Source organism: Erigeron canadensis, chromosome 9, assembly GCF_010389155.1.
Source record: "Erigeron canadensis isolate Cc75 chromosome 9, C_canadensis_v1, whole genome shotgun sequence".
Lineage (NCBI taxonomy): Eukaryota > Viridiplantae > Streptophyta > Magnoliopsida > Asterales > Asteraceae > Erigeron > Erigeron canadensis.
This window is the reverse complement of record NC_057769.1, coordinates 31,713,669-31,828,020: the sequence shown is the minus strand read 5'-3', so window position 1 is coordinate 31,828,020 and position 114,352 is coordinate 31,713,669. Positions and strand designations below refer to the sequence as shown.

General features: G+C 32.8%; 12 protein-coding genes, 1 long non-coding RNA gene and 2 pseudogenes across 13 annotated transcripts; 5 read left to right on the top strand and 10 right to left on the bottom strand.

The window, feature by feature from the left end:
- Window positions 1-18,936: 18,936 nt before the first annotated feature.
- Window positions 18,937-20,751, bottom strand: LOC122582250 (54S ribosomal protein L24, mitochondrial-like). The gene is made up of 3 exons (XM_043754617.1): window positions 20,405-20,751; window positions 19,229-19,646; window positions 18,937-19,161 (listed from the first exon to the last, which is right to left on the bottom strand). The coding sequence occupies exons 1-2, from the start codon at window positions 20,602-20,604 to the stop codon at window positions 19,229-19,231; spliced, it is 618 nt and encodes a 205-aa protein (XP_043610552.1). The 5' UTR covers window positions 20,605-20,751; the 3' UTR covers window positions 18,937-19,161.
- Window positions 20,752-26,075: 5,324 nt separating this feature from the next.
- LOC122581946 (fatty acyl-CoA reductase 2, chloroplastic-like) lies at window positions 26,076-30,323 on the top strand. The gene is made up of 9 exons (XM_043754277.1): window positions 26,076-26,624; window positions 27,357-27,460; window positions 27,565-27,764; window positions 27,862-27,962; window positions 28,049-28,250; window positions 28,348-28,509; window positions 28,986-29,067; window positions 29,144-29,547; window positions 29,917-30,323. Exons 1-9 carry the CDS (start codon window positions 26,201-26,203, stop codon window positions 30,086-30,088), a joined length of 1,851 nt encoding a protein of 616 aa, XP_043610212.1. The 5' UTR covers window positions 26,076-26,200; the 3' UTR covers window positions 30,089-30,323.
- Window positions 30,324-31,034: 711 nt separating this feature from the next.
- LOC122582008 (conserved oligomeric Golgi complex subunit 1) lies at window positions 31,035-37,454 on the bottom strand. The gene is made up of 6 exons (XM_043754352.1): window positions 35,151-37,454; window positions 33,939-34,133; window positions 33,563-33,843; window positions 33,230-33,409; window positions 32,961-33,138; window positions 31,035-31,627 (listed from the first exon to the last, which is right to left on the bottom strand). The coding sequence occupies exons 1-6, from the start codon at window positions 37,347-37,349 to the stop codon at window positions 31,487-31,489; spliced, it is 3,174 nt and encodes a 1,057-aa protein (XP_043610287.1). The 5' UTR covers window positions 37,350-37,454; the 3' UTR covers window positions 31,035-31,486.
- An 8,158-nt stretch (window positions 37,455-45,612) lies between these two features.
- On the top strand, window positions 45,613-48,534 carry LOC122582277. Its single transcript, XM_043754649.1, has 7 exons — window positions 45,613-45,755; window positions 46,196-46,290; window positions 46,503-46,553; window positions 46,747-46,798; window positions 46,955-47,013; window positions 47,903-47,948; window positions 48,159-48,534. Exons 2-7 carry the CDS (start codon window positions 46,222-46,224, stop codon window positions 48,284-48,286), a joined length of 405 nt encoding a protein of 134 aa, XP_043610584.1. The 5' UTR covers window positions 45,613-45,755; window positions 46,196-46,221; the 3' UTR covers window positions 48,287-48,534.
- Window positions 48,535-53,321: 4,787 nt separating this feature from the next.
- Window positions 53,322-55,327, bottom strand: LOC122582097 (expansin-A10-like). The gene is made up of 3 exons (XM_043754455.1): window positions 55,033-55,327; window positions 54,443-54,755; window positions 53,322-53,948 (listed from the first exon to the last, which is right to left on the bottom strand). The coding sequence occupies exons 1-3, from the start codon at window positions 55,166-55,168 to the stop codon at window positions 53,642-53,644; spliced, it is 756 nt and encodes a 251-aa protein (XP_043610390.1). The 5' UTR covers window positions 55,169-55,327; the 3' UTR covers window positions 53,322-53,641.
- On the top strand, window positions 53,842-54,960 carry LOC122582099. Its single transcript, XR_006321098.1, has 2 exons — window positions 53,842-53,974; window positions 54,403-54,960. It is a non-coding gene; the product is annotated as an uncharacterized LOC122582099 (long non-coding RNA).
- Window positions 55,328-58,236: 2,909 nt separating the features above from the next.
- On the bottom strand, window positions 58,237-60,264 carry LOC122582098 (annotated as a pseudogene).
- Window positions 60,265-68,177: 7,913 nt separating this feature from the next.
- LOC122583585 (NAC domain-containing protein 92-like) lies at window positions 68,178-70,006 on the top strand. The gene is made up of 3 exons (XM_043755972.1): window positions 68,178-68,376; window positions 68,710-68,999; window positions 69,314-70,006. The coding sequence occupies exons 1-3, from the start codon at window positions 68,178-68,180 to the stop codon at window positions 70,004-70,006; spliced, it is 1,182 nt and encodes a 393-aa protein (XP_043611907.1).
- Window positions 70,007-72,077: 2,071 nt separating this feature from the next.
- On the bottom strand, window positions 72,078-75,663 carry LOC122582871 (apyrase 2-like). The gene is made up of 9 exons (XM_043755303.1): window positions 75,266-75,663; window positions 74,738-74,866; window positions 74,577-74,633; window positions 74,411-74,503; window positions 74,137-74,342; window positions 73,936-74,027; window positions 73,192-73,409; window positions 72,527-72,716; window positions 72,078-72,359 (listed from the first exon to the last, which is right to left on the bottom strand). The coding sequence occupies exons 1-9, from the start codon at window positions 75,599-75,601 to the stop codon at window positions 72,244-72,246; spliced, it is 1,437 nt and encodes a 478-aa protein (XP_043611238.1). The 5' UTR covers window positions 75,602-75,663; the 3' UTR covers window positions 72,078-72,243.
- A 1,055-nt stretch (window positions 75,664-76,718) lies between these two features.
- On the bottom strand, window positions 76,719-79,985 carry LOC122581760 (aquaporin SIP1-2-like). The gene is made up of 3 exons (XM_043754034.1): window positions 79,525-79,985; window positions 77,741-78,013; window positions 76,719-77,015 (listed from the first exon to the last, which is right to left on the bottom strand). The coding sequence occupies exons 1-3, from the start codon at window positions 79,813-79,815 to the stop codon at window positions 76,866-76,868; spliced, it is 714 nt and encodes a 237-aa protein (XP_043609969.1). The 5' UTR covers window positions 79,816-79,985; the 3' UTR covers window positions 76,719-76,865.
- Window positions 79,986-84,679: 4,694 nt separating this feature from the next.
- LOC122582303 (casparian strip membrane protein 1-like) lies at window positions 84,680-92,552 on the bottom strand. The gene is made up of 4 exons (XM_043754674.1): window positions 92,354-92,552; window positions 85,398-85,723; window positions 85,158-85,281; window positions 84,680-84,895 (listed from the first exon to the last, which is right to left on the bottom strand). Exons 1-4 carry the CDS (start codon window positions 92,396-92,398, stop codon window positions 84,680-84,682), a joined length of 711 nt encoding a protein of 236 aa, XP_043610609.1. The 5' UTR covers window positions 92,399-92,552.
- Window positions 91,214-92,948, bottom strand: LOC122582304. Its single transcript, XM_043754675.1, has 2 exons — window positions 92,747-92,948; window positions 91,214-91,814 (listed from the first exon to the last, which is right to left on the bottom strand). The coding sequence occupies exons 1-2, from the start codon at window positions 92,877-92,879 to the stop codon at window positions 91,423-91,425; spliced, it is 525 nt and encodes a 174-aa protein (XP_043610610.1). The 5' UTR covers window positions 92,880-92,948; the 3' UTR covers window positions 91,214-91,422.
- Window positions 92,949-103,696: 10,748 nt separating this feature from the next.
- On the top strand, window positions 103,697-104,452 carry LOC122583584. The gene has a single exon (XM_043755971.1). It carries the CDS (start codon window positions 103,697-103,699, stop codon window positions 104,450-104,452), a length of 756 nt encoding a protein of 251 aa, XP_043611906.1.
- Window positions 104,453-105,496: 1,044 nt separating this feature from the next.
- On the bottom strand, window positions 105,497-106,981 carry LOC122583927 (UDP-glycosyltransferase 73E1-like). The gene has a single exon (XM_043756303.1). It carries the CDS (start codon window positions 106,979-106,981, stop codon window positions 105,497-105,499), a length of 1,485 nt encoding a protein of 494 aa, XP_043612238.1.
- Window positions 106,982-112,857: 5,876 nt separating this feature from the next.
- On the bottom strand, window positions 112,858-114,021 carry LOC122583583 (annotated as a pseudogene).
- Between the last annotated feature and the right edge of the window lie 331 nt (window positions 114,022-114,352).

Below are 114,352 nucleotides of genomic sequence, written 5' to 3'. Positions count from 1 at the left end.
GCAGATTTACTTTAGATTTTCACAATTAAACTTAAAATTTCAATATTGATTTTAAGTAACTTTCCCAAAATATCTTCTATCTATTTTATATTTATCTAAAATAACTATAATATCTTTTCTCTCTCCTCAAATGTAAACCAATTATTTTTTTCTCCTATCATCCATAAATCATTTATTCCTCCAATTCTTCAAAATATTTTTATCTCAGAAACCGTACATCGATAAAATATAAAAATTATATGGGTGTTCTTAAAATTTCATGTTCTTTTATTAGAGATGTCATTCGATATACTTTTGAAGAATTTTTAAATCCAAGGACGTAGCTCGTACGACTAAGACATTCGACTATCATACTCTATGACATATCAACTCTTATGACTAGTCACACACTTTATGACATATCACACTCTATGACTTAGCTATCACCCACACCATCTTACCGTCGTAATATACGGATACTTACTCTCGTCAATATATCATGGACCAATATTAGATAACGAATTCGATATATATTAGACGTCCAAAAGAAACTAATAACTTTGACTTCCTTTATGGCAAACGGGCAACGGCAAACCGGATTAATAACGCTTTATTTGATATGATGCATTCATTTCAAAATTTTTTAAACAACCCGGCCAATGATGATTAGGATGATCAATAAAACTTAGAAGACGACATTTTATTCGATGCTTTCTATAAGTTGACATTCTTTTTATTTTATGCACATAAAATGCCAGCGTTACATTGATATAAACGTAAAGTCATCATCATCTATTAATAATTCGTAGACTTAATTAAAATGGCATACAAATGTCAAAGTATGCTAGTATTTATTTATATTTATTTATTATTCATTAATATACGATACTGGTACTTTTATTTAAGGGGTTTACTAAATACAGCCCTTAGGGCTGTGTTTAAGATGCATAAATTATTTGTACATTTATCATGAAAATCAGGATGTGAGCTTTTAATATGAAAAGTATAAGTTATTTAATGCACATTAAATACGACTTTTAGTTATGTATTTAGCATTTCTCTTTATTTAAAATAATTCTATCCATTATTAATTGTATGTTTACCCAACGGTCGTTTAATCTTAACGACTTTATAACGCCTTATAAGTTATAACCAATGCCATGAATTTAATTATTGACAAGAATAAAAGTTGCAAACATCTTAATTACATTTGTCTCATTTGAACTATATTGTAAAAAAATAGTCATTTTATTTAAATATTGAATGTTACATCATATGCAATATTATCAAAATACTTCCTTCTTTTATTTTAAATCACCTTCTTATTCATTCACTAATTTAATAATTTTCACTAATATACTTAAAATACCCTTAATAAAATAAATTATACCACAATCCCTTAACTTTTAAAATAACTACACTAATCATTATATTTAGTTACATTTACTTCATAGCATGTACTACTCGTCGTCACTACCAATTGTCGCTGCCAACACCATTACATTACCGTCATCACATTGCGGCAAACAACATGCTAGTTTATTATAACTTTTCTAAGTTAACATAATGATTTACGTTTTTACAAAGTATATATGTTATTCAATACAATATTACTATAAGTTCATTATCGTTATTGATATTTATTAAGCTAATTATATATACATCTATATCTATATCTATAATTTTATAAAGCATATGAACCCTTTAAATTTATCAAAAGAAAAAAAACTAAAATTACTCAAACTACTTATTTTCTTCAAGAGTTAATTACTGAAATGGTACCTAACGTTTGGGCCATATTACTAGTTTTATACATTTCCTTTCGAAATTACGCTGATCATACCCAACGTATGCAAGTCTCCACTCGAACCATACTGGAGGCCAACGCCGCCAATGGCCGTTAAAACCTCCCCCACGTGACTTGCACGTGAGGCGTAAAGATGTAATATCGCGTTTTAATGTTTCATAATTACTGAAATGGTACCTAACATTTGCACGATATTGCTGGTTTCATACTTAATGTTTCTTATATATTTAAATGGTACCTATTGTTTAGTTATTATTATTATTTTTTTACTTTTTTGTATTTTTTTAAATTTGTTTTATTTTTCTTTTATAAAAATTATCTAAAACTTATTACAATTTAATGAAAATAGTTAAAATGCATTTATAATCCACTAAAAAAATATACCAAATAGATATTTCATAACAAAATATAAGCTTTAAAGTTCACGAATAACCAAAAATAGCAACAAAGTATCATAAAAATAATTTTAAAAAAAATTAAAATTCTCTTTTTTTTAAAAAAAAATATCGAAAATACTGCAACGGTAATACCATAATTATCTATAAATACCAGAAATATCGGCTGGTATTTACAGGATTTAAAATATTGCTTTAAGCTTCTTGTTGCAGATACCAACTTGTATTTCTGGTGATATATTCCATTGTATTACCATTGCGGTATTTCCGGTATTTAAAAAAAAAAAATTTCCTCGCAAATTTTTTTAAAATTGTTTTTATAATACTTTATTGCTATTTTTGGTTATTCGTGAACTTTAAACTTATATTTTGTTATGAAATACCTATTTGGAACCTTTTTTTTAGTGGATTATAAGTGCATTTTGACTATTTTCATTAAATTGTAATAAGTTTTGGATAATTTTTAAAAAAGAAAAATAAAATAAATTAATAAAATATATAAAAATAATAATAACTAAACATTAAGTACCATTTAGGTAATTAAGAAACATTAGGTATGAAACCAGCAATATCGTGCAAACGTTAGGTACCATTTCAGTCATTATGAAACATTAAAACGCGATATTACATCTTTACCCCTCACGTGCAAGTCACGTGGGGAGGTTTTAACAGCCATCTGACGGCGTTGACCTCCAGTATGATCTGAGTGGAGATTTGCATACGTTGGGTATGATCAACGTAATTTCGAAAGGAAAGGTATGAAACCAATAATATGGCGCAAACGTTAGGTACCATTTTAGTAATTAACTCTTTTCTTCAATCACTGATTTAAATGTTTTCATCTAATATAGTAATACATCAAAAATCCTTAAAGAAATTATTTACAACATAAATTATTCAACCTTTAAAATTATTACATTATTTTTATACACCAATACAATTTTCTAGTGAGGTAGTTATACGATAAATAAAAATACGTAACCATCGAATAAAAATGAAGAGAATATATCCTATTTGTTAGTGAGAATATCACATGTTACCAATACTCCATCAAGCCGTGTTAATAACGGTCTCACCCAAACTTCTAGCAATTCATGGAAATATCTGATTAATCAAATATTTCATATTTAACGTTGTCCCTTTCGCGTATTTTAAATAAAATTTGGATGCATTATTTTACGTGGACAAAGCCATAAAGGTACGTAACGAACAAGTTGAGTGTACAGATTTTCTGAAGTGGGACATATAAGTGCGTATACTAAAGTTCTAGAACGTTTGGAAAAAACTAATTTCGCAATTTGGGGGTAGTGTACAATTATATATTTGTGATTAATAGCTATAAAATGTGTATGATGTGACTTATGTTTATAGTGTTACGGTTATTATATTTTTGGGATAACTGCAGAAAATAGAAAGTACCTTTCGATCAATTCATGAAAATAACAGTGATCTTTAAAAGTTTTACTTTTTAGAAATGAACTTTCATATATTCCCGAAAATAGTAACATTTGACACGCGTACATGATTACATGCACATTTTTTGATTACGTGTCATTTTTTAATGACGTGACATACTTTATAACTACAGAAAATATAAAGGACCTTTCGACCAATTTACGAAAATAGTGGTAACCTTTAAAAGTTTCACTTTCTAGCAATAAACTCTCATTTATTGTTGGATTACTTCAACACCGACGACGGCGGTGTTGGAGGTGGTTTCTTCTAGATTTCTTCAACTAATTTAGAAAACGACGGCGATTTGTTCGAGTTCGAGCTAACCTTTGGACCTCCGTTATCTAGATCTATGTCATTTGTCGACGAACTATTCTTAAACGGTCCAGATCCGGCCTATGAAACTCTCGTCTCACCTTGAACTTCCTCAGAATCTCCCTTCGACTAAAACGACGACGTTTTGACATCGAAGTTTATTTTTTTTTTCTCGAGATATATGAATGAAGAAGAGCTAAATCTATGTCTCCTTTAAGATCTTCATACACAACTTTTCAGCTTTTTAATGTTTGAAATAGGAAGAGACTCAACAAAAATCAATAAAAGTAAGCTGAAATTAGTTCCAGAAGAAAATGACGAGAAAAAAAATACCTTGTTAGAACCGAAACTGAAACGGAGTCATGTCATTTTTGGGAGAAATGACACGGCTATTAAAAATTACATAATAAATAATTAAAAAATAATGTCATGTCATTAAAAAATGCCACGTAATTAAAAAATGTTTACGTTATCATGTACACGTGTCAAATGTTACTATTTCCGTGAATAAATGAAAGTTCATTTCTAAAAAGTAAAACTTTTAAAAGTCACTGCTATTTTCGTGAATTGGCCGAAAGGTGCTTTCTATTTTCTGCAGTTACCTCTATATTTTTCCAATACGGTTATAGTTATATAACATCTAACACGTTTAAAAGAAAAATGTTTATCATCCGGATTTTATCCTAAAAGACATTATGCTGATATGTATAATTTGATATTGAACTTTTTAAACTTCCCATATTAAAATGGTAGCACGTACTTATATAAATTGGCAAAGTTACTAAACAATCTTCGGTAAACTTAAATTTGAACGACTAAAATAAACCCAAAAAAGCTACAGACAAAAACAAGCAACCCAAGATGTGATACCAGAATAAAAGGTAACCCGTGCTTCGTTGTGATTTTGTCATATTTACTATTTGTTAACAACAATATATAATATAATGTGTTACGAACATAAGATATAACAATAATAATAAAAAAAAAAGATACGAGTTAGTGTCGTCTTTGAAAATGTGAAAAAATGTCGGGCCTGACTCGAGAATAAAAAATTAACCCAAGTTTGAAAAAATAACAAAAAATATAATTACGACGATATTAGTTTTTAACATTCAAAACAATTATGAGCTTTCTAAATTCCGTTATTTGAGTAGATGTACAAGGTTTTTCCCCTCAACATATTAAAAAGACCTTAACCGGATACATCTTCTACGATTTAATTTTGGTTTTCCTAAATTTATTTAAGGAACTTGAAAAAAATTGTAATGATTATTTTTATACGCTTAAACCGAGTAGATACTATGTTGTTGTTGTTGTTGTTAATAATCTCAAGAATTCAAACTAAAAGAAAAATAAAACACAATAGAAACGTAAAGAATTTTATAAAGAATTTAATAATATAACTTTTTTAAAAGAGAATGATATTAGCTAGTTACTGAAATAGATATTCAAAAATGGTAAAGTTATATTGTTAAAGGTTTAAGATGTAAATATGTCATAAGTAAAAGGGTTCTTGGCTCAAATATTCATGAAAGTATGAAAACACTCCGTTGTCATCTTCTTTTTTTGGAACTGTAATTTAATACAACGTCCATTAAAGCTTCAACATCACCTATAACTATTTTTCCTTTAACTTCTATGATGGGCCCGGCTCTCTTGCACTTCTTGCACATCCTTAGAGCCGACCCTGATAAGAGTATATGACAACATATGTTATTGAAATACAAATAACATGACTTCGATAATAACATAAATAAAATAAAGTAAAAAGTGTGTGATGAATGTGTCTTAAACACCAAAAGAGAGTTAACACAAGTTTAAAGTACCAAATTAATATAAACGAATCTGTCAATTTGGATTGTGCTTGCTAAAAGTGTAAAATTTAAGGACTATATGCTTCTTTTTTTTTTAAATAACATTATGACTATATGCTCTTAAATTACAAACAACATGGCTTCAATAATAATATAAACTAGAAAATTTTGGACCCCGCGTTGCGGGGTCTCAATTCCTTTGTTGAAACGGTTCGTTATTTTAGTATATATGCCGTGAATTTTCAACAGCTTAATTAGAAATAGTTTTGTCATTAATATGTTTATTTAAAAGTATGCAAGAAACCAAAACGTAACCCGTAGTAGAAACCTGAACGAGATGCGATATGACAAAAATATCAATATATTAATTCAGATATCAAGTGGATGCGATATAGCAAAATGCAAGTAGTGGTACGGGGTGTATCACAATAAGGTTGAATGACAAATAAAAAATGTGAAAAAAACAACAGAAGTAACCCGTAATAAAAAATCCGAAAAAGAAAAACAAAACTAAAAAAGAAAAAGACGTGACAAAATCCGAACAGGATGCAATGTGGCAAAATCCAAACTATAGGAAACGTGCGATGTGTCACTTTATAGCCGATGCGACGTGTCAAGTTTTAATAAGCATAGTGACCATTGATAACCATGCAAAAAAAAAGAAAGAAAAAACTAAAAATGGGATCCGTAATGTCAGAATCTAAATAGTGATGCGGGGTATATGATGAACCAATAAAAGAGATCATATACGCAAAAAAAATGTATCAAAAAACAAAGAAAAACTAAAAGATAAATAACCTTAACGAAAATAGAAATAGTGTAAAAGTTTTCAATATATTAATTCAGAACACAAAAGCCAAAAAACTATGATGAACACCAAGAAAAAACCCCAAACGGGATCCAAAATGATAAAATCTAAATAGTGATGGGGGGTATACGATGAACCAATAGAAAGAAAACACAAAAGCAAAAAAACTATGTAATAAACCAACAAAAACTAAAAGAAAAATAACCTTAACGGGATCCGATATAGCAAAATATGAAAAAACGCGGGGTATAGGTGGACCAATAGAAAGAAAACACAAAAGCAAAAAAAACTATATAGGAAACCAAGAAAAACCGAAAAAAAATAACCTTAACGGAATCCGATATGGAAAAATCTGGAAAAAACGCGGGATATAGGCGAGACCAATAGAACAGTGCCACGTGGCAATGACACTGTTCATAAGCCTCGCCATTAATGATATAGTAATAAAAATAACCAAAAAGTTTTTGATGAATGTGTCTTAAATACCCAAAGAGGATGTGTGCTCTGGATACCAAAATGATACATAGGTACAGGGGGTTCTCATCTATTTACACTTTTTTAAAGTACCAAATTAAAATAAACGGATCTTTCAATTTAGATCATGGTTGCTAAAAGTGTAAATTTTAAAAACCATCGGTGCTAGTGAACTTGAAAAAAAAACGAAGTTGCGAAAATATACAAATGTCAGGGACCGTTATTGCCAGATTATGAAACTACAAGAATTTATATACACAGGGAATAGCCATTTTTTTCATTGTTCTTGTATTTTCATTATTAATAGTATATTATAATAAGAACTAGCATGGTATCCGCGCGATGCGGCGGTGGCGACGGCAATGCGGTGATCACGGGTGGCGGCGATGAATGGTGGTGGTGACGACTAATAGTGTAAGTTATTGATGTAAATCTAATGGATTATAATTAGTGTATATATTTCAAGAGTTAAGATACGTGTATTTATTTCATTAAAAGTATTTTTAGTATATTAGTAAATGTAATTAAATTAGTAACTAAAGAATAAGGTGATTTAGAAAATAAGTAAGGAGTATTTCTGTCATATTGCAGAGTAACTTTCAACATTTCCAAAAATAAAAAAAGGTATTTTTTTATAATATAGTATAGATAGCTCGTTATTTATGGAAAATGTTAAAACTTGTGTAATATTTTCACATATCAACCTTTAAAATATTTTTGTCTACACTATCCACTTAACATTAATAATTAAATTACACTATCAATCATTAATCTTTCAAAATATCTCTACTAACCCCTTACATCAATTACTTTTACATCATTAACTTACATCATTCGACAATGTCTCTGCCACTAACAATCGTCCCCACCAGCACACCGTGTCCGCGACGACTACCGCCGTATTGCGTGGGTACCGTGCTTGTATATTTTATCAACATTTTATTTTATTTCTTTACACAGTGAAATAGTTATCTTTTAACCATTATAGATTTTGCTCATCTAAAAACCAACTGGGTTGAATCAGTGGTTGGAGCTCATGCCTTTGGAAACAAAGGTCATGGGTTCGATCCTCATGCCTAGCAAGGCTGAAGGTCCTTTTTTACCTATGGTAGAACCTGGAAGCAGCCTCTCTACCTTTGATCGGGGTAAAGTTGTCTACATATCAACCTCCCCCATACACCGTCGAAGACGGTATTGGGACCTAAAACCCGTGAGAGACGACATGGGAGTTACTTATTTACTTTTTAGATTTTGCTCATCTAGCTTTTTTAATATACGTTTCAAAAAATATAAGGAAGCACAATTCTTATTTTTTTAATTTTATTTAGATAGATAAATAATTGTTTTGGATTTTTTTTTCCATTTCCATCTAGCTCAATTGTGATAAAAAGTCAACAAAGTTGCGTCGTTTCTATAGTCAATATTGTCGTTTTACACTATTCACTGTAGCATTTTGGGGTGATGTTTGATACAAGCTTTTTAAGAAGCTTTAATTTTTACTTTGAATAAAAAGCTCCTATTATGTTAAAAACTTTATTTGATAGCTATTAGCTTTAACTTTTAAAATGGAGTTAAAAGATTGAAATTGAAACGTTACATCATTAAGCGTTCAAAAGGGAGCTTCAACGTTTTAACATGTAAACTATAAACTTACTTTTATGCCCATTATGTTCTTTGCAATCTTTTTATATTACGTAATTTGCTTTCTTTTTATAAGACATAATAATAATAGTAATAATCAAACATTCATACACTAGAGAGGGGAGGGCATGTAAAAAAAAAAAAAAACAGATAGATTATAATAATACATTAATATTGTTTTTTTTAGAAGTAAAAGTAGATTATTGAGTGATAATAAAGTATTAGTCAAGTATTTTTATTTTTTTTTATAGAAGTTGATACAAAAGTGGGATGTTACTCTGTTAGGGTGAAATGTGTAATTGACATGAAGGCATCAGTTCTAGACATTTGGTATATATCTGCAAGCGGCATTCTAGCACTCACAAATCGATAAGTTGCGACAAGTTTGATAGATTGAAGATATTTTGTCCTTTTTGGTCATTTTATACTTATTATTTTAGATACAACAACTGTGTCAAACAATTTTAAAAAATAAAAGTTTCTGTTAATAGTTGATGAAAAATTACAGCTTACAACTCTAATTAAAAGTTACAGCTATCAGTTACAACTACCTTTACCAAACATACCCTGGTTATAATCATCATTTTTATGGTTGACATTATAGCACATATAAATTGATAATCATATGTTGATATTTTGCTTTGTATGTTATATTAACACTATTTACATATGGTACTTGGTAATTAACGTCATATTTAATTATATTTTTATATCATGTTTTAAATAATTACAACTTTTTACATATTTGTTTTTCAGTGTGGTTATTATGTAGATTTGTGCTAATTAATAAGAAATGTGTGTTTTGGTTTTTATAATCAAACTACTTAGTGATACAAAAGTTTATAATTTGTCAAAAGTTATTGCTGAAAAAGATGTCATTAGATGTTTTGATATAGCAATAACAAATATGTATTGTCGGTTTATTTATATTCAGTTTAAATATTGAATACCAATGCTATATAACTTGTTAACAAAAATTAAATATAGACTCCAATGAAGTGCGGGTTTATATTTCTAGTTTTTTATCTCAATAACTAATAAATTTGTGAGTTTTGTCAAAAATACTTAACCATGTTAGATGTTATCTGTACTACATTATGAAATAAAAAGTCCCTCAATTTTTCTAACTTTAAGTAGTTGAAAGTCCCAAAATACCTCTGTCATTTATTCATAATATTTTTAGAAAAAAAATTTCAACCACTTATTTTTCTCTCTATCCTCAAATCTCTACCACTCATTTTTCTTTTTCTCATGTAAATCATTTTATTCCTCTAATTCATTCAAAATCTTTTATCTCAAAAACCGCATATCAACAAATTATAAAATTATCTGAGTGTTCTTAAAATTTCATTCTCTTTCATTAGAGATGTCATTCAATATACTTTCGACGAATTTTTAAATCTAAGGCGAAGCCCGTACGACTAAGGCATTTGACTATCACACTCTATGACTTATCACCCCACCATCTCACCGCCACAACGCCTAGGTACTTTATTATAATAGAAGCATGATTCATGAGTTATTAAAAACCAAACACATCATTTGCCATAAAATTTGGATCTTATCTATACTACTTATTAAAAATTATCCAATCCTGTTGAAAGTATAGAGAAATTAAGACATGTGACTTTACATTTTTACCTTTACTTTACAAACAAAGTATACTACATATAGCATTTAACAAGGATATTTTGGGAATTTCACCATTTAATGCACCATGGGTTTAAAATGTCTTAAATTTTAAGACTATCCTTTTCAGATTTAAATAAACCGCCCTTTTTCTAATGGATTGTTCTCATATCTCCATATACTTTATAGATCCCCTTGAATTAAAAATTTATTTTAAAATGACTTTTGAATTTCAAATGTCTCTCACAACCCATTTTTAGATCTCCATCTCTCCTCATACCCAACAATGTTATCTTCACAATTTTTGCCAACATAATTTTTATAACAAAGCATACCTCTAATCAACCATCTTTTTGCCGAACAAAGTTACTTTCACATTTTAGCAAACAAACTTACTTATACTGTTTGCGGTAATCACGACATGAGACGATATATCAATGGTACATGCTATTTTCTTAAGTTTAAGCACTCTTACATTCATGCATCTTAAACAAATTTGTTTAAAGTTTCAAACACTTTTAAAAACATCCATGGATGAAATCCTATGTCAAATACTCAAATGAACTATAGAAACCATACATAATCCATATTGATCGTGAATCTTCTTAAATCTGCCAAGGAGAATGCACCCATCAAGGCATGTTCCGTATATGATCCAATCGAGTGCTTGAATGAAACATCCATGTTTTACGAACTCTCAATCATCCAAATCAAAGCCATCTTAAAACTGATCAAAGAAGAACCCAATAATCAAAACCCCAAAAACCACTGGAAAAAATATGCTCACAAGTCTCCTCAACCTCAAAGGACTTGTTGGATATTATTTATCAATGATTTTGGGTATTTAAGTTTTAATTATAATGTTGGAATAAACATGATTTGATTCGAGGGAAAATACTCACCAGATGATGCTGTGGAACATGTAAAGACGTTAAACATAGTTGCCATTGATTTTGGGTTTCCAAAACAAGGTGATTGAGTAATAATGGGATGATTGAATTCAGCTGTAAGTGATGCACGAATTTAGAGAGAAGAGACACACAAACTTTAGGGGAGATTAATGTATATGATTAACCTTAACTTAGGGTTTATGACTCTCTATTTATAATTAGAGTATTTACACATTCAACCCCTTTAGTGTTTAAATGTATGTACCATTAGTCCTCTTAGTTACAATCACCTAATGAGAAACCCTATAGTATGTCTTTAAGAGTAAATGCGTCCATTATATATTTACTAGACATAGAGATTTCAGTTATCATCAATTATCATATCAGGAATGATAAACAATCAATGACGGTCACACTAACATGGTTCCAACATATAAACCTCATTTATTTTGTTTTTTTTTCTTATGACCTTCTCTATATACATAGCACTAATATTTGTTTAATGTATTATTAAATTATATTGTGTTGTAATTTTTTTTTTTAATTTATACCAAGATCTTCATGTTTAAAAAGAATCTAATTTTTTTATTAAAAAAAAATGTAAACTACAATTGTAAATATAACTTTTATACATATTAATGATGGATCATTATTAAAAAGATCATTTATTCAATTCGTTAATCAAAATGACGAGACTAAGATTATATAATGGGAATAACCTATGTAGCATTGAAACGGATACGGCAAAGAGGTACGAGAATGATACGAGAACGGGGAACGGCAAAACTGAAAAATCAAGGATACGGGTACGGCAATAAAAATATATACAAATATAAATTATATCAATTTTTTTTATAGAGAAATACTTGAGACTTGAGTACATGCTTGATCAGTGATTACTGATTACTCATTGAATGGTTAGTGTTTAATAATTGGCTTTGGAATAGAAAAAATTTAATGTTGATCAAATTGTAGATAATATAATCTTTATGGGTTTGGGAAATAGAAAAAGTTCATTAAAACCTTGATGTTAATTAGAAACCGTATGGAAACTTCAAAGAAACGTTTCGATATATGTAGAAAATTCAAGGGAACGTTTCATATGTGTTTCGTACGCGGAAACGTTTCTATGGAATTTCAGAAACGGGTACGGTTACCTGTTTGGAGTTTCGGGTCACTAATATGTTTTCGAAACGACTCAACTAAGGTGCTTTCAAAACAAATTTATATTTTCGATCTTTCAACTTTTTAAAAATACATATATAATGTTAATTTATCTTTGAAAACACCAAAATTAGATACTTTCGAAAGCAGTTATTCCCTAATATAATTTGCAGGAAAATCGCCCACTTTATACGGTTGATCTCACTTTCTTTCATATTTTAATTTTGTGCATTTCTTTATGGATAAAGCTGAAACATGTTGATATGGGCAAAAGCTATGTGGGCCTAGTACCATTATCAATATGCTAAAGCTCTAGAAGATTTTAGGGGTAAAAAAAAAAAAAATCATATCCAGGTTTCTTCCTCACTCATATCCAGGTAAAAAAAGTTACTCGATCCCTCGTGGTTTCGATTAACAGAAGAGGTTTATGAAAAATAAGAAATGAGGCATGTTTTAAAGGTATTACTCCCTCTTGGTTTTGATTAACAGAAGAGGTGAAGAACCTTAGTTTTCTATGGATAAAAAATCGGGCAAAGTGTCAAGATCTAACCTAGGAGCCGCGGAATGAGTTCAAGCTTTAAGCAATTATCTACAAGAAGAAAATGGGTGCCTTGGAAGATCCTGTTACTAGTATGGTGCTGATGACTTTCATCTTTGGTGATTGTAATGGTACTATGGCGTAATAATGTTCTTCTTGCTTTTTGGGTTGGGTATTCATGCTAGTTTGGGTCTGTACGGGGGACTATCAAAAATTGGCTAGGGTGAAAACCAAAAATTGGCTAGGGTGAAAACCGGTGGCACAGTCTCCATATTCGGAGATTTTTTCCTGGGTCCTTTCAGGCTTTTCTCAACCATTTTAGTTTATGATCTGGACATTTATGGTGTTTAACTTGTTCCCATGTTTGAAGTGTTATTTTGTTGTACCTATATATGTACTGTACTTTTGTTATTGCTAACGAGTAGCGACTTGCTAGTGTTATGTTAGTGTTAATATAATCTTTTCAAAAAAAAAAATAAAAAAATATGAGCGTTAATTCCATTTTTTTTTTCTTAAATGATTCCTAAGTTTTGTAATTTAAGTTGAATCAAGGATGATTAAGTTGGCCAGTGTCATTTATTTATTTTAGCTGTAGCCAATACGTCGTTTATTTACTTGTTTAGTGAGAAAGCATACATTTGAGATCACACATCTAGACAAAGATTCTTGACATGTTTTTGTTTTTAATATTATTTATATTTATATTATATTTCAAAATATATCAATATTATTGATCAGCTTAAACCAAAGGTTTATTCATGAAAGAGCATATATATAAATAACGTAACTTACCAAAAGACATTCCACTCTATTAAGTATTCATGACCCATATCTATACTCCTTTATAAAAATTATGCACCCCCTTAAAATAGAAATAGTTACTCATATGTTACATACGAAATTACTAAATTGCCCCTTAATAAAAATCCACTATGAAAAGAGTTTTATAAATTATCAATTTTGCCCTTAATGAACTAATTTACACCATAAACCTTTATTTTAATACTTAACGCCCTTATCTTTTAAAAATTTTCACCTACACCAATTGACACTACCACCAATAGTATCATCACCGACACCACTAGACCGTCTTTTCCACCACCACCGCCGCATTGCGCGGGTACCATGCTTGTTTAATCCAACTAAAATATAATTGTCTTTTATCGACACATACATATTAATAACTTTTGCTAAAAAGCAAAAATCACTAACATGTGCTGATTAGAGTTAAGAGCAAAGCCAAATTTAACTAATATCCGTGATGCAAGACAGACAAAAAAAAGTTAATAATCAAATCGTGTTCAGGTGGTCTCTTATGTTTTGTATTAGTACTTTTGTTCTTTCTATTTAGCATTGCTCTTGTGTAGTGGTCCGTGGTCACACCTTTCCCTTTTTCCTAATTTAAATCTAATAATATATTAAACTTCTAGAAGATTTGGAATTCATAGCATTTTATAAAATGCGAATAAATGAAGTACTCGTATTCGCTGTAGTGTGTTTAATTAATATGTTGTGTGTGTATGTGTGTATAAGCTGGGTTATATGTAAAGACAATCGTTATATAAACTTAATTATAAACTCACTACTCGTATTTGATAAATTTATCATGGTGATTACGAGTATTTAATCAATTAATTTACTATTGGCTGACAGAAATAAAACCACGATGACTTGTTTATTGAATTATTGACAGCGATAGCTTAAATAAAACTTTAACTAATGATCAATTAAAAATTAATCTAGTTAAGACAATATCACAATTGGGGCTATTCACAGCACACATTAAATATTTGTCATTTTATGATTATAAGATTGTTGGAGGGTTGGGGCTACTCACTCTCAATGTGACGCTTTAATTGAACGACAAACTATAGGTAGAAATTCTTATATTTTTGACGTTACATTGTCTTTATCCATTTGTTCTTTAATTAGTTGATAATAATTACATGTGGAAGGATTATACAAGTAACTATTATGCTTAAAGTTTGGGTTGGGTATTCGATTGGGAGTATTCAGCTTTTATGCATCTAACTTGGATGAAAAACTCTCACATACCAATATTTTAATATTTGAATAAATGTTTGGCCGCATGATTTTTATGGTTTAAAAAATGTATGTAAAAAAGATATGTTAGGAGTTTTTCACCCAACTTGGATGTCTAACAGTCTCATATTCTCTTCCCCCAATTTATAATGGTATTAACATAAAATGTAAAGATATATTCGAATTTTCCGGTAAGATCGAGAAATATATGTTCCTTACATGTTCCTCTCTAACCTAATTGTTCATTAGATATTTAGATGTGAATACAAGTTCCCTTTAACCTTTGAATCCAAGCACCTTATGTTCAAGCCCGACTCCTCGAAAAAACTCAGCTCCACCATCGATGCAGCCATGTAATCTCATTCAGCCGTTCTTATGATCTAAACATTTAGTTTTAATCTTTTGTTGGTGAATGTTTGTAACAAGGGTAAAGATTTTAATCTGGATATTTTAATATATCACTTTGTAAAATAATCATTCCCCCATTATATATACTAATACCGGAGTTTGGAATAATATATACTCGTATTACATTATAAAACATTTATTATTTCCATTTCTTTCAATTAAATAATTGATAACCTAAAATGTTCATCTTTTATTCATTATTTTAAACATCTCATTTGAAATATCTATAATATCTTCATAAAATACTTATAATACCCTTAATGAATACAACATTTATCCTTAACTTTTAAAATAACTACACTATCTCTTTTACATTAATAACGTACAATACTTGCCGCCATCCCACCACCTATCCACTACCACCACCCGTTTCTGCCGTTACATTACTCGATTACTCTTCTATTTCAAAGTAATGCAAAGAGCCAACTCCTTTCGGTACAAAGTAAAACTAAAGGAAAGATTTTTAAAGTGTCATGGCTCAATGGCTCATGATGCATGATTTGTAATTTACACATCGACATGACGATACGCATTATTATTTTACATCTCGATGCACTTTTTTTTCTATATTTTCGATATTGATTTATAGATTTTAAATGAATTAGATGGGAAAAAGTTTTAAAATTTTAAGTAAACTCAAATTTCTTTAAACATTATAAACTAAATGGCGCCTAAAAGTTATCAGTAGATCAAATGTGTAAAACACACGTCAAACATTTATTATCATCATAATTATATTTACAATTACTAATCCTAAAAAAAATTCTCCAAATTATTTTACTATCTTATACAAGACGTACAATATAACCTCATAATTTAATACTCGATAAATTACTAATTTCTATAAAATTAATAATTTGTCCAGTCCCAACTTGGGACCATTACAAAATTGGACCCTAATCAATAAAATAATAAGATAATACAATAACACTTTTGAAACCCTAGTATAGATATGTTGGTCCCTGTAAAACTATAAATTAATAATTTCATAACTATTCCAAAATTCAAAGGTTGTCCAGTAGAAAAATGAATCTATAGTCCTTATTTTTATTTTAAATTCAAGTTTATATTTACTTCATTTTAAATTTTTTCCATTACATTAAGAGTTGATAAATCGTCTTCTTGTATTACAACAAAAAGTTGTGATGAGTTGTTACCGCTTACAATGTTTCTTTCTAAGCTCATAAATCATTCTTAACTTCGTCATCAAAAAGTGGTGATCATTCTTATACACGCAAAAAAGTTTTCGTTGTTGATTGGTCATGGATGATCTTTTAACACCTTTTACCTTAGAAGCCATAATTGATGTGAATTTAAAACTTACCATTCGATATTTATAGTGATCAATTTAGAACCATGTGCATTGAGCTATTTTTATATCAAAACAATAAACTTGGCATTTTCAATAAATTGGTGAGTGTATTATGTATATTCGACATGAAAATTTTAAAAGCTATACATGAATCTCTTTAAATTAATAATTTATTAATTTATCGATATAATAATATCTCGTTAAATTAATAAAATACTCCGGATCCAATATTATTAATTTATAGAGGTTATACTGTAAATTTATGTCCAGGAAAAAAGGTGAGAAGTCAAAGATTCAATCCTTATACCAAAAGATTGGAGATTTTTTTCTGCCATTTAGATAAAACTTAGAAGCAATAGGCAGAGATAGACCTATCTACATTCTAACCACTCCAATACACTATCAAAATATTGGTGCCTAAAACTTATGAAAAACGACTAACAGTTTCTTTCGTTTAAATGGACTACATATAGAGAGATGAAGTATGAGAACATGAAGCATGACATTATAAATAGTCTCCAAGTGTCTTTCCTCTATATTACGTATTGTAGATGCTCTCTCTTGCAAGATTTCTCCAGACAATTTCTTACTATTTTGTTTGTTTTAGTAACAAAAAATCCTTCTGGATTACTCATTACTTAATTACTTCCACAAATCTTGACCCAGTATGGTATAAGGCATTCAAACAGTAGTCGCAGACAGACAAATGTTGTTATCTATCACATATATATCGATCGGATATTTTAATGAAATCAACTATGAAAATTGAAAGCTACATGAAAGGTATAGATAAAGATAAATATGGGATGGGGTGGTGTGGTGTGGTGTGGGCTCCTTGAGATGTCTTCGATCAAATAATTGAGGATGTTATGTATCATGTATGTGTATGGCAAATGGGCAACTTGCACATGGCTAAGGCTTAGATATGATGCGGCCTTTGGGTATTGGATATGGATAAGAACACCTACATGGCCCCATGTATGACTTGGAGTCTTGATAGAAAAATGGATATACAAGTCTTTGAAGTTCAAGACAATGCATTTAATTTTGGTTGTTTTAAAGAAACAAGATGTTTGTAGTTTACTTCATTATTTACACATGATGATCATGAGTCTATGATTAGCCAATGGCTCATGATTTATGGTGAGGTATTCATGTTTATTTACGATGTGGAGATTTGATTTTTGACTTAATTTTGGTAGGGTTTTTATTAGAAGTGATTCAATTAGTGCGGAGTTGAGTTTATATTGCATATATAGCATTGTTCAGTTTGATTCTTGCAGGACAAAAAATGTTTACATAACTATATCTACTGGTGGATAATTACGTAAACAACTTAGATGGTCGCAAAACAAATACACTTTTTTCGAAAAAAATTAAGCAATTCAAACAAGCTTAAACATAGCCATATACATGAAAAAGAGTAGTCATAATAACAAGTGGATAAACAAATGAGCAGTGTCGCATCATTGTTCTGCTTTTTGACCTTTTTGGAGTCATTACTTTTAAAGGCACATGGTACCACCACCACCAGAGAAAAGTCAATCCGACCAAGCATTTACGGCGACGTCGCCGCTAATAGTTTGACACTGACATGGGCCCCGCTTTTTTCTCTGCCAGATTTACCATTACAGACATGGGGGCCCGCAGTATTAGCGGCGACGTCGCCGCTAATACTTCTTGGTCGGGTTTGACTTTTTTTAGCCTGGTGGGCTTACGCTCTCGCTTTTAAATACATATTTTGATAAATAGTTGTATTCTGTTTTTGAATCATGTAGTTGTCTACATACAATTGAATCAATTATGTAGTCTTGGAACTAGTCTATTTTATCATAGGCACATTTTTATGACAAAATGTGCCATAATATGATAGAATCAATAGATATACCAAATTCATTATTTCTCTCTCTTCATCTAAACAAAGGTCAAAGGATATTGGCAGATGTGTTGTAACTCGTTTTCGTGTTCTTCCCTTTCCCTTTCTCTAAAACTATTGTCACAACTTTGATTATTAATCTAATAATAAAAGAGAGATATAAAGTACCACTTTCTTGTCACAAAACATCAAGTATACCTGGTATAACATATTGCTTATGACTGCTCATCTGTTATCAGTCATCAAATGTTGTTTTATTTATAATCCCCGATTTGTTAATTTCATTTCACTAAGTCTATCAAACAATCAACTTTTATTTGTAACATAGGTGTTGTTTCTGGTCAGTGAAAAACAATCGAACCAGGTACTATATACTGCACACCAGCACAACTTTAAACAACAAAAGTGCATTCAATAATTATTTCCTTACAAGCTGTTTCATTATAGTTAAATTTTGTGAATCTATAACTCTAAATCTCTAATCCACTAATCATTTTCAAGACCAAAAACTGGAGACACACAAATTGTATCGGAGAACAGGTTGTTTGTTGAGTGTTTGGACTTTGGTGCTCATATGCAGTAAGAAACTTATCTATTTGATGAAATACCTGGCAATCTGCCATAAAACTCGTAAGAAACAATTTATGGGAAATTTCTTGACCATAGATTTGTAACAGACATACCTAAGAATTAGCAACAAGTTCCTCATGATGATTTGCTTCAGATTCTTCACTGCCCTCAATTTGTTCGGGTTCTGGAGACCCAACAAATGCCTTCCTTCGGGCAATACTACGAGCAAGCCGTTGTTCTAGTCTCATATCTTTAAATTCCTCTGCAAGTTTGATTTCTTCCTCTTGTGGAAAGAAAACAACCTCCATGTTTCCGAGCTCTTCATACATCTTTTCTATTTTGGATTTCCATAAAAGACCCATCTCTGTGTCCATCTTCTTGTATGGTGTCTTTAGCAAATACTCATCGATTCCACCTGCCTTGTCTATACAACGAAGAGCATGTGTTGTTACTTTTACTCGAATGTGGCGATCCAGAACATAACTGAAGAGCCTCTTTTCTTGCACATTGGGTTTCCAGCTCCTCCGAGTCCTATCACCACAATATTACCCCAGTTAACAAAATTAATCTTCATATCATAGATTAAGTAGAAGAGTTGGGCTTTGTGTTTGACTCTTGCTGGAAGCATCTTATCAGAGGCCTGTTTCACCACTCGACCGATGATTTACAGAACTTAACAGTAGAACAACCTCCTAATTTGGGAATATAAAGTGCAAAGTTGCACAGACCCAGAAAACCACTAAGAAAAGGTCAATATTAGGAAACATGACCATATTCACAAAGTGACCTTCTGGAACCAATGGAGCTATACGCATAAAGGCTACCCCAAGAACTAGACAGTGGGGATTGAACACGGGTGACGGCTCTACATCGGAGGTTCCTATACACACTTTTAAAATCGACAAAGAGGGTGTTTGGGAGTGCATATTTTCAGATGCCTGTCCTAAGACCCACGACACATAAAAGATAAAAATAAGTGTGTGTTCTCTAAAGATAAGCGAAAGAGCACCTAATATCCAAACACTTCAACCTACATTCCGCCTTTCGACAAACACAATCAGCTATAAACAACATTCTGCTAAAAACCATAACCCGAAACAATAACTTAGCAGTCCTTAGCCACAATTTAAACAGTTCAAATTAATCATTTTACTCAATAACTTGTACTTCCAACATGATGATCAATAATAATACAAGCATTTAGATTACAATACTAATTACTCAACTAATAGTATGTATACATTATATACATATACTCATATATTAAATGAGAGAGTGTGAGTACTGACTTGTTTCCACCTTTCTCACTAACTTGATTACCAAACTGAATATGACGGCCAGCAAAGATTCCACGGTGGGCCCTACCCATAATCACCTTACTATCCGGCAAACATTTTTTTAGTGATTCTTTAACTCTTGGATCCAAATTCTTTTCACCCCCAATATTTTTCATAATCTTTTTCACCATTTCCTTTGATCTGAATGCCATTTTTTGTGATTTCGATTTATGGGTCTTTGTTTGTTTACGATAAAGTTTTGATCTTTAGATGTATAAGGGAGTGATTGGATCCAAGATTATATTTTGATTGAAATGTTTTATCTGGGAGGGTTTAGGGTTTTCTTGGATGTTAAAAGATTTTTTTGATTTCACTTTTCTATATGTATATATTTAGAGCTTTGTATAAATGGTCCCTAATCAATAGCTATTTTACACTTTTTGCATATGTATTTTGGACCTTTGAAAATATCGGTAATTGTTGCTGGACTTTTATGCTCATGACGAGATTTGTGTACTCTTGTAGTCTTGTTGTCGCCGGATTTACTTTTTATTAATTATTATAGAAAATATAAATCCTCTTAAATAATACTCTAAAAATCCTACTAAAATTATAAAAAGATGACATGTATTATTTACTAATTTTCTTTCCTAATTTTATCCCTTGATTTTTCTACGTGTCATCATCTCATAATTAGAAGGATCTTTAGGCTATATGGTTAGGAGAATTTATCATTTCCCTTTTATTATACCGCAAAACGTTGTTACGGGATATATTTTATACATTAAATAATTTTAGATATAAACAATTTATAATAGTACTAATGTTATACAAATATATTTGATGCCAAATATTCGAACTTAAATTTTAAAAACAGATACGAAAATTTTGTAATAATTATAATAAAAAAGAATAAAAACAATAAGAATGATAAGATGTATAAAACATAATACAGAACAATAGCTATATTAACCGCAAATAATGACACTCTAACGATGATGATATAATACAGTGTCTTACTTTAAATGTTACATGAATGTAAAACGTAACGATGCTGAAATTTATTATTTATTAAAACAAATTATATATTGGAAAACCGATGAAAATTTATTATATACTAAACTTTGGTACATTCAGAGTTAAAATGATGTTGTTAGTTAAAATACTTGATCTAAGAACAAATAGTGGTATAGATGCAATAATGTTTTTTTTCAAAAAGGAAGTTATAATACTTGTATCAGTGCGTAGGTCCTGGATTTTGCATACGCATATATTTTTTTTTTTCTCAATGACTAAAACCAATGAATAAAACCCGACTATCCATATGGTCCAATTGCGAAAGACCATCTCATATATCCACAAAAGCAAAGGTAGCCCAAACCCACCAATCTTTAGAAAATTTCTGGTTGTCCGAAATCATATTACATAAAAATCCGGTGTGAATTTAAACGGATGACCTATATATGAGAATCAATCCATTCTATGGTGGTAGCTATAAGGGCATTGTAGCTTTTTCTGTGAAAAATATGTAAGGTGCAAGAGGTTGTCAGAGAAAAAACTTTACTATCAAAATGGCAAAAAAACTTTTGAAAAACTTAAATTTAATTAAAATATTGTTTGAATTTGAGAGCAAATGAAAAGCACAATATCCGTCATCCTATAGGTTATGTTTTGAATATATTCTTGTACTAAATAATGTATTTTAATTAATTTTAAGTTTTTGAAAAGATCTTTGCCACTAAATATTAAGGAATTTTTCCAAAAACCTCTTATACCTATTTACACATTTAAAAAAAAAAATAACGTTTAAATATATACCAATATGGATACTCTAAATTTATACGAGTAGTAATACAAACACTTTAGCCGACAAATATCTACCAAATACATGAAGTTAATGTTACATGATACGTGTACTATGATAGTAGGCCCGTAGGGTGTTCTAAACTTCTGACCCAAAACATTATGCCAAAAAGTGAAAAGGCCACAAATTGGTCCATACATGGACACATCACACACATGGTCACATTACCCACTATAATAAAGGAGTACTATGTGAATAGTGTTTTTTGTCTTTATATGCAGTTTTAATATAAATAATAGAATTAGCAGCTATAATAACAAAAATAGATTTGGTAGAGTGGTTGGTCTCTATGGCTTAAGGGGTGGAGGTCATGGGTTCAAGCCTTCCACCCTTAATTTTTTTTTCTTTTTTTAATACTAAAGTATTTGCATTTTAGTCCTTGTTTTTTTATTTTTACTTTTCAGTCCCTTCTGTTTCTCTTTTATTACTTTAACCACCTAACTTTATATAATTTGTGTTTTTTTAATCTTTTGTAACATTTTGTTTTTTTTATACCTTTATCACATTTAACATTTTTTTTTAACTTTTTAAAATGTTATATATTTTGTTATATATTATGTTTTTTTTGTTCTTTTTTTAAAAAATTTTTGTTGCGTTGTATTTCTTTTGTACTCTTTTAAACATTTCGTTTTATACCTTTTTCACATGTAACATTTGTTTTTTTTATATAACTTATTCATTTAGTTTTCATATTTCTTTTTGTTTTTTTTGGTTTTCTTTTTCTTTTTTGATTTAGTATATTCCTTTTGTAATTTTTTAAAATTGCGTTTCAATATTTTTTTGTCTCCCATAAATTTGTGATTTTTGTAACCCCACCTATAAACGCAAACGTTTTCAAAAACTTACGCCGCCCATTAGGCGGCATGAAATTCCTAGTTAACTCATGAAGCAAAGTGAAGTAGTAAACACTGCAAATCTGTATCTCATGGCCCATGGCTATGTTATATGTAAGTACCTTTTCTGCATGATATTTTTATCTATACTTTTATAGCTATATAATACCTAATAAAAAAAACATTTTTTATATTAAAATTTAAGTCTTTGACATGACTAAAATGCCCTTATATAAAACGAAAAAACTTTACACGTATCTCATATTTCACCAATGCCTCTCTAAAAAAACATACACTTTTCATTAACTACACCACCCTTTTACATCACTACATTTACATTAATTTTTTTTGAAAGACACTACTTTTACATTAATAATCACAACGTTAATGTCACCATCACCCGTCGTCCCGCTGCCGCATTGCGTGGGTACTTCTCTCGCTACTATATACTTCCTCCGTCCCATTTTAATTGTTCAATTTTGACTGGTCAAGTCTTTTTCTTCCGTCTTTGACCGTAAATATCTTTGTATGTGTTATAAATTAGTTGATGAAAGTTGTATAAAAAAAGTACATTTATCAATTCATATATATTAGATCAAGTGTTATATAACATAAACAAAGATATTTACGGTCAAAGTCGGAAGAAAAAGACTCAAAAGAGTCAAACTATAATACTTAATATGAGACAGAGGGAGTAAAAATTATATCTTTATTTATACTTCTATCACCGTAACTCTTTTACACAACTATCACGGGCGTACGTTGGTCGTTGTTACCCATTTTGGTAGTATGTCCTTGTTATACATTTGGCAACTGTGCATTGCACAAACATACTAATTCTACGTATGTAAGACTATCTCTAATGTTAAAGACGTTCTTAGATGTCCTTAAGTTATCATATCATATCCTTACAAATCCTTAAAATCCTTATAAATCCTTCCAATCCTTTAATTTTACCTTCAACCATACAAACATCCTTACATATCTTTATATTTTTCACATCACCACACATTCTTACATATTTTATACCAAAACAAACAACAAAAAGTACTTTGGATACGCAATTTTGTAAGTCAAAGATTCATATAACTAAACGGATTATTCCATTTCTTTCATAAGTTACTTTCTCAAATTATCTATTTGCTTGAAGTATTTTATATGAGACGTTTTGTTAATTCCTAAAATCTTTATATTTAATCAAAAGTTTGTTCCAACAAGTTAGGTTTACGTCATTATTTTCCGCATTCTTACTGAATTACTCTTCATATATACGTATGGGATACTTTTTTGTTTTGATAGTAGTTATGATTCCATAATTGCATGAGTCTTACCTTTAAATATGTCTAAGACGTAGTAAAAATATCTTTAATCATCTAGTAGCACATGTTGTGTAAACGGACGAGTTTATTTTTATCCAAGATTCAATAAAAACCGTTCAACTTAATATAAATGTAAGCAGTTTAGTTTAATAGAGATATTTTATGACCGTTTTCAGGCTTCTTTTTCTGACTACCTCAAAAATTATATGTAACAAATTTAAATTCAAAGACTCCGATCCTAATAGAAAACGTCCAAAATGATAACTACTAGACTACTTTAAAAGCGTTAAATAGTATCATATGTCTAATATGTCGGTTTAAATCCGAACTAGTGGAATGATTACCTAATGAATAAGGAATTAAGGATACTGGTAAATCTATAGCAGCAACTGATGTATATATTTTCATTGTATAGTAAACATATATTGTTGTGGATGACTAAAATTTGTTGTAACTTTATCACTCTCTGATGAATAATGCTAACTTATGCTACGATGATAGGCACAACTAACAGTATGTCAGGTTAGAATTTTGTTGTTCCCACCAACTGGTCCAATGAACGTCATTAAACGAGTTCCTCACCTAATATTTTATGCTTGGTGCATGTTTAAGAGTGAAGTGTTTTGTAATGGCTACTCAAATCACGTTATTAAAAGATTGATACATCCACCAACCACTCAATTACACCATCAATCAATAACAAATATACTAAAAGACCGAATCTCACAATAATACTAGCTACTAATATCCAAATAATCTCTCATTAGCAAATAAGAAGACAAATAATCATCAGGCACACTCCTCCCTGCCGTAGCACTGCCGACATTGAGCTCCACCACAACCAACTAAGCCGGTTCTGTAATGGACCATGCTAAGGTCCGTTGGTGACGTGGTTTTAATGGTATAACTTTGTTTTTTAATTCGTTGTATGGTTTGACAGTTTGGTATTTGATAAAATTAGCAGTTAAAAACTTTTTTTGATGGAAATGTGATTATTACACAATTAGGAAACGAAGGAGACATTTTGTTATATTTTTGGTAAAAGAACACATTACCTAGAATCAAAGTTAAACTAAAAAACACACATTTAACATTTCTTTTAAACAACTTTCTTTAATCTATGACTCTATGAGTATATATATAGATAGATGTAGGTATTTGCAACATACACAACCACATGGTACTTGTTGGCGAACATTTTACCTAAGTTACTTCATCACATTAATATCTTCTTAACAAAAGTCAAAATTTCTCTCCTTTTTGTTTTTCTAAGCCAAAATCCCACACCCTTTTTCCACATGAATATTTTATTATTTCCTTAAACCCAATTTGAATATTTAAATGACATAAAATAATGTAAAATAACTACTTCCCGCCATCTTTTACGTTAATGATAACAAGTGTGATTCCAAAGCAAAAAGGGAGCCTTTACCTTAATTCTCCTAACCTTCATCTCCTTGTACTATTTTTATATTATTATATACATATATTTATATATATAAACCACAATCTCACCTATCTTTCTTTAATTGTATATTCAACCAAATTCATATCTTATTTCCTATCTATTTGTTCTTAATTGTTTGTTTACTTGTTTCTTGTAATAATTTAATAGTTTTTTTTTTGTGTGTAACATGCTACAACTTTTTATTGTAGGAGATGTTTAGCTAAAGAAACTTTCCAACTTTACAACCAACATCTCCCAAACTAGAAAAAATTCATCCCTTGTGTGATTTTTGGTTTTGACATTTTTTTTTGGCCTTTTTGGGATTGATTTACATTTCTCTTGAAAATGATGGGGACTATGTCTATTGGTTCTTCCATCGTCGTTCTACGAAAAGGGGTTGTTAATTTGGAGGGTAATGACAAGAATTACCCATGGTTGTTTAAGAAGAAGATTAATTGTATAATGTGTTGTCAAAGTGAAGGAAATGTGATTAAGACTAATGGGGTACCGTCCGTTTTGACCAAACGAGCTGTTTTGGTTAACGCGGATCCTGGAACCGCTCTATTGGATACTGAAAACTTGGTTTTGGCACCAAATGGGAATGGGCAGGTTGAGATGTGCAATGGTAGTGCGACAAAGGAGTTGGTCTCATATAATGGTGCACAAAATGCTTCTGTCATGGGTATAAATGCTCAGGGTATCGGAATTGTGAATGTATTAAAAGGAAAAGACTTTTTTGTTACTGGTGCTACCGGGTTCTTGGGCAAAGGTACGAAAAATTTCCTAATTTTTCTTTTATATAATTGATTTTATGTATGGTGTTCTTGATTTTATGTATACCTTAAGGTTAAAGGTTGATCTTCAGTTTGTTATATATTTGATTGAAAATAATCTACGTATCGTTCAATCTTAGATACAAAGGCTAAAAGAGCTAAATGAAGGAAGGCACCATTAACCATACCTTGAACTGTAATTACAAGACCATTAATTTACTGCTAGCCACATCCGTGTTTTTGAACTTATGCTATATTTTAACATTAAGCTGCAAAACTAACCAAGATTACGAGGTATCATGCACAATCAGATGCGCCAAATTTAACTAGTTTGCTAATAAATGGAGTGATTCGGGTTATGTTTTATTCCTTACTGGCATACGGGCAAAACAAAATAAATAGTGTAGAACGGGTCAAGTCTTGTATGAAGCTATTTTTTTCTATTGAAAGTATACTATTTTTGTACATATTTGACAAGCTAACTATTGACACAACTCTAAGCACTCAAACCACTCATTTTTCTACCTCTAGACGTAACTCTAGTTCTCTAAACTAATAGAAATCTTTGATCTCATATCAGTTGCTTGTTTCATTTCTAAAGTGTGTGCAGGCACATAATGCTAAATATATGTGGCTGTGAATTTGCTCAATTTTTTGGCTAAAAAAATAGTTACTTTTGGACTTTCTAACTTCTTGATTTGTTCTTGATACTCAAATAATCTGTTTAGTGCTCATAGAGAAGATATTGAGAACGGTACCGGATGTAGGGAAGATATATCTCTTAATCAAGGCAAAGGACACAGATGCAGCCATGGAAAGATTAATAAGTGAAGTAAGTTTTTTTTTTTTTCATGTTTTTTCATCTTGTGGGAATTCTATGCATCACTCATTAACATTCGATAGTAAAGTAAAACTTAATTTAGGATCACATTACAGATAATAAATACAGAACTTTTCAAGTCTCTCCAACAAGCTTATGGGAAATCCTATCAGCCTTTCATGTTAAGCAAACTGGTTCCTGTGATCGGAAATGTTTGTGAACCTAACCTTGGATTAGATGAGGATACAGCAGATGTGATAGCACGAGATGTTGACGTAATTGTAAATTCTGCAGCTAATACCACATTTGATGAAAGGTTAGTCTTAATTTACTCAAAAATCAAAACTAGATTAATGAAAATCTAACAAGAGGAATAGTAAGGATTTATTGAAATTTATAAAACGGATTTGCAGATATGATGTAGCTCTTGACATTAATACGGGAGGGCCTAGTCGCCTTATGAACTTTGCAAAAAGGTGCAAGAAACTCAACCTCTTCCTGCAAGTTTCCACTGGTAAAATAATCACCTCTAAAACAAGATTTTTACTAAAAGTTAAAACTTGTATATAACTTGGAATTTTTTGTGATAAATGTTTGTAGCATATGTTAACGGACAAAGACAAGGAAGAATCATGGAAAAGCCTTTTAATATAGGCGAGAGTATAGCACGCGAGAGTCTTATGTATGGGAGTCACATGCCAAGGTTGAATGTAGATGACGAAATACAAATGGTTTTGGAATCAAAAAAATCTTTTGGAGAAAATGCAATGGCTCAAAAGCTAAAAGAGCTAGGATTAGAGAGGTAAATATTGTATCTAATTTTTATATCATTTTAGACACTTATTATTCACAACCACCAAGAAAATATCTTGTTTCCATTCAATTCCTGATTTAACTAGGGCTAAACTATACGGGTGGCAAGATACGTATGTTTTCACCAAGGCAATGGGAGAAATGATAATTGATAAAATGGGAGGAGACATACCTGTGGTCATAATGCGGCCTAGTGTCATTGAAAGCACTTACAAAGAACCTTTTCCAGGATGGATGGAAGGAAACAGGTAACACTAGCTATAATGATTAATGGTGGCAAAATGGATGGGTCATGCAGGTTAGCTAACTGGTCCAAACGGACCGGGCAAGTTTGAGCCAACCCACCAAGACTTTTTTTGTCCATTTTATATAGAATAACTATTTAAAATATCTAATGTCCTAGTAAGATTAAAATTTTGTTGTCTACTCATTATGGAGTAATTTATTATTCAAAATTAAAGCAAGTTAGATTTTTAAGCATATGAAAACACTTTGAAGACTTTTGACTCATCTGACATATTTGAGCATTAGCCAAGTTTTAATTTTGACGTGTTTAACTCTTTGGATATACAATGCAACCCAAATCAACCCATTCTAAGCAAATGGGCTGAGATTGCTACCAATCATTTTTCTTACTAATTTCAGCTTGATATTACTCTTGAACCAGAACCTCTTTGTTATAAATTACTATTCAAGTTTTCTGCTTTTATAATCTCTGTTGAAGGATGATGGATCCGATTGTACTTTACTACGGAAAGGGACAACTTAGTGGATTTCTTGTTGACCCTAACGGTGTTCTTGATGTAGTAAGTGCTTTTCTTGTCTCCGGGTCTCTAAAATCATAATATTTGTTTGATGACCCACTCCACAAAACCGTTGCAGGTTCCAGCTGATATGGTAGTTAATGCCATCATGGCAGCCATGGCAAAACACCTGGCCGGTGGGAAAAACGAAGAGAACCACATATATCAGATAGCTTCATCAGTAGTGAACCCGTTGGTTTTTAAGGATTTGGCAAGGCTGCTCTATGAACACTTCAATACTTCACCATGTTTGGATTTAAAAGGGAGGCCAGTTCATGTACCTATCATGCAACTTTATCGGTCCATGGAAGAATTCTCTGCTCATATATGGAAAGATGCAGTTAATAGAAGTGGATTAAATAATTCGAGTTCTACAAACAAAGGGAAGTATTCACTTAAACTGGAAAATATTTGCAAGAAATCAGTGGAGCAAGCAAAGTATTTGGCCAATATATATGAACCATACACATTTTATGGTGGAAGGTAAACATATTAAGTCCAAACTGAATCTCTACTTTTGAATCCCTACTATATTTGTTTGCACTTCAATTCATATCAATGCTGTTCTATAAGGTAAACTACACTGTCAATGAATCTCACAGAAATGTGCATCCATATTTTGTTTCAAAAAAATGGGGTCTTTTGAGTCAAATTTTGGTAGACTTGATGACTGCACATGTCCAATTTGGTATTTTTGGCCTAATCGAGACAATGTGTTCTTTTTAATCGCTGGTGTCATTGATAGATGTCTAACTTGTGTATAACCCACACACATAAAACACTTCATTCTGCTAAAAAGATGCAAGTTTGAGATCTCCTAGAAAAACTTTCTTTTTTCGTTCTGTTTTGCAGGTTTGATAACAGTAACACCCAAAAACTAATGGGAATGATGTCTGAAGAAGAAAAAAGAACATTCGGATTTGACGTGGGCAAAATAGACTGGAGAGATTACATCTCCAATGTTCACATTCCAGGGCTAAGGAGGCATGTAATGAAAGGAAGAGGAATGTGCACCCAAAAGTAACTATACCAAAAAATTAATCAAGAGTATCCTTTATGCATATTACTATAAATAGAAAGCTTATTGTAATAAATTATTGTGATTTCTCTCTTTTATTTTCTTTTGAGTTTGAATTAAATGGGACCAAAACCCTTTTACTGATGTAGTTCATTTGATTGGATGTTAAAGTTAATGAAATGGTATGTTGTAACTGATACTGTATTTTAAGATTCCAATATTTGTTATCTGTTATCAAATACGAGTAATTCTGTATGAGATCATATCTGTCATGTATGTTGACTGCGCTGTATAATGCGTTCATTGAGATATTGTTCCCATAACTTGGTTTGGTAGCTTCGTGTCATCTTTATACGCTCAGTTCATGTTCTAACATGCCATCTTTGTTCACTCTTGTTCTCTGCATCTTATAACATACATCGCCTGCATATGGCAGATCATAAACTTGCAAAAAGAATGAAGGTTAGGATTGTTAAAGATGTTCTGCTATATTGCTTTAAGTTTACCTGTGGTCAATTTGAAAGCAAGTACGATATAAATTTGGTTATGATGTTGCCGTTTTCTACCACTATGAGTGATTTTAGAGGTATGTAAGTCAACTTTAAGTTTTGTTAAGGTAATTAGGTAAAATATATATAGCTTTTCCTAATAATGCTCCTAACAATTTAATCATCATACTAAAATCAAAGAATAAAATTAAGAGAGAAAATTAGTATATTACACTTATCATGTAGTAATTTTTAAGAAGATACACAATTTCCCGGTTATTAAAAGTTGTTGCACTATCAAGTTTGTCATGTAAGTTTTAAAAGGATACATCATTTCCCGTTTACAAAAGGTTGTTCCCAATATCTTCCTCTCAGTGTGTGCTCATTAGCTGTCTTATAGTGTTCAGTAGATATTAGTTGAAAGAAAACCATACTTGACGTAAGACAACTAAGACAATATATAAAGTTTTTAACTAGAATCATATCCTCTCCATACTCCTACATTCAATAACAATGAACCAATGGATATTCCTATAAAAATTAACCCGACACGATGCACACACCTCCCTTTCCCTGTACTAGTCTCTTCCATTACACATGAAATATAAATTCACCGTTCACCTCATTTTTAGCATTATGCTCCCAAAATTTACATTCACAAAATGCAAAAACTTAATCCTATAAACCTTATCAAACATTATATGCTCTTCAAAAGTTTCCTTGCATCTTTTGGGGATGGACATACCAATATATGCTCGTTGACATCACCTTGTGTAAAGAGGTTGTGTGTGTACAGTCCATGGTGGCAGTAACTTGGCACTTTAATATCCATCTTTTAGCAATTCCGGTCATCAAATTGTACCTTGTTTGCTTGGGATAACTAAGTGGTGTTTTACGGTTGAACGAATAAATGAAATCAATAATCTGATCTTCCGGCTGTGAATTGGGAAAGAAGTCCAGCTGCTTGAGCAGGTAAAATGTCACCAAACCTACCCACTTGTCCTTCAGTTAGCATGGATCCCAGTTTCAGTGTGCTCTCTCCAAATCTACTACCAACCTGAAAATAAAATTAACCTTTCTTATTAAATATTGCTCACATTTTCAATTAAAGATTATAAAAGAACACCAAAAACCTGAAACCTTAATCCAATCAGATGGAATAATCTATGTTATGCAACTTTCAGTGATGAGAGAGTCTATCTATTGTCAAGGTTCATAATCATGGAAAGTTGCAGGTCGCCAGGTCATTGGGTTACATTAACAGATGTAGCAAATTTGTCTCGTTTACTTATACATGTGTCGATTGGGATTACATTTCATCTCAAAAAGGTTGGGTAAAACGAAAAAAAGGCTGATTGGAAACAGGTGAAGATTCAATTTAATCACTTTCAATGCATAATCCTCCTAAATCATTATATGTATATAACCAAAACGGAAAATTAAATTTTGGGCTAATATAATATGATTGTTTCCTCAATTTGAGGGGGGAAAAAATGGAAAAAAAAAAATGTTTCCTCAATTTAAGTAACCTATTTTTTATTTCTTTAATTCTAAAAATGTTTCCTAAATTCAAATTATGAGGTTAACATGTTTCCTAATTAGTGAAATTTTACCCAAATTTTCACTCTACATGGAAAAACTCATGTAAATTTTTACCTACATTGAAATTTCAGAAAAGTATAGGGCTGAGAGGAACTGAAAAGAAAGTTACTCAAAAAAAAAAAAGAAACATGCATAGTATGCTATTCCAAAAATGACGTTTTCCCTAATCAGATTACTATTGCAAATTTGGAATGACATTAACTTCGTAAATATATTTGACGAGCTGGTTATCAACTAGGGGACAGAAGTTTTGGGCCAACCCACCTATTTTATCACTTCTGATCCTATAAATTGCAATTTTTGATGCCAGTGTATTGGGTACAAGTTGATTAAAAGTTTCTCAAAGATCCGCAGGTACCTCGATCTAGAACTCATTTTTTTTAATATGCCACTCATTTAAGACAATTTCTATACACATGATAAATGATAGTGTAATTGATGTATTTAAGTTGAGCATCAACATATTATGGAAGAATATAAAGAACATAAAACATGACTAGCACGGTACCCGCGCAATGCGGCAGTGTGATGGCAGTGACGGATGGTGATGGTGGCGTTAAATGGTGTAGGTAATTGATGTAAAGGTGTCTGACTTAAAGGGGGTAGTAGAGATATTTTATAATATAGGGACTGATGGTGTAATTTAATATTAAGGGTTGATGGTGATTTAATTCATTAAGGGTAGTTTGGTTAATTCGTATGTCCCATTTTCTTACTTTCAACATAAAGTTATAATTTTTATATAGTAGTATAGAAGTATAGAAGTATAGATTATAAAGAGATTTAACCTGCATAAAAGATTTCAGGAAAGGTGTAGCAACCCCTGAACTTGTATTGTCATCCATATCCATATTGCGGGAGAGCTCCTCTTGGGTATAATTTCTCCAAGAACCCCTTGTAGAAACATCGTCTACAGATGTTGCAATAGGGGACTTGCTTGCTCCCTTCGCAGATAATACAGGAGCACTACATACCAAGATTCAACATCAACAGACCAATTTAGAGTGCAGCTACAGAGCTACATATATAAATAGATACATAAAAACCAAAGACCAACCTGATGGGAAGGTATTTGAAACGAGGAACAGTAGAGCATCTCATTATATTTGATTCTGAACTTGTAAGCAATTTTTGTGTGGTATCCGTGTACATCCGATGAAGCTGCACAAAGAAACCAAATAGGACAGCATGCCGCAAATAAGACTGCTTCTCATTCTCCATAAGATATGGCTCATACCTACATATGGGAACTATATTAGACAATGGCAATGTTGAGAAAAGGTAATATTAGTTATAGTGAAGTAAAACTAAAAATCACATTTACAAATTATGAACCTTATCCAAAGCAGATAAAATCATGTAAATGAAAATAAAGTAAAAAAATGCGTACGTGAGCCAGTCTATTGGGTCTAGCCTCTGTGAGAGGCGATTCACCAGCCCATCAAGACGATCTTTCATAACCGACTTTGGTTGTTGCACATCTTGCTTCCGTCTATATGACGGTTTAGTCTTTGATGTTTTTACTACATCCTCATTTCCACTCAGATCTCCACCAGACAGAATGTCAGCAGCAAACTTTAGATCCAATAAGATTTGGAGAACCCCTTTTTCAGACACACGAGTTTCACTAGCCTCGTCATTGACAAGAAAATCCACATAAAGATCAATCACCTACATCAGCATATAAGATGACAAACTCAGGGGGTTGCTAAAAACTTAAAATCAAAAAGAAAAAAAAAAATCAAAACTGAAGCATAAATAAATACCTTCTCCAACAATCGTGCAGCAAAGTTTTGCAAAATTGGTTTGTCAAGTACATGACCCCCAACTCTGTGAACTTCTTCACAAGCTTGAAATAAATATGAAGTGATATACAAGGACGGCATGGAAGGAAGAGAGATCTTGATCTCTGATGGGTGCTCAGCAGAGTCCTCTTGCTTAACTATAGTCTCCTCCCAGCCCTGTTCAGAATACAGAAAGCTATTTAGATTAGGCAATTAGTAACATATGACAGCATCAGTCAACTAGAATACCAAATGAATATAAAGAAAAAGGAAAAAAGTAAGGGACTCTTAAATCCATGAAAGGACTGCAGAAAAATGGTGCAAGGGTATATTTATGGCAGACAATAAGTTGGTCAAGTAAACGAGCTTAAAACCATGTGTTCGTGTAAGTCGCAAGCAGTCAAGTACACTCGTTTGAGAATGGAGATAGTGATTGGAAAAAAGTATGTGATGTCTTCTACCATTGTCGACTAAAGCTCTAAACTTTCAATTACTTGTTTCTTTACGTACAGCTAACTCATGTTTAATTGTTCAAAATAAACATTGACCTACCGCGCACCAACAACTTAATTTGATTTCATTCTCCCCTTGCAAAAAGTATATCAGTTAGCATGCCATAGAGATGACTGATATATCACCAATATTTTGGGTACTGAAGAGGAAATTCATTTAGATTGGGAACATTTTTATTAAGTCCACAAAAAATTCATTTAGATTGGGAACATTTTTATGAAGTCCATTAAAAACTAAATAAATGAACCTAGATGATGACTTGATATAAAAGAGGGGAATGTAAAATAATTTACATAGTCTTCTACCGGTAAAATAAGGCCACACTAATAAAAATACAAACTTGGTTCAAAAGGTATCATCTTTTAGTATGTTCAATTCCTCGTGTATACATGCATATGTGTCAGCTTAACAAGTTCAGTTAATAAGAAAACCTATCCACCATGTTTAGAATGCCAGATCTGATTTCTATGTTCAAGATAGAGATTGTAATCTATTTAAGTGGGTACCGTTTAGATTAGAAAAAAAAAAAAGAAATGAGCATGCTATTTTAGGAATACATGTTCTGTAACAGACTAACAGTAGCTTAAAGATTTGGATGCTTATTGCTAATACATGACAAAATAAACAATGAACAATCTTGAAATATGATCCAATAAAAAGAAGTTATGAACGAGCACGTACTCTCAATGGAGTGGTTGTCGATAAACTTTCATCATTTTTGAGACTATGTGAGAGGACCGCTGAAAGTTCATCTGAAACCCAAGTTATCCACAAGTTATGAGCTTTAATACAAAGATATTGTGTTGTTCTTCTAAGTTCACCAAGACGTGGGCTCGGACTATCCTTGAATGCATATAACGCAGAAGCAGCAAGTGAAAATTGTCTTATAGATGATGAAAGCACTTTCTTCCCATGGTTTTCAGAAGTTACAGAATCAAATGCTTCACTCGAATACCTCAGAAGTGGTGACACTTTACCAGAGACCACTGCCATACTTTCATCTACCCACATTTTGGGTGAACCAAGTATAACAGGAATATTTCTAGAGTACTTTTGGAATGCAAACAGTAGTCTTCCAATGAAAAGTGACCTCTCGACAATTATAGCAGGAGATGGTGAATCATCTTTCTGATTGCCATGTTGCAATGCGGCATACAAGCTCTCCAATTCATTCTCCAGCTCTGTAAGTATGGCCGACATACTCTCAAAACATTTACTTTGCAAGTATGGTGCTAGTTCCCGTGACCTTAAGGAGGCTTTTGGAGAGTCCAAGAAGCTTAACAAGTCCTCAAGTACATTCTTGCAGTGGTTGTCCACCGCCATTCTAATTCTGCCAACTTCATTGCCAAAGTAAGCATTTAAACAGCTCTGGTAATCGCTAATGTCGGAAGACACTTTAGGGCTAGTCACTAAACCAGCCTTTTTGATAGTGGGCTCCATAAACCAAACTCCGCCACCTAAAGGAGACCTATTCATAAAAGCTTGGAAATCAACTCGACCACCAGGACCCTCTTCAATTGTAAGAATCGACTCATGTACATTAACTACATGATTCATTTCATGAAACCCGGAATGAATTATTGCTTTCATCCTACTAGCAAACGCCTCTTCAAAAATCTCATCCCAAAGATCATCATCATTACCCAAAACAAGTTCCCGTGTTCTACTCCACGGCATCTCAATCTCGGATCCAAAAACGCTCTTCAACCACTCCAAACTCCCTCCCAACACATCCTTCCCTTCCATCGTCTCTCTAATCAACTTCTCAGCAGCAGCAAGCTGTCGCCCACTATCAATCACATCAATCAAAAACCGCCCGTTAACCTCATTAACAATCTCCTTCCCACAACTCCTCAAAAAATCCAAACACACCTTCCCAACAAACTCCCGATCCAACATCACCATCGCACTCTCCAACTTCTCCCTAAACCCCTCCCACAACCTAACCTCCTCATCAGGATTCGGTATCCCACCAAACAACTGAGAAACTGGCGGAGAATCCAACACCGTCTTATAAAACAACGGGGCGTCACTCAAAACCTGCAAAAACAACTCCCCAACATGCGCCACACTAACTTGAATCACCTTCAACACTTCACAAAACACCCGTATCACGTCTTCCCCATCCCCGCCACACCCACTCAACTTCTGCACGACACACGTCTTCCTACTCTCGAGCAACAACTTCAAACACTCCCTCGGGTCAATCTCATCAATCACCGCCACAGCAGCAATCGCATCCGCATATTCCTTAATCCCAATCCCATCTAACAACAACCTATCCCTACTACGTTGCGATATCTGCCCCTTAAAACTCTCAACTATCTGCCACTGATGTTGCAACAACGGAAACTTGGACAACACGTTTTTCGTCTTAACATCAAAGTCACTAACTAGACAATTATATACTAACTTAGCACGAATGTATCGTGCGGCAGAATTAACAAACCTGTACTCATCTAAACATCCCCAAATGTTTTCAGGTGTATCTACAATGTACTTAACACGACACGCAATACCGTAAATTCGAGTTCTAGCGGGGTTCGATATCGATGCATAATTAACAGAACTAGTATTATTAGTATATTCATTAGATATAGAATGAAGAATACCGTTATGAATAGATTGAATATTTTGAGAGATTGAAAAATTAGATGATTTCATATTGATGATGGAATCGGCGGAATCGATGAGATCACGGTAACGGTTGCCGACGAGTTGACGGAGCTCTTGTGATTTGTTGTGGATTTGGGTTCGGGTTTGGGCTTCTACGGTTCGGATCTCGGATATGGGTTTTGTACGGAAGAGGGATTCGACATCTTTGGTGGTTGGTTGGGAGGGTGGGGAGGATGGTGATTGGGTGGTTGTTGTGACTCGCATTGTGGTGGTTCACGGTGGCTGACGGTGGATCTGGAAATGATATGTTGTGCTGGTGGTGGTGGTGGAGATCTGGTTTAAGGAAATATGTGAGACCAACTATCGAGTGCAAGACGAGATTAAGGAAAGGTTTAAATAGGTTAAGGTTTTTTTCCTAATTGCAACCTTTAAGGCTTCATTTTTTAGGTTTTTTTTTTTAAAAGAAAGAAAAAAGGAAAAGATAAGAATTTTTATCTTTTTGTATTCTTAAGTTTTTTTTCAAAAAGAAAAGAAAGTAGGTAGTTGGTCAGGTAAAGGCTGACCAAGCCTGATGCTTAGCTGGTCTTTTCGGATGATCAGCCACACTGGGACTGAGACACGGCCCGGACTGCTTAAAGTATAAATGAAAGGAGTGAAACAAAGTGTCGCTTCAGGAAACATGGGTATTGAAAATCTTAAAAAGCCGTAGGTTCCCAATTTTAAAAGAATTCCCGCCAAGGGACCTTCCCCAACCCTCACTCCCCCTTTTACAAAAAGAAGCCCCGCTCAACAACCCTCTCTGATAAGGATGAAAACGAAAGAATCTCAATTTTACGACAAATCCGGTCCGATGGCTGTTCTCCACTAACCACAAGGATATTTTCCTGTATTTGTTCGATGAGAAATGCGAGTCTATTTTGTCCACTTTCTCCGTTCCCCTCTAGAAAAATGAAAAAAAAGGTAATGGAATTACTTCTTATTCCCGTGTTTGATCTCTTCCATCGCGGCCTCACTCCTTGTCACCTATGTTGAAGAATGTTATATATTTCAGGAGCTAGATTAGTTGCCGATGAACAAGTCAGAATTGCCTTAACAAAAATAGATGGAATTGGGCCTAAAAAAGCCATTATGGTTTGTTATTGATTAGGTATCAGTGGGAACATAAAGATAAAAGAAAGATTATCTCTTCAGATTCGTTAATATGTGGATTCCGTTTCCGAATCTTCCGATCTGTTTTTTTTTTCAAGACTACTACTATTGCTAACGTAGTAGGCAAAGTGCTATTAATCGGATGGTCCGACCCCCATCTCGACCCGGTGTCGCAAGGGTATGCGTTGAGGTGGATCTTCTCAAGAAAAAGCCTAACCTAATAGGGTCTTGGTTAGGCATGGGAAAAACGGCATAAAAAATAAAAATGGAAAAAAAGATAGCAAAAGCTACCCAACCTACTAGATCCTTTACATAAAAATAAGGGTAAAAAGCAATTTTATCCATCTCTGAATGTACACCCAATGGATTATTTGATCCATATTGATGCAATGCCTTTCGTTTGATGGCATGCGCCTTCTTAGAATAAGGCTAGGAGCTATTCTCCAGGCTGCCTTCACCCTATGAGTGGGGTCTTTGTCTGGAAAGGACTATGCCCATGGGACCGCCCCCCCCCCCCCCCCACACACACACAAGGTACATCTCGCGCTTATGGGCCGCTATAACTATCCAAGAATACACTCGAAACTGGAAGGATAAAAAAAACCACCCGGTGGACTGCCGAGCTGCCAGTTAGTTATCTTATTTCGTATAATGAAGTTTTTCCTCTTGAGCAAAGATCTTCGTCCTAACAAGGGGCTTCCGTTTAGTCGATAGCAATTCAGCAAGCTCCAATAAGGTATCGAGAGGGCTATCACAGTCAGGTGCGAAGTAATTAGCCCTATTTGTAAAGTAGCTCTATTCCTATTTAGGGAGTGAAGGCTAAAAAAGGCTTGATGAACCGTTCTGTTCGCCACGCACCGGCCCCATTCACTTGCTTATCGTAGAGGCTGTAAGTACAAAGTGCCCCACAACTATTCATAGTATAGTGGGGTTGAAAGACAAGAGTGCCCGCCCCTTCTTTCTCAAGTAGGCTACTTTTTCCGGAACGCAGTCCGAGATAACCGTAACCGCGTATATATATAAATATATCTTCGATGCGGTCTGTCCGCTTCAACCGTTCTTTCACCTCCCAAAGAGCAAAGTTGGCTTGATGAGCGCAGATGAGGAAGCGGGAGCAAGAAAACCAAGAATCTCTTTCTTGTCCTTCTACTTAAGGGGCAAAGAGAAGCGCTTTTGCTACTGAGAAAGCGAACGGTCAGCGCGAAGGTTCAAGACTTAGCCGAACGTTAGCAAGGAATATTTTTAGCCCCAACGACAAATGAACCTAGGGGCGGGGCATTTTCGGGGAGTAGCCCGCTTCCCATTACTCAATAGGGCAATTCCTCGCGCATAATTAAGGGAGCCATTGAAAGGTGACTAAAACACTAGAAACGAGCGGAAGAAAAAATCAAGGTTTTTTCCTCCAAAAGTTTTCTGGCCATTTTGGCCTGATTTGGATGGAAAAGAAAGTGGAAGGGTGATTACAGGTGGAAGGGGTAGTTGCAGGTGGCGGTTTCAGGCAAGGGATGGTTGCAGGTGGTGGTTGCAGGTGGCGGTTGCAGGTGGTGGTTTCAGGCGGTGGTTGTAGGTGGCGGTTTCAGGTGGTTGTTGCAGGGAAGGGGGGTTGCAGGTGGCGGTTGCAGGTGGAAGGGGGTGGTTGCAGACAAGTTTTTTTTAGTTTCCTTTCAAACTCGAGAATGACTTTTTTGAATGTAATCTTCTATCCTTTCCTCTCCTATCCAATCTTCCCCTTTCTTTTCTTTTAATAAAAACTCAAGAATGAAGTGTAAACGTGAAGGATTATTGGTAAAAAGTTAAATATTTTCAGGTTAAACTATCCGCACGATGCGGCAGCGGTTTGAAAGTAATGGCGGTGGTGGTGGTGATGTTCGTAGAGGATGTAACTGTGTAAGTAATTGATGTAAATACATAGTGGAGATAATTTAGAAGATAAATAATGGATAATGTAAATTAATTTATTAAAGGTAAAATGGTAATTTTGTATTTAACATTTTTATGAGAGAGAGTATGATGATCATTATAATATAGTATAGAAGTATATATATTCACTGGTTTTTTGGGGTGTCGTTAGGACACTAGGTGTCCTTGACGTGCAAGAAACGACATAAGATTGAATGGTAGGAAAAAAAACCTTCAAGATATCCAGGCTACGAGTTATTTTTGGTATAAAAATAGATCGAGGAAATGTAACATTAGTTGGCAAGATTGGAATGTTTTCAATATTTGTATGTAATAGTGAGATCTACATATTGTATGGGTGGTCTCCTTTGTGAATAAAAGTTAATTTTCAAAAAAAACAAAACAACAACAAAAAAAAAGTTAGGACATTAGGAGTCATAGTATAAAATTTTTCAAACCCTCTTAAATCTCATCAATCACATCTTTCCAACTTATTTTATTCTTCTAACTCTCTCAACCTGTTTTTTTTTTGGACATTTATGACTTTTTCAACCCTGTCAAGTTTTATTTTATTTTTTCCATCTAATTTAATCAAACACTTTAATAAAACATAAAACAATTTAATAAAACAATATAAATAAAACATAAAACCGTCCATTACATAAGCTACTAAAAAAGACAAAGTTTGTTGCAACAAATCAAACAACGACTAACTAGATAGATAAACAACATAGAAATCACTCATCAAACTTCCATCCATACTTCGCCGCATTATAAACGTGTAAGCACCCAAACCTTTTAATAGAAGTCAATTAAAATTTTTTATTATTATTATTATTAGTACCCACTGCGGCGCAGTGAGGCAAAACACCTCCACTGCGGCGCAGTGGAAAACTTCGGCAAATAAAGAACAAAAGCTCACTGCGGAGCAGTGAGGCAAAACACACCCACTGCGGCGCAGTGGAATCCCACGGATCAAAATGACCAAATGCCCACTGCGGTGCAATGAGACGACCTGCAGAAAAACCCCTTTCTTTTAAAATTAACTTTCCTGTACCATAACACAAAATGGTTTCAACTAAAAATGCCAATTTCCTTCACAAACTTTCATGGACTAAGCCAAACCTGCTTATGACATATAAAACACCATTTCAAAAGACTTGACATCTATACAAGCTTTACAAACACATTGTTCAACAAGTGGGTCGGATGCCCAACTTGGATAATTCATCAAATCTTTCAAGACTTGCATTACCCATTTAAATACAATTTTCCAGAATTTCCAAAACAAGTTAACCAAAAGGGATTTGTATCAAGAGCCAATAAGTACCAAAGGGATCATCTACCCAAATTATCCAAAATGCCAACCTTCCAAATGGCAAGAGCTTCCAATTCTAACTTCACTCGATCGCTTCTTTACCCTTGCTACTACCAACTCCTATAAAAGAGTTAAATAACTAAAACGTAAGTTACGCTTAGTGAATGCATACACATATAATCATAATCATGCCATTTTAACATTGTGCATCAAGCACCACATAAAGTTTAGCAAGCTAGCCATTATATACATATCAAACAACATACATTCATTTTCAACATGACCATGGACAATTTGGCTAGTAGGAATTTACCCATCTACTAGCTCTTGCAAACAAATTGACTAGTAGGAATTTACCCACCTACTAGTTCCAACTAACAACTATCAAATGGGTCATAGGAATTTACCCACCTATGACCTCTAATAACAAAAACATGATTATATGCATATACACTCACCTCAATTAAGCTACTTGACACTAAGGCTACAAGCTCGAAAATTAAATCTTCAATACCTATACATGAATAAACACATACCATCTATGAGTTCCATAACTCAACTCCCTTACATGTATCTACTTGCATTTTCCTCAATTCTAACATTATGGTGTTTGGCTCCTCAACACTTTTCCAACAACTTCCAAATTCTCGTCACAAAACTTTGCTTCATAAATTACTAGTCAAACACCATAATGTATGAGATTTCTTACTATGAGGGATTTTCATTACCAACAAACTCTTTAAATCAAACTAACCATTTCTCAATCAAATTTAATTAGGGTTTTACTTGAAAATCCCAAATAGCAAAACCCCCAAATTCTAAGATTAAGAACCCTAAATTTTAATAACAAATAGATTTGGGGTTATGGAAATCATCACCTCAAGAATGAGAGACAAAGAATTAGGGTTATCAAATCACAATTCTTCCCCTTTTTCTTCCTAGAATTTCCGGCCACCACCACCTCTCACAACCCTCAATTTCAATTTCTTTTACAATGGAGATGGTTATTGTTATTGTTCTAAGATTAAAATTCTTTAATTTGAGTTTCTATTGCATGGATTTGAAGAAGAATTGAAGGTTCAAGAAGGAGTAGAAATGTAGTAGAGGAAAGGAGTTGTTAATAAGAAAGAAGTGGAATTGTGGCTAGCTTATCTCCCTGATAGCCACGTCCCATAACATATTTAGTGGGTAAAATACCCGCTAGCCACTAAAGCTCAAACTAAATTAATCCCTTAACTCAAGACAAAATACTAGGAAATTAATTTAATGTCAAAACTACAAAAAGGGTTAATTTCCTATTACCTTAAAATATTGGGATGTTACAAAACGTATAAACGATAAACATATAACAATTTATATAACATATAACAATTATGAATGTATAAATAACAAATATTCAAGTATAGATATAGTTTTATATCAAATGGATCTTCTTGTGTATCAGGAACGAATTCATCATCATCTTCGTCAATAATGGGTGTTGGGTCTCGGTATTTCATAAAAGGATCCAAATTTTCCATATTTATCTCGGTCGTTTGGCGCACAACATATTGGTAACGATTCATTGTTGGGGGGGGGGGGATACACCGGTTGAGATTGCGATTGCCTTTGAACATGAGGTTGAGTAGTCGGTGGATCGGGAATATAGTATTGTGAGCTTGCTTGTTGATATTATTGTTGAAATTATGATTACCTTTGAACATGAGGTCGATATACGCATCGTCGCCGCCCTCGTGAACCGCTAGTTATGTTTTTATTGTTGTGGCTTCCCTCTCCTTGAATCCATGTGAAAAAGTGTGGTATATGATACAAGTATAGATTTGGTTGTGGTTTGATTTGAGAAATTATAGTCTATTTATAGACGATAAAAAAGAGAAATTTTTTAAAAAAATCCCAATGACCACTAAAAGTACTTTTCTTTTGCATATAAATGAAAGATTTCTAACAGCATGAAAATTCCTAAAACTTAAAACTTACATTAGGCAAGTCTAATAGTAAACATTACAAAATGTGATTTTTTGCTCAAGCATTGAAATTGATTTTGGGATAATGTCATACCAATATAACCACCTATGACAAAATGGTTATATAATGTAATAACTTACTCAGGTGACTATGTGATGTATGCACTGATGTTTTTTGGGCTATGTGATGTATGCTATCGAGTACCTCAAGTTGTAACATGTAATTTGGTAATAGTTTAAGGGATAATGACATACGAATGTAACCACCTATGACAAAATGGTTATGTAATGTATCCGGAAAATTTATACTCCGGTCATCTTCTCCGATGAGTTTTCCGGCAACACCATTATTGAAAAAAATACGTATTAAACTAATACATTTCCATATAAACTCGAAATCGGGAAGTTAACAGCAGCCCAAGAACATATAAACTCAAATCCAATTGCAATTCAACGAAATAAATCAACCCAAATCCAATTAAAGCTTTCCATATAAACTCAATTCAATATATAAAAACTATATATATCAATTCTAGGTTTAATAAATTTATATGATTATATATAATGGCATACGAATGTAACCACCTATGACAAAAAGTTATGTAATATAGTGTGGTGACCGGTAACCTTTACAACAGTTAACACGATACATCACATAACTCGAAAAATGAAGGATCTTACATCACATAGCCATCCGAGTAGGTCACTACATTACATAACCATTTTGTCATAAGTGGATATATTCGTATGTCATTAACTCTTTATATATATATATACATACATATATATATATGTATAATATATATATATATATATATATATATATGTATATATATATTTACCATGATCTACAAATAGCATAACATACTATACAAATACTAAATACTTTAAAGTCGGATATAATGGATATTCGAAATTTCGAATAGTGGATATCATTATTCGAATACATATCCGAACTTAAAAAGAAGTATATTTTCAGATACTTTCGAATATTGAAAATAGATTTTTCATATAATTTAGGATATTTTCAGATGATAAAGAAATATTAAAAGTTTTATTAAAAACTAGGTTTTTTTTTTTTTTTGATATTTTCGAATTATATCCGAAACTTCAAAATTCACTATCGACGAAATTTCAAATATCTGATTTTTTGAAAAAATTGGATCGAATTTTTGGATAAGGATAGTTTTAATTGGGATGGTCTTTGATATAGAACCGAACCGTGCCGAAACCGACTAATCCAGAAACCGAAAATAACCCAAAGAGAGAACCGAATATCGTACGGATTAAATGGGTACGGTACCGATACGGTACCGGTACCGTTTTTTCGGTACCAAAACCGTTTAGTACCGAAAATCTAAAAAATAGTTGGCAAAAATAGTATTGGACATGTCAAAATTTTAAGTAAAAATGTATTGATTAAATAAGTTTTAGTATTATACCAAAGTGACAGACTATTTAGCAAATAATCCATATTTAGCATATATATCAATAATTCAAGACATGTTATCATGCATGTTGTAGACAAAACCTCATCTGTTTTTAAGTAAAAAATTAAAAATCGTATAAATACTTGCTAAAAGATGTATACTTCATTTAAGACTAGAAATCATTTAAGACTAGATCAATTCTAAATTGAAAGATGTATATAATAACCACTTCTATTATATTGGAGAACAAAGGTTTTTGAATATACGATGGGACACTATCTCCCAAATGGCGGTCATATATAGCAGCAGAGTCCAAGCTCATCATATGATGAGGTAACAATACCACCACAACAGAACATGGTGTATTTGAAAGGCTAGATTCAATTTGTGGATAAAGCATGCGTGGAGTATGACAAATACCATAACATGTTTTAAAGAAACTATATTTTCGGTACTAATAATCGGTTTTGCCGTACTGAAATGGTACCGAACCGATTGGACCGAAACCGATTTTACCAAATTTCTAAAACCGATACCGAAACCAAATCCCTGTCGGTACCAATTTTCAATACCATTATTGGTACGATACCGGTTCGTTTCGATATTTTGGTAATTTTGCCCACCACTAGTTTTAACTTTTAAACACCCTTGTTAATTAGCAAGTTGTGGTAAATTGCCCGAAAGGAATGACACCAATATTATCAATCCCCGTACATATACCATGTTTTTATTAGCCCTAAATAAACCCGAATCGTGTTTGTTGGATACACAAAGGACCTAAATAAATAAAATAAAAACATAACAAAAGTTCCTCTTTGTTATTTTTGTTGTTCCTATCTCACTCTTTTCTTCATCGTGTCCCCCTGGATCTTCACTGCGTTATCAGAATCAAGCCAAGACCCCTCAACAGGTTTTCTAAGTCAACCAATTTCTGTTTTGTTTTTTTATCCCAATTTATTCACCCATGATTCTGTATGAAATTATACCAAATGCTACTCATATAATCAGATACTAAAATAATTTCATACTTATAAAACAAATATAGTTATTTAGAAAAAAACAAAAAAACAAATATAGTTATTTAGAAAAAAAATAAATAAAATAGTCAAGTTCTAATTTCAGAATCATAGCTAGTTCAGGTCACATCGGAGAAAAATGTGTAAATAAAAAAATATTAAGAAGTTCAATTACTACATTTTTGCTTTTAATGAGTGAGAAACATAACCAAATATGATCAAGCAAGATAGCCGAAAAATGATTTTAACATCTCTTGTAACGTCGTGCGTATAGTTTTGAAGTCATTTTTGTTTGCTCATACTTAACCTCTTGCCGTTTCGAACACTGAAAAAGGAACAATTGGATTTCACGAAGCCGAGATGGGGGATTCGGATCCTAGAAACTCATTGAGATGCCGTCATTGTGCAGGTCCTCTTACCAAGGAGATGGTAACTCCCTTTCGTTTTCTTTTTAAAGAACTAAGCTTATTTTTATGCCTTTTAGGATATGAAGGTTTTTTTGGTGTATTCACTAAAAATTATATTTTGTTACATAAATTGGTTGTGGGCATATTGTCGAAACCTATATATGATATGAATTGCGTTCGGCATATGTTGTTGTGTGTTGTGTACTGTGTTGATATGTTTTTGATTGATCGCAGGAAACCAGTGCTTGGACAGTTGGACCCCTTATCAGAGATAGCTTTTCTATGGTACTGCTTTTTAGCCCATGATTATGAAACATACGTCTCAAATTTTCATGCATATATATGAACTCGATTCTGTGTTTTTCTTTATTTTGGGGAAAGTTTTATATAACTTGACAGTATCTTCCATTTGTATACCGAGTTCATCTTTCTATATTATATATGAGTTGTACTTATGTATCTCTCTTACGCAACTCAGATTGGTTCTGCGGTCGGTGGTGTGTCAAGTGCATTCTATGGATTCAACCTAGGTATGTGCGGTGCAGTTTTAATCTGTTTCTACTCTTGATTATGTACTTGTTGTGCTAGGGAATTGAAATTGAATTGTAATCTACAAGGGGATAATTTTGGTAGATCAAGTAGTCTTTTCACCTTTACTTGTAGTATCACCGTTTTCCTTCTTGTAGTGATGCCGGTTGTTCAAAGACGAGTGAGAGGACCTATGTGGTTGCATTTCCTGATTGGTGTAAGTTCTTTACTACTGTAGTTTGGTGCACATTCACCTTAAGGCAGTGGTGTAATAATTTCTATCTGGTTTTTCTTTAAATCTACACAGTATCAGCTAGGCTCACTTATATACTAGTTCTTAATTGTTATTCCATATATCAAGTACCCTTAAAGAGACACTCTTATAAGTTTTGTATCATATAACTTCTGTTCATTAATGCATATGTTCTTCAGTGAACATACATATAGTAAATTACACTGGCATTGGCCCTCATGCTAATAAGTTCACACAAGTCTGAGCTTTTATATATAAGATGGAAATTTTGACCAGTTTACTTATATATGGGTTGGTTCGGTTATGATAATTTCTAAACGGGTAAATTTCAGAAAATAGCTCCGAGAACATGACTAATAGGGTTCTGCCTCGATTAAATAAAGTCGGCCCTGGATAAGCTAGGATCCCCAACAAGTCCCGCAATCGTATTCCTTTTTTCTTCTGTCCACACCCACATTGAAAGTCCCACAAAATGTATTGTAAATGCTCTCTGTCATGTAAAATCTCCTAAATCATCTTATTCTAAATAGGTTATTGTTGAATTACTACACATTTGTAATCATTTGAATCTAGGAATAATTATAAAATTGTGTGCAAAAGGTGTTCCATGTCAACATGACCCAACTGGTATAAGAAAGGACATATTCTAACCCAAACTATTTTAATGACTTGACCTGTTAACCCAACCTGCTCATTATACCACTTTTAGTCTAACAGATTTAGATTTACGCTTTTGGTTCTCTATCTCTGGTATGTTGTGGTACAAGCCTTTTAGCTCCATTGTTCCCCAATCATATATTATCAATGTTTATTTTCTATTAATATCTTTCTATTACCGGAAATTCTGATGCAGGCCCCGCCTGTGATAGTGTTCTCATCAGCTTGTGCAGGATTGGCAGGTTAGCTTCAAAAAATAGATTTGCATAAGCCTTGTACCATTACATCAAATTGGCATTGTAATCTTAATCTCTAGTTGGTGCGTAGGAGTTAAATAGCACTATGATACTATCATATAAGAAGCATTAAAATTCATCTGATTGCTAACCGTTTTCTCATCTACTTCAGTTTTGGTTGCAAGCGACTCAATCTGTTGTATTGTAATTTTGTAGGTGGTGCAATTCCAGCGCTTGCTCAACTAGCATCATCCTCTTATCATGCAGCAGTCTCATCCCCGTCATTATCTCCACCCCCTAAGGATGATGACATCAACAAATCGAGAACTTCTTCCACTCTATAGTCATGCAGTACGGTGTGTCTTTGATTCGTGCTTATGGATATAAATGCCATATATGAAAGCAAATGCTCTCTAAAGTCATGATTTAGTGCTTTAAGGTGACCTGGCTTCTTTGTCACCAACTACATCTTACATGTACATTTTTGAATTTTTTGAATCTTATATAAAACTCTACATATACAATGTAGGTACATATTTCTTTTGTAGTGTATGCGTCACATGACCTTATATTAAGTCTCACATTTCCTCTACTTACCTTTACTCATCTTAATGACTTAGGCCCTTAGTGTTGCTGTTTAACTGTAATACGAACCAGTAATGCCAAGTGTTCATGTTTGAGTTCAAAGAAAATCAGGATTGATAGTTTGAATCAGTTATGACCAAACCATCTGATAGTTTTTTTCTTTCTCTGTCTTTGTATCGAAGTAGTCATTGTCATTATTTTGTGAGAAGAAGTTGAATTCAAATTTTCAGTAACAAATAAAAATGCTTTAAGTGATGTAGCTGGCTTATACAGGCATACAGCTACAAGTTTTAGATGAGAGATTTAGGTGGAGTTTATTTTTGTTAACCAACACCTTATACAAATACAAACAATATATGTAACCACTGATGTAGGAATTCAAGTATGAAAGAACCATTCATCACTATCAATTTTTGCAAGTTCAACATTTGTGTAGGTTTCCATCCCACCATAGTATGCCGGATGCTCAGATGCTGTCAATAGAAGCCTGAACCATGTGCTGATGTGCATACATTCTGTTAGTGTTCGTTCTAGAGGGAAACCCAAATGTCTCATTGTATCAATCAGAGGATACGCTTTATGTGCTTCAAGTTCTAGCACATTTTCATCTCTTTTATGCAGTGGTCCAACAGAGACCATCCGAGGGTTGAAATAACTCGGAATTACATCTCGAGCAGACTTGGTGCCATGTAAATCAAAGGTGGAATTGGTTACTATATCGTCCTTTTGCTTTACAATCTAGAAGAAATCTGACAGTATCATAAATGATATCTAGATTCTAGATCTCCATGTTCTACGTCTTCATTCACCATTGGATAATGCACATCAAAAAACTAGATTTAAATGCTTTATGCTTGATAAATTCACATTAAGTCCCGCAATGTTGGGGTGATGATGGTAGCGGCGGCGAGTAGTGTATGTTTTTGATGTAAATTTATGGTTAAAAAGTGATAGTTTAGTTATTTTGAAAGTTGAAGATGTTATAAATTATTTCATTAATGATATTTTTAATAAACCAAATATGTTAAGTGGTAGGTGTGTTGACTGTCAAGGCATTTTAGGTAGACTTGTAATTTGAGAAAGGGAAGGAGATTGATGTTTTACTAAACGGATGCCCGCGCGATGCGGCGGTGTTGGTAGTAGCAACGAAGGTGTGGCGACGGCGATGTGAAGCGGTGACGGTGGTGGTGACATGGTGATGAATGTAAATTAATTGATCTAAAGGGGGTTTATATGGTTCTTTTAAGGGATGGAGAATTTATGTTGTAATTTATCTCATTAAGGGTATTATAGGTAATAGGTGAAGATGTTTAAATTAGTGAATAAAGAAGATGAGTAATATGGTCGTTTCAAAATTTTAATTACCTTGGGGTAGTTTGCTTTATAAAGTATTATAGATATAGGAGTACATGTATAGATGTATAACTTTGTAAACATATGATAACACATTATTGATAACGAGAAGAGTTCTCTCTATTAAAACAGTTTTATATTTTCAAGTTCAAGCTCGCTTTATTAATCTACACTTTCGAGCTCGATTCGGTTCGACTCGATTAAATATTATACTAAATTTAAATTAAATTAGTCTTATAAAGTCGACAATTTCAAAGTCGACTTGATTAAACTCGACTCGGTATGATAATAACTATGTAAAGGAAAATGATTTATCCTCCTAACAAATTAGCCTAAAAATCCTCATAATAGCTTTAGATGGTGACATGTGTATACCACTTATTCTCTTTCCTAATCTCATCCCCTAATTTTTCCACATGTCCTCATCCAAAAGTTAGGAGGATTTTTTGGCTATTCTATTAGAAGGATTAATCATTTCCCGTATGTAAAACATCATAATAATCAATGGAAAAATTGTAAAATAAACTCATATAAGCTCGCAAACATTTTGTGTAGGCTATTTTTAGGCTCAAGCTCGACTCGGAAGTCTATTCAAGTAGCTCAAGCTCAGCTCGACTCAGACAGAATTGATCTCAAATAATTTACAAGTCGATTTCGAGTAGCTCGCAAACTCGTTTCATTTACGCCTTACATGTATCCATACATAATTGAAGACATGATAATAAAAATAAATGTATCATATAACAAAACCAAAATCACTTTTCATAAAGTAATTATCTTTTTTTCCCCATAGAAATGGCTTCAATAAAATAAGTTAACACACTTTAAAGGTAATAAAGTAACATGGTTTGAATAAGTGGTAAACACCCTGTTTGATCCCCATCCCATGCAAAAGTTAGAGGTTTTTTTTACAGTCATGATAGAAAATGGAAGCAATTTCTCTACTTAGGTAGACATCTTAACCCCTCATAGACTGTTGAGGTATTGAAACTTAAAACCCGTACTTTAAAGGTAATAATTGCTAATTTCCCCATACTACAGGGCTAACATCCAAAAATTCTGGTCTATAAAATAACCCTAAACCCCAATGCTAGGGTTTTAACACTACTTGATCTTATCTGAGCGGGTACCATAACTTAGCTACGCCTGCGGCGATGACGGCGGCCGTGGAAAACCAAAACGGATATAGCCACCCATCTACACAACACCTACCGGTGTTCGTTGGTTGCTGGAGGCTCCATTTTGGTCGTCCCTTTCGTGTCATCGCCATTCTCCGTCGTAGCTCTGTTTTACCGGTATCCGCAATGAAGACTGCCCGCTTCCAGAGCTGTAATTCGATTCTTCATAATCGTAGCGATGACGGCATCGCGGGCTTTCCCAAAAAAATAAATAAATTATATAACTTACAATATATATGTATACGTATATCTCATGTCTATAATAATTTATATGTTTGTATGTCTTCTGCAGTTCTGCTATAATTCTGATTATATATGTATGTTTTTTCACTTTTTTGTTGGTAGAATGTAGGGATTGTTGTCTTTGTTAGTGATAACTAATAGTGGTGATTGAAGTTATAATACAAATGTAGTCGTAAACATGTTTGACTTGTATGTATGTTTCACAAAAGATTGTGTTTCGTGATCAACGTACCAATTGTACCATGCCTACAATGTGTTTGCCCTATTACCATTTTAGTGAAACTTTCATTGGGTTTATGTTAATGGGCCTTCGCACGATCACCTAAACCATTATAAGTTTGAGTTAGAAGGTTACACGAAATAAATAGAATCAATATGTGTCGTAATCAGATCTTCACAAAGTCAGTTTAAGCTTTTCAAAAACACAACAATTAAATTAACCCTATTGTGAGTAAGAAGAGTGGCTTTCAATTTTGCCTGGATTCATTTCTTTCCATTTTATAGCATGTGTTTTTTGAGATACTGCGTTAGTTAACAACTCCATCATAATGGAAGTGTTGGAAGATTGCATCTTCTGCGAGTGCATAAATTTGAAGTTGGATTGGTGTGGTGATTACAGCGGGATGTGTGGTAATCAATCGAGGAGGGATTATACACAATTTTGAAAATCGAAGGTGATCTTAAGAATAACAACAGGGGGCACTGGATGTAAGCTAGTGGTACAATGACCTCAGTGTTTTAGTGATTGGGATGCTTGTTTTTTGATATGGAATTTTCGGTATGAAATCCATGTTGCAGGACCCGAGTGTTGATAAGGTTGATATATGGAGTTGTTGTAGCATAGTTTGTTTACGCCATTGGTGGAAGCTGAAATGAACAACTGGTCCGTCTTCTCCACGTAGTTGAGTAAGAATGTTGTCTTCTCAAGGTTATCAGCATGGTTTGCTTATTCCGTCTTCACCATCAAACAAAAAAATGCATTTATATAGATTTGGTGATGATGGGGCTGTCATACTACCAAGTTAACATAACAACAGTAGTAATTGGAGTTAGATAAATAAGGCCTTGCTCTTGTAATTCCACCTTTTAGTTTTGTACTGGTTGAATTGAGTAATTTTTTCTTCCTTTTTGCCAGTGCTACAGTTGTGATGATTGAGTTGCATTATGTATTGAAATAATAATGATACTACTATTATGTTGCCATTTGTGTTTTCTAAATCTGGGTATAAACAGAGAGCTGCGGTTTTCACATTTTAGTTCCGTATAGTCTGTGTTTGCCTTATAAATGAAGTGTGGATCTTAATCATCTTGACATCTTGTCTTACAAATCCTTACAGTTTCCGTACACAAGTATAGTTTGTGGTGGTGGACATCAGTATGAACTGGAAAAAAGATACTGTCATCTATTCACCTGAAGTTTTGCAGGTCAGGTGCTTATTTTTGATGTATGACATAGATAGTTTGTAACAATAAATAGGAACTCTAAAATGTGAACAAGTTCAATTGATTTTGATGTAGGAGGCTTAAGGTTCAGGTTCTTGTTAGGTGATGGTGGTTTCAAGCACCTTATTCATCTTCGGTTGTGCTATATACCCTCCTGTCATATGCAATCTAATGTAATGTAATGTATGTGTTCATTTTGGTGATGAATTGGTTTTGCAAGTGTTATTGAGCTGCTAAATTGTGTTGCCATTGATATAAACTGGGGGGGTTGCAGCAGGCGGCTTTCATGATGGATCTTTGATGGCACTGTGTCAACTCTTCCAAATGCAATTTTATAAAGTATATAATTAAACGGTGATAGCAGTGACTGAAATTCATTTAGGCTAGGTAAAGTTAATACATCTTCCATCTGCTATGATACAAAGTTTTGTTTAATATTTCATACATCATCAATCAATAGAATCATCATCGATTGGTAACAATGATTTGGAGGTGAAGTTTTGGACTTCTAATTATCTGAACACAACATACGATCATTTTTAATGATCCAAATGTAACTCTTTAAAAAAACTGTAGAAACCTTAAAAGAATATGCTTAAACCATAAAAGAAGCAATCCTTCACACCAGACTCATTTGACTATTTGAGTATGGTTACAAAATAAAATACACACAGTTACTGATCAACTAATAACAACGACCAACCCTTGTTGGTGTTGTTTTTAAGAGGAGCCATCTAAAAAGACTCCAAGCCTCAAACTATTGAACTTTAGTTGAGGAACCTGATCTGGGCCGTTTAAAAAGTGCCCATGGAATCAGATCTTGATCACTATCATACAACAGAGTTAAACACTAAAATCTTAATGAAATACCGAGTCAGGAGGTTTGGGTTGGATAAACTAGAACTGCCTTCCCGTGTAGGTTTGACCGAATGACCAGTTAGGAGGTGCAACATTATTAGAAATGATGGTTCTGCCATCACTTGTGGTGACCTTGAAAGATAAAGATTGACCATTTAGGAAAGTGTTACTCTGCCAGTTCTGACCCCAATTACGTGACATTGCTTGCCAGGTTCTGCATTTGGATCCCTTTACAGAGACGGAAATGACGTCACCTGCACCACCTACATTAGTCAGGAGCACTAGATTGAAGAATGAGTGACCGTTTATGGTGAATCTCATTCCACCAATCTTCCTGCAAGCAACTCTGCCGAAATCAATTAACAAACACGAGTTAGTACTTCCTTTTTTCTTCTTTTAAATTTTAATTCATCATATGCCGGATTAATATTTGTAGTCCCGTGCTGATGTTTGTTAAAAGTTTTATTAAGAAACACGAGTTAGTACTTGTGGTCATGTAGATTGGTACAGTGTGCTTTGGCGCTACAGGTGGGGAAAAAATGAGGAGTTTAAGTTGGACGGGTTGGGCAATGGGTCAAAATTAGTATTGTTTGAGGGCCGGGTTTGGCTGACCTGAAACTCTTTGGTCCAAAAAGTGCAACTATATCCAAAAAACTGTAACTATATTAATGAATACTATATAATAATACGAGTTGGGGAGGTATTGCACATTAGAAATCATTTTAAGCGACTTTCTTGATTGACTCTGTTCTATTTACGCTATATTATCTTACTTCACCTGTTTGCTGGTTGATCTGTAGAAATAAAGCTTAACCTAAACCGACAGCACACTTATCTTACCTTCTGTATTGAACCGGTATTATCCCAGCAATCTCTTGAGCAATGTGCTTAAAGGTTGGCTGGGCTAAATCAAAGTGTTGCAAGGGAGGATTACACCATCCTCCAGCATTATTCGGAAGGCCGTTATTTGGTGGACAGAAGTTTGTAGCTGTTACAATGATGGATCCCGGTAGGCACCATTTGGCATCATTAAAACACTTGATTTCAAAACAAGCTCCACAGGCAAGACCATTGTTGAAAAGAGCAGTACTTAGTGCAGCTGTGGTTGTACCATATCCTTGACTATACAGATTTCCATACCCGCAAGCTCCTCCTGTGTCAAAACGGGTAATTTTGTAATACATGTCAGAAAACCCATCTCTTTTCTTTCTTTCTAAGCTATTATTATTTACAATGTGAAATGAGTGAACGTGATTGTATATAGTTTTGAATCATATGATGTTTTGGCTGGCATGTGAAAATGGATTGTGGGCGACTTTCAAGCAGAAATGCATAATCATATAGTTAAATTTTTTGCATTTGACCCATTTGAGTCAAAATATAACGTTAGCTTATTTAATTACTAGTAAAATGGTCAAAAATGATCTTACCCATTGTACCAGAAGCGTCTTGACCTCCATAGAAGGTGGCGTGAGCATTAGACCACAAGCCACCTTTGGCATTAGCAATTGTTGACATGGAACCAGATGTGATAGCTACAAGTAAACATAGTTCAAGAAACCTCATTATTTGTTCTTCTGGAAGCGGTAATATAATGGGTTGAATTTTTTCCTCTACTGTAGATAAAAAGCGCGACTCTTTGTGTGATGTAAAGACTTTGTTGTAGAGAAGAGTATGAAGATGTCAAACAGGGGCATGAGACTATATATAAGTGACATATGGGGTTAGGGTTCAAAGATATATTATACTTTTGATTTTGCAGTTAAGTCAGAAGATAATGTTCTTTTCGCTTTTTGTATTCTTTATTTCGTTATGCTAGCTAGAGAGCTAGAGTTGAATAAAAGTATGTTTGATCAAGATTGTACCTGACGGAATTCGAACCTGAGATCTCTTGTCTCATGATGATGTCAACTACGTACTAGGCCATCTTAGCAGGTAGTTGCACATATATGCATGATATATACATGGTTTATGACCTTTTGATTTGCAGTTTTATGTAGGTAAATTCCTGGTTCATATATAGGTACTCAATTGGTATCAAAGTTGTCTGAAATCAAGACAATCTAAAATAGTATAGTAGTAAAATGTGTTATTTAACACACAACAATGTAATTTATCGTTGTACTTGGTGTTTTCGTTTCATAAACGTATATCACGAAAAGTTTATGGTTGAATTATATCAAATCTCTTTTATCTTTTCACTTTGGAATAAAACATGCAACATGCAACCAAACACATTCTATTAGAAATTCGAATGCTCCACTTCATATTATGCATAGAATCAAATTCCATAGGAGCTGGCAAATAATGCTTCATATATACTAGCTTAATTATACGGAGTATATCACAAATCGGAAACTACGATCTCTGCTTTTTAATAACAAAGCTGCATACTAAATCGGATCATAGGGAAACACCGAAAAAGGGATGAAGAAAAGAAAAAGGATCGACATGGTGTTGAGATGTTAGTAACATAAAAACTGTTCGGCAACTCCATAATGAAAATCCTGGCACTACCACTCTAGAGACCTATGGTCTCAAACTCTCAATCCATCTCATCATTTCCCCATGCTAATCAAGCTAAAGCTCATTGGCTCTCTAATTGCTAATTTACTAGTAATGATCTGTAACTTTTCAATTACTGAGTAATAAACTAAGTAAAGATATGATTGTTAAAAGCAAAGCATGGGGGGACAAATATGATGCGATTCGTAGGGTTTAAGGTCCCTTTCCAGCTTATGAACTAAAACACATATACTTACAACTAAAATAATATAAATACCATACTTTACAGCTTTATTTCAACCGACTATCAACTTCCCTTTTCACCTTTTCTTTCTTTTATGCCTTTTTGCTTAAGGATAGAAAAATCCCTTATCATCATTATATCACACTCTATCTATGTGGCTTCATTTCCTTTTCATGGGTTTGGGACCGTTTTACAGTGTCCCAAACCTGGCCATATACTTGTCTTATGAAAGTGAACAGTTTACCTGGCTTTAATTAATCGTTGTTGAAAGATTTTTTTGGTTAATTATGTTTACATTTGTATTTACGAGTCGATGTAGGTGTAAGCTATCGTATAAATTTGACAATTAGTTAGGGCTCTTTGAATTATGGCGCCTTGGTTCAATTCACGAGAACACCATTATTAGTTGGTCATATGAACATTACTAGGTAACCTAAACAAGGTTATTAACATAGAATTGGTGACAATAATAAAAAATGTATAAATCTTTAGCAAACACACCTATATCGATGACCCTTAATGGCTTAATTGGTTCATGATGTTTCCTTTTCAAATATCATTATGATATTACGAATTTGCGTTGATAAGTTATTCATGTGACGTCATGTCGACTTATGAGGCCATCCGTCATTGCCAACAATTTACATTTGTTTGTCGTCGCAAAGTTCATTATGTAGAGTTGAGGACCATACACAGAGCAAAATTTAAAATATTATTAACTATCTTCCTCCATCCTGGAATTAAATTCGAAAAACATAATGAGATTTGTATGTTTGCATTCTTAATCATAAAATATCATTACAAAAAAGGTTGTCCTTATTACTAGACCCAGATGGGCTTGTTGATTCTTTGTAGACAAAAAAAATAAAATAATAATAATAACTATTGGACTCCCTTTCGTGACCTACTTGGGCCATATGAGTCTTTGACTCGCATCACAGTCAATGATATTTATTTATTTCAACAGTCCATGTTTTGCCTTGATATGTGTGGTTTAGTAGTTATGCATTATACTGTCTTCATTCCGTAAGTAACATATTGGAAAAGGTCACAAAATTCTAACGTCCTTATCATCTTTGACTAGAGTAGTTAACTAGTTATGATCACTCTCAGGTGTTATCAACGACAGTTATGCAACTTATTAAAACTTTATCATATGCATGATTGCATATCACGTCTCCACTCAACCTAGTTACCTTGAAAGGGGCCGAGTTGGGTTATAGTTTAGCTGTAGTAGGTCGACATTTCATATTTATATATCTACATTGCATTATATAGGGAGTTCTTGCTGATATCATGGAACCAATTACTGGGAAGGGACTAATTTCTGCCGATTTAGACACTTGGAAGCAAAGGAGAAGAGGTAATATGTTACATGTTGATTCACCGTCAAAGGTTCGATCAATATGCTTAACAGTCTGATATATTGAACCAGGTTTGTTTAATAGTTGCACAAAATGGTAGCATGTTGTATGTTTGATGTGTTTCTGATGTTTTTATCTGGTTACGTTTGTTGATTTTGCACTTCTCACTGTTATAGCTTCCATACCTTATATTTGGAAGCTATGGTGAATATGTTTGTTGTTAGTTGTTCAAAAAGATCAATATCAAAACTTGAGAAGTTTCTAGTCCAAAGTATCGCAAGAGGATCAAGAAATTGAGTTGGATCTTGAATCAGAATTTTCAAATCTGGACATAATTCATTTCCTGTCATTAAGGTCTAGTCCTATGATTCATTTCCTAACTTATGCTTATATGCAACGCGGCCTCTAAAGACCAATCTTCACTTACAAAGTGAATTGAAATGAATGCAGGCTCAAATAGATGTAAATTGAAAGGAATTAAAAAAAAACTATTTCAAAGCAAATAACAAAACAGGCAGACATTGACAAAGAGCAGAGAATAGATTCAGGAATACTAAGTTAAAATTATAAATGAGTTCTTTCATTGCAGTACCCAAACATAGAGGAATAAACGTCATTGCATTGCACATACAAGACAGCAATGAATCTCCAAGAAAAACGAAACTGAGTTTAGAATTAGAGTGTAGCCCAATATGTACGTCTTCAACTAAGTACGTGCACTTAAGCAACAGCATCTACAAAAGCTCTTCCAGGCTGACGGTTGGCAAGGGGTCCATGGCATCCAAGAAGCTGTAGCACAATACAAGTGAACAAGTTAGCTTCAGAGTTGCATAAACCAGGAACACAAAATGTATTTCATTATATTTTTAACTCAAGTCAGACAAGCTTTACTCAACAGTTACAATTATAATTAAAAAATGAGCATTGCAAAAAATTATCTTAAAATATGTATGCCGATTATCTTGAACTAAAAACCTTTTGACAGTACAAGTACGGAGTAAAAGAAAACCTTTCTGATAGGAGAAGCTTTTCATGAAAACTGCCAAACCCACAGAAGTCCTAAAAGAGAATCACTAAGCTAAACTTATGAATCCTAGTATGTCAGACTGTCAGTTACCAAACAACAATAAAATACGAATATATTTTCGATATGTTGATCTATCAGTAATATACCTTAGCATTAACTCCATCATTCATGATACGGTTCTCAGATTTCCATTGCACATAATCTGTTCGGCCAAACTTGGTGAATCCCCTGAAACGACCATCACAAAGGTTAAGCACAAGTTCAACAAAAACAAACATGTATGAACAGTAGTATATCAAATTGCGTTACTAATATAGTGTGCAAATATAGATTGAACTAGTTTTTATACCATTTCCTTGAGGTAATGAACTTTTGTCGACCAGGAAACTTGAACTTGGCATGACGTAAAGCCTCTTGTGCATGTTGGCTGTTGGTATCCTTGCAACGAAAAGAAAGGAGGACTTGACCAATGCTAACATGAGCACACACACCTTGGGGTTTGCCAAAAGCACCCCTCATACCAGTTTGGAGCCTATCAGCCCCAGCACACGACAACATCTTGTTAATACGCAACACATGGAAAGGATGAACTCGAACCCTCAAGTGGAAAGCACCTTTCCTGCAAACTTAACAAGGTACTTATTACAAGCAATACGTGCAGCCTCAAGTGCCTCACTCGACACATTCTCCGTCTCCCAACTGACCAAATGAACACAGAAAGGGAGCTCGTCAACTCCCTTCTTCTTCATGCCAACATCATAAATCCTAATTTTGGGATCAGGAACACCACGACAGAATCTGGACTTTGGATATGGCTTGTTCTTAATCTGACGATAACACCTAGCAGGTCCTATAAAATGCAAAATATCACATTTTAGCAGATTAAATCGTAACCCTAAAACCCTACTTTTAGATTACAAAACCTTGTATATATATATATACACAAACATATTTCACACCAGATATACATATATCTCTACAGATATTTACTTTCAAAAAGCGAGACAGACCAATCATAAGGGCGACATCTATATTTCTATGTCATCAAAACCAAGAAAGCACAGACTTACAAAGAACCATGGCCTATCAATGTTACAATGACTAATACAATTAGATATACATAAGCACAAATTGATAAATATTTCCAAGGATGTCACATAAAGTAACAAACATCCTTCAAAATAGCAATTATTTTGATCATCTTAAAACCAGTCTATTAAAGTTCAATTCTTTATATCATATACAGCTACTATACATACACATTATGTATATACAAATGTAGATTGTAATACTTTCAAAATAATCACATAAACAGCCTCCAATTCAATTACATATATATACCTATACATATACATTAAATTAGGAATCATAACTTAGATAGGGTTCAAATCCTCATCAATAGATAGATAATAGGATAATAGATTAAGTCAACGAAAGTCAAACAGAAAGAAAAACGATGTAAGAGAAAACATACTTCTTCCCATTGCTGATTATTTTGGCTGCTGAAATCAGTTGAAAGGAATGAAACCCTAACTATGAAAGAAATGGTGTTTATATACAGGGTAAATTACAAAAATCATACCTGAGGTTTGTTCGAAACTACACTGGTCACACCTATAATTTAAAAATTACACGAGACATACCTATCGTTGTCAAAAACTTACACTGACCATACCTATCGCTGAAGGTCGTATATTTGACCGTTAAGTGAAGTCACGTGCCTTGCATGTGAGGTATCAAAATCGTAATTTCGCGTATGCTTCAGGTATCATCTGTGTAATTTACTCTAATAAAAAATTATTAAGATATTTATATTTATATTTCAATTATTAAATCAGGTAGATATTCTATATTAAATTTCATATATATAGGGTAACACTCCAGGAAGAACAATTTTAAAATAAGAACGGTCAGAACACTTAAATACATCATTTTGATGCATCAAAAGTCCATAAAACTAACATAGTGCATAGCTAATTATCATTATTTAAGTGTTTAACAACACATTGATCCGTCAAAATCGGAAAGTCACGTTTTTTATCGGATGCATCATTTTGAAGAATATGCATCCAAGATGAATGCACAAAACAAAAAACATGTTTTTCTCTGGAACTCCAAACCCAAAATGCTACAGAATGCTAACTTGAGAAATATTTTAAAACCGTAACGAGTCTTCAATTTTGCTTTACCCCTCTAATCTCAGGGGATGACAAAAACCATATGAAAAGGTTATATTGCTTTTTTTAAAAAAATTAAAAGTTTGTATGTTTTTATATATAGGTTTATATCAAAAAGAATAAATCATAAAAAATAAAATAATAATAATAATATAAAAGTAAAACTTTAGTGGTTTTTATAGTTATCATTCTTGTTATATTCACTATACAAAATAATAATGATATATGTAATAATAAATGCATTCTCGTATCAATTATTTTTCTCGATACATTTTTCATTAAAAAAAACTTTTTTTTTTCATAATTAAATTATATATATTTTTTTTCCATATCTACCCAACTCAATAATTGAAGTATAAATAAAACTCTAAAATTCTTAATAATTTTTTATTAGGGTAAATTACACAAATGATACCTGAGTACACTAGAACTTACAATTTTGATACCTCACATGCACGACACGTGACTTGACTTAACGGTCAAATAGACGACCGTCAACGATAGATATGATCAGTGTAAGTTTTTGACAACGTTGGGTATGCCTCGTGTAATTTTTAAATTGTAGGTATGACCAGTGTAATTTCGAACAAACCTCAGGTATGATTTTTGTAATTTACCCTTATATATATAGTGAAGTGATCGTTTGGGCTTACATAAGGGTATAATGAGTCGTGACGTTTTGATTTTGGGTCACCACCATATGCTCGCTCGGCATAACTAACAAAAGCTTAGACATAATGGGAATGATGGCTCATCCGCTCGACACATCACCTCAAATGCAAAATTATTATCCTAGAACAACTAAGAGGAGCAAGAGTAGAAAGAAAACTCGATAACCAAAAAAAAAGTGTTTCTAATTTTCCATACAAAAGTTAAAAATAGTGTTTTCTGTTTTTATGAAAAATAGTTTTAGAGACTATGATTTGAACGCGCTTTTTAATTTTTCATATTTTTTTTTTTGAAAACAAATGGTGTTTCCCAACTAAACGCACTCTAACATTCCCAACATATATGGTTTTGAAATAAAATTCTAAAAATCCCTCTAGCAGGGTCGTAATGGTTTGACCATCAGAAGGAATCCTAAATAGATTACAAAACTATTCAATTTTGACCGAATCACTATTGACTCGGTGGTAGTGAGACTCCTTTTTGCCATCTTATGAAACAATATAGCAAAATAGTATGAGGAAAAACAAAAGGAAAGATAAAAGTACACGTATCTACAACAACAATCGTTGGAATCACGAATATAACCCTAAACAGAATTTCCGATGACGTTGAACGAACAAGGGGAAAACGAGAGGACATAAGAGAGATTTTTTGAAGATTTTTGAAATGAGAAATGAAAAGATTTAATAAGGTTTTTGAGATCCAACCGTACATTTAAAATTTAGGGATACACGTTAACTATCGGGTTTAATTACCCATCAAATCAATTTAAAATTTTAAACCGATTCTCCTATAATTAACCGTTCATAATTTGAGAAGTTGCCAACTTTATTCAAACACACCCGCCTTCGCTAGAGATGACAATGGATCGGATTTGGATCGGATCTGGTCAAATCCATATCCATTTATTTTTTTAACATTCATATCCATATCCATTTAAAAAAGTTTCATCCACCCTTATCCATATCCAATGGATGAGATGGATAAATGAATATCCATTAGATGATGCCATTAAAATATTTTCGCAATAAAATAATAGTTTAAAATGTGTAGTAAACATCGTTGTCATCAATAAATATGTTGTTATAACTTTCCACAATCAAAAATCATGGTTTTCTCTATATTATAGAATCAAAAGTCTCTGGTTTTGAGTTTGTATAACCAAAAAACATATTTGTGTTTCACACTTTTTGCAATCCTAAAGTCTAAATATTGAATACAATTACAAAAGTATTAAGATATTACTTTTAACTTAATTATGTTTGTATATTTTTTAGTTGCAACATCAAGATTTAAAAAACATGCCACCTTAAAAATTACAACTTATAAGTCATATATATATTAACAAAAATGTAAAATATGTTCAACACATATACTTTTATATATGTAATTTATAAATAAAAACAACATATTTAATTAATGTCAGGTTAATGGATGACATTCATGGATCCATGGATGATATATCTTTATCCATATCCCTTCTATTAAACATTTATTCGCTCCACATCCAATATTCATTCACTTTACGTCTATCATTCCACCAATAATGGATCGGATCGGATGGATGTTAATTGGATCGGGTTACCATTGTCATCTCTAGCCTTCGCACCCCACTATGTTTGACTAGGGGCTTGATGACATACCTCTCCACTGGCACGGAGACGTAATAATACGCACCGTGTTGTGTGATGAAGGAGAACAATAGATCACCTATAAAGAGTGGAGATAATATCCTCATTCTTTAAGATAACTACGAATAACAACAAAGAAGGAAGCAAATCATGAGTTAGAGATAACTCTCAAGATGGTCTATGTGATAAACCTTAAAGTTCTACTTCTCTTACAAGTTATCAAGGCTATATAAGCTTCGAGCATAGGAGTAGAAGAGATACACTTAACATCTAAAAACGATTATTAGGCGTATAGCGGCTTTTGTTCTACCTCGGGGGAATCGTTAACGAATCACCACAAATCCACATAGTCCATCGTAATCTAGTTAAAGTTCCAGTCACGGTTTGATCACAATCACTTTGAAAATGAGATTTGGTCATAATTAGAGGGGTACTCGCGCAACGTAGTAGTGGTGATGGCAGGCGGTAGTGGTGATGATGGGTGGTGGCGGTAGTGATGTGGTTATTAATGTATATAATTTCATTAGAAGTATTATAAGTATATGAGGTAAAGATATTTGAATTATTGAAGAAAAAAATGGTCATTTTGGGTCATTGAGTTTTTATGTGAGAATGACCAAAGAGGATATATAGTTTTTTTATAAAGGGAGTAAGATAAAGTATTTGGGGTAGTATCTTCCAGGGGTGGACGCACATTGATAGAAATTAATGATATGCAAATGCATACCCTCTAAACCTTCAAAGTAATAGAAAAAAGTCAAGTTGTAAATTTTTTTATGTTTTAAACTGTATTGCATATCCTTAAAAAACAAGTTGCACACCCTCTGTTCACTTTTTCATTTACGTGTCTTAGAAAGTGAGTGACTCATCATCTTAAATTAATACCCTATATTTTATATGTATTACGAGTAACATTAGTACGTTGTTGGGGTAGTATCTTACTATCTTCGCCTTTTATAGTCAAAATTAATAATAGTGATGTAATTCTTACGAGAACTCATATATCTCTCACTTCTTTTGATTAATATGACACTGCACAATATATAGTTCTAGCAAACAATTCGATAGTACTCCATTAATAAAAAAATTATGACAATTTTATCAATTCCTGGTTCCTTAATTATATGATACTTGAATCTTCCACATATATAATTATTAATGTAAAACAATAAAATATATGGTTACATACGAGTTACTGACTATGCAGGGTTTCTTTTGTTAATTACGAGAGTTTAAATCTGTGGTTTTTCAAGTTTAAAGATATCAAAGCTTTGTTTGACGGAATAAAAGTTACAGGGCTTTTACTATAACGACCTGCTACTTGAAGTAGCTTGTGAAATTTAGTTGGAGCTTACTAATAAGAATTACATAAGATGGATGAAGTTAGAGGAATCGTGACCCTTATATTATAATCAAAAGCCAAGATTCAAAGATGATCATTGAATTTTAGTTCTGGATTTTAATTCAATTATCAAGATTTTCCTAACTTGACTCAAGTTAGGAAAGTAACTTGAGGGAACTCTCTTTGCTCGTTTTTGCTATTGTACGTTTGTATATTATTTTAAGAAAAAGTGAATATGGGGTTATCTGACACCTAAGCTTAAGTGTGCAACCCCTCACATACTATTTTTTAAATAATTTTTGATTAATGATTATTTGTTTGGGCCCCATGAATTTTATGGATTAAAAAACTATTATAGAAGTGTTTCACACTTAAGCTTAAGTAATTAACTGCCACCATACCTAGAGGCGCAAGAAACGGTTAACCGATTTTGGTTACTAATTTTAATAATCGGTTTCGGTTATTTTTTGAAACAGTAATAACCGGTTATGGTTAACTTGTACCGGTTAATAACCGGTTTCTAGGTTTTGAAACTGGAACCTATCTAACCAATTTCGATTAATAATAACCGGTTAACCTATTCGGTTTTTTTTAACCGGCCATTATAATATTGAGAAAGTGGTGAACAATGGTGAAAAACAATCATTTTCGACAAGTCTGAGCGACGAACCCATATTCCAAATAAACATCATTTTCTAAACACAAAACAAAATTCATCATCCCAAATCTCAAAAACAACCAAAAGCTGATGTTGGATCTGATGAAAAAAGTATTAATCTATGCATACTATAGATATATTGAAAGCTTACGAAATCATCTGATATTGCGATCTTTCCGGTTATATATCAGTGTATGTATATAATATGATATATATGTATATATATATATATATATATAATATGTATATAATATGTGATTAGTCGGTTAACCGGTTATTATTTGGAAAACCGGTTAATAATTGATTTTGGTTTTGAAAAGAGTAATCGGTTAGTAATCGACGGTTTTTGGTAACCTATAATCGGTTTTTACTATTCCGGTTATTAACCGGTTTCGGTTAGCGGTTACAAATCGATTCGGTTCGGTTAATGGGTTTTTTCTTGCACCTCTAACCATACCCATTATTCTAACTTAATTAGAAGACTCAGTAGTTCAGGCGGTGGAATAATAAGAGTTTATTACACTTCATGTGCTGATTCCAATTTTGAAACTATAAAATTAGTCATGACGCCCAATAATGCCTTTCTTTCTTTCGTTTAGCTGAAAATAACACGAAACACATATGCATACATATGCGTATATATGTTGCAGAGTTGTAAGTTACATAATCAAAAAGTCATAACAATAAATATATTGATGTTTTAAATCAACTTGGAACCCAAAGTACACAATGATAGTAGAAATACGATGGACTAGTTCTACAATCTAAATATCTAATTAATAAATTGTTGCCACTTGATTTTGAGGATTGAGTAATTACTTAGTTATTGATTGTCATTCGACTTATTCTCCAAAGAATAATCTACGTTTGCTTCGTAATACAATAGTTGTTTTTGTTTTTATACTAGGTGGAAAAGTTGTAACACCCACAAACCAAGTAATAATTTACATTTTTAATTACTTTTATCGATGTTCTAAATATTTTTATCTGAAAAATGAAAAATATATTTTTTAAGATAAAAGTTGAACTTATTTTATTTCTCAAGAAAACTAATATTTAGTATTTTTGGTCATATCTTATGTATATTTTTATCTGAAAAATGAAAAATATATTTTTTAAGATAAAGTTGAACTTATTTTATTTCTAAAAAAAACTAGTATTTAGTATTTTTGGTCATATCTTAAGTATGTTTTAAGGACAACGTATACCCCTAAAACAAATGTTAGACAATCATTTGAGTTTTTCAAAAAGTGAATGAGAATAAGTATTCTAGTGTTTTATTTTGGGTTTATGTGAAGATATAGATGAAACAACTAAACGTACACATTTTATGTAGTTGTGACATAGCAATTGCAATGTGGTACAAAGTTGGCCCATGGTGTACGATTAGTCCTCTTTTCTTTTTCTCAATCAAGAATTTGTTCGAAATCGATAAGCATGTGGGCTTAGAGAAAAAGAGTAGAAAGATATTCAAAGGCATTGTATTTATGACTTGTTGGTGTTTATGGAGGGTAAGGGACGCAAAAAGATTTTAAGATGAGACAGTTATAATCAATAAAATATTATTCCAAGATATAAAGACCATTAGTTTCTTATGGTTCAAGAATAGAACGGCTAATTGCCGGCTCAATTTGGAAGATTGGAACTCTTTCCATGCCTCTATGTAATTGTATTTTGTTGTAATTATTAGTTGTATATTGGTGCCACTCCTTATTTTGAGCGAGTGATGATTTGTTAATAAAAGTTACTTTTAAAAAAAAAAAAAATTTTACTAATTTATATGACATCAAAAAATACACTTTTTTTTTTAATTCATTCTCTTTGTTTTATTGGTTTAATCTCTCTCTCTCTCACACACATATATATAAACTTTGTTAGTAAATATGTGTTTGTAACTTTAACATTTTTTGTTTTTTATTTCTTTCGCCACTTTGCACAAAAACTACACTTATATATCAATCACTAATGAACTTCATTTTAAAAAGAAACCTTACGAATTACTATATATTAATGAAAATTATGTATCTTTTCTCCTCGACACATTAAATTATTGAAAATTCCTAGGTCTCAATCACTTAACTAATGATTGTGATGGTGACATGAATAAAATAAGCACATAAGAAATAGAATATCACATTTTTCTGTAATTATCTAATCGAAATCTGTTGTATTATATATTTTGGAATGAAGATTATCAATAAAACTATTAATTAGTTCAAAAAAATATGTAAAAAGTTGATAATATATGAATATATGATTAATGATTAAAATTCTGACAAAAAATATCAAATTTTATGTACTATTTGTTATTGAATCTAATTAATCACTCTAATCAGCATATGTCATATATGGAGAAAGGGAATATGAGACTGTTAGAGATTTAAGTTGAGTGAAAAACTCTTTCACATACTTTTTTTTAAACCATAAAAATCATGAGGGACCAAACATTTATACAAAATATTAAAATATTAATATATGAGGGTTTTCACCCAAATTAAATACATAACACTCTTATACTCACTTTTCTCTCTCATACTCACTTTTCTCTCTCATATATTTTGTATCCAATCTTCAGACATGCATGTTATATATGTTTCTATATTTTATATATTTAAGTAAAGGAGATAAGTATTATATTGACATTCAGATTGACATTTTGATACTATAGCATTAAGTCTTGTTAAAGAATTAAAGAAGTAGTACTCGTATTTCATCATCATCTACGCGTCTCTTCTATTTAACACCTATCTTTATGCCCTTCATTTCCTTCTTTTTAAATCCAAACTTAACCTTTTTTGTGTATAGTAGGTTTTTTCTTTGAAATTTGATGGAAGTTGCTTTTTGATCGATCAACATCGTCAAAGAATTCATTTACACATCCACATAAACGATACAAAAACCAAATCCACATATAGTAATTCTGATTGATTTGTAAATATATAGGTAGCTAGCTAGTACATGGAAAGACGTGAATTGGTTGCAAACGTAAACAAGAGAGATAATTATTTGCTTGGTCTTCCTCCTGGATTTCGATTCCATCCAACTGATGAAGAGATCGTAACTCATTATCTGACACCTAAAGTTCTCGACCAAGCCTTCACTGCCATCGCCATAGGAGAAGCTGATCTCAACAAGTCTGAACCATGGGATTTACCTAGTAAGCATGTCATGTCTACAAATATCATTTCTTAGGAGGAGTATATATATTTGAAGTAATTACATAAATAGTTTATTTTTCGATGAGATTATATAACAAGCAGTTTTGAATATGTAACTAACGACGTTAATATTCAAAACTGCTTATTTTCATCATTATTAAAAATTATAACCAGATAAACAGTTTAAAAAAACAAAATATATCCGGACATCCAAAGGTGTTCATGCATGCAATTATATCATTGCATGAATTTTTGCACCATGTATATATGCATATTTTTCTCAAAAACTAATTAATATATGTCTTACTTTGAAATAACTTGATGTGTTTAAGAGAAAGCGAAAATGGGAGAAAAAGAATGGTTCTTCTTTTGCCAAAGAGACCGAAAGTATCCAACGGGGATGAGAACAAATCGAGCAACAGAATCCGGTTATTGGAAGGCAACCGGAAAAGATAAAAAGATTTTCAAGCCGATGGACGGGGGGAAGTTGGTAGGGATGAAGAAAACACTTGTGTTTTACAAAGGAAGAGCTCCAAGAGGGGAGAAGACAAATTGGGTGATGCATGAATTTAGACTTGAAGGCAAATTCTCATATTACACCATGGCTACTACACCTTCAGAGGTACAATCCACTACTAGGTTGATATGCAAGTGCTAATTAAAATGGTTACATTTAAACTCTAAAAATCAATTTTTAAGAGAAAAATGCCTAACTTATATAGTAAGCAATCAAAAATTCTATTCTAAATAGGTATATCGATCATTAGTATCAATCCGTTCTTCTGAAAGTCAAAAATATTTATTGTAACTAAATTGTATATGTTGCAATGAGCTAATTACATTTTGTAAATTAAACTGATGTTTCTTTTTAGTTAGTTTTATTTCAAGAAATTTAATTGTAACGTGATTTTGTCTATATATATGTATCTATAGCAGGATGAATGGGTAGTGTGTCGTGTTTTTCACAAGAATACAAGTACAGAAAATAGCCCGGTTTCGGCCCATGATGGGTTGAATTATTTTGTAGAAGAGCAAGAGCATTATAATAGTCCACCATTATACTTACCTCCATTGATCGATGACCAGTATTCTACAAAGACTAGTCTTGACCCAAGTATCACTACTACTGCTGGCTTTTCCTACTTCTCTTATGATGATGACCAACCTATTCATCAAGATGAAGATTACAAAAATAATATCATTGGTACTTCTTCTTCTTCTTATAGTAGTTACAACTTCGATACCAACACTACTTATCAAAGTACTAATCCGTTCGTTAGTGATCAAGACCGACACGCTGATGGTAATAATTACAAGAATCAAGCCTCTCTTGCATCAGGATCAAACCAATATTGGTCATCAAGTATTGGTCTTAAGAGACAGGAGGATGATGATACTCCATTAGCTAACATAACCAATACCAAGAATAATAATAATAATGTGTTTTACGATACCGGTGTAAGCAATAATGATCATATGATCACTACAACGACCGAGACATCATCCTTAGTCGTATCCATGATACCGAAACATGGTTGGAGAAATACAAAAGATTATGACCCAAACGATCATGACATTATTAATGTTCCATCAACGTTTTCAGAGTTGGATTCTTTGTTGGAATATTAACACTACTACCCGGCCATGATCGAGCGATTATTTCTTTAGATTAATTTGTTGATATATATATATATATATATATATATATCTACGTACACTTCATTTGTTAGTTTTTGTACATAAATATGTATATAGGAGCTCTAGTAGTGCAAATTAGCGAGTGCCATATGTTGATTTAAATCTATTATTGGATTGGGGTAAGAAACTGTTTTGTAATTAGAAACATATACTCCGTATACACTTCTTGTAAACTATTGTTCTTTTTTGCGGTAGTTTGTTGTGACATATAATATAGATACTTAATTATTTACTTTTCGACTTTTGTCACCTTTCATGCAGTTGCATCGTTACATAAACCAGCTTTGTTCAAGATAACGTACCATGCATTGCCTCTAGTATTTAAGGGCAATTCCTACGTCCCTCATCGGTCTGAATCCCCACCATATATGCCGTTGAATAGGCTTGGTTTTGGCCCAAAACCAAAACACAAACCGATTAGCTCGGTTATTCATTCCCTATGAACGAACTACCAATATGTAATTATATACAGATGCGGTATCAGGAAAAAATTGGAGAGGAGAAAAATTAAAAATACATGACAAAATCTAAATTTTGAAAGGGATATTGACCCCTTTGTATGTAAGTAAGCCCCTGATTATATATATATATATATATATATAAATTAAATGTGTGATTATATTAAAGGTAATTAATTATCACACATCCATAGACGAGCTAGTTTTTTAAAAGTTGAATATATATAGGTTTGGTAATGTCATACTTATATAGAATAATTGTACTTTTACTATTAAATTTATAACAAATTATTTTAATATGAAAAAATAAAATTTTTTTTATGCATGTGACAATACTATTTAATTTGATTAGAAAAATCATATACTCGTATATTGTTATTAACAATGATGTCAGCATAATTATTAAATTGTATGTGATCATTCTTTCAATCATATGATTGGTTAAAGAAGATTATGATGATTGAAGAAAGATTATTGGACAATGATTGGAGGAGATGAGGTTGACAATGCGTAGGAAGCAAAAGGGTTAGCAATACGATTGGATGAAAGTTGTGGAGTAAAGCTAAAAAACTTGTGTCACATAATTACTCAAACGTAGCATGTGGCGAAATTCTAGGGGGTGCGAGTGTAAATTGGAATATTCTCTCGTTCTTCTCGTGCTTTGAATCCTTCAGACTCACGTTTTCGCTTCCAGATAACGGAAACGGAACATCACGACAACGGAACATCAACACGTATAAAAGTTTTTCACAGTGAACATAAATTATCTTATAATTATACATCATACATAAACTGATCATAAACATCAAAACAAAATTAATTTTTCTACACAGTTAAATGAATTGATCATAACCTTAAGGCTATCTTTTTTTTCCTTTTTTTCATATCTTATATACTTTTTTCTTGCTTTTTGAACCATAAATGTTATTAGTTTTTTTTTAATGGCCGAGTAATAAAGTCTATTTATCCGGGTAACCCAATAACGAAAAACAACCTCATACGCCCGCAATGCAAAATATATTAGATAGTAGAAACCCACTATATCAATGAGGTTTAGTAGTTAGTAGTCAAATTTCATTAATTAAAGGGATGACAACTTGCACATTATACTGGATATCATATGTCACTTTCCATTAATCTCTTTATGTCATAAATGCTATGCTTCTAGTTCTCTTAGCCATATATGATGCCACAAATCTCATCCCACGCCCCATACCACGTTAAAGGTGGCGGTGTTCCCACGTGGAATGGGGCATATCGCATTTCATTTTGTGTGTGTTGCCGTTTCCCTTAGTAATTAAACGTCACTGAATTTAAATCCGTCTTAGACCATGTCTTAAACACTTGAATGCAAGCTAATACAACATAAATTTAAATTAGCATTATTAGTCTATTAGTCTTTTTTTTTTTAATGATTTCGTACCATACTACCATCTGACAATATAAATTACATAAACCGTTAATGGACCATTGGCCAACTTGAATATTAAACCTATTGGGCCTTTTTGTACTTCTAGTCCAAAACTAATTCATTAGTACTCATTCCATTTTAATCCATGACAAGTGAAAGCAAGTGAAAACTGATAGTCTGAGAGTTGATACAAGTAAATGAAACTCTGTATGTATAAGTGTGTTCATGGCTCCTAAAATTTAGAAAAGAGTAATGGAGGGAACGTGGCTCAAATTTAACCTGAATTATAAGAGTATTTTTTAGGTAGCTGCTGACACGGCTTCGATTGCACTTCCTAACGGCCAGGCAGCTTCGACCAGTGAATTTTGGTACTCGACTTTCTTCACCAATGTAATCTCCTGCAATGGATCCAAACCTGCCCAACAAAAACATCATTGGTTTCTTACAACTTTATTTGGTTCAAAAGGCAAATAAATTAAGTTGGTTTTTGTAAATAGATACTCAGAAGAAATTTGATTAATTTTCTGTGTAATTCACTCTTATCTAAGGTATCAAGCAATATGCCATTTTGGATTAACTTACCAAAGCCATCTACTAGTAATGTGAACTCGTACACAAGATCCATGCATAAGTAGGGTAGATCAGAGGCTTCTACATGAGGATATTTGGATCCGGCATCCTCAAGTTTGGTGACACAAATATGCTCAGCAGCTTCTTGAAAATCTATTGGCTGAATTTTGACGATAGGTTTGCTTGCATCAATCAATCCAGCCTACATTTACAGACTCACTAGTTGATACTTGATATACATAGAGTGGCAGGCCGCACATTTAAAAAGTCAAAACAGGTTTAAGTTGAAATGGGTAAATATTTAGTATGGGTCATTGGGTCTAAGTAAGTCAGATTGGACCAACCAGTAAATACTTTTTTTTTTTATCCATTTGTCTATCAATGAAGAATGTTTAGATAATATTACAAAAACAGTATTCTCACAATATTAGTATAAATCTAGTTAAAATGAATTGAAAGGTTGTAAACATTAAACATAGATTTGGACAAGTTTCAACCTATTTCATTCATTCCACTTTTAGCTAGAACTTTTTCATTTGATCCGTATTATAAAAAACGCAACCCAAATTAACTTATAAGTAATTGAGTCAGAGCTGCAACCTCATTTAATGGAATAAATGGAACTTTTGTTCTTTATAAATGTGTTTACAGTATTCAGACAAGAAGACTTGCAATACCTGCACAGCCCTGTCGTAGAAAAATGAAGCAACAAACATATCTTTTTGTCCATGACCTCCACCACCACTCCATATCCCACCGAAGGTGCATTTCTCATGGGAGCAAGTTGACTCGTTAATTCTGAGAGCCTTGCGTGCTTCTTGCCTACACTTGCTAATGCTTGAACCAGAAGAAGGAGATGAAACTTTGTAATCTTTTCCTCCATATGTGTAAACCCCTTAAAAATATTAATAAAAGGATAAATCCTTGTTTGGTTGGCAAAAATCTACTGCAAAATATTACCAGTCCTCAAAAAGGTCTTTTACCTTCTGAAGCAGAGGTTGCATTTTAGATTGCACACCAGAAATAGAACAAATTGTATAATTACATGCAAAATATTCTTATACTATTGTACCGTATACATGAGATGAATCTCTGTATTAAAAGTGGCAAAATGGTCGACCTGGGCAACTAATCGAAATAGGTTTGGATCTTATAGGTAATTTTTTATACGATCCATTTAACTATATAATTTATTACCCTGATTAAAATGATCTAGCAGGTGTTTGCATTAGACATAAACTTCGGGTAACTTTCAGTTATTTCTTTATAAGAGGCAGAACATAAACAGAATTAACCCACTGATAACTAAATAGGTGAAAATAGTCCCTTTTGCTACAACTGGTATGATGAGACTCATATACAAAGATGATGATGCAAAAATATTGCAACATTAACACTGAAAGCTGCAAACTTTAATATACCATTGTAGCCAGACAAGACACATGGATTCTCCGAACTTTTTGAAGTCTTCAAAATCTCAGCTCGAGCAGCTAATAATCCGTGATGCAAGTAGCTGACAGAACACAGATGTCGTAATGAGAAAATTAATGTAATTCATGTAACTAGAATCAGTATCACCAAACATACAATGACAATGTTTATGATCCAGATAAGATGGAAACCTATGTACATATAGGTAATACTTTGTTCCCATGAGAAGCAACTCCTTAACGTATGTATCATCTCCATTTGTCGGCTTTGGGGCCTTGGCAGCTTCTGCTTCTGAGATAGCATACGCCATTTGTACCGACCCACCACCCAGATCAACTACCCCAACAGTATCCGAGTATTTTTTGCCTAATCTTTTTAGCAGGTAATTTATCGTCACCTGTGAATATACCCAACATGTTTTAATTAATCAACAATTGTAATAGATTACAAAAGTAAGTGACTTACCCATAAGTAAGCACCTTCTTGAGTACCATCCAGAACAGTCACCCAATTATCATCGGACTTGAGGCTGCTCCTACTCTTCATCAAATCTTTCACCTACATTAATGATAAAATTTCAAAGCTATATCTCAGTATAGATCAAGTAGAATATTTACAGCAAGATTTTTACAGCTTGCAAAATTTTCTCAGATGCATCATTTCCCAATTGTCTTAAACCTGCAGTTGCCTGCATACAGAAATGCATACACATTAATCATTGTGTCTGCATATATAAGCACTCGGATTTTAACAAATGACTGAAAATATATATGTCAAAAAAAAATCACCAACCCCAACTTTCACAGGTGTGTCTTTGCGCATTTTTTGTGGAACAATGTTTTCTGCTTTCTCTAAAAGAGGAATTAGCGATTGTGCAGCAACTTTAGGGTCCTTTGCATATGCACTCAGGCCTGGTTTTAACTACAAAAAAGAAGTATATACAAACTGTATAAGATAACCTTCATCCTTATTCTGTAGTAATAGAGCTGGCAACAAAAGAAAACTTTGTTCTCTCATAAGTACTAAATATGGCAAGAACGTCTAAAGGCCAAAACCATTCTGCCATTAAATGTAGGCAACTGTATGCTTCGGTAAGAATTGGTATGTATATTAAATTGAATGATATAACATTAATGTACGTTCCACGATCATTAAAAACGTGCAAGTACATTATATTATCGTGCTACATCTCCAAAAAACTAATATATGTTTCAATCTCCTTGGAAATATATTGGTAAAAAAAATGTGTTCAGTAAACAAATTAATTAGTAGATATTCAATGTATTAATAGATATCAACTTAGATATATTGTAGATTTACCTGAACAAAAAGCTCAAGTTCTTTACCAATGTGCATAAGATCTAGATTCTGGTCAAAACTGAAAACATGAACTCTACTTCCTGAACTCCCGGCATCAAAAATCACAGCATAGCTTTTCAAGGAGGGAACAGGGCTACCATAATAAGGTAAAAACTTTCTATTTTGTTGAAAAGCATCAGAAGAAGAAGACGAAGAAGAACGAGCCATAGGCATCAGAAGCAGAACAAAACATATGAGAAAAAGTGGCACTGTGATCACCAAAATAACCCCACGGTAGCGTTGAGCCATATCAGAGAGGGACTCCTTATACTGCTGTTGACGACTGCGTTTCAGCATTTTGTCTTGTGATGAAAATGCTCGAAACCCGAGAAGATCGGTGGCTGACAGTGATCTGTACCGGATCCTACCGGTGGGAGGCTTTAAGGACTCCAGCTTTTCGTGTAATGAAAACAAAAATTGTAATAATCATAGGATATCAATCACTCATATGTGAATGCAGTTTTGTTCTAAAAACTTGTGTATATCAGAACAATGGATCAAACAGAATCTTGAATCAACAACCTTGTAACAATCAAAATTACGATCATATGAAAACGTGTTGGAAAGTAGTAATGCCAATGAAATTTTATGATCCGAGATTTTGCTGGAGTTGTAAATTTTATTTTTAGTATAACTGCAGCAACATAGGGTTAACTTCCAGGGGCATTATGGTCATTCCAATATAACTGTAAAATGACTTAATTATAACATGGTACAGTAATTGATGGAAGTTTGAGTAACTAAAAATTTCGTCCCTGTGCTCTGTAATTTTTGCACGCACCATCTCTTCCACTCAAAAAATAGCAAAAATCATCCGTGTGGTGGTTATTTTGTCCCAAAAAAATCCTTTTTCACGACCACAAGGACTAAATTTGTAGTTTATCAAGAAGTTTTAATCATTCAAGTTCCAAGGGCATAACGGTCAATCTATATAACCAAAAGTTTTGTTTGTCGCAAAAGATAATATGGAATGGAGTTCGATGACCAAATATTTACTTGGTTTTGACAAAGGCCTCATCTTTAAGATGCATGCAAGTAGGGAGGAGATCAAACATAATTACTTGCCAACAAGCACGCTGTGGCAGGATTCTCCACATTGTTTCTAAAGTGATGCTCTATGGTGGTCACATTGTGCTTCAGCGAGATAAGTAGCCTGGCTCCCTCTTCTTCGGTGGTGGCCTTGGATGATTGCCATGCTGGTTGTTTTGATCCGTGCACAGCGTATGCTCTAAGGGCATATCCCAAAGTTTTTTCATAATATATACAAGTAAACGGGAAATAAATCTTAGCACCTGTAGTGCACACAACAAAACTTTACGTAATGATAATCCATACTCAGATGGAAGGAAACCTGATCAATGAATTACCACTAGTCTAGAATCTAGCACTAAAAAGGTAAAGCAAGAGAATAATATTACTTAAGTTTAGACATATAAACTTAAATTAACATTGAGATTGAGATACATAACATTTGTATGTAAAACAATATTCTCCATGAATAAGAAGTCTAATGCTTAAACAATAATTTGTTACCTAAAAGACAGCTAAATTTGTTTTAATTTCAAGCGGTCTTCTTCTTCTTCGGAGGTAATGGAAAGAAAACACGGAATATCCAACCAGCGAATATTGCACCTATGAACGGACAAATCCAATAAACATAGAACTGCTCCCATGTATTATGACGATTATTAACATACGCCCAACCAAACGCCTGCAAAAAGATATTAAAAGAACCACATTTAATATAGAGGCTGCAATTTTAACACGTATACTAAATGGCTCATATGGGATTATGTTTACTTTATACCGGGTTAAACACATCGATTTTTGCATAGAAACAGGTTGAATGTGCTAGGGGTGAGAACGGGTCAAAAACCTGAAGACTGAAAGTTGGAAAGTCTATGGACCGAAGACCGGACTAAATGGTCTTTGGTCGTGCTAGGGCCAAACCGGTCTCAGGCCAGGTATTTTCGGTCTAGACCAGTTTTGGTCTATTCAGAATGTTGGGCTTTAATGCAGGCTGGGCTATTGGTTCATAGGTTTGATTTGTAGCTTAACAGGGAACTGGGAACATCAAACAAACCCAAGAGTTGATAGCGGCAAACTAAAATATTGAGTACTATAAACATAGTAAATCGACAAACATTTACAGATGGGACTCCTTTATTCTTATTTTTATAGTAGCCTAATCCCTGCGCAATGCTATTGAAATAATAGTGTTTGCAATCATATTTGAACCCTCATCATCTATATGAAAGTTTAAAACTATTCTGGCAAAAAGTGTTTCGGGTAAACCGAACCAAAGCCTGTTCGTTTTTAACCCATAACCCAATCTGTCCAGACCATCCATTTTGTGCCACCTAACTAGAAATATTCATGGGTTGGTAAAATTATTTCAAAAGGGAAGTCAAGATAAACAAGAGAGTTAACACTTACATTTGCGGGATTCATTGAAGGACCTGTATAACCAGAACCAAGAACCACCATAGACACAATCGACATCGAAAGCATCCAATTTTTGATCAGTGGACTCCTGGGGCCTTTGAGAATAATGAGGAGGACCAAAAAGGACATCACAAAAGTCAACACTCCCTCAGCAATAGCACCAGTATGTAAGTCAACTTTTACGGAAGGTCCACCGAGCATGTGTTTGTACTCCAATGGCATCAGCTCAACAATTGCCAATGCACCACCAACTGCACCTAGTGCCTGTCAAGAAACCGTCGTGCTATACTTCAAAATTAAGCCAAACTCAGACTTAAGATATCAAAGACTATACATTCTAGACCTCTATGGCCCAAAGTAGCAATTGACAAAAATAACTTTCAAAAAACTAAATCTATACAAGAATGTCAGTAATAAACCATTAATGACTATCTGTAAGAGTGTAATTAACAACCCTAACCTGTTGGTCACCTAAAATTGTAGCATCATCAAAATGCACATAATCCTAGAACTAATACGCACAAAAATTAGTACATTTTAATCACATTTCAAAAGTCTAAGACTAAATTCAAACAGCTACGGAAGTGTAGTTGGAAATGCATCTATTGTGAAATGGACTAAATTTACCAACATAAAATAAATCAGGTATGAGTGCGGCCATTAAATTGAGATTAAGTCACTATAATTACCATATGTCAAAAAAATCAGATTGACATGGATTGCATAATTTAACATTCAAAGTTCGCTTATTTTACAAGTCATGAGAATAGTTATATAACACTTGGTATAAATTTTGAAGTCTGCATGTAAAATTCAAGATTCTACCCTTGGATATGAATGATATTTAGTAAAGAATTTCCTGAGTCTGAACACCATCCATCCATCCCAAGATTAAGCCAAAATTACTTACAGACTTTTAGAAGGCAAAGAAAGATGATCTAACCGCCCTGAACCAACCAAAACTACATGATGACAAACCTAACCTTCCAGAAAAAGTTAATACCATGCACCATGTTATTTGCATTCGTTACCACATATGATTTGTCACTTAAATGTGTGGCATTAGCATCTGGCATGAATCCAAATCAACATCCCACCCGAACCAGCTTTGTTGAACAGAAAAGCCTGGGTCTCCACCAAAACCCCACAAGCCAGTGACACTAGGACCATCATGACGTTAAAAATTTAGTGTGTGCTTGCCTTAGCTTACTTTCCTTACTTAGTTACTTGATGAATGATAAAACGTTCAAAAAGCTGATAAGGCTCATTCTTACCGGTTTACAAGATACATATTGATAATCTCATAAGCTGATGAAAACAAGCGTATTGGATCTTTGAAATTTCAATAAGCCAGTAAACAAATAAGCAAGTCAACCCTCCATGATTTTGGATTTATAGGGGGTGGTCAGCTTAGCTAAGTTTCTTTGCTTAACATAATTACTGAATTTTCAAAAGTCCGGCCGACGTACTCAATTTTACCAGCTTATGAACTTTTACGAACTTGAGCATACTACTTATTATATAAGCTCATAAGCCGATAGAAACCAGCTTATCGGGTTTTTGAAATTTCAATAAGCCAATAACCCCCTAAAACAAACTAAGTCAATCGCCCCCCTTAAAAGAACTAATACCAATTCTATGATCCCAATTCAAAACCCTAACTCCACACAACAATAACAACACTTCCTACCAATAAAAATACAATAACAATAATAGTAATAAACAACCAACATAACATAACATTAAAATAATACTTATATCATCAAAGGATTGACCTGAGCTGGAAAGCGAACAGAAGCGGAAACAAGTGTATCTCTGCCAAGACCAGCAGCATAAAAAGCAGCAGTAGCAGTAGGATTAAAACTAGCACCACCTAACAAATTACCAATAATTCCAAACACAAACAAAAGTATAAAAATTAATGAAGTTGTAATCAAAAGGGGTGGCAATCCTTTAACCCCAATTGCTGTAGCTATGTATGAAGTTGCTGCACCAAGTGTGGATGCACAAAATACCCACATGAAAGTCAACACTCCATCGCCAATTGCTGACTTTACTACACCCATGATTTATTTTTATTTTTATTTTTTTGTGAAAAAGATGTAAACTTTTAGATGGATTTAGGTGAATAAAAAGATGAGAGGAAGTGGGTATGTTGGATTTTGATGGAAAAAGATTTCTATGTTGGTTTCAAGATTTGTTGTTGTTGTTGGGTCAGTAAGTGCTGGTGTTGAGCGGATATAATATTGGTTTTGTGTGTTGATTATATTATTGAACTTTTATTTAGTCAAATCTCAAAAGAAAATTATATATATATATTTTTTAAATACAGTTTCAATATTTTCTAAAATATAATTAGAGGTGGCATATATCTATATATTTTTAGGTAAATTATAGGTCCTCGTTAACTAGATTTTAGACCGGTGTCCGAGCTTATGATATTATTAATATTAAATCTTTATACATTTAAGCCATAAAAGCTTATAACTTTAAAGATATACAATTTCCAAGTGTTATAGTTCGCAAGTTGTAATACAATAATCACATGTTCGTCACTGTCATTATTAGCTGAGACATATTGATAGATTTGTTTTACGTAGTCATTCTATAAGGCACATGCTACAATGATTCTTATATTATAGAATCTTTTTTTAACCGCTTTATACTCATAATCTGATATTATTATGAAAGATAACTATGAATTAAAATATAAACATATTTGTGATCTTGTACTTGACATTCAAGTATATGTTTTTGATCATGATACGGGCCCAAAACACGAATAAATTTATTTTCAATCAATTGTCCTATGGTGTGTGTATATATATATAGGGAATATAAGGTTGTCCGGCACCTAAGCTTAGGTTTGGAACCCCTCACATACCAATATTTTATTATTTCTTGTTTAATGTAAATGTGTTTGGTCCCCCATGATATTTATGGTTTAAAAAAATTAGTATGTGAGTGTTCCACACCTAAACTTAAATACCCGATAGCGTTATATTATCATCCCCATATCTATATATCTATTAAAACAGTAGTTAAACGAGTCTTCTAAAGCATTCTTTAAATTCACATCTATGCTAAAACAATTACCACATAGGATTCGTCAAATGTGACATCTTCATATTTTTTAAACAATATTTTATTTTATATCTATAGAAAATAAAAAGAAACAAAAACAAAAAAAAATCTTCTATCAAAATGGTCGAATCTTATGTTCTAAAAAAAATGGCCTAACATTATGTATTGAATATAAATAAATAGAAATAATATATAAAATATCAAGAAAGTAAAAAACATCAAATAAAATCTTATATATAAATCTGTATGGCCGTCTGTAATACATGACAAATAAAAAACAATATCATTTCCAATTTAAACTATTACAACCTATATACTAATAATTTCTACCTTTCAAAAAAAAATCTACTAATAATTTTTATATATTTTTATATGAATGACACACAAATACGAGTAATGGTAAAACATACATGCCCATTAGGTCAAAGTTATCAATTAAAATGGTCAAATATACTTGCTCATTGTTTGCTAAGTTAGTTTATTCTGTCAAATAGAAACTTATGTCCTTTCATGTTAATTGTGAGTAATAGAGAAAGAAGAAAAAACATCAAGTAATGAAAGTATTTCTTTTATAACTTACAGCTCTTCGATCTCTTCATACAAAAATTAAGTTAAACTAATAATGTTTACAACTCATGTTCAAAGAAATTAAAACATAAATCAACAAAGACTTCATAACTCAAATCACTAATATAACTATACTTTTGATTTTAATTGGTTATACAATATAAGCAATCGAAATATATATATGACTGCTTGCATGATCAAAATTTATTTTGAATCTTACCAAATGGTTATGCATAAAATGGTGACACGAAAAAACATAGAACATTATCATATTAGTCTAAAGATTTTTTTTCAACCTTTATGAATAATAATTATAATAATCCGCAAATCGTGCGGGTAAAGTACCTAGTATATATATATATATATATAGATAACAATTAAGATTGTTTTAATATTTTTTGATAACAATTAGGACTCTTGATTTGAGAGATAATTGTAACTTAACATTAATATGTAAGCTAACATATAAAAGTGGAGAAAATTTTATACCATTTTAAATAAGAGATATAATGAATCTTGAATGGATTTCATGTTGGTTTTGATTTAATATAAGTATGATTTTTTTGTTAGCATCACAAACGTATTCTCTGTTTCATTCTGAATAATCTTTCATTTCGTCCTAAATCAACAGATTACAAAGTCATCCAGCTGCAAAAATAATAAATTTGCATCAATTTGAATTTTGAAGCGCACAGGTTTGACTATCAAAAGTCAAAACTACTTCTAGTGTTGCGGGATATTGTATTGTAATCTCATTAAAGGCGAGGCCAATGAACGGTGTCACGTGTCACGTGGCGCTGTTCTATTGGTCCACTTGTATCTCGTATTTTTTCTCATATTTTGTTATATCGGATTCCGTTAAAGTTATTTTTTGTTCGGTTTTTCTTGGTTTCCTACATAGTATTTTTTGCTTTTGTGTTTTCTTTCTATTGGTCCACCTATATCCCGCTTTTTTTCCGATTTTGCTATATCGGATCCCGTTAAGGTTATTTTTCTTTCGGTTTTTGTTGGTTTATTACATAGTTATTTTGCTTTTGTGTTCTCTTTCTATTGATTCATCGTATACCCCCATCACTATTTAGATTTTGTCATTTTGGATTCCGTTTGGGGTTTTTTCTTGGTGTTCATCATAGTTTTTTGGCTTTTGTGTTCTAAATTAATATATTGGAAACTTTTACACAATATTTTATTTTTTCTTTGTTATTTCTATTTTCGTTAAGGTTATTTATCTTTTGGTTTTTCTTGGTTTTTTGATACCTTTTTTTTTGCTTATATAATCTCTTTTATTGGTTCATCATATACCTCACATCACTATTTAAATTCTGACATTACGGATCCCATTTTGAGTTTTTTTTTTTTTTTTGCATGGTTATCAATAGTAACCATGCTTATTAAAACTTGACACGTGTCATCGGTTATAAAGTGACACATCGCACGTTTATTATAGTTTGGATTTTGCCACATTGCATCCTGTTCGGATTTTGTCATGTCTTTTTCTTTTTTAGTTTTGTTTTTCCTTTTCGGTTTTTTTATTACGGGTTACTTCTTTTGATTTTTTCACACTTTTTATTTGTCGTTCAACCTTATTGTGATACACCCCATACCACGACTTGCATTTTGCTATATCGCATCCACTTGATATCTGAATTAATATATTAATATTTTTGTCATATCACATCCCGTTCAGGTTTCTACTACGGGTTACGTTTTGATTTCTTGCATACTTTTAAACAAATATATTAATGACAAAATTATTTCTAATTAAGCTGTCGAAAATTCACGGCATATATACTAAAATAACGAACCGTTTCAACAAAGGAATTGAGACCCTGCAACGCGGGGTCCAAAATTTTCTAGTCTATAAATAATATCACTATGTACCAGTGGCTAATAGTTTACAACTCTCGGTGAATTTTACCATAAACATGTCATTGAAGCATTTCATTAAACACTTAGTTCACATTTGATTCGCAGATTCTGATGTAATTGGAACTGAAATTGGAATTGAAATTGGAATTGGAATTGGAAAATTGAAATTAAATTCCATTTCTTAGTACGTTTGATTGTTCAATTATGAAGGAATATCTTTCCGATGGAATGTAAACATAACAACGGTGGTTTAGACATTTGAGAAATTGAGAGAGAATTGATTTTGGGAATTTTGGATATTATTCATTAGTTAATTAAAATGAATATACAAAGTAAATATATAAAGCTGCTAACCGACTCAACTAACTATATCCACTATTTACAAATTACACCCTCTTATTATGTACATATAACAAAACTATCCAAACTAATAATAACAAAAGGAATTAAGCTAAACTAGACCACATGTCTTGAACCATTTTCTATGCCAAAGATGTTGAGTTGAAATGACATTGACGGAAGGTGTATCACTTGTATCTTTAAAACATTCTCTCATTCGATGGAATGTTCATTCCATGGGATGGGAGAAGAAATCTCGTTCCTTCCGTCACTTGAATCTTTAAAAATGAAGAACATTTCGTCAATTTCATTCCATCAGAATTCTTCTAATTCCTTTAACAGATTCTATTCCTTTATATATTTAAGTGCATACAATCTAGTAACAATGAATATTACTCAAATTCATATATTTAAGTGCGGGCATACAGTACCTGCAATCCATCTATTATCAGTCCAAGGCTCCAAGCTATTAGAAAATATGTTTTGAAACATAAATGTCTATCTGGACTTGATTAGGACACGTAACAGAACATAAATTTCAATACTATATTGTTTAAGAATCAAGGCTATCTTGTTACACAAGTGACAAACTTATTCTGCTAAAAAGAGATTATCTTCTCAAGTCTTTGATTGTTGTCGCTTGGTTAAGGTAGTCCAAGAATTGGAGCTCTTTTATCTTATAACAAGTCGTAGACTCAATTCACCACAATTGAGTCGCAACTTGTGACTCGACGCTGAGTAGACTCATATATTGGATGCGTATCCTCATCAAGTAATATTTGTCTTCATGGAGTTCAAGTTAAGATATCTCGATCATAACCCGTAAACCCAAACACGCGATATGATCGATACGACCCTAGTTAGTTTCAATGTAAACATTAATTGATAGAAATTAACTGTTATGAATTTCATTAAAATCACTAATTAAATTACAATGTAACCATGTGAAATAACATAATTACCCATCCTAAAATTTCCACACCCAAAGGAACTAACAACTCAAACACAATAGCAAGAAATTTACAACAGAGTAAAAAAGATCAGTGGTGAATATAATCACACAATTTGAAGTTAGTTTCTCCGGAGAGCAGCAGCAGAAAGAACGACCAAAACCACCAGAATGGCCACCGCCAGGAAGGACCCCACCACCGCCCCGCTAACTCGTGGGCAGAATTCGTTGAACTGCTGGCAAAGTGCTGGCCAGTTTGTATTGGGGTTCCCATTGTGTGCCAAGTAGACAATGGCAGCAGCCGCAGATGCAGCTGCCACGGTCAAAGACAACGCTAGCTGAACACCAATAACACATTAATATATAATTGTTAAAAAGTGTATATAAATTGTAGTAATATAAATAATAGATAGGTTGGGCTAATTAGGTAACAGAGCAAAAACAAGCTTTGCAAGCGAAAATTAAATATACTTGATTTTAAACGAGTTTAGAGTACAAAATATACTTTTCGACCTGTGATTTTTGAACTGTTTGATTCAAATCATTTGCACAAAAATAGGCTACTTAAAATCAACCTATATAATCAAAAGTCATACATACCGTATCGAAGATAAGGAGCAACATCCTAGCTCCAACAATATGAGGACGAACAATGCAAACTAGCGAGAAAGGTAAGGAAAGCACGAGATACGCACATGTTATGGCGTTTCCTATCAAGAAAAACCTACATAAAAGCATTCACAAGATCATTATTCTTTTTAGATATCATCACATATATATCTTGCTTCAATAAATAACCAAACACTGTCTCCAAAAAATCTTTTTAGTTGCAGGACTTACGTGAACGTAGGGAAATCGTCGTAGCTTGCTTGGAATTGGAAAAGCTGAGTGAAAAACTGTAGGTTTTGGCTGGTGGTCCCCATAACCGCGGCTGCAGCCAGAGTAGCGGCAATGGCACATGCCCTTAGAATAAGATCAAGAATGCCAACCCCTCTTTTCCATCCTGCAGCCGCGGGTGAAACTTTACCAAGTCTTGTAGTGGCTGGCACCACAACAGGAGGTGCACCCTTTCCTGACTTGGATGACTTAACCTCCCTTACCGGGATTGCGATATCACCGCTTTCTTTTCCGGAACGACTCGAATCCATAGAAAGATTTTTCAACAAGTGATTAGTTGATGAGCAATGCTTGTATTGAGTAAATGTGCTAAAGGCTTGTATGGAAATGTGATGAGCCTATTTGGTTTATATATACATGGACATACGAGGAAATGTAAATGTATATATTTGAATAATACATTTGGTGGGTTAGTTTTGGTTGACATTAGAGTAATTACATAAAATAAGGTAAGTGCTTGTACTTTGTATGTTAAAAATATGTATAGAGGGAGTTGTTGTCATTGCTAACTAGCTCCGCTTCCACAAAAGCAAAAAAGTATCGAATATAATGTCAACCAATTTATCCTTTTTCTGTTGAATAAAACAAATAAGAAAGTCAAATAAAAAAGATGGAAGTTTTTTTTATATTTTATATATCATTCCAAACTTATTTTCAATTTATATGAGATTATTACAACTAATATGTATTTATTTCTCTACATATATATTTTTGACACGATAGTACAGTTTATATAACTTTATTATATACGAGTGCCGAGTGGTAAGTTGTAACACATCAATCTATTAATTGTGGATTAATGAAATGAAGCTTTGTTTTCGGTTAGTTTATTCTTTTTTTTCTTTTTTTGTGAAAATCGATATAGCCAAATAGCCCTCACTTGCATTTTGGGCCGGGTGTCGCATATTGATGTTGAATAACATATAACTGGCTTACTGGCTATCAGTTGTAAGTGGGCTGGACATAAGCCCAACTCAGCATCGTCACGAGCTACGGCCGTACGGGAAGGATCAAATTGGGGACGACCGGATGAGATAAAATTTCTTAAATCTCTATCCGGTTTGGGCATCGTTCCGATTTCGATACCCGTGGCAGATTCGTACCCACGTTGAATAATTTACGGGATCAGTAATCCCGAAAATCGCAAATAATCTCGACCAGTCCCAACTATCATTGTCATCATAATCCTAAATTGATTACATAAGACCAACAAGTTGGGACCATCATTTCTCTCCCATTTTAGCAATAATTTTTATTTTTAAATGGAGCAGTTTATGTTTACCCCATCATAACCATGTTCCATTCACTCGAGACTCCTTTTTGAACTGATGCGACACATCAACGTCTATTATTAGTGCACCAAACAACACATTTTAAATGAAATATAACCTTCAATACTAATTTTCTGAGTAACCACATTTCTATTGTGTGGCCATTTCTATTGTATAAACCCTCATTTTCAATTGACTATGAATTCACAACGTAAAGTAGTCCAAGCTGTTGAAAGAAAATATCGATGTTCATTGACCACAAAATTATTAGTATCATTATTTTTTTAATCAACCTATGTTTCTCCTTTTATAATAGGTTGGTTGTGGACTGAGGAGGATTCATTTCCTTTTTTTTTCTTTTAAATCAAACTTGAAAATGAGTCATCTTTATTTTATTTTAATTTTTTTAACAAAAGCTTTCGCTCATTTTCTTTTTAGCTTATGATATTTATACAACAAAATTTAGCTATTTACAACAAAGGTACAAACTGTATTACGTAATGTAAAACTGTATTATTATAGGATTTGTTGTAGATAACTAAAATTTGTTGTAGCAATATCACTTCTCTTTCCTTTTCTAATTGTCATCAAAACATTCATAATAATTTATTTAATAAATCATTGGAAATAACAATATCAAAGAGAAGAAAAACAAAAACTCATGTCTAAGTCAAAATTAACCTGATAATTGTTTCGGGACCTATATGGAGCCATGAAGGATTTTTACTCATAGAAGTCTGATTGGATATGTGGGTTTTTGTATAAGTTTATCAATTTTTCAAAAAATGAATATTAGGAATTTATCTTTACTATTATATAAAACAAATTATATAAAACAAATTACTCTAAGCAATTCAAATTTGAAACGAGTATTCTATCCCCTTTTTTTTTTTTTTTTAATTCACTAATTTAAACATCTTTACCTAATATATATATAATATCTTAATGAAATAAATTAATACATAAATCATCTAACCCTTAAATAGATAGTAACCCATTTTACTTCAATTAATTTTACAATCACCACCGCCACCGCCGCCCATCGCCGCCGCTACTGCGCTACCGCTGCCGCCGCACATGCCACCGCCGCACATGATCGCCGTATTGCGTAAGCATACATCTAGTATATATAACAAGTTATTAGTATATGCATCAAAACCTAGTCATATGAATGAAAACTTAATAGTACCGTCATTAAATGATTACATGATTCCATATATGAAGGTTCGCTAAGGCCGGTTCTTATAGTAGTAAGAGTCCTCAGGAATCCTAACTGTCACGTCAGTAAGACTCCCCTTAGGACTCTCCTCAGGACTTTCGCTGCCTATAAAACAAGCTTCCTGGAACTTCTTCGCCACATCATCAATTATTTTATAATTTATCTCACACACACATATATACTTCACACATATAAAAAAAAAAAAAAAAGTACAGCTAACCTCACTTGGTACCCCACAATGGAGAGTCTTGAGGAGTCCTTGGGAGGACTAATTTGAAAGACGCTGGGCAAAGGACTCCCCATGCTTATAGTGTCATGCGTCTTTGAATTGAGGGACGGAGGGAGGACTCCCTTATAAGAACAAGAGTAATGAAGAACTTGTTAAAAGATGATAAAGTTACCCCTTTTAACCCACCCACTCAAAACCAATATACTATACTTGTTATTTTAGTTTTTGAATTTCGATAGATTTGTTTTTTTAAAGTTTTACTAAAAAGGAAAAAAAAACACACCTTTTGCAGTCCTAAATTTGGTGAGACATACACGCATCAGAAAAGTGACCTTCATGGCACCAAAACATTCGGAATACATGTTTGTGGTCACAAAAATTAAGTGATAGTTGCAAAATTTGTTGCAACCCTCATATTCAAGTAACAAAGATGGTTTATTCCACTAATTAAGATATAGCACGCAACATTGTTTGTATTCTTTTATCTTACCATGAATACTACTACTAACTGGGCTGTCTGTGCCATCCTTTTCGGTGGATCCTTAACAATCCTTATTCCTTAATACGTCTTTTCGATGAGGTCGTGGTTTACTGTATTAGATAAGGACATAATTATGATAGGACACATTTTTTAAATATGCATGGTTTGTGTGACCATATTATTGTACAAATTTTATGCCCATATTATATAACCACTTGATACATGATGATTTTGGTAATTAAACTAATCGAAATATATAAATGATATATACCAGTATCAATTTCCATTTTGTAATGGAATCAATGGTATTATACTAGTACTAGTATTTTATATATATATATATATATGTGAAAAAAATGAATTCAATTCAAGGTCGTTCGTTATCTAAGTTTAAATGTGAAACCCTCACATACTAGCTAATGTTTTAGCATTTTTTGTTTAGTAAATAAATGTTTGACGGCTCATTGAATTTTATAGATTAAAAAATAAATATGTGAGTGTTCCACACTTAAGATTATGTACATAATAGTCTTATCACTACAAATCATATTTCATATGTTCACACTTTTAGGTGAGTGTGAACAAATTAAAAATTTTGTCACGTTTTTTAGTGTGTAGAAATATATTGAATTAAAAGTGTATGAAAATTTCTCCACACTAAAAAGTGTATAGAAATAAAAGTTCACACTTTTTAGTGTGAACTTTCATAATTATTTTGTCACACCCCATTATCAACGCGAGATATTAAAAAGAAATCAATTTCATTGTTTGGTAGAACAAAAGTAAAGAAAAAAAAAATAATTGCAAATATATATATTTTTTGAATTACATATAAGTTATCAATTAAACTAAAGCAAGATATATAAAATATATAAAATGATTTTTGATGTTGAACGCATGAAGTTAAACCAAAAATACAAAAAATATTACCATGGTTAATGTTTTCAAGAAAAAGGAGTACAGTGTTTCGATCAAAATCTCCGATCTAAATGATAGGAAATGTTTGACTAGGAAAACACATAGCAAAAACATTTCAACTTTTAATTAGAAAGAAATTCTAAGAAGGCAAACATAAAATAAAAATTCCAAATATGAAAAGGTTCAGAGAAACATACAAAGAGTGGGGAGAAAAATTTGCAAAGGAAGAAGATATACACTACAGTGAAGGGTTTGGAGTTTTCAATGATTTTTATTGAAATGTGCAAGTCATGTGCCTTGAGTTTTTATATCTTTGTTTACAACCACATATTATGGGAGAAATGTTATCTCTGTGTTTTTGTAATTTGTATTGAGAATCCAGGGAATTCCTTTTCTTAACCAAAAGAGAAGAAATCAAATTGTACATAAAAACTTTTCTCTAGAAAATTGAATTCTCTGTGTTCTTATTTCTCAAACACTACCAAACAAAGGAAATGAGTATATTTCCAATTCCAATTCTCTGATGGCATTTCACCATACCAAATATGCCCTCAGTTTTTACGTGACTAGACTTTGTTTTCTCAAAATGTATCATGTAATTGTTTAATGCTAAGGGTTGTGTCAGTTGGGTAAAACTTTTATCGTTGGGTATTAAATCGCTGGGGTTGGTTGGATGCTTGGATTTTGAATAAAGTTGACGAGGCCTTAAATTCGCAAGTAAACGTAGTCCTAGTGATTTTATGTGGATTGTATAGTACTAGTACATCGAATAAAAATATATTTTGTGCTGGAATATTTGTGAATATTTTAATTGATTGGATATACCTAAATAATTTTATTTAAAACATATATACTAATATACAGATGTAGCACGTTAGGTATATTTTCAAAATTAATTCACATACCAATAGAGTTTCAAATATTATACAAATATATCTATCAAATTTTTTAGTTGTTCCGATATAATTAATCATGCATTATAAAATTTAAACAATATTTGAATGTCGATGACTACTATTAGATAGAACGTGGTAACTTTAACTAATTATCAATATTTAACATTTGATGGTTGATAAAAATATAAAAAGTGAACAAGGTACGTATCCGTACCTTATTTGTAAAAAAAATTATAAACACTTGTATTTTATAGCTTAATACTTTTAGTATTACAAAGAATGTAATAATTATTATATCTCAAACATTTTTCAGGCCCATTATTCTCTTGTAATATTCGAACATATATATGCATGTTTTATGTTAAAATAACAATTGCTTGTTATACATGTACGAAAACGGTACTAGCGCATTGTGACGGTGATGGAGGTGGCAACGGTGGCGTTGATGTAATGGGGGCGGCGATAGCGGCGGTGGTAGCGGTGGAGATTGGTGGTGGTGGTGGACTAGCTGGTGGTATCGTCGGTGAGTAATGAAAGTTATTAATGTAATGTAGCTATGATGTATGGTACATCATGCATAATTAGAATGTGTACATTTTTAAAACTTAAAATCAATATTGAAATTTTAAGTTTAATGTTGAAAAATCAAAAGTGAACTTGCTTTATAATACAATATAGAAATATAAATATGCCGGCGCCATCAATTAATCATACATATTTAGCAAATATAAAAAATCAGAATAAGTATAGAAAATAATTAAGTGTATTATACATCTGAATTACATAAACATAAGCAATACGTTATACGTATAACATATAATAATCTCACTTAACACTCACCTCACATGCATATTACAAACTTAAATATGGAGGTATTTTTTGAAACATACAAACACTTTGTAATAATTAATAAAACATATATAAGGCCTGAGGTGAGAACAGTAATGCACCAAATCACGGGATACCGATGATAGGCAACATGGGAACATAATAGCTAGACGGTGCCAACCCCCATTCTCTTGGAAAAGGTAGATCAATGGTCTTCGATGACCCGAAGCTCTCCCCGACCGCGTCGTTTCGGGCCCCACATTTCCCATCTTTGTTTTGTGACAAAGGGCATGATGTGTAGAAGGTTAATGGTTGAGATGTGGTATAGGAGTCTCTTTCTTGGACAATTTTGATGTTAGTGATCATGGTCTTTTTTGAAACATAGAGTTGTTTGGGTCCACCCAAAATCTTGGCTTGGCAATTGCTTGAAGGAAGTTTTGTCTCAAATGCACCATGCTCATTTGTTGTAGCCATGGCTAAGTTTTTCACTTGCTTGCACTTCACTAGTATCTTTATGCCTATTGGAAGAGAAATAGTCAAAGTGGTGAGAGTTATGAATCTATGATATAGTGCTTTGTACCTAAAACACATTATTACCTTTTATGTTTATAAGCCATATAAAACAAATTTATAATAATTCGTGAGGATGATAGGTGGATCTAAACTCGACTTGATAGCTAGGGGAAATGATTTTTAAGTAAACCGTCAATATTATAACATAAAGCATGAGGGTATCATAACTTTTTTTATTGATATATTGCATTTATACGCTATTATTTTATACCGTCTACAATAAAAGTTATACAGTCTGTTAAATAAATCAATAAAAGTTATACGGTGTGTTAAATAAATCAAAAATTATGATCAGAATGTAGTTCGGTGAATACTGACTAGTTTTATACCTACTATAACAAGTCATATTTCATAGGATGTTTATTGTTAAAGATAGATGGAGACGGATAAGATGTGCAATTATTTGTACTACTATAACAAGTCATATTCATATACTTTTCTTTGACATCTACTATAATTAAAGAAAGTAACCCGTATAACTAATTAAATTTAAATTTCCCGCTTCTTTATCCTTTCTCGTTAAGTACATGAAAATAAGTACAATTTTTTTTTTATTTAAAAAAGAAAAAGAGTTTTGCCTGAAGTTATCTGTCTTGTTAATAATGGAAAGGCGCAGCTAGACAACTTGTTACACACTTACACTCATCTATAAAATTGAAACCAACAACTTATTCTTTCAGTAGTCATCTTTTATCGACCAAAAAAGTTTTAGTTTCTCGAACTTAATTACGGAATAACAGAAAATAAAACTTGAGCATGCGATAATAATGTTAAGACATTAAAGACATCAAGAACTTATTGAGCACTTAGGAGTTATTGACATTATTGTATGTAAGCAAATATATACTAACTTTTATATGGTTTTTAGAAACCAAACCTGCGAGGTCATAGTCAGTTGGACAGTCGAGACAAGTGACCGAGCTTTTCAAGAGATGGCACGACGAGTACTCGACCATCGAAAGCGCTAATGCGAATATGACCAATGGAGCTATGGTCATTCTTGTAGCCATTACTAATTCAAAGAACAAATATTAATAAGAAAAGGCCAAAGTGATAGTAGTAGAGATGTAACTGTAGTATAAAATACGAAAAAAGGGGTACAAATATTTATAAGGAAAGGGATATGATCATAATAAATAAAAAAGGGACCCAAAGCCAACAAGGGTAGTTGGATTTATAAATAAGTGTAGAGTGATCAAATTTATGAACCATATAACCAACAACTTCTATATACAAAAAGTTAAAATTTATAAATGTTTTCTCAATCGGCAGTATTTTGTTGATATAAAAAGTCGTAACATTTGTTCATAGTGTGGTATATCATTCAAGGTTGTGTAACTAATAACTACTAAGCCCTTGCTCTCTAGTGGTTTATAAAATAGGTGGAAGGTTTTATCTTTTTGGGAGATTTAATAAAATTAGCCGTTCAAAACCATATACATAGTATATCTTTATCGACGGTTTAGTATTATTTATAGTATGACAAGTCAACACTAGCTAGTCAGTTGAATATAGATATTTTACTTATTCCTTTTGTATACTTCACTTTTATGAGATAGCTACCCAATTTTCAATCTATATCTAGGGCAATTTATCTGACTTCAAAATCCATTTAACCTTGTGGCTCCGGATTCCTTCATTAATCCAGCCGGTATTAATTAATTCTGAGACCTTTGGAACAGTTTCATAAAATCTTCAATAGTGATGCCCAAAAGTAATGGTTAACTTAATATTTGATACTTTATTATCAAATTAATCATATTTAGTATTTTTCTAAGAATATTTTGTCTACTAAAAAGTTTTTATAAAGGCACCGGCCATAATGCGAAGTTCAGGACCTTTGGTCATTTAGTACAGTTAAATAAAAAAGCCAAGGGACAAGTACAAAAGTCCTACAAAATACAAGGACTAATATATTACACAATTTACAATTACTCAATTAGCATTAACTGTCTGAAATCTTTTGACCTCAATATTGTTTCACATGTTCGGACACAAGATATGCAATTACTATTAGAAATTATGAATTTTCAGTGTGGGCCTATAGTAATTAATTTCGAAGTTTTTCATTCAAAGTTACCCTTGTAGGCTTTCAAACATATCATCCACATATAATGTCGAATTCTTACTTTAAGTGTACGCCTAGCATTAAGGAACGTCCATATAATCGATATAAATTGTCTTCATATATATTTATGTTCTTTGAAGGTGAAATAGGACAATACGTCATGTACCAATGGAGACATGTGGCCTAATTATTGCAGAAAATATACATCTATATACACACATCTAGGGTAATACTCCGGTGAGAACACTTTTAAAATAAGAACGGTGAGAACACTTAAAAACATCATTTTGATGCATTAAAAGTCCATAAGACTAATATAGTGCTTAACTAATTATCGTTATTTTAGTGTTTAACAACACATTGATCCGTTAAAATCGAAAAAATCACGTTTTTTGTTTTGTGCATCCATCTAACGTGATTTTTTCGATTTTAACGGATCAATGTGTTGTTAAACACTAAAATAACGATAATTAGTTAAGCACTATGTCAGTTTTATGGACCTTTAATGCATCAAATGTAGTTTTTAAATGTTCTCATTTGTTCTCATTTTAATTTCATTCTTATTTGATAGTCACCCTATACATACATACATACATACATACATATATATATATATATATATATATGGTACAATCAAATAAGAACAACTTTACATAAAAAACTACATTTTGATGTATTAAAAATCTATAAAACTAACATAGTGTATAACTAATTATTATTATTTAAGTGTTTAACAACACATTGGTCTGTCAAAATCGAGAAAATGATGTTTTTTGTTTTGTGAATCCATCTTGAATGCATATTCATCAAAATGATACATCCAACAAAAAACATGATGTTTTTGATTTGACGGATTAATGTATTTTTAAACACTTAAATAATGATAATTACTTATGCACTATGTTAGTTTTATGGACTTTTAATGCATCAAGATAATGTTTTTAAGTGTTCTTACCGTTCTTATTTTAAGTGTGTTTTTACCAAAGTGTTACTATATATATATATATATGCTGACGTCATATACCATGAGAACCACTAAAAAACCATCTCAAATGACGGATTCATTAGAGCTAAGGGTTAAGTCCGTACTGTATCCAATCATCACCATCTCTTGAATTGCTGACCATCAAATCCAAAAAATTCTCAGAGACGTCCGGTGACTACTGCATTAGATTGGATAAGGGCAACGTCTGTACCCTATCCATCCGTTTTCAACACATAAGCCATATAATTCTATTTTTAACAATAAGTTGGAGTTTTTTTAAAAAAAACAATGAGTTTTTATTAAAAAAAATCAAAAAAATAAAATAAAATAATAAACATTAAAAAACGACACCAAAATGAGGAAAGGAGGTGATGAAATAGTAGTTCTCACAATTCTCACCCTTGTTTTGATAATCACGTTAACTCTACCCTAAACTTAGGTGGAATATATATAGAAGAATATATTTACTTAAGCGTTGGTGTAAAACTATATAGAAGAATATATTTACCTAAGCGTAGGTGTAAAACTTCTCAAGTTTTAATATTTTAATACATAAAAAGACATCAGAGCCCGATCATTTATTCATTATTCTACAACAATTATTAAAAAATTACATGAAAATGAAATGGGACCATTAAAACCCATCTAGTTAGCTGCAGCTATAACGTTAGTAGAGGTTTTTTGCGATGGTATCATTAGCTAGTCAATCAAGGCAGGTCGAACATAGTCAGTCCTAGAGTGAAGATCATCGGATGGAAAAATACATGACAGTCACATATTCGATTTTTTTTATGTACTTATATATATCTTTTTATGCTATAGATGCATTTTTTTTAGTTTAAACTGTTCACGTAACCTACTAATGTGTTTGCTAACTTTTTAGGGAAAAAAGAAACATTCTAGTCTTAAATTTCTTTTTCAAGACAAAATTTCTTTGTTGATTTACGACTAAAGCCTACTGAGGATTACAATTTTAGTATGTGACTTTCAATATACTTGTATAAAGTATAAGCAACACCTGTGAAAAGAGAAAAAAGAGAAAAAAGAAAAGAAGAAAAACCATTGTGAGCTAGTAAGGCAAGTAAGCTACCATTGTCAATTAGTTGCTGGGCTAGCTCGACTAGTTATTGGGATAAAGCCAAGGCCCATAGTTGATAATAAGGGTCAAGGGGTAATCCGGGTAGGTGACAAGGTGATTAGGTGATCACTACAGCACATATTACATATATGCATTGGTACTTCCTAGTTAGTTCAAATGGTTGAGCATCTGTCTTATAAATAGGAGGTTTTGGGTTCAAGACTTGGAAAGTACATATGTAACAACCAAACTTCATTTATAAAATATAAAAGTTATAATAAATGGATGTGCCACATGCTTATATGGATGTGCCACATTTTTTTGTCAAATTCTGGACAGGAGCAAATATGTGCCACATGAAAGTTTTCATGTGCCACATATTTTGACTTTCAGTTTTTTATGTGTCACATCCTTAGTGTATGTGCCACACAAATGACCCAAATCTGAACAGAACCAAAAATGTGCCACATACCTTTACTGTATGTGCCACATATTTGTGTTGAATAACAAAGTGACCCAATTTGACACTTGACTCAACTTGTAATCTTTCCAAACTCAATTCTAGGCTTCAAAACACTACATTTCAGATTTCAAACAAGTATTTGACATGATAAATGATAACTACAACCATTGTTCGACCAAAAGAATCAATGTACAACGAAACGGGTCGCTTACCCGAGTCATTGACCTACTAGATATTTACATTACCATATACAATCCAAATAACTAAAAACTTGACCTTATCACAGGTTTTATACCAAAATAGACTTGTTTAACCAAAAATAACATGTATCAAGAGCCAAAATATACCAAGGGATTATCTACCCCATTATCCAAGTTGCCAACCTTCAAGATGGCCAAAATACCTATGTTAATTACTTCCACTTCAATCTATCACTTGATCAACTCTTTACCTTGGCTACTACCACTTCCTATAAAAAGTTAAACAACTAAAACATAAGCAATTGTTTAGTGAATGCATACACATATAATCATAATCATGTTTTCATATCAATGTGCATTAAGCACCACATATAGCCTATCAAAGATAGCCATTACTTGCGTAGCAATCACAAACATAACTTTCATCACAATCTCATTTTCAACATGGCCATGGATAATTTGGCTAGTAGGAATTTACCCACCTACTAGCTCTTACATACAATATGACTAGTAGGAATTTACCCACCTATGACCTCTATTAACAATGACATGATTATATGCATATACACTCACCTCAAACTTGGCTATTAGATATTATGGCTTAGGCTCAATGTGATGATCTTCACCACCTATACATAATACAACAATATATATCTATGAGTTCTATGAACTCAACTCTTTCACAACATTTACTTGCATTCAACATACTTCTAGCATTATGGTGTTTGGCTACTCAAACTTTTCCAAAAATCCAAATTCTCATAATAACACTTTATATCATACTTACTAGCCAAACACCACAAAATATGGGGTTCTTACTATGGGGTTTTTCATTATCAACACTCTCTTTAAATCAAACTATCCATTTCTCAATCAAAATTACCAAGGCTTTACTTGAAAATCCCATACAACAAAAACCCCCAAATTTCAAAGATTAAGAACCCTAAATTTCTATAACAAGATAAAACTAGGGTAATAGAATTCAATACCTCAAAAGTGTAAGACAAAAGATTAGGGTTTTTAAATCAAGATTCCTTCCCTTTTCTTCCTTCAAAATTTCAGCCACCACCACCTCCACACAAGCCTTCAATTTCAATTTTTAATATAATTGGAGATGATTATTCTTATTATTTTTTTTACTAGAAGAATTATTTGATTGATTTTGGTTAATTGCATGAACACACTTGATTTAATTGGATGGAATGGAAGAAAAGGTTGAAGAAGGTTGAAGAGTAGAAGTAGTGGAAGTATGAATCATGAAAATTGAATTGGCTGGACATCCACTCCTAATGCCACGTTTTTGTTCAATTTTTGTGGGTATAATAACCACTAGTCACTAAAGTTCCAACTAAATTAACCCCTTTTCTCAAAACAAAATACCAGGAAATTAATTTAATGTCAAAATTATGAAAATGGTTAATTTTCTATTACCTTAAAATATTGGGATGTTACAACATAGGAAGTCTTTCTATGAATGCTTGGCTTGGGTATACCCAGGTTAAAGTCTGAGGAGGCAGGGTTTACCCCTATTGATCGTCGTGCCTTCGGACGGATTCATAGGGGGTTTTCTTTTCCCCCATCAGGTATTTGAAATAGACATTTCTACTTCGAGGGGGCTCTCTAGCATGGATCCGGTTAAGACAACGTATGTTAGACCTCCCGCTGTTGAATCACGACACGAAGTTCTCAAGCGAAATTCACCTTTCAAAAAAAAAGGCATTGAATTATATATTGAAATTAAATTAAAAAACGTACGTATTATATTTCCTTATAAGAAGTTGAAAAAATCTTGAAATGATGTCTCCGATTTCCTCTATATAAACGAGCATGGTACCCGTGCAATGCGGCGGCGATAGTGGAAACGACGGTCTAGTATTGTCGGTGACAATATTATTTCTGGTGGTGGTGGTGTCAAGTCTCAAATGGTGTAGGTTGATGTAAATGTGATAATTAATGAAATATCGAAAAAGATAAAGGCTTAAAGTGTTAATTATTAAAATAAATGTTAATGACAATTCTAGTAATTAAAAGACAGAAATTAGTAAAAATAAAGAGAATCTTTTTGTTTTATAAAGAAGTAAGAGATAATTCCAACTTCAAACTGTTTTTCACGTAAAAATAATAATTGAAAATAATTGTTCTCTCACTACACTACACCATACCTAATCTAAAGACATGCATTTATGTTATTGTTGGTTTTATTAATTTTGTACGGAGTAATATCTTTAAAACCACTTTTTCATGATAAAGTGATGTATAATCTATTCGATTCTAAGCATATTATTTTATCTTTTAGCTTTAAGAATATTTCTAGATACAATTTAGCAAAATTTCAATTAAACCAATATATTTCATCATCATTTTCATTCAACTAGCATAGTACTCGCGCAATGCAGCAGTGGTTGTAGCGGCAACAGTGTAGTGGTGAGGACGACTGTTGGTGGTTGAGGCGGCGAAAATATTTTGACTTGTCAAGTCTTTTGCTTTAAACTTTGGCCACAAAAATATTTGTCTATATATAACACTTTATATAAAATATATGGGTGGATTGAGTTTTCAATATACTTTTCATTAATATAACTTTCGTCAACTATTATATAACACAAAAAAAGATATTTATGGTCAAAGTTACAAGCACAATACTTGACAAGTCAAAATTGGACATTTAATATGGGACGGAGAGAAAAAATTATAGATTAGGTGTATAGGGAATTAAGATTAAGAAATAAGGGTATTTTGGGTATAAAAAAGTACTGAATTTCCTAAAATAAAAGATGTCAATATGATTTATAAGGGGTTATAGATTATACAATAGAAAATGGAAATATCAATTCACAACAAAATTTTCAAACGGTTTACAAGTATGGTTTCACTAACAGCTGGTTTAAACTTATATTTAATGATGGTCGTGTAATTAAATAACATTTTGACATTCCAAATAAGTATTTGTATTTTGGTTTGTGAACCATTTAATTTTGATGTTGTTAATATCAACCCTGATAATTAGTTATTCGATTAGGAAGCAAAGTAAAATAAAATACTAGTACTTAGTAAGATTTATGACCCTAGGGCCTAGTCCCTATATATTGAGTTGGGCCCTTTTATATCCAACGGAATTAAAGAGGGGGTGTTATTTGTACCCAACAGTCAAACTAGTTTTTGCTTTTAAATTTATATTTTGATAACTTTTTACTTTTGCAGGTTTTTGTTTTCTAAAAGGGATTATTGTCAAATTTTTTAATTTTTCAATTTTATTAAATACAAAACATGAAAAACTATTTTCTGGTTATCTTTTTAATAGTCTAACTTTATCCCAAGTAGTCAAATTATGGAAAACATAATTTTCTTTTGAAAAAAGATGTAATTTAATTAAGATTTTGAAACAATACAATACAGTTAGAAAATGAAATTAAATACATGGATTAACCAACAAATAAGATACATTATAAATAGTGAATTAACACTATTATTTCCACAAAACAAATTAATAATAACATATTTCTGGTAAGCATCTGTTTTCCGGCATCCTTTTTCCGGCGAAAAATCCGGCAGAATCTATTTTCAGGCGATATTAAACTTGATCTTTGTATATATATATATGTATGTATTTAGATATATATATATATATATATGTAGATATAGATATATATATATCAAACTCGACCACCTCCGGCCACCCTGAACCGCCGCCAGTTTCAGCAGCCACCACCAACCACCGCCACTTTCATCAACCACCACCAACCACCGCGACCTTAGAATCTAAATCGCCACCCTTTCATCAACAACCACCAAACGCCGCCGCCACTTTCATCAACCACCACCAACCGCCGCCACTTTCATCAACCACCACCAACCACCGCGACCTTCAGATCTAAACCGCCACCTTTCATCAATAACCACCAAACGCCGCCGCCACTTTCATCAACCACCACCAACCACCGCGACCTTCAGATCTAAACCGCCACACTTTCATAAACCACCACCAAACGCAGCCACCAACCGTCGCCACTTTCGTCAACAACCACCAACGGCAGCCACTTTCATCAACCACCACCAAAGACCGCAACTTTCAAATCTAAACACCACCCTTTTTCAGATCGAACAACCACCACTTTTTGGGGGAGATCAGGGAGGCAACCGGAACTTTTTGGGGGAGAGAGGGTGGCGGCCGAAATTTTTGGGGGGAGAGAGGGTGGCGGCCGGATTTTTGGGGGGAGAGAGGGTGGAGGCTTTTTTTTCTTGGGAGAAATGTTTTGTGTTTTTTAGGGTTAAAGAGTTATTATATATGGGAAATAGGAAGGTTTTTGTGGAAGGCTTTTTTTTAGGGATTAAACTTTACTACTTTTAATTTTTTATAATCAATCTAACATTATTTCTATTTTTTTTGCTAAAACATCAATCAAAATGTTATTTTAAAATGGAGTTTTAATTTGTAAATAAAAAAATCAATCGAAGATTTTGAGGTGGTGTTTTGCAAATAAATAAAGTGATCAGTTTGGGTTTGGCTAAAAAAAAGAATACATTTGACTGCCTTTGAAAACTTGGCTACTTATTTAACTGAATAAGAATCTAATATTATTAAAAATAAAATAAAAATAAAAAAAGCCTCTTATACCATCAATTCCCAAATTTTTACAATAACTTATACCATGCTGGTTTTTTTTAGATGTCAGGTCTACCGAATATGACTCAAGTGGTGAAGATGATTTTTTTATTAGAACACCCGAATTTGTCACTAATGAGGTATAACTTTTATCAAAAAAATTTATTGTTATTTTTATATATTCATGTTTTAGTTTTGTTATTATTGTAAATTTTTTATTATTATATTCATTTATTATCATTATTTTCATATGTTTATATGGAGTTTTTATTAATAAAAGCATTTGTTATTATAATAATTATTTTTATCATTGTTAAACTTCTCGAAATTTAAAAGTAACACATATAAACTCGTTTGTAGGTGTTCGGATCCCGTGAAGAATTAGTCGATTGGGTACAAAAGTTGGCATACTCACTTGGTGTTGTCATTGTAACAAAAAGGTCGAATCCAAGACCTTGTGGTTTCGTGTATAGGGTTGTACTCAAATGTCAACGTGGCGGCAAATATCAATATAAGGATTCAAGTAAAGATACTGGCACCAGAAAAACTAATTGTCCATTCGAACTAGAAGGAAGATATTCAGATGAATATGATTGTTGGATCTTAAGGGTGATATGTGATGAACACAACCATCGACCTATATTGTTTATGGAGGGTCATCCATATGCAAAGCGACTTTCCGCGAATGAATTTAATTATGTTGTAGATTTAACAAGGATGCATGTGCCACCACGTAATATTCTATCGCTACTTAAGAAGCGAAATTTAAGTAATGTGTCTACTCCCAGGACTATTTACAACGCACGCAATAAAATTCGCATGGTTGAGTATGGTGGAAAATCTCAAATGCAGGTTCTCATGTCCCTATTGCATTCTAACAATTATGTATACGAATTTACTACAACTGAGTCAAATGAGTTGGATAATTTATTTTTCGTTCATCCAACATCATTTGATATCTGGCGTGCATTTCCACATGTGTTGATTATCGATGCCACGTACAAAACAAACCCTTATAATATGCCTTTCGTTGAGATTGTTGGCGTAACTTCAACCAGCAATACATTTTCAATAGCTTTTGCTTTTATTCATAGCGAAAAGACAGCTAACTATAAATGGGTCTTAGATTGTCTAAAACTGACACTAGACGAGTGCATGCTCCCACGGGTTATAGTTATAGATAAGGAGATGGCACTAGTGAATGCATGAAATGAAGTTTTTCCCGATGCCGCTCTGTTACTTTGCAGGTACCATATTATTTTATTTACTTTTATTACTTTTATTTATTTATTTTATTATACCTACTAAAATAAAATTTAAATTTACTTTATAGGTGGCATATTGAGCAGAATATAATTGGAAGGTGTAGGCAATCTTTTAAGTCATTACATGATTGGGAAGAATTTTTTTTGTTACGGAAGCTACTAATAAAATCTACAACGTTGGAATCCTACACACACAATTATAACAAATTTGAGTCATTGTTGATCAACTATCCACGTATGTCTACTATATTTACATTTCTATTTGATATATATGATTTATTTATATATACATAATATATATATATATATATCTTACAAGTTTGTTTATTTTGAATTTCAGGTGTTTTAAATTATATAAATAAAAGTTGGTTAAACAAATACAAGGAAATGTTTGTGTCTGTTTGGATTAATCAACATCTCAACTTTGGAAATAACACAACTAATAGGGTAGAGAGCCAACATGCAAAACTAAAGATATATATGGACAAGAATGCAAAATGTAGTTTGGATAGACTTCTAGGTTGTATTGACGAAATCGTGAAGTCGCAACTAACATTAATCAAAGAAAGCTTGGAAAATAGTAGAGTCGTTCGCATTCATAAGCATAATCTACGATGTTTCAAACTATTGCGTGGTTTTGTTTCAAATGAAGCTCTCAAAATAGTTCTTGAGGATCGTAAGCGATGGAAGGATCATAAGGGAGACTGTGGTTGTCGATTTCGCACTGCTTATGGGTTACCATGTGCGTGCGAACTTTCAATGCATATAAGTTCACGTAAGTACTCTCATTTACATGCAATTTATTATTTTAAACTATTTATTACAAAATTTTAAATGAAGTAATACTTAATTATATATAAATATAGGTCAATATATTACTTTGGATTCGATTGACATTTTTTGGAGGAAGCTAGATCTTTCACCATCATCTACGCAAAAAGACGATGTTAGTTGTGATGATGTACTGCAACATTTTAAAGAAAACTACAACAAGTAGTCTAAAGTTGGGAAAAAAAGTTGGTTAAGAAAGTTGATGAATATTTTCAGTCCAGATACAACTGACATTCGAGAACCTCGAGTTCAAAATAAAACTCGTGGACGACCAAAGAAATCGCAACAAAAAAAGCGTACCGAGTTTTGTTCAATGAGATTTAGTTGTTCAACCATGCCCGATTTTGTTGAGCCGATTAGGGAGCCTGCCAGACAAAGTACATTTGAATTTGACTTGAACAAGGAGCCAAATATAGATTTGAACGAGGTCCCATATGAGTTTCAGGGTCCACAGTTGGACTTAAATAAAGCGCCACTGAAGTGTGGTTCAAATTTAATGAACGATATTCCACAAGTATTTCATCCATACATTACGAATATACAAAATGTTTTCGGTGATGGAAACTGTGGATATCGAGCATTAGCTGTTGGTCTTGGACTTAATGAAGACAATTTTTATGAGTACATTCGGCAACAAATGAGAGAAGAGTTGCAAAATCGATATGATTTATACTCGAGGATTTTTGTTATCGATATAAATTCAATGAATCAAGACCTGTGTTTCTTTGGTTCCCCATGTCCACTGGAACATTGGATGAAAATGCCCGAGGCAGGTGTTTTAATTGCTAATAAGCTTGGTGTGATCGTCCATTCTTTAGACAAGAGAAGCAGTACGACGATTTTTCCGTTTTGGTGTGGTCCGGAAGATGTTCAACATCACAGAGCTCTTACAATTGCCCTTGTAAATGGAGAATCACATTTTGTCATGGTGGAGTTACAAGGCGAGTACCCAATGCCTGTTATAACGCCATATTGGACATTTCACCATGGCCCGTGTGCAGCCAGATGGGAAATCATGTATAGGTCGCGTCTAGATCTATATATCAGTCTTTGTCGTCGTGAGAGTGATGTTATTAATATATTTGATTAATTAAGTTAGTGTTTTTGTACTTTTATTATTTTATTACTAGAAATTTAAAATAAACATTTGCATTTTGTTAATTATTTTAGTGTTTGTACTTTTATCTTGTTATTATTAGAGACCTTACATTTTTATATTTTTCATGTTATCATGTTGATACATAAATTATGGAAAAAAAATGAAACATTAAAATATTCATTTTGGTTAAAGATAAATAAAAACATAATCATTACTTTTTATTATATCTAACTAAAAAATTAGTAAAAGTTAATAATTATTATAAAAAGTTAGTCGAAGGTTAAATTTTAGGTACAAATGGTTTTTTTTATGGGTCTAATTATCAAGCCCCATTAAAAAAAAGAAAAAAAGAAATACAAATGGACTTTTCTTGGACTGTTCAGTTTGCCACCTTATGCATTATACATTTAGGACCCTATATATTGAGCTAGGCCTTTTTATATTCAACGACTAGTACACCTATACGAAGGGCAAAAGACATGGCGGTCCTACTTTATTATTTTTTTTATGTCCTCATATGCTGCTTTTAATTATTTCTGTTGCTCGAAAATGATCTAGTGAGTAGTGATTGGTGTGATTTGTATAAACCTTAACCAGTATCCAGACCCACAAAAAAAGTTATTTTCATTTTCGGATACTGAACCAACAACTTTTTTTCATTTGAACTTGTGTGTACAAAGAAGAACACGATATGTCATGTTGTATGGTTTGTGAGCGAAGAAAAATAATTAAAAAGAATGATTCACAATGAAAGATCCCTTTATATGTACTCTGACAACAAATCCAACACGACTCATCATCATGTTCCTTTCGAATATTGAATTATGGTTTATCAAACACAATATATCTTGATTCACTGCGTTTTGGAAACTCCCTCAAATCAAATTTTTATGCTTAATTAAACACAATCTCAAACACCGTATAAGGTACATATAGTTTCTATTGCCCATAAAGCACATTGTGCTAGCTATAATGGCTTATAGTTTCGCATTGGTTTGGCTTCGAAGAGTCATTGTCGGAGCACACTTTAAATGGCTACACAAGATTTGGAATTTGTTTGTAGGCTACTTCTTCCACAATAGCTTTGATCATCAATGTCATATTAAGGTGAGACGAACCGTCTTCCTCCATTGATCTTTTGGACATTAACCCAAACTTCCTAGCTCTTTGTCTTCTTGCCCACCCTTCTTCGTCATTTCTCATTAAAATTTCCATAGCTGTCTTGACATCTTCTCTTTTCACTTTCACGTCTGTTTGATCTCTCTCTGTGAATAGAACAGGAACCTCAGCACCTATCCTCACACCGATTTTCAATACGTCTATGATAAATCTTTCGTTAAGAAATTGTTCTGCAAATTGTGGCCATGTAACCATTGGGATTCCAGCAGAAATTCCTTCTAGGGTCGAGTTCCACCCACAATGCGTTATAAAACCACCAATGGCATGGTGCGACAATATCAAGACTTGAGGTGCCCAACCACGGACCATTAGACCTTTTCCTTTTATCCTTTCTTCATATTTTTCTTCCAAGAGCCATTGCTCAAATTCATCACTTGTGTTCCTTATAAACCAAATAAACGGTATTCTCGATAACTCCAATCCTAGCCCAAGCTCAATGGCTTGTTCTGTGGAACAATATGATAAACTTCCCAAGCAAACATAGACCACAGATTCCGGATCTCTAGAATCCAACCAATTCAAGCAATCATACCCGTCCTTCGCAACCTTGTTTCCTCTTTCAGCTTTATCTTCGAAGCTTTTGTTGCACAGTGAAACTGGTCCAATACACCACACTTTTTTATCTTTCACTTTCGTAAACTCCTCAACATATCTGGGTTCCAACTCCTCAAAGCTATTAACCACTATCCCACTACAAGTCTTTTCAGCTTCTAGCATTCGATCAAAAAGATCCGTTGTTTCTTTTGAGTCTCCTCTTCCCCAAGTTGAAGCTTGGGGTTTTGTAACTTCAATCCTGTCAGGTAGGCCAGGCATTACAAAGTACTCCGAGTTGGAATCTATTTCGTCTAGTATATTCGTATTTGTCACTATGTGTACACATAAGAATGCGAAACATCCTGGCCCATAGAAAACAACTCTTGGAATATTCAATCTCTTTGCTACATCATTAGTCCATGGAAAAGAACCATCTGAGATAATGCAACTAGGAGGTGGGCATAAAACTCGAAGCATATTTTCAGCTGGTTCTTCTAACATATTCATTGCTTGTACCAGATTGATTGCGTGGGCAGATGATGGAAGCGTGTCAAAATTCTCACATCCTTCCGGCAAACCAACTTCAGCTAATGGGAGTGGAAGTTCAAGAAGTTGAATCCTAAGCTTAGCTTCAATTGCACGATCAATTGTTGATTGAATCCTGTTTGCGTTAACCGGACTTGTGATTATAGTAACAATCGAACCACGTTGGGCTATTAAACGACCCATATCCACCATTGGTATTAGATGACCTTGTGCCATCAATGGAAACAAAACAAAATGAAGGTCTGTGGAAGGGGGAGCCATTGGAGTTCGAAAGTTAGTTTTACTAGATCTTTGTAAAACTACTTTAGAGATATTTGCTTCTACTAATATATACGAGTAGTATATAAACATCGCTATATATATAGTCGCTTAGCATGTGTCTTTTCCTATTGTATTTTTCAAAGATGAATATATATTCATTTTAATCTAGCTAGTAGCATAGAAGATTGGATGATAACTAAGTAGAGCATGATGTTCAAGTTGGCCAGCAAAAAAATTGGATTGTTATACAAGTCCTTTTATGTTTGGCAACATCTAGGATAGATGATGTACACCATTATTTGAAGTAACAAGGATGCCTAAGTATGCCTCTAACATTTGTTGACACTGTAATAAACGTCTATATATACTTGTTCTTTTGTACTAGCTAGCTAGAAAGCTAATAAGGATCGTTTTACATTCGGCAGTATCTAGTGTATGCGAGTGGGACCATATTCTAGGTTAGTGTGGGACCATATTCTAGTCGTTTTTGCTACGCATTCAGTATGGAGAGTGATATATATATATATACATCAATTTTTAGCCTTTTACGACAATCGTATATATTTTACAGCACAGTATACAACTGTTTAATGCATGGATTGTTGTGAATGGCTAAATTTAGTTGTAGATATATCACTTCCTTGGAGAGTGATATGTAAGTTATGTACCGAGCAACATATAAGCTTTGATATATGTCTCGAAACCTTACCTATCAGTTATACACCATTTGTCTTAATGTTAAATTTAAGTATATCAAATTAATTTACCTAACTGTAAATAATATTTTTCAATATATAATTTTAACTAATATTTTTAATTTTATTTAAAATATATAAATGTGTATTTAGTGGCGGATCCAGGTTTCTGAATAAGGTAGGTCTTAGTTTTTAGCTTATCTAAATCAAAAAAGTGCGTGTTAATTGATCGGGTCGGGTCAACACTAACACCATCTATAGCATAAACTATACTTGTTCCAAAAAATAAGACATAATCTATCTAACTTAATAATATATGAAATTGTTAAAGTATAATGTTATGCGAAAGTTTTGTATAAACTATGTACATTTAGTTAATTAAGTTATTAATTAAAATTAAATGATATATAATATTCAAGCTAAAAAGAATAGGTTCTCAAACAACAAGACTTCGATATATTGGATGATTTTTCAAACAAAGTCAGTATACGATGGTTTCAGTTAAATAAGTTAATTTTATTAATAAACTTAAAATCTACCAATATATATATAACAAGGTCCTAAATTCATTCTTAAACAAATAGGAACTTTTGGATAAGTTTCAACTTTGATTTATAACCATTAGATTAAATTTAATTATTTCATCTTTATTAAATGACAACATTGATACTTATACTTTATATGATTAGACAAAAAATACCCCTTTAAATAATGAATTGTAATTATTAATAATATATGTACATTTAAAATTTTCCATCTCAATTATGTACCGTAAATAATTATAATATAATAATTAGCTCTTTCCTTCAATATAGATATAATCATATCATATTTATTTTACTAGATTAGATAATTAATTTATTTTGAATCTATTATGTTTTACAAATTTTCATTTTAAACCATGAATTTTTATCCTGTTTGTAAAATTGTTATATTAGTTTTATTTTTTTCCTTTTAATGTAATACTTTATTGTTATTTTTATTATTAATACACATTTTTTTATGGAATGCAACTATGTTTACCTCCATATATGATACTTTAAAGTTTAGATTCTAAACTAATATATTTATTTGTAGACGTTTACTAATAAAATTTAATTGTTGATAATATAATTTATAAAAACTTAAAATCAATGAGTATATATATATATATATATATATATGAGAGAGATCAAATAAGAATATGTGTTAAGGAGAGAAGAAAGAGAATGTACGATTGGCCAATCAGAGTGTGACACGTCGCCTCTAAAAAAAATGCACGGTGGCAATTTTGTAAATAATTTGACTTTAAACCTAAGCTAACCCAATCAACCTCAAGTTGACCCAACCCAAGCTGACTTAGCCCAAGCCGACTCAGCGCAAGCTGACCCACCCCAAGCTGACCCAACCGAACCCCAAGCTGACCCAAACCCGTAATCTACATTTGTGTAGATTTAATCTACATTTGTGTAGATTATGTGTAAATTGTGTCAAGCTAACCCAACCCCAACCTGACTAGACCCCAAGCTGACCCAAACCTGACTTAAAATTCAGAACCCATAATTTACATTTGTGTAGATTATGTATAAATTTTGTCAAGCTAACCCAACCCCAAGCTGACCAGACCCCAAGCTGGCCCAAACCTGACCCAAGCTAACCCAATCCATAACCCAAGCTGACCCAAAACCCATAATCTACATTTGTAGATTATGTGTAAATTGTGTCAAGCTGACCCAACCTGAACAGGCCCCAACCTGAACAGACCCCAACCTGACTCAGACCCAAGCTGACCAAACTGATTATGCTAACCAACCAAGCTGACTCAGCCTAAGCTGACCCACCTTAACCTGATTCAGCCCAAGTTGACCCACCCCAAGCTAACCCAACCAAACCCCAAGCTGACCCAATCGAACCCAAGTTGACCCAAACCCGTAATCTACATCTGTGTAGATTTAATCTACATTTGTATAGATTATGTGTAAATTGTGTCAAGCTAACCCAACCCCAAGCTGACCCAACCTGACCAGACCTTAAGTTGACCCAAACCTGACCCAAGCTGACCCAACCTAGAACCCAAGCTGACCCAACCCAGAACCCAAGCTGACCCAAAACCCATAATCTACATTTGTTTAGATTATGTGTAAATTGTGTCAAGCTGACCCAACCTGAACAAACTCCAACCTGACCTAGATCCAAGCTGACCAAACTGATTATGCTGACCAACTAAGCTGACCCAGGCCCAAGCTGATCAGAACCCAGGCTTACCAAGCTGACTAACCAAGCTGACCCACACCCAAGCTGATCGGAACCCAGGCTAATCACTTCAGAAAAGTTTGATTTATTTACCAAAATGCCACCGCGCATTTTTTTCATTTTGACAAATGTCACGTTGTGATTGGTTCATAAGACCTTCTCTCTCCTCTCTCCTTAAGACACCTTCTTCCAGGATCTCTACCCTGTATATATTAAATTTAAATATACTACCGTATTTCTAAATTTTTTTAACTATAACATAATATACCCTTAATACTTTTTCACACAAATACATTTTAAATGTATTCACATATAAAAAAATTGATAAAATTATCATCTAATAAATATGTGTATACTGGTTATATATTATTGTATATTATTTTTATTATAAATATTTATATTGAAACAGATAGAAACAATATTTAATAACATAGGCCATTGTAATGTGAACTTTATTATGAATCATGTTACTTTATTAGATAATATAGACACTATTATGGTTCAAAGCCAATTATTTGATATTTTGTATGAATAAGGGCTGATAATATGTTTATTTCGCGTATTATGCGGATTTTAAAAGAATTTTCATTATTATCCCTTTTTGAATTTTTGTTACTAATTGTCATTACACATATAAAAAAAATAAAGCATGTAAAAAAGTCATCTTTATACAAAAAAAAAAAACACTTATCAGAGTGTTATATTTTATTTAAAATTTTATGATATGTTTTATTTAAAATATATATATAGGTCAATTTAGTTTGGATATTCTTAATTTAGCATTGATGTATAAATGGATATGACATGTGGTTCAAAATCTGGATGTCATTAGGGTTAAATCATCATTGTGATCCATGGTTCCGAGTTTGCGTTCCCGTGTAAAACAAATGTTAATGATATTTGGGCAAATATATGTTCCTCATTTTATGAGGCACACTCAATTGCTAACCTCCTTAAGATGTTATTAAAGTACACATGGGAATGAAAATAAGACAAGATTCTGAAATGATCATCGGCTTGATGGTGGCAATCTCGTAACTCAGTTTAAAAGGTTATATGCTTTGACATGGTCTAAAGAATGGTTCATGTGTGATATTTTTGATGATATGCGATGAAAATCCGAATGACATCGAGATATTTGTGGTGACATGGATGAGTATTAACTTTTGGCGTTGGATAACTTGTTGAATCAGACTTAATGAGCAACACAATAACAAGTGTTTGTGAACTTATCTAAGATCAAAAGAACAAATGTTAAAAAATTAAGATTGAACATTTAAATTTGTAAATAATTACTTAAGAAAATTGTACCTTTAAACAGCAATGTTCCTGAATTTGGGAGGAAGCTCGGGCAAAGACGATGTCTTTGCACTTTTGGTTATTTTTTGATATATATAAATATAGTTATATACTTACTCGCGTATTACGCGGGACAATAATCTAGTTAAATATAAATGAATATTAAGCTAAACAATAAAAGCTCTAACTATATTACATAAACAAGTAAATAAAATATATTAATTTAGCCTTAACTAAATATTATACCATCTTTTTTGATTAAAGGTTAATTATTTTTCATTAAATGTTAATCATATATATAGAGATTATTGTATACCTGGATGTAAAGTAAAGTGATTGCAACTTGCAAGACTACCATAAACTAAAAGTAGAAGGGTTAGACATTGAATATATACAAATTAACAAGGTCAATAGTTAAAGTTGTAAGAAGGTACCCAATGGTGACCACTCATCCTCCAAGGATTGGTCTCTGTCAGCGCCACATCAGCAAAAAACACTCCAAGGACTAATCCTTCCAAAAATGCACCCAATAGACTCATCTTTCAAGTACTAGTCTTGGACCCACTATTTTTTTAATTTTACACATTCAAAATTAATAATAATAATAATAATAATAATAATAATAATAATAATAATAATAATAATAATAATAATAATAATGTAGATACCAAGGCTACAAGGAGCTTGATTGAAAGTAGATGAAAAGACAATGGTCGAGATTTGGAACAAGACATCTACATGAAGAAATCAAAAGTAATTGGACGTGCTTCTTTTTAGGGTCCAAGAGCTCGTGTTGGTCGAAGATGTAAGATATAGGAGTCCGCTCATGACTACATGGAATTTCGTTAATAGGTGAAAATCGTAAAACATTCTAGTAAAACCGGTCTTTATTCTAGTATACCTTAGGTAGATTTAAACTTGGTACTATAACTTGTAGTATACTTGGATCATAGTAACTAGGATATATTTCCCCTGCCCCCAACCTCTATTGGGTTGGGGCTTGTGTGTGTGATGAGGGTTGGGGGGCAGTTGGCCTATAACAAGATCATCCTACACAGCCAAAAAGATCTAGGTTACTAAAACATGGAAACGAGCATCTTTCTATTCTCATTTTCTTTTATGTTTCAATTAGCTTTTAGGATTCTTGGTTTTATTCCAAACACACCCATAACCAAAAAGAAAGCTCTTCAATTTTCTCTAGATACTAAAGTAACAATTTTTTCCATTTAAGATTGTGTGTAAGGCTCAATATATGTTCAAAATAACAATCAAGATCCTTTAATGTTCATTGAACATGACGGAACATGTTGTATGGTTTATAACTTGACAAAAATCAGATAAATCATAAGTGTGACCCATATCCAACATGACTCATCATGATTATTTTAAACATTGAATTTATGGTTTATGAAACACATTATTTTTTATTCACGGCGTTTTCGTAACCCCCTCAAATAAAATAAAACTCTATCTTAAACGCCTTAAGGTATGTATAATCTATTGCCCTTAAAGTACATTGTGTAATAGTGGCTTACAATTTTGATTTTTGGTTTTCCTTAAAAGAGTTATGCTCCTAATAGTGGCTACACGCAATTTGGAAATTATTTGTTGGCTATTTTTTTGACAATAGCATCAATCATTAATGTCATATTAAGGTGAGATGAACCATCTTTCTATGAACATAGCAGGAACCTCTGCACCAATAATCTTCACACTGATTTTCAATACGTCTATGATAAATCTTTCGTTTAGGAACTGTTCTGGTAATTGTGGCCATGTAACCATTGGGATTCCAGCAGAAATCCCTTCAAGAGTCGAGTTCCACCCACAATGCGTAATAAAACCCCCAATGGCATGGTGTGACAATATCAAGACTTGGGGTGCCCAACCACGGACCATGAGACCTTTCCCTTTAATCCTTTCTTCATATTAATTTTTCTTCTAGAAGCCATTGCTCAAATTCATCACTTGTGTTTCTAATAAACCAAATAAATGGTATTTTCGATAACTCCAATCCCAACCCAATTAAGCTCAATGGATTGTTCATGCAGTGGAACAATATGTTAAACTTCCCAAACAAACATAGACCACAGTGAAACCGGTCCGACACACCACACTTTTTGATCTTTTACTTTCATGAACTCCTCGACATACTTGGGCTCTAACTTCTCAAAGCTATTAACCACAATCCCACTAGAAGTCATTTCAACTTCCAACATTCGTACGTTCCAAAATATCTGTCATTTCTTTTGAGTCTTTTCTTCCCCAAGTTGAAGCCTGGGGTTTGGTAACTTCAATCCTGTCGGGCAGACCAGGCATTACAAAATACTCCGAGTTGGAATCTATTTCATTCAATATATATATTAGTATATGTCACTATGTGTACGCACAAGAATGCAAAACATCCTAGCTAGCTGGTCCAAGGAAAAAAACCATCTGAAATAATGCAACTAGCTAGGAGGTGGATATAAACTCCGTAACATATTTTCAGCTGGTTCTTTATCTAACAGATTCATTGCGCGTAACATATTGATTGCGTGGGCGGCTGATGGAAGCATGTCCAAATTCTCACATCCTTCGGGTAAACCAACTTCGGCTAATGGGAGTGGAAGTTCAAGAAGTTGAATCTTGAGCTTAGCTTGACTTGCAGGATCAATTGCTGATTGAACACGATTTGCATTAACGGGACTTGTGATTATAGTAACAATAGAACCACGTTTGATGTTTAGCAACACCTAGCTAGGATGTAACATTTGATGTGACAAAGATACAAGTAAGCAAGTAACATATTATCTATACTCCCTTATAAAGCATTTTGAAGTTTTATTTATGGTATGTCTTAATAAATTAAGTATATTTTTTTTTTCTTTCAAAAAACCCCTTTCACTATATATATGGTTCTCAAAATGGTCCTCCGTACACTACAACACTGAATTACCGTATCTACCCTTATAACAAATTGTCACTCCTAAAACAAAATTCCGCCGCAACGTGCGGGTAGTATGCTCGTAAATAAATGTCTATACGTGTTCTTTTGTACTAGAAAGCCAATAATAAAGATCATTTTACGTTTGGCAGTATATAACACATACTATAATTTAAGTTGACGTTATCAACCTATAACATTACAAATACGTGTTAGATT

Excerpts from the sequence above, each read along its gene's own strand:
- LOC122582250 (XM_043754617.1), bottom strand. The coding sequence starts at position 20,604 with ATGGCATTCAGATCAAAGGAAATGGTGAAAAAGATTATGAAAAATATT. Across the intron at positions 19,647-20,404 it reads AGTGAGAAAGGTGGAAACAA|GACTCGGAGGAGCTGGAAAC; the intron begins GTCAGTACTCAC and ends TTGTGGTGATAG.
- LOC122581946 (XM_043754277.1), top strand. The coding sequence starts at position 26,201 with ATGATGGGGACTATGTCTATTGGTTCTTCCATCGTCGTTCTACGAAAA. Across the intron at positions 26,625-27,356 it reads TACCGGGTTCTTGGGCAAAG|TGCTCATAGAGAAGATATTG; the intron begins GTACGAAAAATT and ends TAATCTGTTTAG. Across the intron at positions 27,461-27,564 it reads TGGAAAGATTAATAAGTGAA|ATAATAAATACAGAACTTTT; the intron begins GTAAGTTTTTTT and ends ATCACATTACAG.
- LOC122582008 (XM_043754352.1), bottom strand. The coding sequence starts at position 37,349 with ATGCGAGTCACAACAACCACCCAATCACCATCCTCCCCACCCTCCCAA. Across the intron at positions 34,134-35,150 it reads CGACAACCACTCCATTGAGA|GGCTGGGAGGAGACTATAGT; the intron begins GTACGTGCTCGT and ends TATTCTGAACAG. Across the intron at positions 33,844-33,938 it reads CTGCACGATTGTTGGAGAAG|GTGATTGATCTTTATGTGGA; the intron begins GTATTTATTTAT and ends ATGCTGATGTAG.
- LOC122582277 (XM_043754649.1), top strand. The coding sequence starts at position 46,222 with ATGGGGGATTCGGATCCTAGAAACTCATTGAGATGCCGTCATTGTGCA. Across the intron at positions 46,291-46,502 it reads GTCCTCTTACCAAGGAGATG|GAAACCAGTGCTTGGACAGT; the intron begins GTAACTCCCTTT and ends GATTGATCGCAG. Across the intron at positions 47,014-47,902 it reads GGTTGCATTTCCTGATTGGT|GCCCCGCCTGTGATAGTGTT; the intron begins GTAAGTTCTTTA and ends ATTCTGATGCAG.
- LOC122582097 (XM_043754455.1), bottom strand. The coding sequence starts at position 55,168 with ATGAGGTTTCTTGAACTATGTTTACTTGTAGCTATCACATCTGGTTCC. Across the intron at positions 54,756-55,032 it reads AGACGCTTCTGGTACAATGG|GAGGAGCTTGCGGGTATGGA; the intron begins GTAAGATCATTT and ends GTTTTGACACAG. Across the intron at positions 53,949-54,442 it reads ATACCGGTTCAATACAGAAG|AGTTGCTTGCAGGAAGATTG; the intron begins GTAAGATAAGTG and ends TGATTTCGGCAG.
- LOC122583585 (XM_043755972.1), top strand. The coding sequence starts at position 68,178 with ATGGAAAGACGTGAATTGGTTGCAAACGTAAACAAGAGAGATAATTAT. Across the intron at positions 68,377-68,709 it reads TGAACCATGGGATTTACCTA|AGAAAGCGAAAATGGGAGAA; the intron begins GTAAGCATGTCA and ends GATGTGTTTAAG. Across the intron at positions 69,000-69,313 it reads TGGCTACTACACCTTCAGAG|GATGAATGGGTAGTGTGTCG; the intron begins GTACAATCCACT and ends TATCTATAGCAG.
- LOC122582871 (XM_043755303.1), bottom strand. The coding sequence starts at position 75,601 with ATGCTGAAACGCAGTCGTCAACAGCAGTATAAGGAGTCCCTCTCTGAT. Across the intron at positions 74,028-74,136 it reads TATTACCTATATGTACATAG|CTACTTGCATCACGGATTAT; the intron begins GTTTCCATCTTA and ends GTGTTCTGTCAG. Across the intron at positions 72,360-72,526 it reads ATTACTAGTAGATGGCTTTG|GTTTGGATCCATTGCAGGAG; the intron begins GTAAGTTAATCC and ends TTTGTTGGGCAG.
- LOC122581760 (XM_043754034.1), bottom strand. The coding sequence starts at position 79,815 with ATGGGTGTAGTAAAGTCAGCAATTGGCGATGGAGTGTTGACTTTCATG. Across the intron at positions 78,014-79,524 it reads CTGTTCGCTTTCCAGCTCAG|GCACTAGGTGCAGTTGGTGG; the intron begins GTCAATCCTTTG and ends GTTTCTTGACAG. Across the intron at positions 77,016-77,740 it reads CTTCAATGAATCCCGCAAAT|GCGTTTGGTTGGGCGTATGT; the intron begins GTAAGTGTTAAC and ends ATCTTTTTGCAG.
- LOC122582303 (XM_043754674.1), bottom strand. The coding sequence starts at position 92,398 with ATGTACTTAACGAGAAAGGATAAAGAAGCGGGAAATTTAAATTTA. Across the intron at positions 85,724-92,353 it reads AAGCGGGAAATTTAAATTTA|TTGTTGAAAAATCTTTCTAT; the intron begins ATTAGTTATACG and ends TCAACTAATCAC. Across the intron at positions 85,282-85,397 it reads GACGATTTCCCTACGTTCAC|GTTTTTCTTGATAGGAAACG; the intron begins GTAAGTCCTGCA and ends GCTTTTATGTAG.
- LOC122582304 (XM_043754675.1), bottom strand. The coding sequence starts at position 92,879 with ATGGCTACAAGAATGACCATAGCTCCATTGGTCATATTCGCATTAGCG. Across the intron at positions 91,815-92,746 it reads AACTGACTATGACCTCGCAG|GCATAAAGATACTAGTGAAG; the intron begins GTTTGGTTTCTA and ends CTCTTCCAATAG.
- LOC122583584 (XM_043755971.1), top strand. The coding sequence starts at position 103,697 with ATGCCCGATTTTGTTGAGCCGATTAGGGAGCCTGCCAGACAAAGTACA.
- LOC122583927 (XM_043756303.1), bottom strand. The coding sequence starts at position 106,981 with ATGGCTCCCCCTTCCACAGACCTTCATTTTGTTTTGTTTCCATTGATG.